At 53.0% G+C, this 143,290-nt stretch overlaps 4 protein-coding genes across 10 annotated transcripts; 2 read left to right on the forward strand and 2 right to left on the reverse strand.

Annotated features, from left to right (window-relative positions):
- The first annotated feature begins 23,867 nt into the window (after positions 1 to 23,867).
- On the forward strand, positions 23,868 to 57,676 carry LOC144931040 (mucosa-associated lymphoid tissue lymphoma translocation protein 1-like). Its single transcript, XM_078854928.1, has 18 exons — positions 23,868 to 23,959; positions 25,248 to 25,375; positions 40,711 to 40,893; positions 42,090 to 42,214; positions 44,854 to 45,001; positions 45,167 to 45,351; positions 46,091 to 46,190; positions 46,927 to 46,995; positions 47,785 to 47,871; positions 48,555 to 48,590; positions 49,129 to 49,332; positions 49,938 to 50,115; positions 51,826 to 51,900; positions 52,495 to 52,628; positions 52,786 to 52,935; positions 53,667 to 53,824; positions 55,287 to 55,415; positions 55,710 to 57,676. The coding sequence occupies exons 3-18, from the start codon at positions 40,869 to 40,871 to the stop codon at positions 56,283 to 56,285; spliced, it is 2,379 nt and encodes a 792-aa protein (XP_078711054.1). The 5' UTR covers positions 23,868 to 23,959; positions 25,248 to 25,375; positions 40,711 to 40,868; the 3' UTR covers positions 56,286 to 57,676.
- A 5,874-nt stretch (positions 57,677 to 63,550) lies between these two features.
- ZNF532 (zinc finger protein 532) lies at positions 63,551 to 87,403 on the forward strand. 6 transcript variants are annotated; one of them, XM_078854933.1, is made up of 14 exons: positions 63,615 to 63,633; positions 67,288 to 67,371; positions 71,593 to 73,968; positions 74,410 to 75,259; positions 76,670 to 76,842; positions 78,451 to 78,629; positions 79,288 to 79,464; positions 80,030 to 80,192; positions 81,453 to 81,572; positions 81,851 to 82,069; positions 82,756 to 82,868; positions 84,193 to 84,340; positions 84,512 to 84,828; positions 85,162 to 87,403. In XM_078854933.1, exons 2-14 carry the CDS (start codon positions 67,366 to 67,368, stop codon positions 85,484 to 85,486), a joined length of 5,166 nt encoding a protein of 1,721 aa, XP_078711059.1. In that variant the 5' UTR covers positions 63,615 to 63,633; positions 67,288 to 67,365; the 3' UTR covers positions 85,487 to 87,403. The 6 variants fall into 6 exon arrangements, with proteins under 6 accessions (XP_078711061.1, XP_078711059.1, XP_078711058.1 ...); XM_078854932.1 differs by lacking the exon at positions 63,615 to 63,633 and adding an exon at positions 66,251 to 66,275; XM_078854935.1 differs by lacking the exon at positions 67,288 to 67,371 and having other exon boundaries at positions 63,551 to 63,633.
- A 1,340-nt stretch (positions 87,404 to 88,743) lies between these two features.
- On the reverse strand, positions 88,744 to 102,595 carry LOC144931043 (protein ERGIC-53-like). 2 transcript variants are annotated; one of them, XM_078854936.1, is made up of 13 exons: positions 101,741 to 102,595; positions 99,254 to 99,408; positions 96,773 to 96,880; positions 95,650 to 95,711; positions 95,092 to 95,191; positions 94,649 to 94,772; positions 94,329 to 94,387; positions 93,374 to 93,536; positions 92,762 to 92,946; positions 91,840 to 91,913; positions 91,006 to 91,165; positions 90,322 to 90,437; positions 88,744 to 89,304 (listed from the first exon to the last, which is right to left on the reverse strand). In XM_078854936.1, the coding sequence occupies exons 1-13, from the start codon at positions 102,024 to 102,026 to the stop codon at positions 89,268 to 89,270; spliced, it is 1,629 nt and encodes a 542-aa protein (XP_078711062.1). In that variant the 5' UTR covers positions 102,027 to 102,595; the 3' UTR covers positions 88,744 to 89,267. The 2 variants fall into 2 exon arrangements, with proteins under 2 accessions (XP_078711062.1, XP_078711063.1); XM_078854937.1 differs by having other exon boundaries at positions 92,771 to 92,946; positions 101,741 to 102,593.
- A 7,139-nt stretch (positions 102,596 to 109,734) lies between these two features.
- Positions 109,735 to 132,520, reverse strand: LOC144949877 (tyrosine-protein kinase CSK-like). The gene is made up of 13 exons (XM_078879871.1): positions 132,436 to 132,520; positions 129,865 to 129,993; positions 120,279 to 120,434; positions 119,555 to 119,676; positions 118,284 to 118,503; positions 117,408 to 117,504; positions 116,938 to 117,003; positions 116,537 to 116,639; positions 115,127 to 115,211; positions 113,167 to 113,240; positions 112,493 to 112,688; positions 110,436 to 110,522; positions 109,735 to 109,943 (listed from the first exon to the last, which is right to left on the reverse strand). Exons 2-13 carry the CDS (start codon positions 129,904 to 129,906, stop codon positions 109,755 to 109,757), a joined length of 1,437 nt encoding a protein of 478 aa, XP_078735997.1. The 5' UTR covers positions 129,907 to 129,993; positions 132,436 to 132,520; the 3' UTR covers positions 109,735 to 109,754.
- Positions 132,521 to 143,290: the final 10,770 nt, after the last annotated feature.

The raw sequence follows: 143,290 nt of genomic DNA on the forward strand, positions 1-143,290 counted from the left end.
TGTATTTCATCAGTTCACGTGATGGCAAAGACAAATGTCCCCGAGTGTAGCCTTCATCCCGCAAACACAGATTAGCACAATCTTTGCCAGGCACAGCACATACACGAAACACAATGGAATGACGTCACTGGGATAAACAATGAAATCATATAAAAAATAAATACACACGAGACATTTTGCATGCGAGTCTTTTCTATGACCGTTGAACACAAGCCCTCGTGTCGATGCCACCGTCTGTCCTTGTCAATTCGGCGTCACGACACCGACACGGGCTGTGAGCAGTTGGACGTGCACGAGATGGTCGCTCTCCATGCCGCGCCTGCGGCCATTCATTCGATGTTAATCGGAGACACTGCAAGGACCCCCATTCATTCGATCGGTCGTTACAGGGGGGCGGGGGGGGGGGGTAGCGAGGGATCTCTGATTCTAGATTTGAAGCTTTCGTGACTGCAAGGATTCATATTCTTAGGTTTTTTCGGTAAAGTCACGTAGGTAAAAAATAAAATTAATAAAAGTAATAATAGAAATAAAATAAAATAATAAATCACGACGTTTCGGAGGCAACACAAGTCTCCGTGGGACCATCACAGCTACATTTACTGTATCAAGTGAGGCAAAGATTCCAAGATACAAGTTCTTAAATACAAGTTAAGGGGGGGAAGAGGGGGGAGGAGCTTATTTGAGTGTGGTAGCCAATGAATGGAACGTATTGGGGGGGGGGGTGGCGGGGCTAAAAGAGAACAACAGGAGCACATGCTAAAGGTGCACATGCTAGAAGAGAACGACACTGCGCATGTTGTTTAACAGTGTTGGGATCTGGGAACCAGCGGAGCGGGAGAAGCCGCGGGTCACGGCTCGCTCATCCGTCGGAGGGTGGTGACCTTGAGGGGCAGGGGCCAGAACCTGGCCCCGCGTCCCTTGGCGCGGGTCCCGGCCGCGGCGAGCCTGGCCGCCGCCGGCGGCGTGCGGGGGGGGGGGCGCCCTGGAGGCGCGGCGCAGGGGCCCCAGGCCCAGCAGGGCGCAGTGGGGGCTGCACTCGTGCAGCGCGACGAACTGGGCGAGCACCGACGAAGGGAAGTTCCCACGGACGCCCTGGAACCTGAAAAACGGCGTGGCGGGCACAGGTGGCACGGGTTATACAGCTGGCACGGGTGGCACAGGTGGCACGGGTTATTCAGCTGGCACGGGTGGCACAGGTGGCACGGGTTATAAGGTGGCACGGGTGGCACGGGTTATACAGCTGGCACGGGTGGCACAGGTGGCACAGGTGGCACGGGATATACAGCTGGCACGGGTGGTACGGGTGGCACGGGTTATAAGGTGGCACGGGTGGAACGGGTGGCATGAGTGGCACGGGTGGCACGGGTGGAACAGGTGGCACGGATTATTTGGGTGGTAAAGGTGGAACAGGCAGTAGAGGTGGCACGGGTGAAATGCGTGTGCACGTGTGTGTTGGAGCGTGAGGGTGGAGCGGTGGCGTAGCGCTTCGCGCACTGGGCTACGAAGCCGGCGACCTGAGTTCAATATCCGAACCGGTCCTGGGTTTCCCCGAGGTCGATTCGTCCTTATAAAATAGCACCTGGCACTGTGAGAAAACGTCAACACTGGGGATACAAAGACGGCTGGGCGTGGTTACTGGCCACACCACCCTTGAGTGCCCCATACCCTGCGTGGGCTATACTTTGTGTGTTTTTTCTCAATAGTCTTTGTGTGAATGCGTGTGCACGTGTGAGCGTGTGCAGAAGAAAGCGGTCTCACTCCTTATCTCTGGTGGCGATCCCGACGTCTGTGAGGTGCAGACCCACTCCTAAGAAGCCCAGCGGACACAGGCGGGCAGAGCGACGAGGTGAGAACCGGCGAGGCGACGTCACGGAGGGGGTTTTGACAGCGCGAGAGGGGAACACCAAACAATTAGCACGGTTGGCTACGTACGGTGCGAACGAAGTTCAACATACTGCCCATAGGCTAACACTACCCATCCACTCAACACTGCCCATAGACTCAGCAATGCCCATAGACTAACACTACCCATCCACTCAGCACTGCCCATAGACTCAGCAATGCCCATAGACTAACACTACCCATCCACTCAACACTGCCCATAGACTCAGCAATGCCCATAGGCTAACACTACCCATCCACTCAGCACTGCCCATAGACTCAGCAATGCCCATAGACTAACACTACCCATCCACTCAACACAGCCCATAGACTCAGCAATGCCCATAGACTAACACTACCCATCCACTCAGCACTGCCCATAGACTCAGCAATGCCCATAGACTAGCACTACCCATCCACTCAACACTGCCCATAGACTCAGCAATGCCCATAGGCTAACACTACCCATCCACTCAGCACTGCCCATAGACTCAGCAATGCCCATAGACTAACACTACCCATCCACTCAACACTGCCCATAGACTCAGCAATGCCCATAGACTAACACTACCCATCCACTCAGCACTGCCCATAGACTCAGCAATGCCCATAGACTAACACTACCCATCCACTCAACACTGCCCATAGACTCAGCAATGCCCATAGGCTAACACTACCCATCCACTCAGCACTGCCCATAGACTCAGCACTGCCCATAAACTCAACACTGCACCTTCGATTAGCACGGTGGGTTACGTACGGTGCGAACGAAGTTGAACATACGTACTGCCCATAGACTAACACTACCCACAGACGCAACAGAGCATCAACAACGAGGCGCTCGGTGGGCGAACCAGCGCCCCCTGCTGCCCGTGGCCGCGGCTTGACTCCAGCGGCTACAACGGGCAGGACAAGCGAACAGCGTGCCACGGGTACCCAGCGTGCCACGGGTACCCAGCGTGCCACGGGTACCCAGCGTGCCACGGGTACCCAGCGTGCCACGGGTACCCAGCGTGCCACGGGTACCCAGCGTGCCACGGGTACCCAGCGTGCCACGGGTACCCAGCGTGCCACGGGTACCCAGCGTGCCACGGGTACCCAGCGTGCCACGGGTACCCAGCGTGCCACGGGTACCCACCGGGCAAGGCTCAGCTACGTACTAAGTGGGAATGGCTCAGCCAGGTACTAAGTAGGCACGCAGCCCCCCCCCCCCCTCTCTCTCTTCGCCTTGTCCAAACGTGCCCAGCCGGGCCCCCCTCGCTGCCACCTGCGACTCGCGGCAGGTGGCCACGTGGTCGCCACACCCGACGAGGTTGCCCGCTACCCCAGGCCAACTCGCTCCATCTCCCTACTACACGCTGCTGCTGCTGCTGTTCCTCTTCTCCTTTATTATTATTATTGTTGTTATTCATGATTATATTGCTCGCCCCTGCGCTGTTTTTGAGTTGTACGCCTTTTGGCGTCATCTGGTCCAACACCATGTGAGACTAGGCTCTAAGAAAAGCTGTCTCGGGTGTGGACCAATCAACTTCAAGGACAGTGCATATCATTATCATTATCAGAGTTGTTTCTTTTTGTTTGCATTTTGACTGCTTGTGTTGTGGTTATTGCAAACATGATGCCTTGTATAAAGGTGTCAGTTTTTGTACCAGTTGAAAGGGTAAAAACCTATTATTACTACTTGTCGACAACTGTTTTGGCAGCGGCGGTGCACTAAGCACAAGCAACACAACAGCGTGACGCTTTCGTCAATAACCAACAACCACCGTGGGGCATTCAAAGGGAAACAATCTGGAACAGTGGCGACGTATCGGGTCATCCCTTCCTCTCCAGTCGCGACGAAGAAAGGGGCCATCGCCCGAGACTTCGCCCCATTATACACGGTGTTTCACAAAGATGGACCCCATTTCAAAGCGGTATATTTCACGATGGCAACATGTTACTATTACACAAAAAGTTAGGAACGGTTTAATGAGTTATCAAGTTTTACTAACCATTTTATAAATGCTCTATGTGCCCTCCACCTGCTGTACGGACAACATCGAGACGATAGTTGAATTCGTCCCAAACGCCTCTCAAAGTGGCTTCTACCACTGAAGTCACCGCTGCCGTGATTCTGTTTTTGAGTTCATCCAGATTAGTCGCTAATGGTAGCACAAAAACACGGTCTTTTGTGCCACCATGCTCTTTGACATTGGCGGATCAATGCCAAAACGCCGTTGAAACGCACGCTGCACCGCAATTACAGATTCAGTCTCGCTGAACTGCAGCACGCAAAACGCCCCTTGTGTGTTGCGGGGTCGCCATCTTGCGAATGACTGAGGCTAGGGGCTGTTTGTGCGCTGGGAGAGGCATCTCGCGGTCATCATTTGAAACTCTATGCCCCGCCCTCTCTATGCCCCGCCCTCTCTACGCCCCGCCCTCTCTACGCCCCGCCCTCTCAAGTGGTAAGAGTTTCATTCATGGACGGTTCAAGCTTGCAGAGATATTGCGATTTCAAATCGGGTCCATCTTTTTCCAACACCCTGCAGCACAATTTCCCTTCTCAAGGCCACGCGGTGCTATCGACGAACGCGCCGAGCCGCTGCCGCTGCTATCGACACCGCCGGCGTCACGTGCATCGGTCGCTCTTCCTCGCTCCGCAATCACCCTGCAGGTCGGTGACGAGGAGGCGGCCACCGGAGCGTACGAACACCCAGTGCTGGAAGGCGACGCACTTCATGGCGGCCTCGCTCGGAGCCCCGGGAGCGCCGGCGCTGAGCTCCCTCCCGTCGCGCGGGGAGTACTTCGCGAAGCGCCCCGGCAGCTGCACCTCCACGGTGGCGTGCGCGGCGGGGCGGCCGGGACGCGTCAGCAGGTACAGCGGGATGACCCTGCGGCAAGGGGGGGGGGGAGAGAGAGACAAGGAGGTGCTGGAGTAAGGGGAGAGGGAGACGGGGGGTGGTGGTGCTGGGGTACGGGGAGATTGAGGATGAACCTCGTGAAAGGAGAGAGACAGGAGGCGATAAGTGGAGAAGAAGATTTATTGTAGAGCAGTGGTGGTCGGTTGGTTTCCTCGTGGATGAGGGATGGATGAGGAGGTAGCTGAGGAGGCAGATGAGAGGTGGCGACGCTCACTCGGGAGTGGAGCCGAACCCGGGCAGCGCCGAAGCCTCTGAGGCGAAGCGTCGGCACAGCTGACGGGCGGCTCCCTGCACCCAGCACTCCTGCTCGCACACACACACACAAGACAAAGGCCCCCCGTGTAGCCTTTAGCAGGCTGTTGGGGCAAGTGTTGTTAGCCAGTACCTGTTCAGGCTGGGACGATACAGGGGGGGTGATGTGGCCAACACCAGGCCCGGCCGCCTTTGTCTCCCCATTTCTGATGTTTACACACCGCATCAAGGGCACCTATTTAAGGCTGAGTCTACCTAGGGGAGGCCCACACAGAGCTCACATACGCATGCAATACACACACACGTAGAGACACCGCATATCCTACAAGCGCAGATCTGATGCGTATGGGTGAAGCGGCGATTCCTGGCCACGGCTAATATCAGGGGTGAGTGATCAACGGGAACGGAGCTGGTCCTGGGCCACCCAACTTTAACAACCTGCACTAAAGGGAGGCCTTCATCCAGCAGTGGATTGATCATGGCTGCTGCTGCTGTTTGCTGATGATAATTACAATGAAGATGCGGGCTGAATTGCTCACTCAATATTTTCGGGGTTCCCAGTCGACTGAATTCAGTTGCAAGGAACGAGTCGTGGCCACAGACGTAGCGAGAGCTATACCAGATGTGGTGTGCCGGGTGTGGAGACATTTTTGGCGCCTCTTCATCGGACAGAACAGGCCGATATTAATCCGACGACGATGCTGCTGCTGCGACTGCCCGTGTCCTTCTCCCACACCTCCGATTCAGCACGGCTGGTTACGCACGCTGCGCAAGAAGTTGCTGATGATGATGATACGGCGCAAGCCTGAACCCTGCCGCTCTCACCTGCACCGCCAACCTGCGGTTGCTCTCCACCAGCTGCGGGCCAGGCTGGCCGCCCTCCCCCAGGGCGCTGTGCACCTTGACGACGCACGCGGCGCCCACCCCGAACGGGGGGCACAGCCCCTCGACGACGACGGCGCGGTGGGCCCTGCGTCTCATCCCCTCGCCCATCGCCGCCGCGTCGCACTCGACCCGGCCGGGCACCGCCGGCCCCCAGCGCGCGACGGGCACGGCCGGAGGGCGCTGCGCGGGGAGGGCCCCGGTGGTGGTGGTGCCGCCACGGGAGATCGGGAGTGGGCTCGGATTGCGGTTCGCATCTGGGCTCGGCTCCTGGTTCAGGTACTGCGGCCCGAACACGAGCTCCCTGAGCTCCGCGATTTCCCACGAGCCTGGGGTTGAGTTTGAGAAGCCGATTCGTCATCGTCGTCATCATCATCGTGGTCATCGTACAATCATCGTCGTTATTATCATTCTCACCGTTCCCGTTACCGCAATCAATCCATCATCACCCATCATTCGCAAAATAGATTGTTCCGCTATGAAGAAGACCCATTGAGTTATCTCTATGTTTTACTTCTACCAGCTTCAATAATCACATCCTAAATGATCACCACAGCCACAACATCCATCATCATGATCCATCCGCACCCTGCGTGCATCGCTCCACTCTCACCGGTGACCGCTGGGATTAGCGCTGCGGGGTGAAGGTTGTTAGAGTTTGGCTCCAGCCCAGGGCCTCCTCGCTCCAGCTCAAGGTCCAGTCCTCGTCGACCCAGCTCCATCTCGGGTCTTTGGTCCAGCTCCATTCCAGGTTCCTTCTCCAACCTCCTCCCATATTTTTTCTCCAACTCTGCCTGAGGTCTTTGCTCCACCTCCATCTCATGTTTTTGCTCCAGATCCAATACCGGTTTTTTCAGCAACTCCATCCCAGGTGTTTGCCCAAATTTCATCCGAGATTTTGTCTCTAACTCCACCTGAGATTTTTTCTCAAGGTCCATCCTCAGTCTTTGCTCCACTTCCAGCTCAAGTTTTTGCTCCACCTCAAATCCAGGCTTTCCCTCCAACTCCGTCCCAGGTCCTCCTCGCTCCCGCTCCAGGACAAGCCCCGATCCTGGCTGTAGCTCCACGTTGCTCTCCTGCCCCGGCGCCTCCTCGATATGTGGGACCTTTGATTTGACGGCCTCCAGGGAGTCTCGGCGATTGCCGACGGAATCATCGGAGACCATCGCAGAACCATTGCAGACCTCTCCAGAATCGTCGTCCACCTTTGCGTGATCATTCACAACCATCAGGGAATCGCTACAATCAACGGCGGACTCATGGCAGACCATCGCCGAACCATCGCAGCTTGGTGGTTGCAACACTCTGCACGAGGCTGATGATGATGATGACGACTTGGAAGAGGAAGTGGGATACCTCTTCGCTGAGAGAGGCTGCCTCTTTAGGTTTCGCTTCACTCCCTCCCGGGAAGATCCGTCTTGGTCTCCTCTTCCTCCTCCTCCTTCTCCCCGTCGTGATGAGGCCACCTCGTCCTGCCTCGTGTCGGCTCGCCGCGCTTGACCGTCGTCATACCGTGTGACGAGTGACGCCACGTGCACCTCAACCGCCTCGTCATCGTTCTGCTGCGTGTCGCCACTGCCTGTGTGTTCGGGGGGTGCGACTGCGTGGTGTGCTGGTGTGCGTATGGGGCGTGGGGGTGTGTGTTTGATCTGCGGCGGTGTGTGTTGTGTGTGTGGGGGACGGTGTTCAGGGTGTGGGGGTGTGTGTGGGGGTGTGTGTGGGGGTGTGTGTTCAGGGTGTGGGGGTGTGTGTGGGGGTTTAGGGTGTGGGTGTGTGTGTGGGGGTGTGTGTTCAGGTTGTGGGAGTGTGTGTGGGGGTGGTTGTTCAGGTTGTGGGTGTGTGTGTGGGATTGTGTGTTCAGGGTGTGGGGGTGTGTGTTCAGGGTGTGGGGGTGTGTGTGGTGGTGTGTGTTCAGGGTGTTGGGGTGTGTGTGGGGATGTGTGTTCAGGGTGTGGGGGTGTGTGTGGGGGTGTGTGTTCAGGGTGTGGGGGTGTGTGTGGGGGTGTGTGTTCAGGGTGTGGGGGTGTGTGTTCAGGGTGTGGGGGTGTGTGTGGGGGTGTGTGTTCAGGGTGTTGGGGGTGTTCAGGGCTCTGTGGTCCTGGTCGCACCCTCGACCCAGCCGCCTGCTCTGCTCCCATTCCCGCTCCTGGTTTCGATCTCCCGGCATCTATCGCTCGGCCCCCCTCTTCTCGAGGGCCCCCCATCTCGCGCATCGAGCCCCCCAATACCCGCGTGCGCATCCTTTGCACGGAGTTGGCGAAGTCCGTGACAATCGCAACCTCCAGCCTCTGTGACGTCAAAGGGGGGGGGGGGGCCGTGGCCCATAACGTCATTAACATCATCATTCCTCGTTAATGTAATCGACAGCATTTGAGCGATACATTGACACGTGCAAACAATACTTTTTGTAAGATTACAAACATTTCGACGGTGGTCATTGTGTGTGCTATGAAGATGGGCTGGTGCCCAACACGTGTTATTGACACGTGACGTGTTGGGGATTGTTTTTCTTCCAAAAATAAATATGGATCAATTACTTCACCGCCACCACCACCACCGCCACCACCGTAGCAGCAGTGGGTGGCCGCTGCCTGGCAGCCGTGAGCTGGACAAGAGCCAGGGGCGACGCTTCCGTGATGCCTCGTGGAAGCTGCTGGACCCAACAACAAGCAGCAGGAGGAGGAGGAGGCCAGAAATCTCATTCCTTGGCTACCACTTCATTTGTATTCCTGACCATCGGACACCGTTTATTCTAAGGTCGTGACACACCGCGGTGGCGAGGAGATGTTATCTCTCTCCCGGACCCTGGCGATGTCTGTTGTTGTATATTTGGAGTTCGCGTGTTCTCTCTCTCGCCGTGGTGGTCCTGTGGATTTTCCTCCGGATTCCTCGGGTTTTGCCCTCCACAGTTAGACACGCCTGCTTAGATTATTTGGCTGCAACTATACATTCCCATCTAACTATCTATATAAATCTACTTATATAAGCTATCACGTGTGACCAGTTTGCCTCTAGAAAACAGCCAAGGGCTCGGTGGCTTGAGCTGGAAAAATAAAATAGTTTAGTGACGTGTCGGCCCAAGCCCCACGAACTCTTCTTACGGCGCCTTGAGGCTTTTTGTGAAAGGTGGATTATACGTGTCAATGATTACAGTGTAACAAAAAAAATCCTGGGAAGTGTTATGGGGCCGTCCATAAATGACGTCACGCGATTTCGGACGATTTTTTACCCCCCCCCCCCCCTTCGTCACACGGCGTCACAAAAAGTCAGACCCCCCCTCAAATATTACGTTACAAAGCTCTGCCTCCCCCCCCCCCCAAATAAAACATGCTTCAAATCGCTTTAAACTATTGTCATTGAAGTGCGTATTTAATGTGGCGCTGCACTCTGATGTTGTAGGAGAAAACATTTATTAAAAAGTATATTTAATTAAATAGAACATGTTTTCTATATTTATTTAAAGTTGCGCATTTTGATGTGTGCCTCAAAAGGACAGAAAATGGCTATGACTTGAAGGCTGCCGACTCCTTATCTACAGCTCTGACAAATTGTTTCATAAGGCCCAATGTGATGTGCAGCGGTGGCATCAGCACCCTCCGGGGGTCCACCAGTGGCTCCCACTTGACGTGGTTCCTCCCCACAGAGAACTCGGTCCGCTGTGGCCAGTCCCGCCTGAGGAAGTGCGCCTTGGTGTCTAAATATTGTGTAGTAAATGTTGTATTACTTTAGTATGAATACATGTTAATTTTGATTAATATGTTGTTTTTTCTGATTTTATGTGAACGAAAAGACACAAGCTCGCCCGTTTTCTCATTGAAAATAGGTACATTTCTAAATATCACTGTCCTGGTCACAAAAGCAAAGTTTGTGGGGAATAATAGACAATTTTCTATACTTTTTATGCATAAGCAATTACGAAACAACACTTATTACCCAGGAACAAAAATCGTGTTACATTGTGTTGTTATTATTGTAAACAGTTCGCATGATGCCATGATCCTGCGTGTGTCCTCTAATCCACCTGGGTCTCCCGATGTAATCCCGAGCGTGCATCTCCCCGTGATTCTCTGCCCACTCTGTCGGTTTTGTTCCGTAACTTCTCCGTCATGGCCCCACGTTACCAATGATCAACGCGTGGTCGCAAGCAAGCAAGCAAGCGCCACGCACTGACGACACCACTGACTTCTTCTAGGCCACATCGTTCCCGCTGCCACTCGCCATCAAGTTCAGTGGGGTTCAAATAAGCGCTGTTCCCACCCCGCTCTTGTCCATCCTCTTTATCTCGTCGCTTTGACCCCGGTTCGCATTCAATAGCCGTCCCTGGCAGCACACACACAGTCCGCACCGTGCGTTCCCAGCGGTGTCACGCCAACCCGATGTCTCCATGTGATTCGCATATCCCCGTCTGTTTACACATTAGTACAGTCGTCACACGATATCTGTTGAACGTTTCCTTAACTTCAGTTTGTAGTTGCGCCACGGTCAGTCTAAAAATAATCTGCCCGAGCTGACTTACGTTGCAGGGAATGTATGATTTATGTTCGCGGAATGTTCTCCATTTCTCATGCGGTGCCACAGCTGATATCGCTATGATTTTAACACGTTTAATTACTGTAACTTCATTTAAATAAATACAAATACTTTTGTAATGTTGATAAACCAGGTCACATACACTCATCCTGGGCCTCTTGAGTTCTGACCTGGCCAGACGAAATCAACTCGAGACTTTTGTCCGGTTGGTTAGGCGACTCCTTCAACATTACCTTTGTTTTTTTAAATATATTATTTATCCTGAACCTAACCCTGGCAGCCTTCTCTCGAACTGAGTTGTCTCAACTTATCCTGCAGTTCATTTCCATCGATCGTGATGGCGACCGTGTCACACATCTAATCTGAGCCAAGGGTATCATCATCATCGTCGTAATTGCACAAACCGTAAACTAACCAAACCCACGAGGCTCCACGCGTGCAGGTTGCATGATGACCGTGAACATGGACATGCACATCCCTCCACTGCTGCAGCACTGCGTGGTGATGATGATGATGATGAGTCTTTATTTGTGGAGGACGATCGTTCCGGCAATGTTGTTATTATTATAGCGACCCTTTGCCCCGAGGAGAGATAACACGGCCCGGCCACCTTCGTTAACATATTTCCTTCACGTAAAAAAGAGCGTCTTCTTAAATAACTCATCTTGCAGCGTCGCGGCCTTCTAGAAGAAATAGGTCAGGTGATGTTGTTCTTGTTGGTGGTGATGAAGTTATTGATGATGCAACAGCTGTTGTGCTGCTGCTACTGATGGTGCTATTTCTGTGGAAATTGATCACGACGCATCTATTCATGGTGTGGGTGATGATGACGCAGCTGATTATGGTGAGGCATATGATGTTTTTTTGCTGCTTTTGTTATGATTTTGATGCAGCTGCTGCTGATGATGATGATGCCGATCCTGATGGAACCACCGTTGTTGAGGAAACTGTTGTTGATGGCACTGCTCATGTTGCTCCTGATGATGTTGCTGATTATCCATAATATAAGTTGTTTGGGTTAGATCGTGTAAATAATAAAATGTGTCGTTAAACCCGCCACCATCCGACACAACCAACTAGTAAGAGTTGCCACGTAAACAGAACGTGGCCAATTCGTTACTAGTACAGCACACCGGTGTGTTGGAGAGCCAAGCCACAACATTTACAATCTGAGTACGACGTTTCACCAGTAATTATAACTAGCTTAATCAAATAGCCGTATTTTAATAAACACAATAGACAAAAAGGTCAAGTTTAAAGGGCCTGCATAATGCACATGCATAATGTGCGTTGCCTCAGTAATCCCCCCCCCCGCCCACTATATAAGGAACGAAACAGGAAGACTTCTCCACAAATCTGGCTGTCGCCTGATGAAGCTAGTTGTAATTACTGGCGAAACGTCGTACTCAGATTGTAAATGTTGTGGCTTGGCTCTCCAACACACCGGTGTGCTGTACTAGTGACGAATTGCCACGTTCTGTTTACGTGACAACCCTTACTAGTTGGCTGTGTCGGGTGGTGGCGGGTTTTAACGACACATTTATATATTTACGCGATCAAACCCCAAAAAACTCTATTATGGATAATATTTATTTGGTGTTCTTTAGCCTCGTGCTGATAATTTGTCCTGTTTGCCCAACATAACATTTACCACAAGTGCAATTAATCCTGTACACACCTTGATAGCTTCGGTAATACATCTTTTGTACCAGATATTAATTTCTGTATTTTATGTACCGTGCCAAATCTGACTCGGATGTTTTGTTTTCCAAGAATCTGGATAGTTTATCAGTTACTTCCGCAATGCACGGTATTTTAATAGTTTTTATTACTTGGGCAGTTTCAATGCTCATGTTATTTGATTTGCTTTTGGCATGCCATGCCCTGTTGATTTGTGCATCATTGTTACCGTTCATTTGCAGCGCTTCTTCAACATGTTTAATTTTACTTCTCAGACTATCACCATCTGACACTTTCTTAGCCCGATGAATGAGCGTCTTGATCATGTCGACATTGATACAACCACAGTTCGATGCGTCCACGTCTTCTGGTGATTATGTTGCCGATACGAATGGCGATGCTAACGATCATGAAGCTGCTGCTGCTGATACAGATGATGATGTTGATGAAGCTACTGCTGCTGATGATCGTGACACTTTATGAAACGGCTGTTATTGATTGAGCTATTGACGCAGATGCTCACGATGATGATGCCAATGCTGGTGACGACGACTGGCACCGCAACCCTCACCTTGAGAAGGGGCGCGTGGCCCTGACGTCGTCCCCTGGGCTCACCCCTCACGGTCAACTCGGAGCGAGTGAGCAGTGACGAGACGACCGAGTACATGGGTGCTGTGAACGCAGTGACTAGGCACCAGTACACGCGCTCCTTCCATTTCTCTTGGCCTTCATCATCATCGGCAGCGTCCTCCTCCTCCTCACCACCACCAGCCTCCGCCTCTTCTCCATTCTTTTTTCTCGCCGGCTCGCCGGATCGTGTCGTCCCCCTGCCCCTAGGGCAATTGACAAAGGCCCCGGGGCAATTGCTAGCAGCCCTCTGGTCCGGAAGGGGTAGCGCAGGTAAATGAGCCGTGCACGTGTGAATGGCCAACATCGCTCCGACTGCCAGATTTTCTGTCGAGATATTCATGGTGCCTGCTTGTCTTATTCGAATCCCTAATTAATAGAAGGTATGTGATTGAGCCTTACGATTTAGTGGTCGATGTTAAGGTGCAAACGCATAGTCGCACCTATCAATCAATTTCATTTATTCAGACGTTCTAATTTCCGAACCACGATCTTCCTTAAAAAGGGCCCGTTGCCCAAAACGTCAAAAAAAATGTAAACCTTCAGTGACGGGAGAAAACCAATCACACCCTGAATCTGTATTATTTTAACCGTCAATGTTATTGCTGTTGTTGTTATTTTAAAAATGTAATCGTATTGAGCATGCTACCGACTCACACGCTTCCACGATCGTTACTCAACGCCCCCAGTGGGCCCGCGAGAGAGGCAGAGACGGAGACGCCGCGCCCTGCTGCGTGGTTGGCGTTCCACGGCAGGAGCCCCCCACGCTGCTGCTGCTGCTGGTGGTCGCTGTTTGCTGAGTCTCTCCCCGCGGCTGGCGGGTAGCGCTTTTAAAGGACACCGCCACTTCTACCCCCCCCTCCACCCCGCCACCCCCCACCCCACTGGCACCATCATCACCCATCACCAAGCACCACTATCATCAGCGTGAATATTCACTGCCCTCATCCATCACCGTAGCTCGCAGTGCGGCCAGCTGCCCACATCCTCACCAGCCATCGCCACCACCACCGCCGCCGGTCTCAAGTGAGTTGCCACCAGCGTCACCTGCCACCATCACAATCGCCATCACGTCAACGCACCACCTTCTTCAACTAACACCACCACAACCAAAAACAACATCACCCACCATCACTACCACGCACCGCAACTATTATTCATCATCATCATCACACCACCCATCACCACCACCCATAATCACCACCCACCACCACAATCACCCACTACCATCATCACCACCCATCACCACAATCACCCACTACCATCATCAACACCATCACTACCTATACACTCACAATCACCACTTCAATTGCCCGCCCATGATGACCATCACACCCCACCGCCGCCACCACCACCATCGCCTCTCCCCGCCCCTCCATCACAGATCCTATTTATAACGCGAGCATCGGTATCACCCCCCCCCTCCGACCCCCCCTTCCCCTACACCCAAGTGGCCCCGTTATCAGGACGAGGATATCCCTGCCCAGACCCCGTGCCAGCGTCTCGCGGGGCAAGAATCCAACACCAGAGGCGAAGGCAGAGGTCGCCACTAAGGGGTAGAGGGCATCTCCCTCTCGACTAACGAGCGGGGGGCAGTTGGGGGGGGGGGGCTGTCGGAGGCCCTCGGAAAGGGAGAGGAAATTCCACATTTCTATGGAATTCCTGTGGGATGTAGAGCTAGCTTGGTTCGGGTTAGAGGTGGCAGGGCTCGGGGTGGGGTGTGTCTCGCTGGCTCGTGCTGTTAGACTTTGAGGCAGGGCCAGGGCTGGATTGGCTCGTGTGGTTGGGGCTGGGGCCGGAAGTGGTAGTGCACGCGTTGTGGTGGTGGTAGTGCACGTGTGGTGGTGGTAGTGCACGTGTTGTAGTGATGGTAGTGCACGTGTGGTGGTGGTAGTGCACGTGGTGGTGGTAGTGCACGCGTTGTGGTGGTAGTGCACGTGTGGTGGTAGTGCACGTGTTGTAGTGATGGTAGTGCACGTGTTGTGGTGTTAGTGCACGTGTTGTGATGGTAGTGCACGTGTGGTGGTGGTAGTGCACGTGTGGTGGTGGTAGTAAATGTGTGGTGGTGGTAGTGCACGTGTGGTGATGGTAGTGCATGTGTTGTGGTGGTAGTGCACATGTGGTGGTGGTAGTGCACGTGGTGATGGTAGTGCACGTGGTGGTGGTACACGTGTGGTGGTGGTAGTGCACGTGTGGTGATGGTAGTGCACGTGGTGGTGGTGGTACACGTGTGGTGGTGGTGGTAGTGCACGTGGTGGTGGTGGTACACATGGCCATGTGTTCAAGAATGGGATCGAGACTCGTGAATCTATTTTAACTGCCAGGGGCTCAAGTAGCATCAATACAGCGCATCCCCAAACTTAGCCCCCGATGCAGACACAAGTCACGCACACTGCGGCACACGTGTGTGTTTGTGTGCGTTATACATGTGTGTGTGCGTTATACTTGTGTGTGTGTGCGTTATACTTGTGTGTGTGTGTTTGGTGAGGAGCGGTGGCGCAGTGGTTAGCGCGCTGCGCTACGGACCCTGCGGCCGCAGTTCGATTTTCGCTCGAAACCAAAATCGGCGGAGAATTTTCTGAGCCGTTCCTGGGCCTCCTGCCCCTCGGTCGACTCAGCCTTAAATGGGCACTGTACCTGGTGCGATGTGTACACCTCAGCACTGGGGAGACAAAGGCGGCCGGGCGTCGTGCTGGCCCACACCCCCTCGTGTGCCCATGCGCCATTAATAGGTGCTCGCTAACCGCACTTTCCCCAAAAGTCTGTTGAAGACTATGTGGAAGATCGTGGCGTGTGGCCGTGCACTACCACCACCACACGTGTACCACCACCACCACACATGCACGTTGAGCGACGCTCACAACAACGAGCAGAACACCGGGTGGATAAAACACCGCGAGGTGGTCATGGGAAGACGGTCATCTCAACCAGTTAACCCACACGACCCGGGTCTGTCACGTGACCTACTGCAGGCAGCGAGACTTCGACAGCTCACGTGACAAGTGCCTCTAAGTGCACCTAGCCTGGCACGGGCGCCGTGGCGACGTCACCTCGACTGACCTGCGTCAGTTTGTAGCGGCTGCCACGAGGTGTCGCTGCTGTGAAAGCTGTCGATGTATAACCCCACGGAGGTCGCGATGATGGGGGTGGGTGGGTGATGATGGGGGTGGGTGATGGGACTGGGTGGATGATGATGGGGGTGGATGGGTGGGTGATGTCGGTGGTGATGTGGAGACGGTTGTCAAGTGCTCTGCCGCTGATGTCGGTGGTGATGTCGTGAAGGTGATGGGGTGTTTGAAGCTGCCTATGCGTATGGACTGACTGATGATGTTGGAGTTTGAGATGATTTGTGTGTATAGTTGGGGGGGGGGGTCACTGAATGAAGAGCAGTGCCCCCCCATTCAGAGACAGCTCCTCGGCATGGGCGAGCCGAGGATTCGATGTCGACTCAAAGAGCTCATCGCGAGGAGCCGGAGTCTCGTCGGCGAGTGTGCCGGGAGTGTGGGGCGATGTCGCTCACTGTGCTGGGGTCCGCCGCGTGTTGGGGGGCCGTGTGAGTTGTGGGGGTTGGGTGTTGGGGCTGTGTGGGGTTGGGTTGTGGGGCTGTGTGGGGTTGGGTTGTGGGGTTGTGTGGGTTTGGGTGTTGGGGCTGTGTGGGGCTGGGTGTTGGGGCTGTGTGGGGCTGTGTGGGGTTGTGTGGGGTTGGGTGTTGGGGCTGTGTGGGGCTGTGTGGGGCTGGGTGTTGGGGCTGTGTGGGGCTGTGTGGGGTTGGGTGTTGGGGCTGTGTGGGGCTGGGTGTTGGGGCTGTGTGGGGCTGGGTGTTGAGGCTGTGTGGGGCTGGGTGTTGGGGCTGTGTGAAGTTGGGTGTTGGAGCTGTGTGGGGCTGGGTGTTGGGGCTGTGTGGGGTTGGGTGTTGGGGCTGTATGGGGTTGGGTGTTGGGGCTGTGTGGGGCTGGGTGTTGGGGCTGTGTGGGGCTGGGTGTTGGGGCTGTGTGGGGCTGTGTGGGGCTGGGTGTTGGGGTTGTGTGGGGTTGGGTGTTGGGGCTGTGTGGGGCTGTGTAGGGCTGGGTGTTGGGGCTGTGTGGGGCTGTGTGGGGTTGGGTGTTGGGGCTGTGTGGGGCTGGGTGTTGGGGCTGTGTGGGGCTGGGTGTTGGGGCTGTGTGGGGCTGTGTGGGGCTGGGTGTTGGGGCTGTGTGGGGCTGGGTGTTGGGGCTGTGTGGGGCTGTGTGGGGCTGGGTTGTGGGGCTGTGTGGGGCTGGGTGTTGGGGCTGTGTGGGGCTGTGTGGGGCTGGGTGTTGGGGCTGTGTGGGGCTGTGTGGGGCTGGGTGTTGGGGCTGTGTGGGGTTGGGTGTTGGGGCTGTATGGGGTTGGGTGTTGGGGCTGTGTGGGGCTGTGTGGGGCTGGGTGTTGGGGCTGTGTGGGGTTGGGTGTTGGGGCTGTATGGGGTTGGGTGTTGGGGCTGTGTGGGGCTGTGTGGGGCTGGGTGTTGGGGCTGTGTGGGGTTGGGTGTTGGGGCTGTATGGGGTTGGGTGTTGGGGCTGTGTGGGGCTGTGTGGGGTTGGGTGTTGAGGTTGTCTGCTGACGTCGCCTTACCTACACCGGGTATTTCCCACTCTCGTTCTCAACAAGCTGCCGCCAACTCACCACCACTTCTGGCAATAGCCGCACTGCGGCCTCGCTCTCCTCCACCTCCTCCTGCACCTCCTCCTCCTGCACCTCCACCTCCTCCACCTCCTCCTGCACATCCACCTGCACCTCCTCCTCCTGCACCTCCTCCTCCACCACCTCCTCCTCCTCCACCTCCTCCTGCACCTCCTCCTGCACCTCCTCCTGCACCTCCTCCTGCACCTCCTCCTGCACCTCCTCCTGCACCACCTCCTCCTGCACCTGCTCCTCCTGCACCTCCTCCTCCACCTCCTCCTCCACCTCCACCTGCACCTCCTCCTGCACCTGCTCCACCTCCTCCTGCACCTCCTCCTGCACCACCTCCTCCACCTCCTCCTCCACCTCCACCTGCACCTCCTCCTGCACCTCCTCCTCCTGCACCTCCACCTCCTCCACCTCCTCCTGCACATCCACCTGCACCTCCTCCTCCTCCTGCACCTCCTCCACCTCCTCCTCCTGCACCTCCTCCTCCTGCACCTCCTCCACCTCCTCCTGCACCACCTCCCCCTGCACCTCCTCTTCCACCACCTCCTCCATCTCCTCCTCCACCTCCTCCTGCACCTCCTGCTGCACCTCCTCCACCTCCTCCTGCACCACCTCCTCCTGCACCTCCTCCTCCACCACCTCCTCCACCTCCTCCTCCACCTCCTCCTGCACCTCCTGCACCTCCTCCTGCACCTGCTCCTCCTGCACCTCCTCCTCCACCTCCTCCTCCACCTGCACCTGCTCCTCCTGCACCTCCTCCACCTCCTCCTGCACCTCCTCCTGCACCTGCTCCTCCTGCACCTCCTCCTCCACCTCCTCCTCCACCTGCACCTGCTCCTCCTGCACCTCCTCCACCTCCTCCTGCACCTCCACCTGCACCTGCTCCTCCTGCACCTCCTCCTCCACCTGCACCTAGCTGCCACTGCTACGCAGTGGCCTGAAATAAAATGTATCGCTCCAGATGACCGCTGCAAAGTATGATCTTGAGTTTTGATTAAAGTGTGCTGATCTGTAAAGGTGCATTGAAAAATGTTTGATACTCCTACTGATACTCCTGCTGTTATGGAGTGACTCATGCAGCCAGCTATGGCTGCAAAGTTTGGTCGTACATGTTATGGATATCGTTTATTGTTAAATTTGAATCACAGTTCCTATGATCACTGTTGCATTGTTTTTATAGCTTTATTTTGGTGATTTCGAAACGTTTTGGATTAGCCGTATTTGTTTGTTGTAGTACAGAGTTAGACTGATAACTTTAATCTAAATTGTCTTATGGTTGTTATTGGGATTTTTGCACACAGCATTCATATACGGTGCTTTTTCTGGGAGACTTTGCTGTTTTTTCCTGGATTTTTCTGTTGCGCGTTGTCACTTTAAGATGTTTTCTTGTTCATGTTTTTGCTTGTTGCGGTTGCACCCTATTCAAGAGCCGCATGACTCACGGGGCTATACCAAATAAATAAACTGAAACACCTTCTCCTCCACCACCACCACCACCGACTCCGGGCACAGAGACGGCAGAAGATCCGCGCCCAGTGCAGCCCTACTGCTGCCGCCAGCCATCACGAGCGCATCTCTCCCCGTCGCCTTAGACACTCTGTGTGTGTTGCAATCCCATCATCGTGGCAGCCCGAATATGAACTCACATTGACGTGCATTGTTGTTGCTATGGTGACAAGTGGAGGAGCGGTGGCGCAGTGATTTGCGTCATTACGCCCATGCGGCTATCACCATCAGTGGCTGAGTGGTCTCTGAAATGGTCCTGGGCATCAGCTTGATATTGATTACAGTTAGTGTGCTCCGGTTGTTGGAGTCGTAGTAAAAGTGAAGACTGGAGTGGGTCATGCTCCGTCTCCCTTGTAAGCACCCCGAGCCGGCGGCGACAATTCCACATTCACGTGCCGAGAGCCAGAGGTCTGGTCTGTATTCACAGGGCCACCTCGGTTCACTTTTCACAACATTGTACCCGGCCAGGCGGGGACGTCGTAAGTTGAACCCCCCCCCCCCCCACCGTGTCGTGGCTTGCGACATCGTCATACACATGCCCAGTGCATGCGCGTACGCGGACTTGTTATGCATACAGGACACACACACGTACACACACATACAGGACACACACGCACGCAAAGATGCTGACGCCTACAAAACACTTCATACAATACGCCAGGCGATGGCCGTTGAAAAAATATAAAACACATTCCTGCGGAGGGAGCTGGTAGGAACGTTGGGTTGCTCGGTCAATGGCCAGGGTCAACGGCGGCGTGGTGTATTCCGCAAATATGCCCGACTGTGAGGGCGGGCACAAGCCGGCGTGAGTAGGTTAAACGTTGAGTTTTATAAGGGCACCACGGGGTGACCAGCCCCTCCCCACCCAGCCCCACTCCTCCCACCCCTCCCACCCTCCCCACCCTCCCCATCCTACCCCTCCCCACCCAGCCCCACTCCTCCCACCCCCCACCCAGCCCCTCACCACCCTCCCCACCCAGCCCCTCCCCACCCTCCCCTCCAAACCCAGCCCCTCCCTCCCCACCTAGCCCCTCCCTGCACGACGGACACGATAATCCCCTGTGGGCTGGTGTAACCAGGAGGTTCCTACCAGTAAAAGTAAGTATTTCAAGAGCCGCCATGCACTGTGGTGGTAAATACGTCGGGGTCCTTAATAAACAACATCACGAAGCAGCAGCAGCAAGCAGCAAACCCCCCCACCCCCCGTTAAAGAGGCACAGGTTTGACGACGCCTGGCCGAGCAGCATCGGCGACGATGTTTAGACGCAAGAGGGTGAGGTCGAGTATTGCTTTAAGGTGTTAACCACAGCGCCACCGCTCGCTTTAATAACGAACACACGTGTTCAGATTTGCTGGCCCATTCATCATCATGGCATGCACACACACACAGACAAATATCTCCCGTATAGCCTTGACAGTCTGTAGGGGCAAGTGCTGTTAGCGGCACACGAGGAGGTGGGTCGCCAGCACCACGCCCGGCCGCCTTTGTCTCCCTAGTTACGATGCTTTACACACCGCACCAGGTACTCATTTGAGGCTGAGTCGATCTAGGGGAGGCCCAAGACCGGTTCAGATAATCGCCACCGGTGTTGGTCGTGAGCGGGAATCGAACTCGGGTCGTCGGATTCGTAGCGCAGCGTAGCAAAGTATGATCTTGAGTTTTGATTCTAGTGTGCTGATCTTTACAGGTGCATTGAAATGTTTTGATACTCCTACTGATACTCCTGCTGTTATGGAGTGACTCATGCTGCCAGCGATGGCTGCAAAGTTTGGTCGTACATGTTATGTATATCGTTTTTTGTTAAATTTGAATCAGAGTTCCTATGATCACCGTTACGTTGTTTTTATAGCTTTATTTTGGTGATTTCGAAAACGTTTTGGATTAGCCATATTTGTTTGTTGTAGTACAGCGTTAGACTTATAACCTTAATGTAAATTGTCTTATGGTTGTTATTGTTTGACTTGCATCCCACTGGGATTTTTGCACACAGCGTTGATATACAGTGCTTTTTCTGGAAGAATTTGCTGCTTTTCCTGGATTTTTCTGTTGCGCGTCGTCACTTTAAGATGTTTCTTGTTCATGTTTTTGTTTGTTGCGGTTGCACCCGATTCAAGAGCCGCATGGCTCACAGGGCTATACCTAATACATGAACTCAACTGAATACACACTCCCACACACACCCCACACACACACACCCCACATACACATACTTCCACACACACAAACCACCCATACACACACTCCCACACCCCCCCCACACACACTCCCACACACACCACCAACATGGTGGCAGGAGCCAGAGCCGGTCCACCGAACCTCTTGAATACCACAGAGATCCAGGCGGTACCGGTCCAGCTCCCGACAGAGGAGTGGTAGCCTCTCCTCCGCAGTGAGCGTTCGAACATTCCACGTGGCCACACATACACACCACACACACCACACCACACACACACCCCACACCCCACACACACACCCCACACACACACCCCACACACCCCCCCCCCACACACCACACACACACCCCACACACACCACACACACCGCACACACACACCCCGCACACACCCCCCCCCCACACACACCCCACACACACACCCCACACACACACCCCACACACACACCCCACACACACACCCCACACACACACCCCACACACAACCACCCCACACACCACACACACATCCCACACACACACCCCACACACAACCACCCCACACACACACCCCACATACACACCCCACACACACAAACCCCACACACACATCCCACACACACACACCCCACACACACACACCCCACACCCCCCACACACACATCCCACACACACCACATACACACCACACACACCACACCACACACACACCCCACACACATACCCCACACACACACCCCACACATACACCCCCACACACACAAACCCCACACACACACACACCCTACACACACACCACACACACCCTACACACACCCCCCACACACACACCCCACACCCCCACACACCCCACACACACCACATACACACCACACACACCACACCACACACACACCCCACACACATACCCCACACACACACCCCACAGATACACCCCCACACACACACCACACACACCCTACACACACACCACACACACCCTACACACGCCCCACACACACACACCCTACACACCACACACACACCACACACACACCACACACACCACACACCCCACACCCCACACACAACACCACTACACACACACACCACACACACACTCCCACACACACCACCAACATGGTGGCAGGAGCCAGAGCCGGTCCACCGAACCTCTTGAATACCACAGAGATCCAGGGCTGGGTACCGGTCCAGCTCCCGACAGAGGAGTGGTAGCCTCTCCTCCGCAGTGAGCGTTCGAACATTCCACGTGGTCACACATAGTGTTTTTTTGTTGTTTCTGGAGGAGCCCCGAGGGTAAGGATTCAGTCTGCTGGCTCCGCCAAATGGGGTTTGGCCAGGAGACGTCATAGAAGCCTGTGCCCCCGGGGCCTCCGGCACAAGCTTAATGCATTTTTTAACTCGTAGTTTAGTGGTAATTAATGGAAGGTGGAGGGGTTAGGGGTTACAAGCCCCTCGCACCCGTCCAGAGCCCCCATTTGGCCGCTGTGGTGGCTACAGACGCCATGAGGGGAAAGGCCAATCTAAGTTGCCCCCCCCACGGCACTGCCCACCACAGCGTTGCCGTCCGGCACCACGAGGAGGTAGGGGGTTGTTTTTGCCGGACTACACACACTCACACCCCACACACACACCCCACACACACACCCCACACACACACCCCACACACACACCCCACACACACACCCCACACACACACCCCACACACACACCCCACACACACACATCCCACACACACACACACCCCACACACAACCACCCCACACACTCCACACACACACCCCACACACACCCCACATACACACCCCACACACACAAACCCCACACACACATCCCACACACACACCCCACACACCCCACACACCCCACACACACACACCCCACACCCCCCACACACACCCCACACCCCCCCCACACACACCCCACACACACACACCACATACACACCACACACACCACACCCCACACACACACCCCACACACACACCCCACACACCCCCCCCCCACACACCACACACACACACCCCACACACCCCACACACACCGCACACACACACCCCGCACACACCACACACCTCCCCCCCCCCACACACACCCCACACACACGCTCCACACACACCCCACACAGACCCCCCACACACACCACACACCCCACACCCCCACACACCACACACACACCCCACACACCCCCCCCCCCACACACACCACAGACACACACACCCCACACACACACACCCCACACACACACCGCACACACACACACCGCACACCCACACCAAACACACACACACACCCCACACACACACCCCACACACACACACCACACACACCCCACACACACCACACACACACCACACACTACACACACACACACCCCACACACACACCACACACACACACCACACACACCCCACACACACCCCACACACACCACACACACACCACACACCCCACACACACACCACACACACACACCTCACACACACACACCACACACACCACACACACACCACACACTACACACACCACACACACACCACACACACACCACACACACACCACACACACACCACACACACACCACACACACACCACACACACACCACACACACACCACACACACACACCACACACACACACCACACACACACACCCCACACACACCACACACACACCACACACACACGGAGTCTCCTCCCCCGTGGACTCGACTTAAGGAACCGGCAGCTTCTGCCAGAGTCAGTGGAAGAGAGAGAGGGAGGAGGGAGAGAGAGCGCGACAGACGAGAGGGAGGAGGGAGGGAGGAGAGAGAGCGACACACGAGAGGGAGGGAGAGAAAGCAGAGCGAGAGGCATTCGGAGTTTCGGACTCACGAGAGAAGAGTCGAGCGAGGCGGTAAGGAGAGCGAGACGCGGGCGGCGTGAGGTTGACGGGGAGGACTGTGCGTGCCACGTGTTGTGGTTGTGTAGTTGTGGTAGTGTGGTTGTGGTAGTGTGTTTGTGGTTGTTTGTAGTTGTGATTGTGTGTGGTTGTGCGCGTGGTTGTGGTACTGTTGTATGCGTGTGTGTGCTTGTGGTACTGTCTGTGGTTGTTTTGTGCGTGTGGTAGTGTGTGTGTGGTGGTATGTGTGTGCTTGTGTGTAGTTGTGTGTGTGGTTGTGTGTAGTTGTGGTGTGTGTGGTTGTGTGTAGTTGTGGTGTGTGTGGTTGTGTGTAGTTGTGGTGTGTGTGGTTGTGTGTAGTTGTGGTGTGTGTGGTTGTGTGTAGTTGTGGTGTGTGTGGTTGTGTGTAGTTGTGCTAGTGTGTGTGGTTGTGGTAGTGTGTGTGCTTGCGAAACGTGGACCCTCCTAATGGAGCATCTTCGCCGGTTATAAACATTGAGGCTGGCCTGCCTACGATCCATCCTGGGTTTAACCAGGCTGGATTGTGTGAGGAGCTCACAAATCCTTGAAAGATCTGGGCAAAGTCCCATCGGTGAGCTCCTCCGGCAGGCAAGGCTGCGTTGGCTGGGTCATGTAGCCCGCATGCCCAGCCACCGCATGCCTAAACAGCTTTTGTTCGGCCGGATCGAGGGGGCTAAACGGGCGCGGCACGGGCTAGAGAAGAGATGGAGTGATGTGGTACAGGAGGACGTGGAGCTGAGTGGACTTGCCGATGACTGCTACCAGCGGTGTCAAGATCGGCCTCTGTGGAGGAGGCTCGTGAAGGATGCTGCTACTGGGCAGTTGGAGGCAGTCGCCCTCCAGCAACAACGGAGGGCGGAGTAGCGACGCTCACAACAACGAGCGGAGCGCCGGGTGGCTAAAGCACAGCAAGTTGGTACAGTAGGGGGCACAGGTGGTGCATCAGCCAGTCATCTCGGTCATCTCGGTCAGTCGACCCATGGCACCTGGGTCTGCCCCGTGACCTCCTGCCAGCGGGCGTTCGACACTTCACGTGGCCTCAGGGTGCACATGGCCTGGCACAAGCGTCGTGGTGACGTCACCGCCACTTAGTGGCGAATGGCGGTTGTTGTGTTGTTGTTGTTGATTGTGTGTGATTGTGTGGTTGTGGTAGTGTGTGGTTGTGGTAGTGTGTGTGTATGATTGTGTGGTAGTGTGTGTGTATGATTGTGTGGTAGTGTGTGACTGTGTGTCTGTGTTTAAGGTGGCTACTGTGTTTTGTGGTGCCTGTTTTTGGGAATAGGAGCGGACAGAAAAGCGAATCCGTTTGAGCAGCGTGGAGTGAATCGTGGTGACGGGTGAAGAGTTGAGGAGAGAGGGGGACATTCATCTTGATTCAACCACTTGCTCCCTGCGTCTAAACCTCGCAAGGTAAGCAAACGTAACTTGCTGCTGTTACCCGTCTCGCCGTTCTGCAGCAGCCCATGAAAACACATTCCTGCGGAGGGAGCTGGTAGGAACGTCGGGTTGCTCGGGCAATGGCCAGGGTCAACGGCGGCGTGGTGTATTCCGCAAATATGCCCGACTGTGAGGGCGGGCACAAGCCGGCGTGAGTAGGTTAAACGTTGAGTTTTATAAGGGCACCACGGAGTGACCAGCCCCTCCCCACCCAGCCCCTCCCTGCACGACGGACACAATAATCCCCTGTGGGCTGGTGTAACCAGGAGGTTCCTACCAGTGTCAGTTCACGTGGATTGTTACATTTGTAGGGCTGTTACGGGAGGGCTGTAAGTGCATACGATCCAATGGGTAACAAACACAGTGGGCGGAGTTACGGGAGTACACGGGGGGGGTGCCCGCAGCGACGTCCGCATCAGGCAGCCTGGGGGGTTGTGATCCTGTTGGGGGGTATAAAGGGGGAGGACAAAGAGAGCTCGGGGCTCAGTCTGGGAACGAAGGAGGAAGAGTGAAGATCCTCTAGCTAGAGCCCTGGACTCCCCTCGACGCCGCCCTTGTCAGGGCTGCAGAGGAGCGAGCCAGAGGCGTGGTTCCGTGAACCAGGGTTAGACCCTGGGACTCCGGAGACCGTAGCCCGACTCACCAGTGTCGGGCCAGTTAGCCTCCCCTAGCTCGTTAGAGGAGGACTTGGGGATAGGTGAGATTAGCTAGGGGGTATCCCCAGTTATCCGGGTGAGGGGGCCGCTACCCCCTCTAGTGTTGTCCTGTACCGATAAGCTGAAATAAATATACGTGTGCCTCAACCTGGGTGTCCAGCGTCTTCACCGGTACTTCATCTGGTGTCAGAAGTACTACGGACATGGAAACACGTCAGACAGCTCGAGCCAGAGTACCGGAGGAGGACACTGCTGAAGTCGTTGAGCCCGAGGCGGCTCACCAAGACATGGCGCAGCCGGGGGCCGACGCCTTCCTACCGGGGCATCGGCATGAAGAGGGGCCGCAGCCAGACGCGCTACGGCTGGCTCACGAGAGACTGGCGGAGCTACTGTACGCCGCTGCCGCCACGCTGGAAAACATCACGCGGCTGGGGGCTGGTGGTCCACCACGGGGCGAGGGGAGTCGTCAACCTGAGCGCCTTCCCGCCATTTCTGAAAACTCAAACTTTGAATTTCCCGCCATCGTCACGGCAGCTGCGGAGGGCGTGGCCGGGCTCAACCTTGGGTCCGACACCGCTCTCGCTGGGACAGCTGCGTCATCTCCAGCGGAGGGAGCGTCATCACATCCGCGACAGGCGATTCCATCTGCCATTCGCGCCGACGCACAGCCGAGTCCCGGGGATAGCAGCCTACAGACGTCCAAGGCGAACGCTGCGCTACAACAACGGCTGCCTCCGCTGAAAGAATTTGTTGGTGCAGAGGGCGACTGGGGCGGCTTCCAGCGACGCTTCATCGCCCACCAAGAAATGGCAAGGTGGTCCGACGATGAAGCCCTCTGCGCGCTGCCGGCGCTCCTCGACGCAGACGCGCTCGCCGCCCTCACATCGGCGCCGAAAGAGAAGCGGTCTACTCTGCCGAAGGCACTACAGCTGCTGGCCGGGGTCTATGGACCTTCAGCGGAATGCAGAGAGCGGTTCTACGAGCGCAAGCGGGGTGAGAAGGAGTCGCCCCTGGCATACAGGACGAGCCTCCTAGCGCTGGCTAAGACGGCTTTTCCCCGTATGGACGACGATGGCGTGGACGCGATGGTCACGGAGAAAATACTCCTCCTGGCAGACGACCTGGACATCGCTGTCGTCGCACAGGAGGACGCCGAGATGACCTCTCTTCAGGCGGCGCGCCTCCTTCACGCCAACCTTCTGTCCCTACGGCGGAAAGCCAGCAGGGCATCGGCAGGGCGTGCGGTGGCTGCAGCCACCCTTCCGACGGAGGAGCTCTTCGCCGTCGACCATCGACGGCAACAGGCGCAAGAAGTACGGTCGGCCCGGGACGGGTCAAGCCGTTTCAACCGCCCGTCGTCTCCACCGGGGCTCCCGCGGTGTTTCAACTGCGGCGTCCGGGGCCACGTCGCCTCGGGGTGCCGCTCTCCTCGACAGCGCGGGACGACGGCTCGACGGGACGCCGGGCCTCCTCCTCCCAAGCTCCAGCAACATGACCCGGCGAGTCGCGGCACCACACATGTTTGGCCAAAGCACCTACCCGTTGCACGCTCTCGCACCACAACAAACGGGGGGCCGATGTCGCGTTGCGTGGGGCCAACGCGGATCACTGCGGGGACTCAAATCGAGCCCAAACAGTGGTCCGTGTTGGCCCATCGCGTGGTAGCCGCGTCGTCAGGGTCGTCGGCCGTAGTCGGACACATTGACGGGGTAGAAGTACGCATCTTGGTCGATACGGGGGCATCGGCGACAATCATTTCGGAATTAATTTACAATATTCTGCCCGTACAAAGCCGGCCTCTACTGCCGGTTAACGTCCCATTCTATGCCGCTAACGGGGGCTCTCTCGGCATCATGGGACAGATTCGAGCGCAAATTTCTATTGGGGACATCAAATTGTCGGGGCCGATTTTCGTTTCCTCCTCGCTGGCGGTTCCGTGCCTGCTGGGGACGGATTTCTTAGGTAAAATGCCCATTCGTATTTTGATCGACCAAGGATGCATTGAGCTTCCATCGGGGCGGCGCATGGCGTTCCTGCCATCCCCTGCGGCGGCTCGGTCGGCGTTCGCGACGGTACCGGCGTTCGTCGTTGAAACTGTTCGTGTGCCGCCGGGAGCTCAAATGCTAGTGCCTCTGAAACTTCGTAAGCCCTTCGCTAAGGGCATAGGGGATCAGGGTGTTTTGCTGGGACCGTCTAGGGCCGGGGTTAATGGGCCTCATTTGATTCCGGCCCAGACCGTCGTAAGAGGGGACGGGGACCCTTTCATCGCGGTCCTAAATGTGGGATCGCAGACGGTGGTGGTTCCTCAAGGGACGGTGCTCGCTCACGCGACGCCAGTGCCCTGCGAGGAACCTGTCGCGAACCACGTTGGCACTGCTTCCCGGATGCTCCCACATTCGGACAGCGATGAAGGGTGGATCGACGCGCTTTGTGCGGGATCGACGGACCTGACAAATTCAGAGCGCCAACAGCTTAGAACGCTACTGAGGGAATTTTCCGACGTTTTCAGTCGTGATAAATATGATTTGGGTTGCACTCACCTGCTGCGTCACCATATTGACACGGGTGACAGCGCGCCAATTCGCCAAAATCCGTTTCGGTTAAGTCCCGCCGAAAAGGACCATGTCAAATCGGCTGTTGATGACATGTTAGCCGCCGACATCATTTCTCCCTCCACCAGCCCGTGGGGAGCGCCGATCGTCCTGGTTAAAAAGCAGGACGGCTCGTTGCGGTTTTGCGTGGATTTTCGGCGCCTTAATAAAATTTCGGTTGCCGACGCATACCCGCTCCCACGGATGGACGAATCGCTGGACGCTTTGGCGGGAGCGCGATTCTTCTCCACACTAGATTTACTTTCGGGATTCTGGCAGCTTCCTCTGGACGATGATTCTAAACCTAAAACTGCTTTCCGTACACCGCACGGCCTGTTCCAATTCAACCGGTTGCCGATGGGCTTACACTCAGCGCCGGCAACTTTCCAGCGATTGATGGAATTGGTTTTGGCTGGATTGCAATGGGAATCGTGCCTGATTTATTTGGATGACGTTATTGTCTTTGGTAAAACTTTTGATGAACATCTCCAGAGGTTGCGGGCGGTTTTCCTAAAGATGCGGGCTGCTAATTTGAAATTTAAGCCCCAAAAATGCCATTTGTTACGCGAGTCGGTGCGTTATTTAGGGCACATCGTAGGGCGCTCGGGTATTGCTACCGATCCCGCCAAAACGCAGTGTGTCAGCTCCTGGCCGACTCCCACCTCGGTGGGAGAGGTCAGGAGTTTTATTGGCTTCGCATCATATTACCGACGCTTCGTCGCTAATTTTGCAACAATTGCCAAACCCCTACACGCGTTAACATCTAAAGGGGTTCGGTTCCACTGGGGTCAGGATGAGGAAGCTGCTTTCTGCTCCCTTCGGGACGCGCTGGTGAAGGCTCCTCCCTTGATTTACCCAGATTTTTCGAGGCCGTTTTTGCTCGACACCGACGCGAGCAACACGGGTATTGGAGGCGTGCTTTCCCAGGTGGTTGACGGCGTGGAACGGGTGGTCGCGTACGGCAGTCGGGTGTTGTCTCCAACGGAGCAAAGATATTGTGTCACCCGTAGGGAACTGTTGGCAATTGTCTATTTCATCCAACAGTATCGCCCATATCTGTACGGTCGGCATTTCACCGTCCGCACAGATCATGCGGCACTGCAGTACGCCCTGAAGGTTCAACAGCCATCGGGACAATTGTCCCGATGGCTGGAGGTCCTCCAGGATTTCAGTTTTGAAACCACTTATCGTAAGGGCGTTCGCCACACCAACGCTGACGCTCTGTCACGGATGCCAACCGCCTCCGAATGCGCATGTCTCCTGGGGTCGGGGCGTTGCAAGCCAGTGGGGGACGTGATGGTTCCGGTCCTGGCGGCGGCCGCCGACGATGAAACGGTAGTCCCCATTGATATCGCCGAACAGGGGAGAGATTCCCTGCTTGGATTGCCCGTTGATGAATGGGGGCGCCTCCAGTTGGAGGATGCCTCCCTCCTCGCGTTGCGTCGTCGCGCCGGGGAGAGGGGGCGTGTGACGGGTCATGCCGACGCATGGGAAACCCATGCGGGCTTGCTTATGCATTGGGACGGGAAATCCCAGCGTCACCGGCTGGTGGTCCCTTCTGACCTACGAGGTAAGGTGGTGTGGGCTGCTCATGAGCGCCTCCTCCACCTAGGTACCCAGAAAACACTCGCCTTGCTTCAGCTGAATTTTTTTTGGCCGGGTATGACAAGGGATGTCGCTGATCTGTTGGCGGCATGCCCTCAGTGTGCGCAGCGCAAACCACCGGCACGGGAGTCGAACCCGCCCTTACAATCCATCCAGGTCTCCAGAATAAATGAACTGGTCGCACTGGATATTCTGGGGCCATTCCCCGCCACCTCCAGGGGAAATAAATATTTGCTTACTGGGGTCGAATATTTTACGCGCTGGCCTATGGCCTGGCCCCTGGCGAATCAGTCGGCAGCAGCCATCGTCGACGCCTTTGTCCAAGGTTATGTCATGGACAAAGGTGCCCCGGAGCGGTTGTTGACCGACCAGGGTAGAAATTTTTCGGGGAAACTCCTAAAACAAGTCTGTGATCTCCTGGGAACGAAAAAAATTCGAACCTCCCCCTATCACCCGCAAACGGACGGGATGGTCGAGCGTCTGCATCGCACCATCACGTCTATGTTGTCGCAGCAAGTTTCGGACTCACAGGCTGATTGGGACTTACAAATTCAAGGGGTTCTAGCGGCATACAGATTGGCTCCCCATGCTGCGACGGGGTTTTCACCTTTCTTTCTTATGTATGGCCGCGAACCCGACCCACCTGTTCGGGCACAGTTGCAGATCCCCGTGCCGCTGGGCAAATCTAAATTGGACGATCACGTTAAATTTAACCTTGACAAACTGACTGAGGCGCGGGATGCGGCGAGGCTAAATTCTGACAGGCGTCAGAAGGCGAACGAGCGCCTCAGACTGGCTCGCGCGCACGTGCTGCAGTGGAAGCCGGGGGACAGGGCATGGCTGCACTGTCCCCAGGTACCACTCGCGACCTCCTCTAAACTCGTACGCCCGTGGCGGGGCCCCGTCGAGGTTATTGAGGTTTTGAGGCCTCAGTGCGTTCGAATCCAATGGGGGAGGCGCCGGTGGTTTGTACACCCCTCTAGGCTGAAGCCGTTTGTTGCGGTGCGGGGGCCCACGCCACGCACGCGAGGCCAAGCATGTGGGGGGTCGGCCGACTCGGAGGGTCCGTCGCTGCTCTCGCCTGATGTGTTGCCGGCTGTCCCACCCACAGGTGCACCGGGAATGACGGGCTCACGCCCTGGAACCCCCACAGGTGATGCCGACAGTCGCGCGACTTCAATCGCGACCTCACCTCGCATGGGACAGCCGCCACCGGATGGTCCGCCGTCCGGGGTTGCCCCGTGTGACGGGCCTGCGGCAAGGACGCGCGCTAAAATGCGCAGACTCTTATAATATACAGCAGGAAGAAAAAGAAAAAAAATTTATTTTCCTTCACGTGTCATGGTTACTGTATGCTGCGTCGGTGGTGTGCTCCTTGCACACTGAGTGTGTTGTGTTGTGTGGGCGCGGTGTGTGTGTTGTGGGTGCGTTGTGTGTCGTGGGTGTGCTGTGTGTGATGGGGGAGTTCCTGGCTAGTTGTACATACGTGCTTACGGATTTCGTATTTATGCGGGGGGGGGGTGCGTCGGACATTCCCTTCGGGGGTATGGTTGTTGTTCTTGTTGTTGTTCTTCTATTTGCATTTTGTTGAAAAAATTGAGGCACACACGGGGTCGAGGGGTAATTGTTCCTTTATTTGGAATTGTTGCAGCCGGGACGGCTGCGAGCTGTAATGGGGGGGGGTGATGTAGGGCTGTTACGGGAGGGCTGTAAGTGCATACGATCCAATGGGTAACAAACACAGTGGGCGGAGTTACGGGAGTACACGGGGGGGGTGCCCGCAGCGACGTCCGCATCAGGCAGCCTGGGGGGTTGTGATCCTGTTGGGGGGTATAAAGGGGGAGGACAAAGAGAGCTCGGGGCTCAGTCTGGGAACGAAGGAGGAAGAGTGAAGATCCTCTAGCTAGAGCCCTGGACTCCCCTCGACGCCGCCCTTGTCAGGGCTGCAGAGGAGCGAGCCAGAGGCGTGGTTCCGTGAACCAGGGTTAGACCCTGGGACTCCGGAGACCGTAGCCCGACTCACCAGTGTCGGGCCAGTTAGCTCCCCTAGCTCGTTAGAGGAGGACTTGGGGATAGGTGAGATTAGCTATGGGGTATCCCAGTTATCCGGGTGAGGGGGCCGCTACCCCCTCTAGTGTTGTCCTGTACCGATAAGCTGAAATAAATATACGTGTGCCTCAACCTGGGTGTCCAGCGTCTTCACCGGTACTTCACATTCATGCAGCAGTGGACTGACCATGGCTGAAGATGATGATGATGGTTACAGCCGTAGTCAGGCAGAGTGACTATCTCGCTCAAAGAGCTCGGCTCACAGAGGGCTGCAAGTTCTAATCCCTGGCTGTTTTCGGCTCGGCCCATCATCATCATCCTCATCCTTTCGGAGTCGATAAATCAGGTACCGCTTCGTGGAGAATGTAAAGTCGACACTCGGTACTAGAACTGACGCCTGCCTTGGAATGTGGAATGAACATCATCAGTCGGATCATGCTAATCATCTCTCCATGCTTGATTAAGTTGAGTGGTCATTGTCCTCTGGCTATACACAGCTCTTCCATAGGAATGTGGAATTTCATAATCGTTATCATCACCTGAGCTCTATATAAAACGAGACTCAATCGTGGACAATTTACGGTTTACGTCTACGGAATACACTGGGCCCTTGGCCGCAAGACTACAATAACAACAATAAAGTGGAATGTCTGCATTCTTACGGCATTCTTACGGCAAGAGCCCCAGGGGATTCCCTACAGCAAAGAACAGGTACAGTACACACGTGTGAAGAACAGGTACAGTGCACACGTGTGAAGAGCAGGTACAGTGCACACGTGTGAAGAGCAGGTACAGTGCACACGTGTGAAGAGCAGGTACAGTGCACACGTGTGAAGAGCAGGTACAGTGCACACGTGTGAAGAGCAGGTACAGTGCACACGTGTGAAGAGCAGGTACAGTGCACACGTGTGAAGAGCAGGTACAGTACACACGTGTGAAGAGCAGGTACAGTACACACGTGTGAAGAGCAGGTACAGTGCACACGTGTGAAGAACAGGTACAGTACATCAAGGCCGTAGTCATGGAGTCAACATTGGGGGGGGACCAACTCTTCCAGGGGTTTCTGGGGTCCCCCTCCCTAGAAAAAAAAATCTAAATTTGTAAACGAATTTCCTGCCTAAAATATTAAAAAATTCACTAACACATCGGATGGACTTTTTTTATTTCTTACAATAATGTCTAATAGTGTATTGTATTACATTGCTCCGTTGTTTCTTTTTTACCTTTTCTTGTTTCATTGTATGTAATAGCAGAGATTAGGGATTCATAAAGTATAACCATAACCACAATAATAGAAACATAAATCTGTTTTATAGCAATATATATTGTGGGGGGGGGGGGCATTTTGAGCAGGCGAGCGGGTGGCTTAATGTGTAAATCGCGAAGCCACGAATGTGGGACAACTTGAATTGTAGATAAAGACCCCCCGTCTAGCCTCAACAGACTGTTGGGGCAAGTGCTGTTAGCGAGCGCCTATTGAGGCCGGCACGGCACACGAGGTGGTTGGTGGCCAGCACCACGCCCGGCCGCCTTTGTGACCCTTGTGGCGATGTTTACTTATTTTAGGCTGAGTCGAACTAGGGGAGGCCCCGGATCGTTTCAGATAATCGTCCGTGAACAGACCGCACAGACAGACGACACATTAATCGTGGAACCGGCGGCCAAGCATCTCGGTGCAGGACCATCTTAAGAAAAACAAAAGTCTTGAGCGTCATGGGAGGCTTGTCATGGGTTAATGAAGGACATCGTATTTTTGAACGAGAAGGAACTTAAGGAAGGCATCCACTGACGTGACGACATCGTCTCCGTCTCTGTATGAATGTCAGAGACGGGCAACTCCTTTGCACAACACTCAGCAGCGGTGGCAGCGGCGGAAGTGTGGGGGCGGGGAAGTGACGGCGTTGGGGGGGGGGGTTGTGGGGGGGGGGGGATTGTGGTGGGGGGGGGTAGTGGTGGGGGGGGATTGTGGTGGGGGGGATTGTGGCGGGGGGGGTAGTGGTGGGGGGGGATTGTGTGGGGGGGGATTGTGGCGGGGGGGATTGTGGCGGGGGGGGGGTAGTGGTGGGGGGGGGTAGTGGTGGGGGGGGGTTGTGGGGGGGGGGGATTGTGGCGGGGGGGGTAGTGGTGGGGGGGGATTGTGTAGGGGGGGATTGTGGCGGGGGGGATTGTGGCGGGGGGGGGGTAGTGGTGGGGGGGGTAGTGGTGGGGGGGGATTGTGGGGGGGGGGATTGTGGCGGGGGGGGTAGTGGTGGGGGGGGATTGTGTGGGGGGGGATTGTGGCGGGGGGGATTGTGGCGGGGGGGGGGTAGTGGTGGGGGGGGGTAGTGGTGGGGGGGGGGGTTGTGGGGGGGGGGATTGTGGCGGGGGGGGTAGTGGTGGGGGGGGATTGTGGCGGGGGGGATTGTGGCGGGGGGGGGGGTAGTGGTGGGGGGGGGTAGTGGTGGGGGGGGGTTGTGGGGGGGGGGATTGTGGCGGGGGGGGTAGTGGTGGGGGGGGATTGTGTGGGGGGGGATTGTGGCGGGGGGGATTGTGGCGGGGGGGGGGTAGTGGTGGGGGGGGGGTAGTGGTGGGGGGGGGTTGTGGGGGGGGGGGATTGTGGCGGGGGGGGTAGTGGTGGGGGGGGATTGTGTGGGGGGGGATTGTGGCGGGGGGGATTGTGGCGGGGGGGTAGTGGTGGGGGGGGATTGTGGCGGGGGGGGTAGTGGTGGGGGGGGATTGTGGCGGGGGGGATTGCGGCGGGGGGGATTGTGGCGGGGGGGGTAGTGGTGGGGGGGGTAGTGGTGGGGGGGGATTGTGGCGGGGGGGATTGTGGCGGGGGGGGTAGTGGTGGGGGGGGGTAGTGGTGGGGGGGGGTTGTGGGGGGGGGGATTGTGGGGGGGGGGATTGTGGCGGGGGGGGTAGTGGTGGGGGGGATTGTGTGGGGGGGGATTGTGGCGGGGGGGATTGTGGCGGGGGGGGGGTTGTGGGGGGGGGGGGATTGTGGCGGGGGGGGGTAGTGGTGGGGGGGGGTTGTGGGGGGGGGATTGTGGTTCAGTGGTGGGGGGGGGGGATTGTGGCTCCCATCTCAAAAGCCCCATCCCTCCCCATTTGGTGTGTGCATTGAAGAGGAGAAAACTAAATAAAAACTGTCGCTTTTCACGATGCCATCGGAAAGAAGAAGACTCATTGTAGAAGAGCCGTGCACTGCCGCCCTCCTCCTCCCGCACTTCCGATTAGCGCGGTCGGCTTGGTACGGTTGCGAAATAAGTTCGACGCACATTATGACATTATCCATCGCGTCACCTCGCGTATAGTTTCCTTTAAAGGACACGCACGCACACCGCGTGTTATTGTTGACGAATGTGATTGGGGATACGAGAGGGAAGTTAGGCGGGGAGGGTAAGTTGTGAAGTGTTCAGCGTTGCACAAGACGGGAGGTGTGGTTCAGTGGGCCCCCACATGCTCTCTGGGTGTGGGGTTAATGAGCTCTGGGGGTTAGAGGGGGTTTGTTGATGATGGCCACCACTTTTTGGTTGGCCATGGCATTGTTTTGTGTGGACTGGTCTGCAATTTAATTTTCGTGGTTACCAACAGCAGCTGTGCAGATGCGATTCAGCCCTCCACGGTACAATCTGGATTCACCGTAGATGGCTTCCGAATGTGACCGCACCGCAAGACACCGTTGTGGTGAAACGGTGGGCATGATTACGTCGCACAGAGAGGCAGACCGGTCGTCATAGGCCGAGGGAAAAGATCAGTTCGGTCTTGAGCGTGACATTTTACAGGGGCAGGGAGAGGAGAGCACGACCCGCGAGTGAAAAGGAGTTCCACTGAGCGAAGTTTAACGACTGCGGGCTTTGACAGGTTGTTCTGACATTTAGCGCACACTTGAAGAAGAGACTCAAAGTCCCCTCTCGGGAAATCGAGTCGGTCTATAAGTCAACTTCGATAAGGAAACGGCAACATTCGTGCTCGGCAAGCGTCCAAATGGCAACGGAAGCTCAAGGCGACACTGCATAGATGGGAAGGACAACCGGATACAAAACTGGGAAGGCGAGCAAAGAAATGGGAATCGAGAGAGAGAGAGAGCAGAGATTATTTTTTTTATTAAACAAAGTTGCCGAGCAGAGTAGGCCCAAGGGCCCAGGACGTCATAGCGGCCAGCAACAAACGGCACGATCAAAGTCATAGATTCGAGCGCGATCCAAAGTGTTTCTATTTATTTAGCAAAGTTATTGTGAAAAGCTTGGGGGGGGCGGGGGGTGGGGAGAGACCATGAGAGGGAATTCCAAAGCGGAGTAGTGAAAAGTGTTGTGATCTGGTGTGGTGAGTGGGTGAGTGAGGAGGTGTGTTGTGTCCTACAGTGTGGTGATTGGACACTGTGATGGTGGTGGTTGGACACTGTAATGGTGGTGGTTGGACACTGTGTGGTGGTGTTTGGACACCGTGTGGATGATAGGAATCAGGCGGTGTCGGGTAGAATTGGAGACCAGTTTACATTGTGGGTGGAGTTGTCACATTTTAAGAAGAAACAAAACAAGTTTCCTTCCTCTCGAGTCTAGACCCACACTGTGAGGTGACGCCCTGCCGCAGTTCAGCTCCAGGCTCAAGACCTGGTGGGGTAAAGTGTGGGGACTCCCACTCTCTCAAGACTAGGACAAATCACCTCTCTAGGGGGACAAATCACCTCTCTAGGGGGGCCTCCCTGGTGCCCCCTCAAATGGAAGCACATTCCGGCCGGCAGTGGCATGAGCGGGTTAAACTGCAGGGCCGTGCCCTTAAATCTGTTTTATTTTAAGTGCTGCGTATTACCACCGCTCTCTCCTCTGCCGGCACGCGGAAGTTTACGTTGGGTTGGAAAACCTGAGCCAGGTCTAAACTTTCCTCCCCCGCATCGCCTCCACGGCAGGGGCAGGCCTGGGTTCATCACAGAACCACTGTGGGGTTATTTGAGGGCCGTATCGTGAGTGACGGCAACACATGCTTCCTGCGTTGCAAAACTTGACTCTTTTCCCCATAGTTTGATGGGAACTGTGCGCGTGAGTGTTTGTGGGCGCCACGGTGGCTGGGAGATGTTAACTACCTCGCCTGGTACACAGCAAGTCGTGGGTTCGACCCCGACCCCTGACGATGCCTGTTGTATATTTGGATGTCTACCCGTGTTCGCGTGGATTTTTCTTTAGGTCCTCCAGTTTTTCCCTCCACGTTTAAAATCACCGTCACGCGCTTAAGAGTATTTGGCTGCTATAAATTCCCATGCGATAAGCCACTTCGTTGAGCTTTCATTTGTGGTCAGGTCGCATTTGAAAGAGAGCGAATAGCTAGCTTACCTGGTAAAATAAAAAAAAAATGGTAAACTTTTGTATAGGACTATACTCCATGACCCACCACCCCGTGTCGGCATTCACGTCACACGTGCTTCATCGGTGCTGCTACTCCCTAACAGCACTTGGCCCACCCAAGTCTGTAAAGCTATTCGGGGAATCTTTGCTTTGGGGAGTAGTGGCGCGGTGGTTTGTCATGCATGCCAGTGCTGCGCTATGCCGGCGCTACGAACCTGGCGACCCGACTTAAATTTGCGGCCAATGACAGCGGCTAATATTTGAATCAGCTATGGGCCTCCTCTGAGTCGGCTCAGCCTGGAATGCGTAGCTGGTGCGGTTTGTGTAAGCATCAGCCAACCACCCCCTCGTGTGCCGTGTCGGCCTTCGTAGGTGTTCGCTAACATCACTTGCACACAGACGTCTGCGAGTTGTTTGTGAGTTTTGCTGGTGCCGAGTGGTAGCACAGTTAGTACAGCGCTGTGTAACTGCACGCATCACCATCAATCCCGGCGAGCTGGATTAAATTCCGGGCCACGGACGACTAAAATCAGCCCCCCCCCCCCCGAGGTCTACTCGACCTTAAATTTGAGTGAGGGTGTAAACAACAGGAGGAGGAGGGCAAAGGCTGTGGCTCTTATCAGGAGTTGGGGGGGGGAGTGGTGGAGATGTCAGGTTGGGTTTATCTTGAGTTGTGTGCTCGCTCGCATCACCTACTCCCCCCCACCACTCCTCCGGTAGCCTGGGGCTGGATACACCGCGAGTGCTGTGCAGCTTGGGAACCACGGAGTCGCCACCATCCCACAACGCCACTCGCCTCAAACAACGACTCTGGCTGTCGCCTGATGACGCTGGTTGTTGTAATTACCGGCTAAACATCACGGTACTCGAATCGTAAATGTTGTGGGTTTACTCTCCAGCACGCAAGGTGTGCTGAACTGGTAACTAACTGGTACGTTTTATTTACGTGACAAACCTTACCAATTGTGTGTGTCGGGTGGTAGGGGGTTTAACGACAATTTTATTTACGCGATCTAACCCAAAAAAACCTCTGATGGATAACAATGCTCGGGATAGCCTACGTGTTAAACGAACTAAACAATGCGTTGCAGTATGTTGTCGTGTCAAGGCAACCCTTGCGAATAACACCGGCGTTATAATCTGCGTTATAACACAGTGCGGCTGTTTAATTCCCAGTAAAACAAAAAACCAAACTCCCCGCGCTCGTCATTAACGCTGCCTTTCACAACGGAAACGTGCGGCGTTCTGCTGACGTTTCGGGCCACGGCACCTTCTTCAGAGCACGTGGGGAGAGAGCGAGAGGATCGAGAGAGATTTGTCTTGAAGCTGGGGGGTGTGCTTGTACGCCGTGGGATCTTTAAACTCACGGTGGCGTTTACACGAACTGAGAGATGTGGAACGTGGGATGTGGCGGTTAGTATTGTACGCATTTTTTACTTCTTTCACCGTACGTAGCCAACCGTGGTAATCGGAGGTGCTATTACCGTTGTTATGATGACCTTGTGGCTGAGCCAAGTTCCCACGCGCACGCGTTCCCTCGTCCCGTTTACTGGCCTTTGTTGCCTTATATGTAGAAAAAATATATAATTGATGTATTAATTGATTACTGGGCGCAGTGGGGATGTAGCTCTTTCGCTGTCTCTCGCTCAGTCGCTCATGGGGGTCTCAGATAAATCCCCTTGGCTGGTGATGACCTCAAGGCCACAATGACTCTTCCTTTACGCACTGACATCTCTGAAAAAGAGCTTCATAGCTCATCGGATTCCTCCAATATAAATACATGTTGTGATTCTCACATCGCAGACCCAGGTGCACACACACATCTGTGTTCGTGTTGCCTTAATTGAGCGGTGGCGCAGTGGTTAGCGCGGTGCGCCACAAACCCGGCGACCCGAGTTCAATTCCCACTCACGGCCACCAACACCGGTGACGATTACTTGAACCCCGTTGTGGGCCTCTCCTAGATCGACTCGGCATCAAAATGAGCACCTGGAGAGATGTGTATTGAGCATCGCCACTAGGGAGACAAAGGTGAGCGGGGCGTGGTGCTGGCCACCCACAACCCCCTTAATGTGCATCGTGCCGACCTTAATAGGTGATACTCGCGAACAGCACCGTAATCCGCTGTTGCTAATCGAGGGATATTTGTTATAGCATGCATTGTGTGCTGTGTGGGGGTGGGGGTGTGTTTGACGTGTGTGTGTGCGTAAGGAAGGTTCTCTTTGAACCTTCACACACGTGTTGGCACTTGCTGCTGTTGGGTCCTGGGAAAGTCCCAGACCCTTGCCTTTATATTTGCTTAGCGCCGGTGCCACTACCGCCACCACCCACTCGACTACAGCGCCGCCGCCGTGTCAGCCGCTTCTATTTTTGGAAAGCGGAAAGGTGAGAGAGAAAAATCAATGTTGCACATACGTGGCTTCACCTTGAAGCATGTTTAATTAACGAGGTGCGGGATCTGTACGGGATGTGTCGTTTGTGGCCGTGGAATGGCTGTGCACAGCAATGGAACCAATTCGTCAACTTCAGAAACTGCGTGGTTGCTGCTGCTGCTTGTGCTTCCTCTGAGTCACTTTCTCTCTTTCTCGCTCGCTGCAAGAGCGAGCGGAAGCTGTGCGGTGGTGCCGGAATAATGTTCATAATTTCGAGTTGAAATAATGAACATTCTTCATTTCAGCAGGAGTCACCCGCGTGCCGCGATTGCCGCCCTGGGTGGCGGCAGTTGGGGGGGGATCTTTCGTGGTGGCACAGTCACATGACGCAGTTCAGTTATAGGTAACTTTGCTAGAGGTAGCGGGGTCGCAGAGATCGGAATACTAATATAATTAAATGTGGTGTGTATAAGAGGTTTCTTGAAAGGATCTCTGAAGGAATTCTGTTGTTTCTACTTCTGCGGTCCGTTCCCTAACACGCAGCAATTTACTGCTCAATGTTTGCATTCCGAACGGACACCTCGTCGGCTGACACGACGCCGGTAGCGCATTTGGAATAACCCCGGGGGGAAGTAAAAGAACTGACAATAAAAGCGAATTGGGTTTTAACGACAGTGATGGGATCTTAACACGCACGACCCCTGACCTCTGCAGCGGGAGCGACGATCGGGCTCGCACGGGGTCACACTCTCGGCCAGAGCGAGGATCTGCAGCGGCCGACAATCGCATCCTTCAGCGACGACGAGGAGAGGGGGAGAGACAGGGAGGAAGAGAGAAGAGGAGGAGTTAGGGGGACATCCCGTGAGCGGCCGATGGCTGCGCGCGCTGGTGCAGGAGGTGAGTGCCACGAGGAGGAGGAGGAGGGGGGGGCTGTGGCTTGCTGACCCCAGAACTCCCCTCTCCCAGCCAGCCATGATGTTTACTTCCTACCCCTGTTCAATTGTAGGCTGTGTGTGTGTGTGTCACCTGGCAGGCTATGTGTGTGTGTGTCACCAGGTTGTGTGTGTCACCAGGGTGTGTGTGTGTCACGAGGCTGTGTGTGTGTGTGTCACCAGGCTGTGTGTGTGTTTGTCACCAGGCTGTGTGTGTGTTTGTCACCAGGCTGTGTGTGTGTGTGTCACCAGGCTGTGTGTGTCACCAGGCTGTGTGTGTGTGTCACCAGGCTGTGTGTGTGTGTGTGTCACCAGGCTGTGTGTGTGTGTGTGTCACCAGGCTGTGTGTGTGTGTGTGTGTCACCAGGCTGTGTGTGTGTGTGTGTCACCAGGCTGTGTGTGTGTGTGTGTCACCAGGCTGTGTGTGTGTGTGTGTGTCACCAGGCTGTGTGTGTGTGTGTGTGTCACCAGGCTGTGTGTGTGTGTGTGTGTCACCAGGCTGTGTGTGTGTGTGTGTGTCACCAGGCTGTGTGTGTGTGTGTGTGTCACCAGGCTGTGTGTGTGTGTGTGTGTGTCACCAGGCTGTGTGTGTGTGTGTGTGTCACCAGGCTGTGTGTGTGTGTGTGTCACCAGGCTGTGTGTGTGTGTGTGTCACCAGGCTGTGTGTGTGTGTGTCACCAGGCTGTGTGTGTGTGTGTCACCAGGCTGTGTGTGTGTGTGTCACCAGGCTGTGTGTGTGTGTGTCACCAGGCTGTGTGTGTGTGTGTCACCAGGCTGTGTGTGTGTGTGTCACCAGGCTGTGTGTGTGTGTGTCACCAGGCTGTGTGTGTGTGTGTCACCAGGCTGTGTGTGTGTGTGTCACCAGGTTGTGTGTGTGTGTGTGTCACCAGGTTGTGTGTGTGTGTGTGTGTCACCAGGTTGTGTGTGTGTGTGTGTGTCACCAGGCTGTGTGTGTGTGTGTGTCACCAGGCTGTGTGTGTGTGTGTGTCACCAGGCTGTGTGTGTGTGTGTGTCGCCAGGCTGTGTGTGTGTGTGTGTCGCCAGGCTGTGTGTGTGTGTGTGTGTCGCCAGGCTGTGTGTGTGTGTGTGTCGCCAGGCTGTGTGTGTGTGTGTCGCCAGGCTGTGTGTGTGTGTCGCTAGGCTGTGTGTGTGTGTCACCAGGCAGGCTTGTGATCCTGGTGCAGCCGCAGTCGCTCTCCGTGTTCGCGGGCCATGACGTGGAGCTGCTGTGCGTTGCCGAGGGCTGCGGCGAACTCCACTACACCTGGTTCCACGGCCAGGTGCAGGTGAGACCCCCATTCTGTCTCCCCCCCCTCCCCCCCGCAGCAGCCGCCGCCTCAGTTGGGCAGCGTTTAACATTGGTTCGTGACAGAGCGGGGACCGTCACGGTGAGCGGAGATGAGGAGGGGCTCAGCCATGGTGGTGGGCAGGGGCCACGTGCTCTCTCCCCGCTCTCTCCCCGCTCTCTCTGCGCTCTCTCCGCACTCTCTCCGCGCTCTCTCCGCGCTCTCTCCGCGCTCTCTCCGCGCTCTCTCCGTGAAAGTGACCGGGAGCTGCCCGCCGGTGCCGATCGCAACACGCGCGACAGCCGAGCGAAAATGTTGCCGCTCTTCAGTAGCATAAACTTTTCTCCCTCCATCTCTCTCCCTCTCTCCCACCATCTCCCTTCCTCTCCGTCGCCCCGTGGCAGCCAGGGAAACGTGCCGAGCGTCTGCCGAGCACCAGGAAGCCGCGTGCCGGCGTGTCGGTCGGCGGCTGAGGGGAAGCACGGTAGCGGTGAAAGCGTTTCCCAGAATTGCGGTGACGTCTCCATGGGAGCCTCGCCGTAGCAGGAGCCACCGGCGTGCCGCGATCGCCGCCCCGTGTGGGAGGGGGTGGGGGAGAGCGGATCTCTCGTGGCGGCACAGTCACATGACGCAGTTGAGTTATCGGTAACCGTGCTAGAGGTAGCGGAGTCGCTGGGAGTCGAGTTTAACTGGCGAGGGGTCCGGGTAATGTGCACGCCGCATGTGCGACATGGCCGTGGGTCTCCGTTTGGCCGCCAAGTTTAGCCACCTGGTTCGGCCGCGTCGTTGAGGCCTTGTGGTTTAGCCGAGGGATTGGTTTCCCAGAAACCCGAGTTCCTCCGCGTGTCGCACGGCAAACCCGCTACCCCCTCTCAACCGCAAGCACACATGCGGCTCACCTCCGATTCGCACGGTTGGCTACATAAGGTGCGAAAGAAGTTCAACGTACGTACAACCGCCCGCCTGATTTTCCCACCTGTGCCGCAGCACCCTCTGGGCATTGAAGTAAACATCTGTGATGCTGCGTTAGGAGTGGCGCATCACGACGAACAACACAAACTCGGCACTTTTGTCAGTGTTCCTCTTGCCTAGCGCCGAGTGAATATCACACACCCCTAACGAGTGAATATCACACACCCCTAACGAGTGAATTTCAACGCAACCCTAACGAGTGAATCTCAACGCAATCCTCACGAGTGAATCTCAACGCAACCCTCACGAGTGAATCTCAACGCAACCCTCACGAGTGAATCTCAACGCAACCCTCACGAGTGAATCTCAACGCAACCCTCACGAGTGAATCTCAACGCAACCCTCACGAGTGAATCTCAACGCAACCCTCACGAGTGAATCTCAACGCAACCCTCACGAGTGAATCTCAACGCAACCCTCACGAGTGAATCTCAACGCAACCCTCACGAGTGAATCTCAACGCAACCCTCACGAGTGAATCTCAACGCAACCCTCACGAGTGAATCTCAACGCAACCCTCACGAGTGAATCTCAACGCAACCCTCACGAGTGAATCTCAACGCAACCCGAACATTCGATGCTCAGGTGTGAAAGCCACGCGGCAGATTCTGCTGAGGCTGAGTGAATCGCTGCTGCTGCTGCACCTCCTTTGATTTTTCAAACTTCACATTGCTTCAATATCACTTCCCGTTGAAGAGGAAAACAGTATATGTGTAGTGGGTCCAACTGAGTCATGGACATTGTTCCTTTTAGAGGCAACACTTTTATTTGTAACACCGTCACACAAAGGGGTAGTACCTGCCCCTTTACCAGACGACAGCGAGTTACTGCTACAAAGGGTCGATCCCTCACTCGGGTCTCCAACCACGTGGTTGCCTCGTAGGATGGAGAGCTTCAGCTTGTAGATGTTGAGCTTGCCGCTTGTAGAATGCGGCGACCTCGGTCCCTGTCAGGGACCCGCCTTATATCCCCCTGCGGTCGGGGCCGCTCCGCCCTCTGCCCCGCCCGCCTTCCTGAACAATCTCGTTCCCTCTCGATCCTTCTCAAGAGCTCTCTCCGGACACGTGATCACCCCTTAGTCCCCCCACCTGGGGCCCCCTGTGTGGGGCAACCCTGCCCCTGGGCTGACACTCACCCCTCTCCCTCGGGGGTGGGGGGGAGCCCCCACCACACGCTGTGCGTGGTGCCCGCACTACCCCAGTGCTCGCCAAGTCCCGCTTGGGCTGGTACTACACACAGCCACCCACACGGTGCTGTCCACAATGTAGGAACATCGAACGGCACGGTCCTTCTGGGCCGGCACCATACAGTGACATCCCCGATGTCACTACATCTATATAACGGACGAATGCTTTGAGTTTCCGGGTTGTGGGTGTTCGGAGTAGATTTTGTTGAACCGGGCGATAACTCACGGGACCAGGATGAGTCATGGTCACCAGAGCGAGCTGGCATTGAGGGCGCTGACGCTACGGCTGCTGTCGCTTTTAAACCATCGAGATTGAAAACGAATTTCTTTGAAAAACTGCTTTTTTGTGTTTACATACATACGTGGGTGACGCTGTTGGCATCATTATCAGCATCGTCATCGACGTCGTCTTCGACGGATCGACGCGCTGTTGTATTTTCTCACTCGTGTGTGCCCCCGTGTGCCCCCGTGTGCCGCGCAGGTGGCAAACGCCAACCAGGCCCTGCTGGAGATCCCGCACGTCGACCCGCGGCATGAGGGTTACTACACGTGCCGCGTCAACAACAGCGGCGGGGAGTGCGTCTTCTCTGAATGGACGCGCATCACCGTCATCCACCCCCCCCGGGACGGTAGGTGGTGTGCGGTGCTGTGTGGTGGTGTGCGCTGCGGCGTGATGCGGTGTGGTGCGATGCACACGCATGGACAAACTTGAGCCCTGCCTCCACGAAACCAACTCCACCACAAACAACCACCGCCACCGCCAGCCATAACCGCGGCCCGCCGCACGCACACAGGTGTGGAGGTGCCGTTCCCGCGGCTCGGCCACCTGGAGTTGGTGGAGCAGCCGGCGGAGTGCACGGAGCTGGCCGTGGGCGACACGCTCATCCTGGAGGTGTCCGCCATCGGCACGCCGTGCCCAGCCTACCAGTGGCTGCACAACGAGGAGGCGCTGCCCGGCTCCACCAAGCGCTCGCTCATGGTGAGCGGCCGGCGACGCCACTCGGGGGTGCCCGTCGATTCGTCGTCGTTGTCGTCATCATGACAATCGTCATCGCTATGATCATCACAATCATCATCTCAGTTATCGTCAGCAGCGCTCGCTCATGGTGAGCGGCCGGCGACGCCACTCGCGGGTGCCCGTCGATTCGTCGGTCGTCGTTGTCGTCATCATGACAATCGTCATCGCTATGATCATCACAATCATCATCTCAACTATCGTCAGCAGCGCTCGCTCATGGTGAGCGACCGGCGACGCCACTCGCGGGTGCCCGTCGATTCGTCGTCGTCGTCGTCATCATCGTCACCACAACCACAACCGTCGTCAGCAGCCGTGGTCTGTCCACTGCTGAATGGGGGGCGCCTCCCAGCCGCCACCTTTCGTGGCCTCGCGGTTCGACAATCCACCTCACGTGTGCACAGGAGCCGATTACATCGCTCCCTCTCCTCCGTGGATGTCCTTTTGGCCGAGTTGCCTTCCTTGGGATGCTGCCCCGTTATTATTATTCATCCCCCCCCTCCAATCCGTGACACGTCACTCGCTCGCTTTTCTGAACGGCTGGAATGAAGCCGTGAACCTGCGGTGCGTGCCTTTTAGGCGTCGGTCGCCTAAAATGATATGGCCACGCATTCAGAAATACAGCAGTGACTCACACCGCACAGGGAAATCTTCAAATATAAGGGAGACATTGAAGAAGGTGACGCGTTGCCGTGTGGCGCAGGTCGACGGCGTCAAGAAGGAGCACGAGGGGCGCTACCGATGCCGCATCTCCAACCCATTGGGGCACGAAGTGCTCAGCAACTGCGCACGCGTCAACGTGTGTGAGTCTCACGCATGATTACGCACGCACAATCACGCATGCACGGTCACGCACGGTCACGTACGGTCACGTACGCATGCATACATGCGTGCGTGATCATGCACGCACGCACGATCACGCATGCACGGTCACATACGCATGATCACGCACACACGATTATGCACGCACGCATGATTGCGCACGATCACGCACGATCACGCACATGCACGATCACTACAACACCTGACGTCTAGTAAGCCAGTCTGTCTCTAGGATTCGAGGTCACGATGTTACACTGTGCCATGCCACACCGGTGCTTACTTTTAAGGCTGAGTCGACCTAGGTTAGGCCCAGAACTGGTTCAGATAATTAAAACTGGTGTTTGTCGTGAGAGGGAATCGAACTCGGGTCGCCAGGTTTCTAACCACTACACTGCCGCTCACCAAACATTAAGCATGCACAAACGCACGCATGCACGCACGTCGCACGCATGTCGCACGCAAGCGCGACTTACCCATTAACGAATCCACTGCTGGATGAGGGAAAGCTTCCCCAAGCTGCTGCCGTCATTCACGGTCCATCGACGTCGCGGTCCGTGAATGATTGGGCAACATCTTCCGTCCATGCCGTGCGGTTGTTCAATTTGGACAGCTGCGAAAAAGAGATTCACAGATCATCGGATTCCTCCGGCCTGTAAAAAATTTTTATTTTATTCTGAGTCTCGCGTGGTTTTTTCCGGCATTCTGTCCCCGCCACAGACCCGACGCCGGCGATGACGATGACGACGGCGACGGCGGCGGCAGGGAAAGAGGGCGCTTTTCCTGAAGGTAAGAGAGCAAAGGATCACGAGCCTTAAGCGCAGCTTGCGGCGTTTCTGGATATTGAGCAGAGCTATCATCGTAAGAGCTGGCCGGGGGAGCAGGGGGGGGCGAAAGAGACGATGTTTTGGGAGTTACGCAGTGCGACTCACGGGCGCCGTTCATGAAACACGCATCCAGTCATGGGAGTAAGAAACGATCATTTTAGTTTCATTTGTGTCGTATGTAAGTGGATCACGTGACCCCTGCAGCAGCGACTAGCAGAAGTGCCAGATTCATCTTGATAAAATTAATCCCCCTCCGCCCCCTCCGCCCCCTCCAACTTTTTGTGTGAATTAATGAAATCGCCATGGGAGGCCGAGCGACGTAAATTTGAGCTCTTGGTGGGCGGCTCATGTTGGTGAGAGTATTCGCGTGCATTCCCTACTTCTACTATTTTCAAACTCTCTGCAAACTGGGGTTGAAAGCGTTGATGCACTAGCTCCGTCTGTCCCATCAGTCCGTCTGTAACGGGAGGGGGAGGCGATGGGGGGAGGGTACGATAGCTCCGTAAGGATGACGACGCGATAGGAGCGAGATACGCAAGTTGTTTGCGACTCGCCGTGGGGAAACCGGCCACATCTATCGAAGCGTTGCCCAGGCCCCTCCCCCCCACCCCCCGCCCCTCCCCCCCACCCCCCACCCCTCACCCCCCGTGGTCTCTCCGCGGCCTATGGCAGCGCTGCTTCGCGCCACCGTCATTATTATTATTATCCCAAAATGAAATAAAACGTTCTTCTCCCGCTCCGTGTCCGTCAGCGATGAAAGCGACGCTCGTGCAGACGGATCACGACGTACCGATCGAGACGCTGCACATGCCGGACAGGTGCTGCCCAAACTGTGGAGGTAACGCTTCGCCCGCCTCACTCTCGCAGCGAGGACGCTGGCATTGATTTACAACACGGGGGGGCCTTGTTGAGCCTCAAGACTTTCCCTTTTTATGGGGGAGGGGGGGGCGGGGGGGGTCTGCTAAATTGGAATGCACTGGTTTGTTTGGCCATGGATTTCTTTGCGATGGGAGTTTGGCTTCGTGTGGGAGGAGGAAACCGGAGAGCCACGGTGGCGAGATGTTCACTACCTCGCCTGGTGTGCAGGAGGTCGTGGGTTTGATCCCGAGCCTGACGCCTGCTGCTGCTGTATATTTGGAGTTTGCGTGTCTTTCTGCCCGTGGTCGCGTGGATTTTTCTCCGGGTCCTCTGGTTTTTCCCTGCACATTTAGAAACATGCATTTAAGAGTATTTGGCTGCCATACATCTCCACATGATAAGCCACTTCGTTGAGCTACCATTTGTGGCCAGATCACTTCTGAAAAAAAGCTATAAAGCTCAGTGGGCCTTACCTGGCAAAATAAAAATAGTTTAGTTTAATAGTTTTAAACCTAACGCTGCACCGCTGTACACGAGGGGGGGGGGAGACACCTGGTATTGGCGTCTCCTGGCCACAGCTCTCAGCTCCATGCCTACAGCACCTGGCATGCCCTGAGACTGCGAGGATTGGTTCCGATGCGCCGTGTGTGCGTGTGTTTTCAGGGCGTCCGGAGTCACCAATGCGAGAAATCTTCAACGGTAAGCTCGGGTGTCTTGGGGTTTCCTTGGGGCTTCATTTCTCTCTCAATATTGCTGGGGCACGGATTAGACTGGAGTTGATACGTGACTCTCAGTTTCTGCTGATGAGGATGATGATGATGATGATTGATAATAGTTATTCGGAAGCTGCTCAAAAGTAAAATGATTTCCTGCTCAAATGAGAATTGATGCATTGGCACTCAGCTCCTATTTACAGCCCTGAGCCATCGGACAACAACCAATGTTGACTTCCCTACAAAGTGGTACTCATTGTATCGACCCGTATGGGATGATGAGTCATCCTTCTGTTTGCGAGCAGCTAGCTGTTCCACTGAGCCACATGGCTAAGATGCTGCTGATGTTGACGCTGCTGCTGATGCTGCTGCCGACTTCTCTTGACGATCTGAGATGGGGACGATGACGAGAGCACCGATGACGACGACTCGGCTGGCGGTAATTTCCAACGTTGACCTCTGACCCCCCCCCACCCTCCCCCTCCCACGTCGTACCCCATCCGTACCCCGTCCGTACCCCCCAGCGGTGGACAAGGTGGCGCTGCTCATAGGCAACATGAAGTACGAGGCGCAGGTGCAGCTCAACGCGCCCAAGATGGACGTGCACGAGCTGGCCGGGCGGCTGCACCAGCTCAGCTTCAAGGTGGTGTCACTGGTGGACGGCACCCAGATGGAGATGATGCGCGCCGTCGAGGAGTTCCTGCACCTCCTGGGAGAGGGCGTGTACGGTACGTGTTCCTCATCGCCGTCGTCACAATCGCCTCCATTGTGATCATCAACATCATCGCCTTTGTGACGATCGTCGCTGTCATCACGATCGCCGTTGTCACGGTCATGAACATCGCTGTCGTCACCATCGCCGTGATCACAATCATCAACATCATCGCCGTCGTCACCATCGCCGTCGTCTTGATCGACCGATTGACCCACGTGACTTACGGAATATGCAGGGCTTATTGTCATTGCTGTAAATGTTTGTTGTTGTCATTCTGCCCATGTTCATCATTGTGATTATCATCATCATCATCAATGGGCTCTTCGTCAAGTTCAACAGACATTAATCCATCAACACTATTGTCATCATCTCATCGTCATGTGAGATTCTTAACACAGGTCTCAAATGCAGAGCACTCCAGAAACAATGGCGATAATTCTAAGACACACGTCAGATACACCCAATTCAAATGCACACCGTGCGCGATCCGCACACAGTCCCACACCTCTGATTAGCACGGTTGGCTACGTACGGTGCGAAAGTAGTTCGGGCCAGCTCCGCCGCTAATTCATTACAATTAGTGCGACCTCCTGAGCGGGCGACTCGTGCGACGCGCAGGGCTGCTGTACTTTGCGGGCCACGGCTACGAGAACCTGGGCGAGTGCTTCATGGTGCCCGTGGATGCCCCGCGGGAGTACGGCGCGCAGCACTGCCTGCAGGTCGGCACCATCCTCTCCGCCATGCAGGAGCGCCTTACGGGCCTCAACGTCCTGCTGCTCGACATGTGCCGCAAGCGGTGAGGCCTCTCCCCTCCCCGTCGCCCGGCGATGACGGGCTACCGTCAGGCGGTGTGGCCGCGACGATGTAACGACGGTCTGGCCGCCACCTTGGGCGAGCGGGGTGGACGTGTTCGTTTGGCCGTCAGCGCCGGGGCTTGAGTCAGAAACTGTTGATTTTTGTTTTTAACCAGGCGAGAGAAGTCAAGAGACCGGGCAGAATGAGTCTCGTTTATAGAAGAGTGAGTGACCTGGGTCACAAAAATTCCGAAATTAAATAAAGTGCAACAGCAAAGCAAATAAAAAGCGGAGCTAAAACAGTGTCGCGTGATGGATAAATCGATGTCAACTTATAAATCCTATGTCGCGTGAGTCGGCTCGGGTAGATTGTTTGCAGACTGATTCAAGCACAATTACAAAATTGAGCTACAGAAATAGGGTGACCGTCGTGCTGATGTGTAGACAGATTATAGATTCAATCTAGATTTGAAGATTGTAGATTGGTCACCGCACGATTACAAATTTACAAAAACTTTAAACGATGTCCGTTGCGCCCCCTGGTGGCTGCGTGCGGGGTGCGGTGGTTCACCGGCCTCCGAGCACCAAGAGACGTTCAGAGCCACAACAACTCGGACCAACGCCAGCAGTCAGCACATCCAGTCACTGGGCAGCTGTGTCGCCGAGTCACGCGTGCGATCTAAATAGACGAGCGACAGGCAGTCCCGTGGACTAACTCCCCAAGGCCTTGCGGTACGCGGACCACGAGTTAGAGGATTCGGCCTCGACGCTTGGCCTTATCCTAAAAGGCGCCCGTCCTTGGCCTGCGCCTGGCCTCGTAGCTTTCGGCCGTCAATTGAAGGCTGCCGCGAATTTAATCCAAAACGGCGAGAGGCTTTGAAACATCGTTGCTGTCCGGGCGTGGGATAGCTGAAAGGTGCTCACATTATAGCACTTGTGGGAAAATAACACTTCTAGTTGCTTAGCAACAACAATGACGATGAACCAGCACTCGTGAACTCCCTCCAGTGATTCGCTCACCGGCAGTCGGTCGCCTCCCTATCACTCCTCTATCCCGACCACCATGGCTACTGTTTCCGTGCACTTCACTCGTTGGTTGCTCCTCTACCAATGTTAAGGACTCTTGTGTAGCAGGCGCTGACTGTGTCATCTCATGTTCAAGCACCCACACTGCAGGTCACAACAACGCACTCATTCAGACCACTCACCCACCCACTCCCTCACCCACCTACTCCATCACCCACCCACTTGCTCACCCACCCATTCCCTCACACACCCACTCACCACCCACTCCCATCACCCACCGACTTGCTCACCCACCCATTCCCTCACCCACCCACTCCCATCACCCACCCACTTGCTCACCCACCCATTCCCTCACCCACCCACTCACCCACTCACTCACTCACCACAGTGCGGGTCACCTCAGTTCTCTCCGCTTATTTCCTCACATTGCTCCACTCTGGAATTCCCTGCTCCCATAATCACCGTCTCTTTGCAGACGCTCTTGTTATAATAACTTGGCTCGATTCAAGAAACGCGTTGCACCCTTTATCCGTCGCAACTTTGATAAGAGTGATGTTTGTTTGCTCTGCCGGGTGACGTTTTTAGACCCTTTTCTTGTGGCAGCCGGCGACCTCTGACTAAAAAAAACCCAAACACAAACCCGTTTGGCGAGGCTAACCGGGCGGTGTGTCTGTCACTGTGCGCAGGAATAAAAACGACACGTCCATTCCCCAGCCAACCAATTTCAAGGTGACGGCAAACATCGTCTACGGCTACGCCACGTGAGTACCGTGCGCTCGTGCGGCACCAGCAAGCGGCCCCCGGTAAATCCACTGCTGGATGAGCCCCCCCCCCCACCCACCATTCTCACGCTGTGAAAGTACTCGGGGTTATTTGACCAACACTTCACCTCGCCGGTCAGGGCGTGTTGACAAAAGGAGGGAGAACGGGCTGGGGAGTGGGGGGTGCTGATGTTAGCCGTGGGTGGGAATTGAACTCGGCTCACTGGGTTCATCGTGCAGCGAGCTGGCTTTCATGCAATGGAGGGAGCTGCCCTGGGGGTGTGGTCAGCGCGCTGGACTTGCAACGCTGAGGTCGCCGGTGCTGTTCAATTTCCCGGCACGGCAGTCAAAGCAACGATTCATTAAAATCCCTCCACCGCTGTCTACCAAGCGGTATAAATGGGTTCAGTCGATTGGGAGGTCGTGTGTGGTGGGGTAAAGTGTGGGTACTCTTACCTCTTTCAAGTTGTCTGGCCTCGAGAGCTCCCACCAGTGACAACATTCACACGACCGATGTAATCGGCGAATGGTTTAATTGTTAGATTCGTGCTCAAGTGCCGCTCCCCCCACCCCATCGCCTGTCGTCCACCACAGGTGCGAGGGGGCGGACGCCTACGAGCTCAACTACACGAGGGACAACCAGAGCCACGGCATCTTCGTCAAGTACTTCAAGGAGCGCATGATGGAGCCGCGCAAGGTCACGCACGTCCTGGGGCTCGTCGCCGAGGGTGAGCGCCCGCGGTCGCGCCGCCCCCGCCCCTCCGTCTTCACCGCCGTGCCGATGGCTCCGTCACGTGCGTGTGCCTGCGTCCGCGTGCGCACGTGTTGTGCGTGTTCGTGCCGGCGCCTGCATTCACGTGCGTGTGCGTGCGCGTCGCTGTGCAGACATGGGCAAGTGCGACATGATCCGGGACAAGCAGGCGATGGAGGTGCGGCACAGCATGCGGGAGGCGCGGTGCCTCACCGACCCCATCCTGCCGACCGGACACACGAGCGAGTTCAGCCTGCGTTCGCATCGCTGGGCCCTGGCACACAGTACGACGCATCGTCGTCGTCGTCGTCGTCATCATCAATGTCTTCATCATCATCATTGTCGTAATCACCATCGCCGTTATTATAAGCATCGCTTTTAGCATCACCGTTCTGTCATCATCAACACTCTCAGAGTTGTCATTGTAATGTACAATTTAGTTTTCGTCATCTCTGCTTTCTTTCTATTTTCATCATCTTCATCAATGTTGACATCACCAGAACTATAAAAAAAAATGCTCAACACGTTTAATACTTAGTTTAATGACAAGGCTAATGCAAACTTGTAAGTAAGTAATTTGTAAATTTAATTTGTAGAAACATTTAATTTGATACCATGAAAACGTGCGGGATAAGTTAAAAGGCAACGTATACACAATTAACATTGCTTCCATAAATTCGTTAGAAAACCCCTATTTATGTCTAGGTACACGTTGTAGGAATGGAACGTGCCCTCTCCAAAATGTTTAGCTACGTGTGCCACTGTGAGCGTGCGCGCTTGCAAGTTCAAATCCTGGTTGTGGGTTTACCCATCCCACCATCGAAGCAGAGTCCATTAAGAAAAGCACCACCTTGTGGGAATGTTGACAGTGGTTGTCCTATTGATAGACCCGCCCCCCTCCCCCTCCATAGGAACGTAGAATTTCCACCAATGGTTCAGGTCTGGAAATGTGGGATGACCATTGCGTCGGTGTAAAACACTGACTTTCTCCCCGTCCACCTCGCCCCGCGTCCAGAGCTGCCCAAGTCACGGGTGCTGAACATGGGCCGCGGCTTCAAGGTGCAGCTCGGGTTCGCCGCCGAGTTCTCCAACGTTCTGATCGTCTACGTGACCGTGCAGGAGATGGAGCACGGCACCGAGTGGGTGGAGGCCTCCGTCAAAGACTTCTCACAGGTGACCCCCGGCCGCTGCCGCTCGCCCGTCACTGGAGAATCTCGGGTCGGGGTCGGGGTGTCGACCGAGGTCGTGGGTGTCCGGGGCAGTGCGGCGACCTGTTTAACGGAAACTTTGCCCCCGTTGTTTCCATTGGTACGCCAAGAGGTCAAACTGGGTCCAACGCACGACCTCTGATCACAAGTCCAGTGTGCCGACCATTACGCAATGGTGACAGGGGCACTCTGTCGCATTATGACGCTACCCAATAAAATAACTTACAATGGCATGGTCTCGTAACTGACACAAGGGAGTGTACGGTGTTTTCCTGCGTTGTTGTATCTTTGTTTAATTATCGATTGGTTAACGATTGGGTGCCGTGGTGGTGAGGTGTTAACTACCTCGCCTGGTATACAAGACGTCGTGGGTTGGAGTTTGCGTGTTCTGTCCGTCTCCTCTAGGTTTTTACTTCCACATGTAGAAACATGCAAAAGCCACTTCGTTGAGCTATCATTTGTGGCCAGGTTGTTTCTGAAAAAGAGCTGTATAGCTCAGTGGGCCTTAACTGGTAAAAAAATATCTTAAATGTTAAACTGAATAGGTGGTGGACTCCATAGGCATTCACAGTGGTGTGGTATAGCTCCCCGATGCATTGTAGGGTATGCAGTCGCGGAGCCAGGATTTTCAGGTAGGGGGGCAACCCCTCCAACAATGAAAAATGATAGAGGAGTTGTTAGTAAGTAAGGACTTGTCCCTTGCTTTTTATTCTACACGTGTGCGGCGATGGCGCAGCCATCGATCGACCGATCGAGGGTCGAATTTGAACAGTGTGTGATCGGCATCGCGCTCGCTGAAGGTGGATGCCTTCAGGGAAGTCGTGTGCTGTATTTGCAACTGCCAACAATTTTGTGAGTCACTTATAACCGCTTTGCCATGACTTATTGCCAATTACGGACTGGCACGTAATAATATGCTACACAGTGGCAGTGGGGGTTGCAAAATGCCGATTTATTACTAATAAACCCCAATGATCCGATCGAAATCCCTAATTTCGATCGGATCATTGGGGGGACACGTGCCACCCCACCCCCCCCCACTGGCTCCGCCAGTGAGGGTATGTGTTTCGTTGGCATTGATGTCCAATATTTTGCTCCATGTCAAGGTTCTCAAAATCCCTCCACTCCTGTCCAGCCAACAGTATGAAGAGGGGGGACATCACAGTCAGTCGATTGCAGGTCGCGTGTGGTGGGGAACAGTTTTGGTACTCCCACATGCTCCGAGACATCTGGCCAGCATGGATAAGTAGGGCAAAATACAGAGGGAATATTTTGAGCTCCCTCTCGTGGAGGCCCTTCTGTCAGCAGTAGTGTGAGTGAGCAATTGCAGGGCCGCGCCTTTACCTCCACGATGCTCCTCGGATCAAGGGAGGCGCTCGCTGACGTTTTGTTGCGGGCTGGGCGCCCTGCTTCCGCTGTCTTGGCAGGAGCTGTGCGGGGTGAAGCTGGCCAATCAGGTCAGCCTTCTGGAGAGCGGCTGCTCCCTCCTCTCCTGCTACACCTTCCCTGTGGGCGAATGTCGCTACACGCGCCTTGGCGGCCTCCAGAAGCTCAAGGTAAATGACACGGGCTCACGTGGCCCCTCCCCTGGCGGAGCCGACTCAGACCTTATCCCAATCCTAGCCCTCAACCCCTGATGTTCTAAACTCGGCGATGATCCTGCTCCTCGTTCCCACCAATGCTTCGCTTTTGCTCAAAACTTATTTTCCTGCGAGGGTCGATTCAGCCGGTTATTCCTCTTTATCCCATTAAATTACCTCCTTGTAGGAATATGTTGTGACATGATGGCCATTATGCAAAAATAAAATAAAAATTTTTGTTGACTAATCCGGCTTTTCCCCGCACCGCAGGTTCCGCTGGCCTTCACGGTGTCGGTCCAGTACAAGATGCGAGGGCACGGCATGCGGGAGCTCAGTGAGCGCATCGAGCTTGGCTTCCCGCTCATCTCCTACCTGTACCAACGCGACGCGCTCGACAGGCAGTGCGCCGCCGTGGCCGCCGCAGCGCCGCCCGTCCCCACGGACCCCGCCCGTGTCCAGACCGTCTTCAGTCTGGGCAGCATCCCCGATGGCCGGAGTGGCGATCGGGCTTCGGCGCGCCCCCCTCCCCGGCGACATCCCGCGCCTGCCGTCAACGGCTATGGGCCACCAGCTCGTGCCTCCGCCGACGCCAGCACCGACTCCAGCACTGGCGCCGGCGCAGCCGCTGTGGCTGCTCACCCACACGGCCAGCGCCACTTGCCCTTCCTCGCCGACCAATCGTACGATTTCCTGCATGGGGCCTGGTCAGAGAATGGCTTTGGGATGGATGTACCGGATAGGTTCGTGCAATATGTGACTGGTGGTGGTGGCGGCGTGCCGGAGGAGGATGAAGAGGCGGATGATGACACGCTGAAAGCTATACAGTTGAGTTTGTTACATATGTAAAGTTCAGGGTGGAGCTATGGAGCACCTTGCCTGCCTCATTGTCGCCTTGCTCCACCCGTCAGCTGCAGTATGTATGTTGAACTTTTTTCACACCATACTTAGCCAATCGTGCTAATCTGAGTTGCAGTTGTCCGGGCGAAGGAAGCTCTGTCTCGGACTCTGCATGGAAATTAATGCAACGGTGCGCTGGGTGACCTGAGCGGAGGAGTCGGTGATTAGCTCGTGTTTTAGCGATGAGCCAAAGAGGATGAGGAACTTGGTTCGAATGCCAGGCTCCCACCCAACGTATAACTGGAATCGTGTTTGTAATTGGTGTAATAATGTTACGGTTTGTGTCTGTTTGCCCCCGGTTAAAGCAACGGCGCTGGGAATGCATCGATCGTTGTCGTCTATAGTTTTATGAAGTCTAGCAACGAGCTGAAAAGACACACTATTTAAAGCATAATACGAGATACTAAATTTTTTTCCATGTTGGTATATAAATAACCATTATTTAACGTACTTGGATGTGCATAGAAAAGTATTTTTGTAATTATTGTTCACGACCATGAACAGACTTTTTTGTCAATGCAATGCTGGGTGAGGGCTTCCCCCATACCACGTGGGTCTTGGAAGTTATTTGACCATACTTCACCACACCGGTCAACACGGGTTGATGAAAGTGGGGAGCAGAGGGAGCTGCACTGCCCTCTGCTGCCCGCAACATGCGTTATGCATCGTTGCTTAGCTTCGGAGATCTGAGCAGATGGGGCGCATTGAAAGCCTGCTTTTGTGATCGGCTTTCTCACTGTTATTATTTAAATAGGTTTAAACATTGGCAGACTTAAGACAGTTGGGCAGGTACTGCAGGGCTGCTAAAAAGAACAAATGTTAATTCTGCATCACACCCTTCTCATGGTGGTGACAGCACTGCATGGTTATCTTTTACAAATGTTTTTTAACCTTCAGATTTTTCGTCACTTGCATTCCTGTTAACTGTAAATTTTATTTCACGCTTGTCTAAACGTCGGATTAATTTATTTTATTTGTTTTGCTGCTTAACCTTCACTTTTGTAATAAAACGGTGCTTCCAAGTGGCGCCTTTGCCGTTGAGGAGATACAATACGATTGTGATAATGATTATGAGGATGACAATGAAATGCTGCATTAACTTATGTTTCAGGTTTTAAGTTTCAAGTTGTTTTTGTTTAACCACGTGAGAACTCAGAAACCCAAGACCAGTCTCATTTGCAAGAGTGGCCTGGGTCACCATCATAACAAAAGCAAAACAAACATTAAAGTACAGCAATGAATCTTCTTGGTTCTTTCGGTAAAGTCACGTAGAAGGGAAATAATAAAATAATAAAAATAAAACATAATAAAATACAATTCTCACGACGTTTCGGCCACAACGCAAGCAACCGTCCGCAGGTGAATAACAGGTCTGTCGGAAAGACAGACCTGTTATTCACCTTTCATTCAGACGCTGTCTTTCCGACAGACCTGTTCTTCACCTGAGGGGACGGCTGCTTGCGTTGTGGCCGAAACGTCGTGAGAATTGTATTTAATTTTTTTATTTTTATTATTTTATTATTTCCCTTCTACGTGACTTTACCGAAAGAACCAAGAAGATGAATCCCTGCAGTCACGAAAGCTTTAAATCGAAATTTACAGCAATGAAGTAAACAAATCAAAACAAAAACACCACTGCATCACAATGCATCATGTGAGTCCATTTGCGGGTCTAATTCGCCAGCGACAGATTGCAGAATGGAGTAGGTAGCATGTGACTAGATGGCATCGTGAGAGGTTTTATGAATATCGCGTGTCTGGCATTAAAATGTATTCTCAGTCGCCGACTCGGACAGGCTTGGTTTAAATTAGTCCCTGGTCCAACTTCACCTCTCTCCGTCTCCTCCATATGCTGCGGAGCGGGTAGCAGCGGGGGGTTGACACAGTCAGCGATGTCTAACCGGGGTACTCGTCGCTTAGCCACATGCGTGCAAGCCGGATCCATCTCGCAAACTGGAAAGAACACAGCCAGTTGTGGCGGAGACAGACGCCTATTATAATCTAGCAAAGTTAATAACTGGTGGATCACTTGGGAATGACCCATTCTCAGTCTCCAGACTTGGCAGAGAGCCGTGACGACTTGTGGGAGAGACCCACCCACCGGCCAATGAGGTGATTGTAAGGGGGGCCAGCACAGCAAGCAGGTATTTGACCATGTTAGATTTTTAACACATTCCTGCGGAGGGAGCTGGTAGGAACGTTGGGTTGCTCAGTCAATGGCCAGGGTCAATAGCGGCGTGGTGTATTCCGCAAATATGCCCGACTGTGAGGGCAGGCACAAGCCGGCGTGAGTAGGTTAAACGTTGAGTTTTATAAGGGCACCACGGGGTGACCAGCCTCTCCCCACCCAGCCCCTCCCCACTCTCCCCACCCAGCCCCACCCCTCCCATTTTTGGATGCACGACGGACTGGTGGAACCAGGTGGTTCCTACCAGTAACATCTCAGCTGTGGCTACTTTGTGTGCGTAGACGGATGCAAAGTGTCTTAAATACTAACTCATCATCATCAGGGCCCTCCTGTAAATGAATTGTGAAGACTCGATGAGCCAAAGTGGTTTATTATCGAATTAAGTGCATTTTCACTACACAGCGTTGTCTGGCTTCCTTGTTTCTATGTTTTTTTTTAAATACTGATCACAGGGACTGTAGTTAATTTAACATTCCACAGTTAAGGCCTGGTTGTGTTGTCTTTTATACTGCGTTTTAAAATAATTAATTTTACTGGGATTTTTTTTAAATAAAGTACATTTTGGGAAATCGTTGTGAGCGTTGTGGTATAGTTTTTTTTATAAAGGGTGCAACGTTTATAGATATCCTGCTTTTTAATGACCCTCTTACTCTCGTCTCAATGGCTGACTGAACGTTGTGAAAGTAATAGCTTCACATCTCACAGAGGATAGCGTTAAAATATGTAATAAGTTAGTGGGGTATCTACAATCGGATCCCCTTGTACAGAATGTATCCGTATATGTGTAGCATCAATGTTTTTTTTTTATCCGAAGGCACAGGATTTAAAATTAGATGAACACGTGAAAATCTCTGGATGGAACGATTCACCCCCTATGCGCTCAGCGTTTGTAATTGCCATGATTTAGGGTCATTGTGTGATTCAAGTCATTTTTTTTATTTGCGGTGAATAGTAGTACCTCTAGTAGCTGCAGGGGTAAAGTGAACCCATAACATACCAATGAATTGAAGAGTATTCATTATTACACCACGTGGTTCTATGCATGTATCGCTAGGTTAAGAATGTATGTGAGGTGACATCTAAATTCAAAAGAAAGCTTGGCTTTAAAGCTCTGATATGCAGCTATAAACGAATGCACCGCGTACATTGCTCGTGCATTCTACATGGGCTCACGCTACCACTGCAATTGCAGCAAAAACTATTCTATTGGTACTGAGCCACATGACTATATCGATGTAGAATCCGTCCATGTGTAGTTTCTTTCCGCTGCATGGGCCCATGGCAGGCCCTGTCCGTCCGTCACCTGAGACTCTTGGCTGACCCTTGTAATGCACATTTATTTTTAAGTCTGTAAAAACTCTGCTGTCTGCATTTGCTGGCAATATCAGGTTGCAAACCCTAACTAGGCTGTGTTTTTATTCATCATTGTTTTCTTACTCAATTTAATGTTGAAGTTAGACTTAGTTCAATGTAGAGGGGGCAGTACACTGTGCGAGGCAGCTGATGATACCTTCACCAAGTTTGGATCTCTTGTGGTGGGACAAATTGTGGGTAGCCTTAACTCTTCCACATTCTCCTCTGCAGGTAAAGACACGTCGCCTGGAGTGGGCTGAGCGTCATGTTAAAGGCTTAAGTTTAAATGAAAAAATATAATGCAGTATTGCCGAATTACACCAATGTTATCACATCCATGAATTCTCAAAGCATACATCTTGCCACATTTGGAATTCACACTGGCTTTTTACGGGAAAAAACCCATCCCGTATTACAGGCTGAAGATTGCAACAATGGGCCTTCTTTAAAGAGCACAGAAATACCGACATAAGTTGGGATTGTAGAACTTTTACAAAAAATTTAATGGAAGTTCTGAGTGCGCACAGGAAACAGATTTTCCGTGAAGAAATAACGGAGAGGGCAACTCGGTACATGTCATAAGGCTGTTTCAGAAGCACATTTAGAAGCGTCCAAGGGCCAAAATACAGCACAGTAGCTCTACTAAATCACGTCAATGACAACCCAGCATCTTCATTTTGATTTATCTAACGCGTAGGCATTTGCCAAGCGGGATATGGACAGTGGAGCGGTTGTGGGATGGTGGTAGTGGGCATATGGCGATTCAGCAAGCAGCCTTGCCTTAACCCTCTCAACATTCAACCCCGAGGGCTCACTCGGTCGCATTTTTTTGTAACTCCCAAAACATTGCGGAACTTTGTTCTGTACCACATTCTCCTGTGTATTGAAGACGGCACAGGGGTTGGCAACAGTTCATTGTGCATGCCAAAGCGGGCGAGTCAGACTGGCCATTCGGTCTGCCCGAAGACTGCGAACTCACAATCGGCAATTAACAGGGAGACTTTACAACGTAGGCGACACATTGCTCGATCAATCACCGCCACTCACTCTTGGGCTAACCTACACAGCAGGGACGTGCGGTCAGTGGAGGCAGAGCCTCACCTGCCATACTCTAATGAAAATAGCTGTTACAAAAAGTTAAAAGAATAATCAAATTAAATTAATATTAAAACATTTTCACTGATCTCTGTTAAAAATGTCATTTTTGTACGATTCCAATCATTTTAATAGTCAAAATCGCCAAATTTGCGCAACCCCTCAGTAACTGGATGGAGCGCGGGCAATAAGCGCGTGCCTGCTACTATCTCAGTATGTCACCAATGTAATGTTTGTAGACCCCTTCATTTCATGTCCTCGCCTTCCATACTCCAGGTAACTTATTTCACGTATGTGTATAAAGATTTTTAGGCTCCCTGGTCTCGTCATGAAACTGCAATGAAAAAGCACCAGGGGAGGCAGCTATCACATCTGCCTCACTGAGGGGGCGTGTTGGATTTGGACATCGGTAATATTCAATGTTTAGTGCCCAGATCTGCGCTTACAATGTCCGCTCACTCTTTCTCGAGGAGTGCAGCGGTGGTGGTAGGCCTCTCGTGAGGGGATTGCCAGAATGGTTATTTGTTTATCGCCTCGCCATGACCGCTCGACAGATATAATTAATAAAATTAGCGAGTGACGTCACACTGAGCACCGCCCCCCTAATGAATAATCATGAGTGGATGACATGACGCCACAGTGAGCACGAGTGGGTGACGTCACTCCAAATGGGGAGGAGTCTCCTCCCTCCTCACCGAGAACTTAACCCTCATTAACAAAAAGCCAGAACCCTCGTAACCAGGGGCGGTTTCTTCATTAGGGCGATTGGGCGACGCACCACCTAATGTCATTCAACCACAGAGTCACGCTAGCCGTCACTGTCAGCCTCTGGATATAGTCCAATCAGCGTCATGTCACGTTCTGTGGAGTACCGCCTCTTTTTGGGCGATTTCACTACGGCTGAGAATCGCCCCGAGTGGCCCCATAGACTTACATTCAAAGATGTTTTTTTCGAACGGGGGCGCTGCAATGCATTCTCTATGGCTTCCGGGAGGGCATGCACTAACGTGCTTACGTCATCATACGCGCTAACGTCATCATACGTAAGCACGTTTCATCCAACAATATAATTTATCGCCACCTAGTGGAATCTTTAATAAAATAAACGTGAGTGGTTTGTTTTAATAGTGAGTATAGAAACAAACAAGATGTATTGTTAGAGTCACTTTATTTTTCATTAATATTAAAGAAGTGAAGTTGCCTTTACATGCTTAAGCTGTTAATTTATTCATTGCATGGGTGGACCTTATCCTTATCAATCATCCAGACATTTGCCCCCCCCTGAGAGATTTTGCAGGAGCCGCCACTGCTCGTAACGCTGTTGAGACGTGGAAGGAAAACAACGTCAGGATGAACAAGGGATATAATCATATTCTTGGTTCTTTCGGTAAAGTCACGGAGAAGGGAAATAATAAAATAAAATTATTGTTTAATATTTTATTATAATTTTATTGTTTCATATGTTTTGTTTCCCTTCTCCGTGACTTTACCGAAAGAACCAAGAATATGAATCCTTGCAGTCACGAAAAGCTTTAAATCAAAAGGGATATACTCGTTAAATAAAACCAGTCTGTTACCCGCCTTACAAACTGCACACGCACAGATACAATTAATATTGCGTCACTGCCTCCTTTTGGCTTGAATATTTCACATTTACTGCAACACACCCGGTCCTTGGACGGGCTACAAGGCGAGTGTTGTGCATAGTTTAGTTTGTATTTAGTTAAATCTACCACCACCACGTGACCTGACGAGCCGCGCGCTCAATGCGCATGCGCAGTACGCCAGCGCGGGAACCCAGCCCTCGTGCCGCCATCTTGTTTCTCTCACTGTACCCCAACGATACAGTAATAGTGTGCACTGTACCGCCACATCACGTGATCTCTATAACGAGGGGGGGTACTTTAATCGTTTTAACTAATTAGGTCCTTAATTATATTCAACAAATGTTGAACGCGTGTGCGATTTAGTAAATGTGAAAGCGAGCATTTGAAGGGACTGTAGCATGAAAAGGTGCATAAATCGTTACAGCGAACAGGCCTGAACCTCAACAGTGAAATAAACGATTCACAGCTTTTAAAACATTAATTTGTTGCAATTAATGTTGGTTAACTTTTACAATAACTGACGTTATGTACGATGTACATTTACAAAACTGCTTGTGTGTGTAATGCAGTACTGCATATATACATATACAACTTGAAAATATAATAGTAAAATAAATACAGCACATCGAATCGTTATAAAGCAAGCGAGGATTTAGTGTGGACGGGGTGGGGGGGGCAGCTAAGAGGCTACAACGTGAGGATGGAGGCCCCACGGGGCGCGCGGGGCATGCCGGTAGGCGGGCGGGGCATGCCGGGAGGTGGGTCACGTGGTGCTGCCACGGTCGGCATTGTTGTACCCCACACACACAAAAAAAGAGGCCCACCCCGAGCCAAGACTCAGGCGTCGACAGCGACACACACACGCCGCGCTTCCCTTCCGCGATGCTTTCTCATCGTTCGTAAAGCGCACGAGGGACACAGAGAGAGGGGGAGAGACACACAGGGAGGGGGAGAGACACAGAGGGGGGAGCTGCTCCCCGAGGCTGCGGGCCGCGCGTCTCCCTGCGAGGGGGGGGGAGCGGGGCCGCCTCCTTCATGGCTGCCCAGCCGACAGGTCGGGTGGCTCACACAGAGAGAAGCGCCTCGCACAACACAACAACAACAACGCGGTCTGACGTCTGCTACATCGTACGGGGACTCTATGGTCGTGTGTGTATGGTTCGTACGTCTTGGACGTACGCACACGCGTGCGTGATGTACTCGGACACGTGTACATGTTCGACTTTGTATCGGGTGCGACTTTAATGTAGTGCCGTTTGTTGCTGGCCGCTTGACGTTTTGGGGCTTTGTGGGTGTGCGGCGCAGTCGCTTTTCTAATTAAATCGCGCAAATCTACTGTACACCGTGTACTGTATGTACGGTACAGTGATGTGTACACATACTGTACTGTATACACACTGTACTGTATATACACACTGTACTGTATATACACACTGTACTGTATACACTCTACTGAATGTACATACACAGGTGCACTTAATCATGTATAAACTACATTAATACACCGAGTAACGCTGTGTACTGTATACACATGTACTGTATACACGTATACAGTACACCTTGTTGCATACTCTACATGCGCATATTGTATATCACACGTACAGTATACACAACATACAAAGTAATATTTAAACCTATACCTACACACCTACTGTGTATACACTACATTGAAGACCGACTCGACTGCATCACATCAAAGGGGTACACATTAAATACACTACACACCCCAGGGGTCGCCAACCAAAATAACGAGCCGTGTTTTTTCTTTATTCACTAAAAAAAACCCTCACTATTTCAAGAGTCGCAATGCATGTGAAGACGAGACGGTCCTTAATAATTAACCTCACGAGGAATGTACTCTTGTATTGATGTCCTCACCTGGTTTTTACCTTTCATGTACAGGTCGTGTGGTGTATTGTATTCAACACCCATCTCAATGGATATTAAACCATTGAGATGGATATTAAATGATTAAATGCAGAACTCAAACAATAAAGTGGTGTACTCCCCTTGTGCCACCTCGATCAACACGTGCATGCTAACTCTTCAGCTCCATGCACCCGACTAAATACAACCTAATGATACCTCACTACAGACGTCTACTAAATATTACACGTCTCGCACATCCAATACACAACCTTTGTTCTACATCTGTTGAGAACATTACCATCACAATACACGCAGGGAATCACTGCCACAGACTCGCATTATTTTGCAATTGTATCACACCACCACCTAGTTCCATTTCAACCACTTCTTCTGACTCATTGGCTTCGTCTCTCCCACTGACTCCACATTTTACTCTCTCACACTCTCCACACACTACTCTTGTATTGCACCGATTCAACACTCGACCCGAATACTGCCCTTTAGCTCAACACATCGACTGTCCTCCTGTCTGCATCTCACAAAGTTTTGGTGCACAGTACGACTTATCTCACTCACACGTGTTACGTCTTGGTTTCTACACCACCTTATGCTTTCTCACACTCTTGTTGAGATGCGGCCATTGTATGGGCAATGTCATTGATATTGACATTGCTTTGTCCGATTAATAGAATGGTAAGTGGGGGGGGGTTATTTATGATAGGCTGTTCACATTTTTGGCCCGGCAGAGTCCAGCCAGTGTGTCAAGTGTCAGTGCCTTAACCGACAGACACTGTTACATAAATCAAACTAGATTGTATTCATATGTACCTATTTATTGTGTTTTGTGCCAAGTTGTGACGTGTCTGCACTCCACAATGAAGGGCATTTATTTTCTCATTGCATAACGCATGGGAAGGAATGGCGCATGAATACTGGGGTGGTGGTGGTAATACTGATGGTTAGTGCTGCTGTTTGATGGCAGAGCCATCCCAATACAAAGTGAAGCCCTGTATAGGCAACGGGCAGAGCCATGCGAAGAAAGACGTGGTTGACAAACAGGACATGAAGAAAGACTCAGAAGGCGACGGATACACACGGGGAGATAGACGCAGACATTGACAATTCACAGCCAATGACAATCATGGGCAGACTCAATGGGATGCAGACGTTTTTGTTTTGACCTCCAAGGATGAAAGGGCATTGTGCATGTGTATTTGTTACCCGGGTGTAACGCCAGCATTGGTTGGTGATCAGTGCTGCTGGTGCTGTTGCAGACTATCAACCGAGCGTTTTCATGAACTGTGGAGTTTGACCTGTGCTCAGGCACAGGAGGACATCATCGGGCCCGTGTGTCCGTCACATATGTCGCTCGGTGCGACATGAACAGCTGCTTTATGCCAATGGTAAAACCAGGGTACATTATACATTTAGCATCGCCGCATGTTCTCATGGTTGGGAGCAGTCAAGACGGAATCTTCAGCAGAAGTCAGTGGGGGGGGTTGACATTTTTTTGCCTGAGGGTGGTTGTGGTCCTGTGCCCCCTATAAGCTGCTGCTGCTGCTGTGGGTGACCGGGCGTGGCAAAAATGTCACGTTGTGTACAGAAGAAGCGTTACATACTTTAGTCATTCATCCAGGCAGGACTCTTCGGAAATAATCTCGAGGCCTCCCCGGATAAATAAATGCCATTGTTATTGCTTTCAGTGCCTCACAGGAAAACAATGTAAGTGTGTACTAAAAGTCTTTATTTGATCTCAACTGATGCAAATTTGTGGGGGGTTTTTTCGCTTTCGGAGCATTCAACGCCGGTCCCTTGCACAGGATGTCGGTACGCACACTCTGCGATACACAGTAGAAATGTCATTTTTGTTGCATAATTGAGTGTTGTAAGTGATTGGCATCACATACCATCCTTGCCAGATGTCATCTTCCTTGCCACATGCGCATATCAGGCAGCCTTTAAATTGCTTAGCGAGATATGCAGTTCTCTCAAAGGAAGGGGGGAAAAAACACTCGTCCGAACCTTTACATTTCTGCTGTGTTGGCGATCGTACGTTCGAGTTTACACAGCACAGGACTTGCCTCTGTTTCCTCATTGCTGATGTTGACTACGCCACGTTTTAGGCTGAGCAGACTTATAGGGGAGCCCGAGGCTGCGTTAAGATCCCAGTTGCTGCTGCTGCCGCCGGCTGTGCTTGTCAAGGGAAATTGAAGCAAGTCGTAGATATTGTGCCGTACACTGCTGCACGTGGACACTGTTTAACATGTACACAAGCATACACACATAGAGGCCCTATCAGTCACACCTATGCAGACACAGCCTGACGTGTACACCGCCCATTCAGTCCTGGCCCGACGTCACGTGGCACATTGTGTATACACATTGGGACAAATAGCTGCAATGTGCGTGCAAACCGATCCACGTGTACACAGTGAAGCGTGCCAAACGCCCAAAAACACCTTGCACTCGCGTACACGTAGACACGCGAACACACAATATGCCCTAAGCTACCCACCAGCGCACTTGACACGTACCATCATGTGTTACACGTATTGTCGCGTGTGCACGCGCACACGCGCATGTTAAAGGCGAGGTTTTTTTTATTCTCTTCTTCTCCCCAAGCTCCACCAAGACGTGTGGCGCAGGCAAAAGGCGATTGTCGGTCTCTCTCCTCCTCCTCCCTTCACCCCCCTCCCCGTGGCATGCGAGAGTAGTAATGGCCGCTTGCCGCGGTGTTAGCTCGGCCGCATTGTGAGCCGTGGCAGCAGCAGTGGTAGTGGCGGCAGCAGTGGCAGCAGAGGCCATGTTGGTGGTGGTGTTGTTGTTGTTGCCGTGGCAGGCAGAGAGGGCATCGCGACACGAGAGGGCCCAGGCGTGATGCTGGCCCCCGCGGCTTGCCTCCCTTAGGAGCAAATACATGCAGGTACTGGCGCTGTGATTATTCATATTAGTTCGCTGGTATTGTTAATTTTTTTGGTATCATTACCGCAGGGTTTCCACTCTCTACGCTCCCCCCCCCCGTTTTAATGTAGGGAATGTTTTGTTGTTGGTGTTTGGCAACCCGTAGGATTGAAAATGGCTGTGGGGCTTTTTTGGTTGATATTTTGGTGGGCCATTTTAAACATTCTTGCTGTGTTGTATTTGATAAGCACTCAATGCGATTGCTGCTGCATTCCAGGGTGTCGGCTCGTGTTGGCTGTGTGTGTTGACCTTGCTTAGGGAGCATTCCTTGCGTTTGTGTGTCTCGGCGAAAATAATTGTTGAGATTGCATATCAGAGCAAAAGTGGTGTGTGTGTATGTGTACCTGCTCGTACTGTGATTTTTCTGTCATAAGCACGAGTTCTGAGATGAATACTAAAATGAACTTGATGTGTGTTTGAATAGCATTTCGTGTGTGGCCTCTGATGACGAAAGCACATTCAGTGTGTGTGCACCCTATTAGAATTACAAATTATCTGCTTGCATGCCAATGTGAACCTCATGTGTATGTCAGCAACATTCATTATCATGACTGCACACTAATGCAACACTGGTTTATGTCAAATTCGTACGTTCTCAGGATTGCTTACTAAAGAAAACCCACAAACCCTGTTTGTGTCTGCAGTGAGCTCGATTAATCTCGGCAGCTCATTTCAATATGCGAATTCTGCAGTGTTTTTAATGTGCGTGACATCATCTTTGCATTCACGTTGTGCAGAAATATAAAATGCACAGCCCTGTAAGAGAGGCAGGAAGGGATGTGCAGGCCTGTGGTCGTGCCACATCAAGAATGCAGAATGGTGGTGTGCTTTTTTTTGTGGCTGGAAGCATGGAGGGCGAGTGGGGGTTGGTGCTTTGGTGTGTGTGTGACCTGTGTGTACGTGTGGAGAGTGATAGTGTAGTGGTTCCCGTGGATTGCACACTACGATCCTGACCACCTGGGCTCTGTTATCTAGCGGCGCACGTCATCATCATTGGTAAATGGTATCGGAACCCATCCTGGCTTGCCCATAGGTTATCCCAATTTTAAATTGAGAACCTGGTGTGGTGTGTTAACAATCAGCAATAGGGAGGTAAAGTCAATAAGGGTATATGGTCTGATCACACCACCACCTCATTTACCTTGACGTCCTTAGTGGATGATTGGTCATAGTGTTTGCGTCATTTGTATCACCTGCCCCACTGGTCTATAAGACTAAACTGGGATCTTTGTATGTGTACAGTCGGGCATGACATCGGTGCACTGTTGCGATCATCAAATACTCGTTGACAGTTCAGCATCACAGTCAGCAGCAGACACAAACGGCAATGTCGTCTATCTTGGCAGATGAATTGGGTGACGTGGCAACTACATAAATCGTGACGATGCATTTTTAACCGACGCTATTATTTGAAAGAGGGGTTAAAAAAAATATTGGGGCCTTTTACCAACTTCGTGCTTGAATTGTACATCAGCGAATTTGAACAGATGTCTTGTTGATTTATAAGGGGATCCCGTTGTTCAGCTCTTGCTGCAGTATATAATTAATTGCGTCTTATTATTATTAGCGAATGGCTGTGTGAAAGAAAAAATCATTAAGAGGTTGGGACCGGATTAACGGCTCGTGCAGTGTTGAAGCTCCCCAACCTTTGAGGCCTGTCATGCACACGTCGGCATGAGCGTGCAGTCTGCTCGTGTGCATCGGTAGTTTAGTGTTCGATAATTACTGATACGTTACGTATTTATTTCGATCAATGTAAACTGCACACAGTCACATTTTACTCATCGTAGCAGTGTACGGGACACGGGGTATATTCATGTTGATTCCAGGATACACATTACAAACCTGTTGTATTTGAAGAATAGCTCCTAAATGGATGGATGAACTGAATGAACGTGATGTGTAATCAGGTAAGAGACTCATCGACACTTGCACCTCTTTCGCAAGGGAGACGGGTCTGCGGAATTATTTTCCCACCGGAAGAAACGTACAGAAGCAGCACGTACGTGGAGTTACATTGAAAAAATATAAAACAGATTGAATGGGTCGCGGTGTAAAAGGTCAGGAAGCAGTGCGTGTGAAGTGGATAAATACACGCGTTATCAAATGCAACATTTTACTATGTATATGTGTACATTTTTTTCGACAACGTGATTTCAAAGGCAGTGGAGGATGTGTGCCGGCCATTTTAACACGGCAAGTTTTGACATGAAGAGAGGAGGGGGAAGTGAGCGGCAGGAAGGGGGTCCACGATGACCACTTGGCACGTTCCAATGGTCTCTACCAACTCATACCGACGACGGCGGGGTGGCACGTTGCGTTTGCGTCCAGGCGTGTGCATTGCAAACAGATTGTCATTATTTTGCTTTGTGCGTATTTGAATGCTGATCTTATTACGAGAGAGCGTTGATTATTTTACCAGAGTCGGTTAAATTTCGATTTAAAGCTTTCGTGACTGCAGGGATATTCTACGTGACTTTACCGAAAGATCCAAATATATTTAACCAGAGGTTTAAAAAATAATAATGTACAATTTTCCGAATCATTACGTTGTTTCTTGTTCACACATTTTGCCTGGGCAGGTTGCTGTAACTGCAAATGGATTTTCTCTTTCCAGCTGTTGATATGCATTGTGTAAGGCATGTGCTGTATATAACAACATACGTGTAAAAGTATTTGCTTACTGGAGTAACGCATTAATTTAATATAATAATCTATTGACATGCTTACGTAAATTGATGCTATTTTTCATATTAGAGGTTTTTGGGTTAGATCGCGAAAATGTAAATGTGTCGTTAAACCCGCCACCAATTATTAAGGTTTTTCATGTAAACAAAACATGCCAATTCGTTACTAGTACAGCACACCGATGTGTTGGAGAGTAAACCCACAACATTTGCAATTTCTAGTGCACAACATTTACAATTGTAAATGTAGTGGGTTTACTCTCCAACACATCGGTGTGCTGTACTACTAACGATTTGTCATTTTTTGTTTACGTACTAATTGGCTGCGTCGGGTGGTGGCGGGTTTAACGACACATTTGTATTTACGCGATGTAACCTGAAAAATCTCATGGATAATATTGGTTGTGAAAGCCTACATGGTTAAACTGATGTTATATTTACCTGGTAAATTTATTTTCACGTGGTAGAAATTTTTCGAGCCAGTTTTTATCACCCCATTGATTTTGTGTAAGTTGGTTTTAAAAAGACAAGTGTGCGTGGTTTTTTGTAGGAAATCTAAATTTTATAATTCTACTGTGGAAAATAGTATTCTGTCCTGAATTTCACAATGACATTTCACGGAAACAGTTATGCGCATGGTTAACGAAGAAGAGCTGTGGTTATTGCGAAACTAATTCATTCATACAGTGGTACCCACTCTATTGCGTACATATGTTCGTGATCACCGATGCCCGTAAAAAATGCGTTTGGCATACTTCGCCGCGAAACATTTACCTGTAATTGCGGAAACAATTTCTCGTCTTTATGGTAGCATTTACCACTCAGGAACTTTGGAAAGACGTTTTTAACACGATATTTGTGTTCCTTGGAAATCTTTAAATTGATGGTGAAACTATTTTAGTACAAACTGTATTCTTAACGTGTACACACAAACACACTTGTTTTCCCGGAGCCCAGCAGAAACCTGATGCTGCCTGTTTTGAGCTGAAAGGTTAATTGTTTTGGACAAGAATGTTGTATGGACAGCTACAGAAAATACAATGTACAGAGCAGTATTTGTGCACTTTTCATTTTGTAATGGTACTTTAAAAACATAATAATGTAAGGAGTTTTTGAGGACAGTGTTCGTGTCCTGTAGTTTCTAAGAAGCGTCATGGTAATGTTTGATAAATGTTGTGCTTCTTGCATTCCACACATAGAATCGTGCTCGTTATAATCTATTCTTTTCAATTCACGCAAATGCTATCCATGCTAATTGTCAGAGGTGACATCCGCGACATTGGCTGTGTTGACCTTTTGTACCTTGACTTCAAAAAGACAGACAGAAAAATCGGACAGACTATATTCGAGATGGACATTACAAATAAAACAGTACAGACATTACAATTCATCACATTTTTGGAAAAGGCCCATTCTCACATGCTTTATTGAGTATAATATCAAGCAAGGTGTGTCCTACTCATTGAAACATTTGAAAATGTATTTTCTCTGTGCAGGCTTTCTCTAAACTGATCACCATGGGTGACATGAAAACGCCAGACTTCGATGATCTGCTCGCAGCCTTTGATATCCCGGACATCGATGCGAAGGAAGCCATACAATCCGGGGGTGGAGAGGAGGGGGAGGGTGCGGGGGGCCTGAGGCCTGGCGGCTGCGATGAGACCGGCGAGGGCGCCGCCCAGTCCGCGCTGTGTGCTGACGGTGGCGCCGTGAGCGTTATTGTGCGGCACACGCGCAGCATCGACGCTCCCTTTGAGCATACGCTACCCACCAAGGAGGGCCCCCAGCTCGAGCACGTCACCGTGCAGAATGGCTTCGCTGTCGGGGGCTCGGGTGGCGCTGGCGGCAACGGCGGCGGCAACGGCGGCGGTGCCGGAAGTGGCGGCGGGGGTGGTGGTGGAGCCGCGTCCGCCTCCGGTCTTGGTCTTGGCTTCGGGAATCAGGAGCCGACTTTCAAGGCCAGCGGTGCGCCCAAGGGTGGCTCGGAACGGTATGGCAGTGCGCAGCAGAAAGCCGAGGCGTTGAGGAGCGAGGAGAATGAAATGAAGGAGTCGAGCTTCTGCCAGTTCAGCCCGATCTCGAGCGTTGAGGAGGGCGAGATTGAGGATGACGATGAGGAAGAGGAGGAGGAGGACAGCGTCAAGGCCGTGGCCGACCCAGCGCCCATGCAGAGGCGTTCGTCGGAGAGCTGCAGCTTCCTCGTGGACCGGCTGCTAGGCCTACACAGCGCGACGGACACCTACAGCGGGAACCTCCCCGCCGGGGTGAGGAGACCGAGCAGAGAGGAAAAATTCCCGCAGTTCTCTGGCGCAAGCGGCGGTACCGACCGTGGTGTTGCCGGCAGGGCGAAACCTGATGCCAAGAAGGAGAAGCGTGATGCCAGAGGATTTGGCGAGCAGAGCAAAGGTGGCGCGGAAGGCAAGCAGTACAGGCCCGGGGATGCGCACAAAACAACAGATGTGCGGCATAAACACTCGGAGAAGGCACACAAGGCGTCGGACAGCACGTACAAGTCTGAGGTGGCACCGAAATCCACGGCGACGCCGTTCAAACCACCGGAAGGGGGACAAAAGCCTCAGCCTGAGAGCGAGCACAAGCAAGAGAAAGAGGTGAAGGCGGTGGGGGGAGTGAGATTCCCACGAGCGGACGAGGCCAAGCCCGCCGTTGGCGGCAGAGCGTACAAACCGGCGGACGGCACGCTCAAGGCGCTGGACTGCAGCAGCAAGGGCACGGATGTGGAACACGCGTCCTGGGACGGCGAGTTCAAGGAAGATGACCCTGAAGAAATGGCGCTGGAGGACAGCAAGAAGCATCTGGAGGGAGAGCTGAAGGCTCTGGATGACCTGGATGAACAAATGCTGTTGGAAGAATCAAATAAGCAGTTTAGTGAGGGGAAGAGCGAGGAGTCTCCGCATTCGGACGAGCCACCATCGGACGAAGAGCACAAGGAAAAGGAGGATGTGGCCAAAAAGGAGCCAGATACGGGGGCTGCATCTGACACAGGGGACGAAGCTAAAGAGCCCAAGAACGAGGAGGGGAAGTTGGGGCCCGCGCTGGAGACGAGTGCTTCTCGTCAGCTTGCGAAAGCGGCAGGAGGTGGCACGAAGCTGTCATCTTGCATTGAGGCAATCGCTGCCCTCAATGCGAAGAAAGCTGTTGCTGTGGAAACAATCCCGAACGAGACGGTCACCAAGGAGACGCAAGAGAGCGAATCCGCGGAGCCCGCAGGAGTCGCAAAGGAGCCGTTGCCCAGCGAGAGCCCCAGCCTGGGTGACAAGCCACCCCAAAGCCCCCTGGAGGTCGTGAGGAAGGCGTCCGTCAAAATGCCTGACAGCCCGAGGAGCGTGTCGAGTGAGACCAGCAGCAAGGGGTCCCCGGCACCGTCCTCCCTGTCAGGTTGCGGGGGTTCGCCTCCCGCCATCCCGAAGGTACGGATTCGCACCATCAAGACGTCGTCGGGCGAGATCACGCGGATGGTGACTCGCGTGATGCCGGCCGTGGATGCGGAGGGCATCGCCAGGCGGACGCCGGACGCTTCTCCGGGCGGGGCGTCGTCTCTCAACGGTGCCAGTGCACCGTCACCCGGTGGGGTGCCTCTGGGTAGCCCTGCCGGCACCTCACCGCAGCAAGCAGCGGCGGCGCCAGCGAAGAAGGCGGCGCAGGCGGCGCTAAGTGCTGCTGCCGCCATCGCTGCTGCCGCTGGCTCGACCGCTGCCTCTGCCGGAGCGCTGGGATCCAGCGTAAAGGCCAATAACCCGTCGCAGGTTATCAACATCAAGTTTGGGGACAATACCACAATGAAGGCCACAGTCCTCTCACCGACGACGGGTTCTACGGCCTCTGTGCAGGCTGCCAGCCACGCCATCTTGAAGGTAATTCACTGTGTGTGTTTTGCAGTGCCATGCAATTAATACCATTTGTGTTTGAACTTAAGTGACGTGTTGATTGCACGTTTTTTGATTTGTAGGACTGCACAATCCACTGGTCTGTGGGGTGGCAAAGAGATGTGTCGGTATACTGAGTAGGTTTGTGAACTTTGCAGACCATTGAGTGTCACACTATCGTATGCTTGGTGGGTTACCTCCAGGTGCTTTGGTGTTGTTGTGCTACATGTACACCACTCCTTTAAATAGTTATTGGTCACGTAACCCAATGAAAATTAGTTTGTGTCTCGGTGAAACTTCCGATGATAAATAAATGACCTTGTTTTTCTTCGTTTGCATAGTAATTTTCCTTTTATTTTCTTCAGGTTATGAATTATGTGGTGACCGCTGGTAATATTATTGTTCATTTGTACCTCGGCCTTTTTGCAGGCTGCCAATGTAGTAAAACAGCAGCAGCAGCAGCAAGCAACGGGCACCATGGTCGTGTCTGCTCAGACAGTCGTCGGCACCAAGATTCTGCCCAAAGCCGTCCAGCTGGCCAGCCTCAACCTGATCCCGCAGACCGCCGCGCTCGCGCCGGTGGGCATCGCTCCAACCTCGGCCACGTCGGCGGTGACCTTCGTGACCCAGGCCATCACCTCGGTCCCCGCCGTGGTGACTTCAGTAGCCCCGTCGGTGTCATCCGTCGTTCTGGCCAAGGACACGCACGTGCAGACGGCATCGCACGTGGGCTTTGGCCGCCCCGCCGGGCTCCAGGGCCAGCCTCTGCTGCGCAAAGTGGTGGCTGCAGCCGGACAGACTGGCGGGGCACAGAGCTCCGTGGTGGAGGCCTTCAACCGCCTTCTCAACGGCGCCAACCCCGTGCCGCTCTACACGCCCAACCTGACCCCTCCAGCAACGGCCGGGCTCGCCATCCCGACGAGCGGCTACCGCTGCCCCGAGTGCGGTGACTCGTTCTCGCTGGAGGCGAGCCTGTTTCGGCACTACGCCCGCCGCAGCCTGCGCATCGAGGTGACGTGCAACCACTGCTCGCGCGGCCTCGTCTTCTACAACAAGTGCAGCCTTCTGTCGCACGCGCGCCAGCACAAGGAGCGTGGCGTGGTCATGCAGTGCTCGCACCTCGTCATGAGGCCGCTGCCCCTCGACCAGTTGAGCGTACCGGGCCCCGAGCTCACCACCGTGGCGCCGGGCTCCGGCCCGTCGTCCGGCCTGCCCGACCCGCCCACGGGAGCCGCCGGGGCCGGTGGTGCAGCGAACTCACAAAGCCAGAGTGCCCTGGGTACGTGGGGCGCGGGTTCTCCATGATCTCGCGTGTGTGTTTGTGCATCGTTTAAATGTGTGTTGCTATTCGTAGCACGGTATTTTAAGAATGCAAATATGGTCCTATTTATCGGTCACATATTTCAATGCAGGAGCCCCCTGAAATTATTTTGAGACTCGGTGAAGCTTTCCACCGATAACTTAACCATTTTCATGAAGGCCTCCCGATGCGATGTGATGTCACCAATCATGTTCTGCACCTGAGCGGATGTCATCGGTGCATTATCTGCTTGGAAGTTTCTTTCCATCACCATTCTCGTCCATCGGCCGTCTTCCAAGTTATCCCAACACCACTAAGCTCTTTTATGTTTTAGTTGTGTTTATTCCCGGTAACACGTTTTTCTTCTCATTCTGTCTTGGTGTTAACTCCAAGCACCCATCTCTCCGTACGTTTGTGTGCGCCTGTTAGTTCTAGTTCCATTTTCATTGTCCCCATGTGTCGGATCCATATACAGTCGACTTCTGAAAACATACACCTATAAAAACATCTTCAGGTGCATTTGTTTGTTGCTTATCATCGTTAAGTTTTGTTTCCCAAAAGCAACCCAATTTCCTCTCTTCCTCTAATTTCCTCATTTCATTGGATTCATCATTTGATCCCCACCCCCACATTAAATTACTGTGATTGCATTTAGATGCTATGTAAATCCAAGTCCTGCAGTAGTTGGCCAATTACTTGTTACAACAGTCGAGAGCCAACATTTGCAATTTTTAGTAAAAAAAAGATGTCGCCGTTGGCGTTTTTCTTCGTGTTGTGGCTGATGTCTACGTACAGTTCTGGGAGCGTGGGATGAACGTTTATAGTTTACCGACATATTGCGTAGAGTATCGAATTTGATGTAATACAACGTAAACCCTAACTCTTCTCAAATCCGAACTACCTCCAATTCCAGTGCATTCGTATGTTTTTAATGCTCTTAATTTGGAGTTTTCGTGACTGCAGGAATTGCTCTTTGGTTATTTCGGTAAAGTCACGTATAATTTATTATTTTATCTTTATACGTGACTTTACCGAAAGAACCAAAGAGTTTTTAACGCTGACGTGAAATTTGCAGTCCGGTGCACTTGAACTTGCACGTATGTAAACTACTGTACCCTCTTCTGGTTCGTGTGGTTTCTTCATGAAACAATATTCCCTTCTCATAAACTGTGACCAAATTGGCAGAAAACATTTTCACGCAATATTTTATGTCCTGCATATTTGCTCGCTTCGTTAGTTCGGTCAATCCGCACTGACCACCGCAGTCAACCCCCCCCCAACCCCAGTGCTCCCCGTGATGGTGACCGACACCACAGCGTGCGTGGGAGGCCTTCAGCAGTCGATTGAAAGTAAATTTTTGTCATTATATTTTTGTCGTCGTTGGATCAGGCGGTGTGATCAGCGGCTCGGATGGCCCGAGCCCCTCGGCCGCCCTTCCCCTGCAGGAGGATCCCATGCGCCTGACACGCTACGGCTCGCGCTGCCTCGAGTGCTCGCGCCAATTCGTGGACGGCCCGTCGCTCGCGAAGCACTTCCAGCAGCAGGACGACGCGGCCACCCAGGTGGGGGCACCCCCCCCCCCTCCGTCGACTCGTCCCTCCTCACCTTGCTGGGGATTCGGCGTCATCTTTGTTCAAACAAACGCTGTTTATTTTTTATTGGATCTGGTTCCTAAAAAAAATATTGGGTGGAAAAAATAAGTATCCCTATTGCGACTTTACTAAAGATGTGTACGTTCGTTGTGTTCATTTAACAAATTTAATTTTTATGCGTTGAAGGATACAAAAAAAAATCTCCCCTGACAAATTTCATCCGTTCACAGTTGGGTCTATAAGCTGGTCCGGAGCCATATTTTGGAGCCAGTGGAGGCAAAGCGAGTATTGGGGAGATGTGTTCTCACTTGGGTGTGTGTGAGAAGTCTGGCACTATACTGCCTCCCGCTGGCCACTCGCGGAAAGGCAATTATGGTTCGGATTTTCGAAGGTTGTAGATTTTGACTCTCCTGTATTAAAAACTAAAATTGAGTTTGATCATAGGTAACTCCTCAAGCCATCCGAATAGTAATAAATGTCAATCCCTGCAGGATACAATAGTGACTCAACAGATATATTGCCCCTCGCACGCAATTGTGTGACCTTCTAGGATGTGTAGTGGCATCGCGGGATGTCACTGTACAGTGCCGGCCCTAGAGAGGCACGGCGTGCGATGTGGTAACATCGCGGATACCACGTGGTGTGGGTGTAGTACCGGCCCTAGAGGGGCTCGGTCAGCGCTGATTGATAGTGCTGGGTGGCACCACGCTTGGCGTGCAGTGCCAGCCCTATAGGATAGGGTTGTGGGAGTGCCGGCCGTAGTAATGGGGTTATTAAAGGCCATGGCACTCTGGTTGACCCGAGAGGGGCCCCAAGTGGGGGCTAGGGGTGGTCACGTGGTCGGGGTCCAGATCCTGCTCGAGGATTCTGGAAGGTGGTCGTGGCCAAGGGCAGAGCCAGCCACGCCAGAGAATATAAGCCGGGTCCCCCAGAGGGATTGGCGTTGTTGTTCATCCTGAAGAAACCTTCGTCTACGCTCTACGTTCTCCGAGTCTCCAACACGTGGACCTGGACCTGAGCTTGTGGTCCCAGTCCGTAGTAGCGAGTTACGTTGTAATTAGTGTAGTTAGCCTGGTGGTCACCACCCGGTTAACTACACCAGTCACGTTGTAATTGATGTAATTAGCCTGGTGGTCACCACCATAGGTTGTTATTCTGTTAAGGGGCAGTTACCTCGTGTGTTGGTGTTAAAAAAATGTGTTGCCTCCAAGAGTACATCTGCTGCTCACTACAGATGTAACCAGACCAATGCTAAGAATATTTACCAACAAGTTTTAGTGAAATTGTTGATGCTCGATCATCAGTCAGAAAGAGGAGACAAACTAAAATTAGATTTTTACGCATGACAAACATGTTGTGAATCCAAGTCAGGATTATCATTCCTTCTCGTCTGTTAGATAGAGAATTTGTGGAAAACACTTGTTTCCCATCCACTTTCTAGCCAGGTTCAACCTTGCTTAGCGTCTGAGATCTGACGGAATTTTGTGCATTTCAGGTGATTTGGTTGGCAGGACCGTCGCTCTTGTTTGTTTTCGTTTGCCGCTTTTAATGTTGACGCTCGTGGCTCTATCCGTGCAGACGTGCCAGGTGTGCCAGATGTTGCTGCCCAACAAGTGCAGCTTCGCGGCACACTCGCGCATCCACCAGCACAAGTCGCCGTACACCTGCCCCGAGTGTGGCGCCGTGTGCCGCTCATCGCACTTCCAGTCGCACATTAAGGACATCTGCCTGCACTACACGCGCAAGGTCGGATACAGGTGAGGTCTCTGCCCGAGTCCACATTTGCACGGCCGCTTTCTGTTCCCTTGTTTGATGGTGCCGTTCTCCGTGTTTTCTTTTTTTGGTAATTGCTTGTGGCTTGCCAAACAAAAAAAATGTGCTCTCCCACATTGAAGCAAAATAACGGAGAAGTGAATTTGTGTATTTTGTTTTCATTATACTCGACATGCATCAATAACTCTGCCCTGGGTAATTATTTTGGCACTTTGTAGAGTTATCTAATAGTTCTCCAACCGGTTCACAAATCACTCCTCAGCCTCGGCCGGGAATCAAACACGAGTTGCCGAGTTATAGCGCAGTGCGCAAACCACTGTACCGCCCCTCAGCCTAATAAACATGATTTATTACTCTCAACCTTCTTACGGAGGCCAAGGCTGTTTTGGGATTATCAGTGTGCCTTGTTCATGCATGCATTGCCTTTACAAACCTCGAATACCTATTGGCGCATTTTTTTTTGGCAAATTAGGGAATGTTTTTAAATAACCAAAAAATCCAAGAATTTTTGATGCTGCACTTTTGGCAGCTATACTTATAAAAACAGGACGCGCCAATGAATAGACGATCTCGCTCGAATATGTCTTCACTTCCCATATGGCACGGGATCTTTGTCTTTGCTGTCGTGCTCACACACGTCAGGTGCGTGCACTGCGGGCTGATCTTTGCCGAGCTGCCCGCCCTGAAGTCGCACATCCAGAGCACGCACTGCGAGGTCTTCTACAAGTGCCCGCTATGCCCCATGGCGTTCAAGTCGGCACCGAGCACCCACTCGCACGCCTACACGCAGCACCCGGGGGTCAAGGTCGGCGACTCGAAGTGAGTGACGCGCTTTTTAAGCACACAATTAATTATCGGAGTAATACAATTATAATGATGATAATACTTAATTGGCATGCAATAATGCATCGAAAGTTTATTAAAATGTGTCAATTATTTTACATTCATGTGTGTTGTAGAATTCCAAGCTTGCATCTCTCCGTGCTTCTTTGCACACTGTTTGGCATTTGCTCCATTTCTTTAGTCAGTTTCCAGGTTTCTGGTCCACATGTCTTTAGCAACCTTTAATTGATTCCTGCAGTCACGAAAGCTTCAAATCAAGATTGAATCACCTCTACGGGGAGGGATTTCACTCTTCTGTTAGAACGTTTAACAGACTGTGAGACAAGAAAGCTCTGCATCAGCAGCAGACCATGCTTTCCCACCTGATGACGGACGCTTGTGTTGCGCCCGAAACGTCGTGATTTATTTTATTTATACCTATGTGACTTTACCGAAAGAACCAAAGAGTAACCTTTAATCGGTTGCTTGTATTTCGCGTGAGAGCGGTATATCCTATCCCCGTGCCTGAGCCCTCTCCCCTCGTGTGTGCGCTCCCACACAGGATTATCTACAAGTGCTCCATGTGCGACACAGTGTTCACGCAGCAGACGCTGCTGTGCAGCCACTTCGACACGCACGTCGCCAAGCAGAAGGTGTCCGTGTTCAAGTGCCCCGACTGCGCTCTGCTCTACGCGCACAAGCAGCTCATGCTCGACCATGTTAAGGTCTGGCTGGCGCTGTTCCGTCCGTTGTATTCTAAGATTCCTCAGAAGAAACGCAAATAAACCCTCCTTTTGGCCCTGGTAAACTGCGGGAGATAATCATGTGCCTGCGTGCTCTTGCCGTCATGACTTGAAAGGGGGTTGGGAGTATGTATGTAAGTATGTTGAACTTCTTTCGCAACGTACGTAGCCAGCCGTGCTCATCAGAGGTGTGGAAACAGCACAATCCGGAGCATTTCCCCTCCCCCCAGTGTTGATATCTTACACCGTGCTGGGTGATCATTTTAGGCCGAGTCGACTACAGGGAGGGGATGTCCATGCCAGCTTCAGATATCACTACCCTCCCCGAAGGAGTGTGTGCATGATCAGCAATTGAACACTGAGATGGCAGTGCAGCATGTGTAACTATGTTGCCACTCGCTGCATGCACACGCACACAAAATATATTTTGCATGCTCTTATGCAGCCTGCACATTCACGATGTATACACATCCTGACTACTGCACACCAACGTATACCTGACATGCTGATATATTTGAATATTACAATTCTTTGTCAGTCCACTGGTGGATGAGAGCCTCCGATTGGTGTATGGGTCATGAAGGTTATTTGGCCATACGTCACCACGCTGATTTGTGCGAGTTGGTAAAGGTGTGAGCATAGACGTGTGGGCATAGATGTACAATACAACATCACCTTTTGCTGAAGTACCCTCTGCTGTCTACCACACAGCCCCACAGTTAGTCTAAAGCCTACCTTATATATTTTTTCGATATCTCTGTAATTGTACTTTGATCAGTCTAGGAATAATAATCTGACTAAGTTGATTTGCGCTGCAGGGTGTTTACGATTTGGCATTGATGTGTCTTTGTGCAATGTTGTATATTTCTCACGTGACGTGGCTGTTTTAGTTTTGATATCTGTTAGCTTTGTTGCAGTACTTTGTTTTGTTTTTACATGTTTTCATATTGGTGACCCTGGTCACGCTTGCAGTAAGACTTATCGTGGTCTCCCGGTCTCAAGCTGGTTCAACAAATGACCTTGAATGTGAAACTTGACACGATATAACACTCGCCATTTATGATGGTCGCCCATTCCAGGCGCCATCAGCGCTCAACCCTGCTAAGCTGTTGTATTTAACTTCATAAATGAAAATAAGAAACAACTGCCACTATCTTTACTGCATCTCGCAAAGTTATCAAATGGAATACCGATTGATCGTGATACCTGCCCCCCACGCCCGCACCCCCCCCTCCACTGCAGAGTTCCCACGGGAAGTTGAAGAGCTCGGAGGGGCCCCCCAACCTGCCTGGTGTGCAGGCACCCACGGGACCGAGCCAGAGCTCGGCAAAATCCAACGGCGCCAGCGACCAGAACGCCAAGGTGAGGCCTCTTCCCCCCTCTCCTCTCGCTTTTGTTGGAGCAGCTTGCGCGAGAGGGTAAAGTCTTAACGCGTCGCCTCAACTGTTGCCAGTGAACTCTCGTGAGCGGATTATTCGAGTGGCATATCAGCCATGCTTGCGAGAATTTTACATTTATTGACAAGTGCGGATTTAATTATCCTGATGGTCACTAACTCGGTGCCATTTTACAAAATATCAAGAACTTAGGAAATTCAGGCCCTGTTGTATGCCTCCCCCCCCCCACGTCTCCTCTGAAAGCCGGGTCGACAGGCCGGCGTGAACGGCTCCAGCAGCCGCAAGCGTGTCCCCACCTCGGAGAAGGCGGGCAGCGGAGGCACCGGCGGGAGCAGCAGCCGCAGGCCGGCAAGCGGGCGCCGCCTGCGGCTGAAGAACTCGGGCTGGACCTGCTCCGAGTGCCAGGAGCACTTCTCGGAGCGCGAGGTCTACGTGAGCCACGTGAAGCGCGTCCATGGAAAGGTGAGCTGCTGACACTGCTGTCGCGACACGCTTTTTCGGCGAACGCTGCGAAGTAAAACAATTTCCGTAAAAATTTAACTCGGGCACTGAGCATTCATCAGAGTTGGTTACGTATGGTGCAAAAGAAGTTCAATATATATACATGTAGTTAATCTGTTGGCGATTATGAGGGGGGCACATTCAGATTTGTCGCTCGTGCCGTGCATGCGATGCAAGTCCCGTGGCTTGATTTTCATACAAGCTGAATTTTTATTGCGGATATACACAAGGGAGATGGATTTTTAGATTTCCCACCGATTTCTAATGTCTTGCATATTTGTAGAGACCTCATTATGCAACGTTGATTGGTGTAAGCAAATCACGTGGGCAATATTGGACAAAGTGGGACCAGGAGAGTTAAAAAATGTAATAAGTACATTGCGGTTGGTGGGAGATAAATAGATGTTTTGAAATATGTAATTATCTCTAGAATTTCTCCCTATTATTTTAGTGGGCTATCTATAATCAGATGACTCTGGATATATTCTAAGTAAATTATAAGTTTACGGCACTTTACGCAAGAGCAGAACAACAGTCGGTGTTCAGTTCAAGAAAGTTTTAAGCCGACAGCGCTAGCGCCGAGCAGCAATTTGCTGTTTTGATATGGGATTTAGTACTTTATAGATGTAGTGTTTTTCTGCGTTCAGCCGATAAAGAAGTACCCTTGCCGGCAGTGCGACCGCTCCTTCAGCTCCTCGCACAGCCTGCGGCGCCACATCCGCATCAACCACGAGGGCATCCGCAAGGTGTACACCTGCTGGTGAGTACATGCACTTGCACTCGCACAAGCGTCACCTATTGGAGAGAGCGCATACACCTCTACACACACATGCACTTGTGTGCACTCGCACATGCTAACACCACCAATTGGAGAGAGATCACATGCACATGGGCACACACACACACGTGTATGTGCATGCACACTTATGTATGCGCGTGCGTACACACACTACCGAGTGGAGAACTCCCTTGCGTGCACGTGAAGATCACGGGCGACTTACCAGGCATGTGACGATGCATCAATACATTTGTTGAAATCGATCCTTACAATCGTGGAACATGCACCAAATCGTGTGTGTACAAATCGATTACCTCTGATTCATGCAAATTATAATCACATTCTGGTATCTGGGCCTTTTGGGCTGTTGGGGCATGACCATTTCATTCACCAATATTTTTCCATAATCTCAAGAGGTTTTTGGGTTAGATCGCGTAACTATATAAATGTGTCGTTAAAACCCGCCACCACCCGACACAGCCAACTAGTAAGGGTTGTCACGTAAACAGAACGTGCCAATTCGTCACTAGTACAGCACCACCGGTGTGTTGGAGAGCCAAGCTACAACATTTACAATCTGAGTACGTTTCGCCAGTAAATACAACTAGCTTCATCAGGCGACAGCCAGATTAGTGGAGATGTCTTCCTGTTTCGTTCCTTATATAGAGGCGTAGATGTGTTGACCACCCTTCTGCGCTTTTGCACAATGATGGGGGTGGCGGGATTACTGAGGCAATGTACACTATGCATGTCCATTATGCGAGCCCTTTGAACTTGTTCTTCCTGTCTATTGTGTTTATTAAAATAGCCCTACCAACAGTAATCCCTATTGAAGTATGCTGCCCTTTGTAGGCATGCATTTGAATAATGTTTTATTTGATGATTCGCTTCCACGCAGCACTAAGACGGTAGCTATCCGAACGGTTAAAGTTATTTTGATTTCTTTCAATTTCGATAGATTCTCTAATTAGTCTTGGCCAGTAGAAGCTACTTTTGCACCAAACTTCAACATCAAAATCAATATATTTTGCAGTGGTCTTTTAACTTATCCCTGTTATGGTTGCATTGCATGCTCTTTATACCTTTTAGGTAAATGGAGCAAACACAACTGTGCTAACGAGACACGACAAAGGAAAACGCAATGCCAACGAGATTGTCGATTCTTCCATTGATCCCAAATTGTGACAAATCAACATCGCTGTCGGGGTGGGGGGGGGGGGAATTATTACTTTGCCATGAGCTGGTGGTGGCGTTGTCCCTGCACCTGCAACCCTTTCGACGTTCTCCCTCCCCGTGGCGAGCGCAGGTACTGCGAGGACGCAAAGCGCACGTTCACTAAGCGCTTCATGCTGGAGAACCACATTCGCTTGATGCACGGCATCAAGGACCCCGACTTCTCCCAGATGCCGGGCATGAGCGCCGGCAGCGACGAGGCGGAGAACACCAGCCCGGAGGTGGGTACCCGTCTGACCATGTACGCTGGTGTCCCTCCGTGGGCTCGTCTCTGCCTCTACCCCTCCCCTCTCGTATCAGCGAATCGCGAGCTCCACATCTGTTCTCCCACGTTAAATTGTGTTGCGTCGTCTTCCTTTGATTTACATTTAACCGCCCCCCCACTCATCCAGACTGGGAACAAGCGGCGGGGTAGCGGCGACGAGGGCCGCGTGCCAGAGGCCCGCGCCCAGGCCATCACGCGGCCCATCAAGCGCCTGCGCGTGGGCGGCGCTGGCGGGGCGAGCGGCCCCGAGGCCGGTGGGCCCGACCGGCCATACATGTGCGCCAAGTGCGAGTTCACGACGGAGAAGCGCGAGGAGTTCCAACGCCACATCCCGCAGCACCGCACCGACGGCATCGCGTGGCAGTGCAGCGAGTGTGGCCTCTGCTTCACGTCGCAACCGTCCCTCAACCGCCACCTCTACATCGTGCACCGCATGCGTGCCAGGTACACGGAGCCCCAGGGTGGCTGGAGAGGGGGCGGGAAATGGGGCGTTCATTCATCGAATTAAAATGTATTCGTACACTTGCGATGTGTGCATCGATATTTGCCTATAAGGATTGGTTAATTACAGTTTATGCAAAATACATGCAGATATGTTACGTTCGTGCTAATGAAACAAAGCAGTACAAATGAGACTGAAAAGAAACGACACTTGAATTGAACTGTTATTCAAAGTTTAGTAACATTTAATAATATATTCTAAATATTAGACCCAATATGTGCTTTTTTTTACATCTCATTGTGTAAATACAATCCCCGTTGTACTTCGTACGACAGCCCCATAGAGACCGACTCGTCTGACCGCGGTGGGGATGGAGGTGACGGTGCCGGTGCTGGCGGCACCGGTGAGTCGCTGAGCGGCGGAGCCGGCGGGGGTAGTGGCGGTGGCGGCGGCGGCGGCGTCCCGGAAAACGGTGCCGACCAGCCTGGGGGCACGCAGCAGCCGTCCCACCACCACCCCGCGGCCGAGCACGGCACGGGCGCCACCGGCTGCACCGTCTGCGGCAAGACCTTCGACAGCGAGACGGCGCTCAACACGCACTTGCGCACGCACGGCATGGCCTTCATCAAGGCCAAGAGGGCCGGCGCCACCGACAAGTGAATGCGGCACGAGCGCGGAAGGGGGGGGGTGGTAGGCGACAGGGGCGGGTGGCCGGGGCTGCCCATTCGGTCGCAGGTCGGAAGCTCAAGGTGCACGCAATCCTCGCTTGACGGCGTTCATCACGTGAGCTGTAGGGTGTCAACTTGGCCACCGGACAGCAACCGCTTATCAAGCACCAGTTTGTCCACTTGTTCATAAACAAATGGTGTTGTAAGGTGTTGTTCCTCCCTGTTAAAGGACAGTGCTGTGATCTATATTCTTGAGTAAAGCATCCATTGGGACGCACAAAAGGGAATCGAGCACAATAGCAGGTGAGGAGCACAACGCACTGCTGGAAGTGGCCTTGCTCTGCATGCCAGACTGAAAGCGCGCTTGAGAGGCGGTAGTGCGGCCTTGGGAGCGGCAACGGGGGAGTGCGGCGCAGGGAAGCCAGCCGCGGTGGCCGTCACCTCTGCTCGCGGTGGATGTTCACATGGGAAGCTGTCATGAAAAGGGACAGCGGTGTTATTTAAGTGACTGCCGTTCACCAGAGATCTGCTCCGTTATACATTTCAAAAAAAAAAAACGACTCGGCCAACGTTTGTTTATGTCCAGAGGGTGCAAATGGAGCATGTGAAGTCTAACCACAACTTCGTACAACAGCTCTGCGGGTGCACATCTAATGTGTTTTAATACGACAACGGTGCACAGCACACGCACGTCGACACAGGTCCTTGCACAGGGTGAACTCTTCCCTTTGGGGTGGCACACGTTAACTTGACCAAAGCTACGACCGGGGTGGGGGGTGGGCGGGGTTGCCCTGCCTTGCGGGAGAACTGAAGTGGCCGGTTGCCTGCCATGCTGTCTGGCAGAGTGTTGTTGTTCAGTGTCTTTGCCACCCACTTTGGTCCTTAGGTCGGCGTCGCGTTCGTTGAAACCGCTGTGGCTTGTTCGTGGAGCATTCCGTACGCGGGCGAACAGCAACACATTACACATTTTACTTTGTAATGCTGCCAAATCTTACGAAACTATCTTTTTGGATGGATTTTTGTAAATAAGTGTTCTACTTTTATGTGTAATATATATGGATTTTTCCAAGTACAGTATAATAAGGTTTTAAACCTGCTTTTTAGAATGGGGCACACGCTGCCTGAAAATCTGTTCCTCCGATTGCCCCGTTAAAATTGGAAATCAAGAGAATTGATGTTTGTAAAATAGTGTGCACATGAAAATGTCAATCTTTGTTGGAACAATTTTCATTTTCCACATTGCTTGGTGATATCGCAGTGTTTTAACATCGCCATGAAATCTGACATTTTTGGGTGGGACGTAAAATTATGGTTTTCCCCACATCACTGAATAGCCGACAGTTATTACAGATATCTGCGTACGGTTTGTCTAAATTCTTTTGTATTTCGAAACGTTAGCCGTGTAAATGCTGTTGCTTGTGACGCAGACGATGGTGTGCGATTGCGGTGTGCACGCCACACGCGCACGCCGCCCGCGTACACGCGCGGCGAGGTTAACGGACACCGGGCGATCGACGGTGGCGTAGGCTGGCGCTTGGTGGTCAAAGACGTTTTTAGAGAAATCGCGCGGGGTTTCTGCAGGACGTTTTTGGACCAGTCTTGCAGAGAGGCGTGTCTATATCTGTACTTTATTACATTTTACATTTCTGTAATTCTTATTGTTTTGTTTTGCATCAAACAAAATCGGTGGCTTTTTAAAAAAAAAGACGTTAGTCACTTGAATAGCTATATATATACGTTGCTTTTGAGCTGCTCATTTGTAACAGTTCTTACGCTCAACATTAGTAAAAAAACATTTTATGTTACACTTATGTTATTTAGCTAAATGTAAGCATTACAATAAAAATCTGTATAGTTCACCGGTGGCCCACGAGTAGTTTTTGTCGACTTGGCTGCGAGCAGGTGGGCGGCCGGGGTACTCGGACTCTCAAAACTCGCTTGGCGCTCATCATTCAATGCATTCACTCAGCAGACGCGTGAACATTTGCATTGCCGATTGTCGGTGCGCATGGTCACACCGAGTGCGGGCACGGAGTGTTCCACCGCGCTGGACCGAGGGATTTGAAACCGCGTGTGTGAATCAGCGGCGTGCAAATCGGGGGGGGGGGGGGGTTTGCGGTTTAGAGTTTCATGCGTTTACATTTGTGATCTTGCCTCCTCGTGAGTGAGGTTGTTTTCTGTTTGGATGTGTAGTCACCTATTTGCACACTATATTCAAACACACTCAGGCCACCACCATTCTCACATCAAGCATTTCCAAAAAAATCGGGCTTCATTCCTTAATGGGCATTGATTGGGGAGAATCTGGTCTAATTTTCAGCTCAGCCAATGGTGCAAATAGCACGAACATTTCAGTGCAGTCTTCAATCTCTGGTGGCGTCCCAAACGGGAACTTGTCGACCCCAAAGCAATCGCGATTGGCCGAGTTGATTCCCGATTTGGATTTCAACTCTGAACCTCGTAACACCACACTGCTGCCTCGTTACAGAGTAAACATATACGTGTTACTACTGGTAGGAACCTCCTGGTTACACCAGCCCACAGGGGATTGTCTCGTGCAGGGAGGGTGGGGCTGGGAGGGTGGGGCTTGGGAGGGGAGGGTGGGGCTGGGAGGGGCTGGGAAGGTGGGGAGGCGCTGGGTGGGGAGGGTGGGGCTGGGAGGGTGGGGCTGGGAGGGGCTGGGTGGGGGGGGGCTGGGTGGGGAGGGGCTGCTCACCCCGTGGTGCCCTTATAAAACTAAACGTTTAACCTACTCACACCGGCTTGTGCCCGCTCTCAGTCGGGCATATTTGCAGAATACACCACGCCGCCGTTGACCCTGGCCATTTGACCGAGCAACCCAACGTGTTCCTACCAGCTCCCTCCGCAGGAATGTGTTTAAAGATGTGGTGAGGTTCAACCAGCACACGTGTTTCAAAGGGCGTTGTTGGGTAGATGGTGCAACTTGCTTGTAGTTTTGATAGGTGGTGATGTTTTCACCATACTTGACCATCAGTTTTCTTGTTGGATAATGGTTGGGTTGTAACTGCCGGTTAGTCCATGAGATAGAAATGTAAATATCTAACTGCTCTCTTCATAAACAGAGAGGCCTTGCATTACTATAACTCATTGGCCATTGTGCTATACGTTGTGATTCAAGGGTAATTTGTCTTGCATTAGGTATTGATGTTAACTAATGGTAGAGGTGATTAATAGTGACATTTAAAAAAAGTTACAAACAAACCATATCATGCACTTTAACTTTATTTCTCATGTGTTTTTTTTACATTATGCTTGTTGCTTAGTTTTTCGATTCATTGAAAGGTCATTTTTAGTTCCACGGTCTTATTACGTCCGTGTCGCATTTCAGAGCATGCGTTCGTATCGGTCGTACGCAAATAATACAGGTTTCCTCCGAAAGAGAAATTCATATCTATCCACTTGTTGTGAATTTCCACGCACCAGGAACCACTTACAAAGGGACTGGACAGACACACATTTGTAAATACAAACAGGACATTGCAGTGCAGTCTTCATCCTGAGTCGGTTTGTCATGCGGATGGCACGAGGTGCAGCAAAACATTGTCTGCAGCCGCTAATATTCTACGGTAAAAAAAAAACTCCAGGGTACACGGTCCATGGTGACACTGGGCATCGCAACGAATTCCTCCCGAGTGCAAGGTTTTGTAAAAAAAGGAAAACTTTTTTTCGATTTTTTTTCAATTAAATTTTAACCAATCGATAGAAAACGTTCCCCGTGGCTGTGGTGGCTTGCGACCCTTGCTTGTGCTGGCTCAAAAAAACTTCTTTGCCGCGGCATCTCTGTGGTTCCTGCACATGAAGAGAGTCGAGTGGTCACAACCTGACAACACGACTTGGTGACGCCGCAGTCATCACAAAGGAAACATTTTCCCAAGCTTGAGCCAAAGTTAAGACTGGTTTCTCGGATTAGCATGGTTGGCTACTTACGGTGCGAAAGGTCAACAACATACAAAGTGCAAGGCTTTTAAGTTATATATAAAAAAAAAATCGGTTAAGTTGTTTTATGCCACTGGCCATAGCTTAAATATGCAAGTACGATGAGGTACGTATTGATTTGATATTAGATGCTAATTCTTCCTGTTTCATTCATGTGTGACCAAAAAAACAGGATTACGCTCTTAAGGTAAGATTATGGATTTTTTCTAATTCCAACTTTAATTTTACATCTTTGCCTGTGAATTTTTAGATTTTAGTTTTCACATTTACATTTTGAGACCCGAGTCCCCATTGTATAAACACTAAACATGAGAGGAGGGGTCATGTCTCCCTGGTTCTTGAAAAGATGAGGCAACATTACAAAGACAAAGATCCCCCGTATAGCCTTAGACTGTCGGGGCAAGTGCTGTTAGCGAGCACCTACAAAAACCGGCACTTCACGCGAAGGGGTGGGTGGCCAACACCACGCCTGGCACATCGCACCAGGTACTCATTTGAGGCTGAGTCAACCTAGGGGAGGCCCAGGACCGGTTCAGATAATCGTCACGGCAACATTACACCACTGCTCCCCACGTGCCCCCAGGTCTCTCTGGCAGTGGCATCCTGTCAAGATTTTGCAGAGCACGCACTTCCTCTCCCATCAACACGTCAAGTACACCCTTGGCAAGCATCGTACCCCGTGTGCCGTGCTGTTTTCCCTGCAGCTGTAACGAATCGTATGGTATGCCAGCTTTTTGGCCACGCTCTCTGCATATCCTACAAGCTAGACTTTCCCACATCCTCCTGTGTCCTGGACCCTCAGACCCCAAAATCCGGAACTCACACACACGTCTACCAAAGAGCGGCGAGGTTGCAGGTGCGCGTCCTCACTTGTACGCGAGGAAGCCAAGGATGACGATCGTCTGCAGCGCCAGGAAGAGCAGGAAGATTGCAGGGGGCAGGCACGTGGGTGGGGGGGGCACCTCCGGGCAGCGCATGGGCTGCTCCTGCGATCGCGCGAACGCACGCACGCACGCACGCGGGGTAAACAGGTATGTTGAACTTCTTTCGCACCGTGCGTAGCCAACCGTGATAAACATGTACACGTACAATTGCCGTGTGAAGCGCCTCGTAGCCTGGGAACCGGTGACGTACGATGAGCATTGCCATCCGCGGCGACTTTCAAATCGAAAGGTTATATCGGGCTGCACAGCAGCTATTGGATTCGACATTCTTGATTGTCAGCGTTCCAATTAAAGGCCCCCTGACCATTGCTATTGTCATTGTTACATCGTTCAGCCGATTGCACAAATGGGCCGATCAAAGTAGCGGCGCATTAAACCACCGGCGCAGGAAGATGAACTCGCCGCTAGGCAACGTGGCTGCCACTACAAACTTGGGACTGCAGAGCTTGGGCAATCGCTGGCGCCGTCTCGCCGCCTGGCTGCTGCCTTCCAGCTCGTGTCACTCGGCGATTGTGAGAGATGCAGTCTGCATCGACGATGACGACGATGCTATCACTATTATTGATATGATCGTGCCGAACTGGACGGAAGCAAGCGGAGAGACGCTGACCACGGGCCGCTGAGCCAGGCTGCCGACGTCTCGCTTGACAAGCTCCAGCGTGTCGCGGATATGGGTGAAGTGGTGCGTGCTGTCGTAAGGGTTGTCCCTGCCCACGGCGGCTGCGTCTCGCGCCGTGCCTGCGTGCGCCGACACCTCCTCCACCGCACCCCTGTACACACGCACACACGCACACACACATGGACGCACACACACACGCACGCACGCACACACACACAAGCAGTTGTGTGCGGTGGGCTAGGAACCCGGCGACCAGAGTTTGATTCCAGCACACGACCAACGTCAGTGACAGATGTGTTAACTGCTTCTATGTCTCCTATAGGTTGACTCAGCCTTAAATTAGTCCATGGTGTACTTTTTGTGAAAATATCACAGGGGAGGCAAAGGTGATCGGATGTGGTGCTAGTTAGACCACGTCCTTATGTTGTCCTTTATAGGTGTTTGCTACACCTACGCATATTAGTGTGTGTGGATATGCATGTGCTATGTTCATGTTGGTGCGTGTGCATTTACATTTGTTTACATGTATGCACTGTTAGTAAATATATATACGTTGGTATTTGTGTTTAAGTGTGTGTGTATCCTTGTTTATGTCGCAACAACCACGAGTGTCGTGGAGAAGAAAAAAAACGAAATGACAGTCTATCTCCTCTCCACGTAAAAAAAAGCCCTTGTGCGACTGCACAAATAAACTGGATGGGATCGAAAATCGACGCCGGTGTAGAATTTTCTCGTCTTGAAACAATGCGGCCAAAATTGTCGTCTCTGGCGAGGAGAAACTGTGTTGAACGACGGCGAGCGCTGGCCCGGCAACCGACGGCGTACCGGAGGTGCGAGAGCTGCAGCAGCAGCTCCTGCTGGTGCCTCTGCAGCTCCTCCAGGGCCTGCCCTCCCAGCGGCTGCCACGGGGGGAGAGACGGGAGGAAGGGGAGAAGGAACATCATCGCTCACCGTTATAATCGTCGATCAATCAACTCGCGAAGACAACAGATCTTTTAGGGGCAAGTGCTGTGAGCGAGTAGCACTTATGAAGGCCGGCACGGGACCAACGCCCTATTGTGCCGACTACCTGTCTCCCCATTGGCGACGTTTACACACTGCACCAGGTACTCATTGAGGCCGAATCGACCTAGGGGAGGCCCAAGACCGCTTCAGATAAAAGTCAACCGGTGTTGGGTCGTCGGGTTCGTAGCGTAGCGCGCTAACCACTGCGCCACCGCTCCAAACAACCCAAGCACACATGGGCGCACACACACACACACATTGGTGACTTTGCAGAGCAAAGGACAGGGAACGCAATTTGAAATTACTGTCAACTCAGAGCTAATCAATGTGACTGCATGTCTTCAATTTGAACACACACACACAGGGATAACAAAATAAGCAAGCGGAAATTGTGTCTCCTTCAAATATCCATATCTCCACGCAAAAAACACAAGAAGGGTACGCGCGGTGGGCTGGGGCAGGACCTGCTGCTCGTTGGGAGGACGGCAGCCAACGGAGCGATGAGATCGGTTCTCGTGCAGGTGCTCGGTGGATTGTTACGCGGCAGGATCGCGAGAGATGGCGACGGCTCGGGGAGGCCTTCATCCAGCAGTGAATGGATCATGGCTGACAATTGAGAGCTAGAGGGCATGGCGGCGGCGGTGGTGTTGGTGGGGAGAGTTAGAGGTGGTTGCGGTAAAGCGGCAGTGTTTCCGTTTGCATAGGCAGTGGCGGTGGTGGCAGTGGCGCGGCAGCTGCTTGCCTGACTGACCTCCCCGGGCCGGCCGGTGGTCGTGTGGGCCAGGAGGTCCACTTGACGCTGCTGCTCCTCCAACACGAGCCCCAGGCTGCGGCCCAGCTGCTTGATCTCCATGTGGACCTTGTTCTGACCCTCGAGCAATTGCTGCAGGCTGCGCTCGATGTCGACATAGACTCCCGCGGTCGCTCCTGGGCAGGACAAGAGGTCGCCACGGATTCACACAGCTGACATTTTGGCGCAAGAATCTTGGGCCATCTCGTAGCCCAATCCTAAAACACCTGCTGTATTGCGCAAGCAATCTATCCCACATCTAGGTACGAACATGGCTCAACTCCCGTTTAGCTTTGCGATCCGACGGGATCGGGAGCAGTCGGCGTAATTTTGTCGCTTTTACTCTGTGCAGTATCCCAAGTCTTAATCCCCAAGGCCAAGGCTTAAATTTCTCACCAAATATGCCCTCCGTCCCTGCTAACAATACCCTGAAGTAGCCAAAGTCGTCGTGAAATGTATACCAGATGTGGTGTGCCGGGTAGCCGAAATATTTTCCAGGTTGCCGACCCGGACAGGCCCAGCTAAAACGAAGCCCTGCACGAAGTGTGAGCGATTGACCATTACCTCCCTCCCTCTGCTCATCGGCGGCCTCAAGCGGGGCCCACTCCACCTCCTTGGCCTCTGTCGCCTCCTGGGCCCCCGCGTTGACAGCCCCCTCGGGCCCGGCTGCCTGTGCGGCCTCCTGGAGCGTCTGTTCCTCAGCGACCGGCACGGGAACCACCGGCGGCTACGAACGCGCGGAGAAATGGCGTAAGCACGTGTACTTGTGCTTGTGCGTGTGCTTGTGCGTGTGTTTGTGCGTGTGCTTGTGTGTGTGCTTGTGCTTGTGTGTGTGCTTGTGTGTGTGCGCTTGTGTGTGTGCGCTTGTGTGTGTGCGCTTGTGTGTGTGCGCTTGTGCGTGTGCTTGTGTGTCGTGCCGGCCTTCATGGGCGCTCGCTAACAGCACCTGCCCCAACAGTCTGCTCAGGCTGTACGGGGGATCTTCGTTTCTTTTGTGTGTGGCACGTGGAGCGTGCACGCAACTAACATCGTGCAGCATCGCGCAAAAGCAACACGGGAACCACAACATCACGTGTGACACACACACTAACCATACGTCGTGCACAGGGGACACATCGACTGCATGTGGCTCGCCCCAAACCACACACACCATGTAGACACACACAATATACACACACACATACAGGTAACACAATGCAATTCGCATGGCACCCACACAAAGGTAACGACCCATAAACACACCACACACAACGTAACACAAACAACACACAGCCGACACACCAACCACACTAAACATATACATGCACTACTCACAAACAGCACAAAAACTACACACAACTCACGCACGAACAACACACAAATCGTATAACTCACACACACACCACGCACGAGCGACATAGGACATTTGTGAGCCCAGTAGATGCGACCACGCTGCATACACTTACACCTCACCACCACCGCCTCTCACCACCACCACCACCACTCACCACCACCGCCTATCACCACCATTGCCACTCACCTCCTCCTGGCCAGGCTCCACCAGGCTGTACAGCTGCCATGACAGAACGTCGTGATCATCTGTGACGGAACAATCACGGGACACCGTTATCATCACAATCATCATCGTCATTACCGTCATCATCAATAAAGCCATCATCATCATCATGAGCCTGTCAGCAGGTGAGTCTTTGCGCTTGTAATCTGATGAGCCTTTGAATCTGTTACCTTTTGAGTAATTTAATGTACTAGTTGATGAGCGTGCGAGTTGATGAGCTGGTAAGCCTGTGAGATGGTGAGCATCTGAGCTGGTAAGCCTGCGTGTTGCAAGTTGTATTGTACCGGCCAAACCCCCAGTTGCCGCGGAAATGCCGAAGTATCCTTGCGGTGGCAGAACCACGTTGTGCACAGCCACGCACGGCTCATAGTCCTCGGTGCTGGGCGTGAGTCCAGAGTTCACCATCACCTGCACACACCCCACCACAGCACACCAGGCGTCACACACACACACACATTGCAGACACCATACAACCACGCCACACACAACACGCAACACCACACACGCAACACGTACACCACACACACAACACGTAACACCACACACACCACACACGCACCACGTACACCCCAGCATTCAATGTCACTTTTGTTTTATTTAACCGGGTGAGAACTAAAAGAGACCAGGAGAGAGGAGTCGCACTTGTGCTCAAGAGTGAACCCTGGGGTCACCAACATGACAAAAGCACAGAAAGACAAAGTGCAGCGTCCTCGGCGTGCGGACTCACCGTGAGCGCGCTCCGGTAGTAGGAGACCTTGACGCGGACAGGGTACGGCTTGTTGCGGAAATCCTGGACGCAGTTTCCCTGCGCCTGCGTGATGCCGTCCCTGGGTGGTGATCGCGGAGGAGCAAGGGGAGCGAGTGGAGACACGTGACAATTGGGGGGGATCTTCCGCACCCCCCCCCCCGAGCAAATTCCCCTGCACCCACCCCCCCCTGCCCCGAACTGACAAATCCTATATAAAAAACAAATTATTGTCTCATATTTATCGTCACATTTGCATTGTTTAGAATTTCTCTAGAATTTTTCTCTGCTGTGCAGTTTGTAGGGTGTTGTTCAACCCCAGTAGCACGCGGTTTAATGAACACATCACGAGAGTAAATGCACACCACCTCCAGCTACACCCTTTGTACACACCACTCACTCGCATACACACAGCCGATACAGCCTCTTCACGCACACACCTAACACCCATCCAAACACACCACCTGGCCACACACGGCCGATATCGCCTCCTGCATAGCCTCCTTTACACCCTGCACGCTCCCTCCCACGGGCACTCACGTCTGGTGGTTGTAGTTCTGGGTGCCGTCGTTCACCAGCGCCAGCATCATCGGGTTGTTCCTCTGTGGTCGCCAAGGAGACAAGCGGCGTGGCACGTTACTCACGATCGTCGAAGTGCGCACACAGAGTTAGCAGCGTTCGAGGGCACGGGCAGACGGTGAGACTTTTTAAAACTATATATTATTTATTTTACCAGGAAAGGCCCACTGAGCTCTAGAGCTCTTTTTCAGAAGCGGCCTGGCCACAACTGATAACTCAACGAAGTGGCTTATCACGTGCAAATGTATAGCAGTCAAATCCTCTAAACGCATGTTTCTAAATGTGGAGGGAAAAACCGGAGAAAGATCCACGCGACCACGGGGAGAACATGCAAACTCCAAATGTACAGGTATCAAGGTTGGGTTTGAACCCACGACCTCCTGTATACCTCGCCACTGTGGCATGAGTGTAACATTTAAATAATCATGGATCAAGTTTCAAGATGATTTTGTTAAACCAGGTGAGAACTCATGAGAGCAGCATAGGAGTCTCATTTGCAAGAGTGATCAAGGTGAATGAGTATGTGATTGAGTGGGTGAATGTGCGTGTGTGGGTGAGTGCCTGTGAGAGTAAGTTAATACACTGTGGTTCAAAGTTAAAATGAGGACGTGTGGAGATGGAGACATGGGGGTAGAGATTTATAATTATCATTAAGAACCTGAGGGGTTGGTGAGATGAGGTTATGGTAATGGCACAGGGAGATCGTGGAAAGTGGGACAAATGAAGATAGAGATGCATGGCAAATGTGGGACAAAGTTCCACTTAGCATCAAACATAGAACACGATGTATGTATGTATTTCGAACTTCTTTCGTACCGTACGTAGCCAACCTTGCTAATCGGAGGTGCGGGGGAAGATAGAAGTACGGAGAGACATTGAGTGACAGTGAGCTGGGAACACAGAATTAGACTTTGAACTTCGTGAGATGCACACGAGAAGACAGTGGGACGCTAGGACATGGGGACACAGGAGATGAGAAGTGACAGGAGGGGGGGAGACTGTGAGCCAGATGATGGGGGGAGAGGGGAACACGAGAAGAGGGTCGACACAAACTCCTGGGCTTCTCCGTGTCCTCGGGCCTCACCATGCCGTCATTGTCGAAGGAGTCGAGGAAGACGCCCAGCCCATTCCAGCGGTCGGCGGCGCCAAACACAGGTCCCTCGGAGCCCTGATTCGCCGTGTACCACAGGGCCTGCGCGGAGGAGAGATGGGGGGGGGGGGCACCCGGATGGACCGGGAGAGACGACGGGTTGTCAGAAATAGCGTCGAGATCTAGAACGCCGGTGAGCGAGGTAGCCAGGTGACTCGTTATGTCTGAGTTGCAGAAACTGAGCCAGCGCCGCTGACACCCTGGGTTCAAACCCCAGGTTTCAGCCACCAAGGGTTCAAACCCCAGGTTTCAGCCACCAAGGGTTCAAACCCCAGGTTTCAGCCACCAAGGGTTCAAACCCCAGGTTTCAGCCACCAAGGGTTCAAACCCCAGGTTTCAGCCACCCAAGGCGACATCGCGCTCTCAAGTGAAGAAGCGCGCCGACGGTCTTCGCCCAGTCGCCGATTATCGCAGTAAAAAGAAACCCCATCTTATTTCATTTGGTGTTTCAAACAAACGACAACAAAAATTTCCAGCTCTGAGAAGCCAAAAATGTTGGTTTAATGTGTCAAGCGATGAACGCTGTGAGCAGAGCATGAGTGAGCGCCATCTAGCGGTGGATGAGGGACCCGCGTGAGCGATGAATGCACAACGGCGTTCTTCATTGCGAGACACGCGGGTCACTGGCAGCCCCTGGTGGCCTTTCGTGCGGCCCCCCACAAAGAGCGACAACACCCCACCCCCACACCCCCATCGTTGTGCTGTCAAACCCAATGGTTTGAAATGTGTGGCGGCCCTCACACTGGTGGTGTCTTATCGGCGGAAGTGGCCCACCCTCTGAAAAATCAGTGAAGAAGACTGCAGTGCAAACACGACTTGGGTAGCACTGCCGGACGACGCGTGGCACAACCCAAACACGCGTCGGAGAGCCACGCAGCACCAGCGAGAAAAACTGCGCAGCGACATCGAACCGACTCCGTTCTCTCCGGCCCGCTCCCGCCCCACGATGTGAGCAGAGGTCGGCGCTGTCGGCGCGGCAGAGAGCAGAACCTGAAGTGGGACGTTGTGTCATCTCGCAGCTGCTAAGGCACGGGAGAGGTGCGGCCTGGGATTGCGAGCGATCGTCTTCTTCCGTACGGCGGGGAGTCCATCGGCACCGATAATATTTATATGTTCACCGAAGGTCCACTCCGTACTAAACTATTATTTAGTTTTTATTATTTTTAATTTAATTGTATTTTTATTCACATTTTTCTATCTACGTGACTTTCCCGAAAGAACCAAAGAATATGAATTCCTGCAGTCACGAAAGTTTAAAGTCAAATATTTAAACAAAATTTTATTTTACCAGGGAAGGCCCACTGAGCTATAGAGCTATTTTTCAGAATGACCTGGCCACAAATGATAGCTCAAAGAAGTGGCTTTTGATGTGGAAATTTATAGCAGTAAAATATTCTAAATGCATGTTTCTAAAATGTGGAGGGAAAAACAGGAGGGCATGGATAAAAATCCAGGCGACCATGGGGGAGAGAGACACGCAAACGCCAAATATACAAACGGGAAGGTTAGGATCAAACGCACGACCTCCTGAATACCAGGCGAGGTAGGCAACATCCCGCCACTTGTTCACCAAGTGAACGACAAAGGACCCTCCGGTCACTCCCGCAGAGTGACCGGAAAACGACGGCGGTGTTGTGGAAAAAAAATCGGCGTCCTCCGGATCACGTGGTGCCAACTCTGAGGAATTATCTCTCAGTCAACACGCACTTTAAGCGGCCTTGACTTAATGCAGAGGTTAAAGCCTCAACACCCTTCACCCCTCCCCAAAGGTGTTTCTCTGTGCTAGGGTAAGAACATGCTGGTGCATGGACTTACTCCATGCGGCTGTGCTTGAGACTCGTTGATTGTGCTTGAGGATGATGGTGGTGATGTTTAGCGTTTCTGAATGTAAGAGGTGAGGGGTCTAAACGTTTCTACATGTTACACAGGTCACTAATCCCCAATGACACCAATGTTGGTGGCTTGGCAAGCACTTTTGCACCTCACACAAAAAAGCAATGGTCCGCGTGTAACAATATGCAGTTATATGTGACCTTAAGACTACTGGAATAGAACAAAAGAGACGAAAATAATTGTTATTCGCGATTTAGACCGTGAACCCAAATCGTGACAAAGTGATCGATTCACGAGCGTCTAACGGCAGCCGTGAGTTTTAAAGCGACGCCAAAGCATCTTCACCCGTGTCAAATTGTAAATTGGTAAAACACAATTCTCAACGTATATTTAATTTCAGATACACGTAACACTGCATGACAAAAGCTTCATGTATGTGCCAAATCGATCTTGTTTTTTTTTACCGAAATGATTTGCCCCCTCCAAAATGTGCCCCTCAGGGTACCCCCCCCCACCTCCCAACCCCCTTCCCTCCCGCTCACGGCCGGTGAGCCGTGTGCGCGAGCCGGTGCCACCGCTCACCATCCCGTCGGCACCGACGGCGCCGGTCCCCGTGACGCGCAGCGTGACCTCCACCTCCCAGTGCGGCAGTGCCACGGGGTTGCGGGTCCACACGGAGCCGTGCTGCTCCCGGAGCGACGGCGCCAGGCGAGCCTGCTCCGAGGTGACCATGGCGTCTGCGCGGACGGACACGCGAAGGAAAACGAAACGTCTCCAATTAAGGACAATTTTTTTTGTCTATATTTCACTACTTCTTCTTCTTCTACCGTTTTTCGTTTGAATTTTGTATTTAAATAAGACATGTGCTGGGACATCCTCAGACAGAACAAGTTGCCTTCAAGATTTCTGGTGGCACGATTTGTGGATCGTGACGAGATCATCCAACACTCCCAACCCGGTGGGTTCAGCATTGGGCAGATGGCAAGTACAACAAATTGGATTGTAATGATCCATTTGCGTAGATTCCTTGAGGGTTTTCCCCTTGCACTGTACGCATAGGTATTCGTCAGATATTCCAATACGCCAATAACAAAATAAGACTGGCCAAACATCTCAATGCAGGGCCCTCTTGAAAAAGGGGTCTTGAGACTCACCGAGGCTGGCAATGCCACAGCAACAGTGCATTGTGATAAACACATCAGCAACTCAAACCAACGAGTCAACTTGCTTGACCGAGCGCTGGCTTGGGTGGTGCTCAATCATTTGTGTTGAGAACTCTGATCCAATGAAGGGCATTCCACATTCTTATGGCAGGGCTCGGTCTCTGTCGACTTTCCACAAATTGGTACCCACTTTAGCAGCCCACCATCATAACGATGATGGTGAAGACGTTAACCGGACTACGTGCAAACACAGTAACTGCACTCTGGCCACGTGATGTACAGCATGTAAAGTAACACTTTATTTATTATCTCAAAAGCACTTTCAAGCGGTGGCTCAGCCAAAGTCTAAACTCGAGCTGTCAAACCCGGCCACGTGGAGGGATGGGAGGGGAGGGAGGGGGGTGGTCTCCCACATCTTCTGTCATTGGTAGCCCCGACCCGCTCATGTAAATTCCACGTTCCCATGACAGGTGGCAAGTAGGTCCTATTTTAGCAATCCACTGCTGGATGGAGGCCCTTCCTCCCACCCCCACGCCATTACAGGGTCGTTGGGGAGGGAGCTTGGGGATTGTGATCACACTTCCACCCCAACGCTGGTGAATGTGCTGAAGCGTGTGGGTGGTGAAGCCTTGGTGGTGGGGGGGGGTGCCACAAACGTCGGAACACAAGTACAGCACAAGGGAATGGTGGCGTCGTGGGAGCACGCCGCGGATTTGGCCAGAGAGGGCTTTGTGGAGAGGCTCCATGTGGAAAGGCTCCATGTGGCCGTGCCCGAGTGACGTGGCAGGCGAGTACACGGCTCGGCTTTGATGACCTTTGACAAATCTCACGCCTTGATTGATTCCACGACGATTCAACAACGACTACAGCAATAACTATAAAACAAACACATTTACAACTTGCGTAGTAGAGAGTTCGACTTCTAGTAAACAAATTACGCGTAAAAGTCGTGGTTGCAGAGCAAAGTTGATTGACACAGCCCATCATCATTAACATAATTCCTCCTTGGGCGATAAATGTATCACTTTGAGAACCACTCTGCGACAGACAACTGTCCAGATTTGCACGCAACAGCGTTAACTTGAACACAAAATGTTACATATTTTATCGGCACTCAGATGCGACGACAATGCAATGTGATAATCAATAGTAACAGGTCGAGACGAGGATGATGATGATGATTATTGATGACCCTCCTGCTGCCCATGTTGCTATTGATGATGCAGCTGCTGCTGTCTGTTGATGATTGATTGAATGACCCCGATGATAATGTTGACGACAACCCATTGTTATTATTGATTATGCTGCTCCTGCTGATGAGACTTGTACTGCTGATGTTGATTCTGCTACTGATGACCACGAATGCCATTGCTACTGCCGATGGTCTTGCCGCTGATGGTGCTGCAGATGATGGGGTGATGCAGCTACTGCTGTTGACGATCACGGTGCTGATGATGATGATACTGCTGCTGATGATGATGCTGCTATTGATGATGGTTGTGTTGTTGCTGCTGTTGGCTGCTGCTGCTGCTGGTGGTGGTGGTGATAATGGTGATGATGACGGCGATGATGATGGTGATGATGATGATGGTGGTGATGATGGCGATGATGGTGATGATGATGATGCTGCTGCTGGTGGTGATGATGCTGGTGATGATCACGGTGCTGCTGATGATGCCGGTGATGATGCTGGTGATGATGATGGTGATGATGCTGCTGCTGATGATGGTGATGATGGTGATGATGCTGCTGCTGATGATGGTGATGATGCTGGTGATGATGATGATGATGCTGCTGGTGATGCTGCTGATGATGATGCTGATGATGCTGGTGATGATGCTGATGATGATGATGGTGATGATGGTGATGCTGGTGATGATGCTGGTGATGATGATGCTCAGCTCACTTCCAAGCAGAAGCCACGACCTCGCCATCACCCCGTCCTCGTGGTCGAGTCCCGGTCCAGAGAAGCTGAGATGAGGCTCGGGCCGCCTCGTCGGGCCGAGCTCCGTGGGTGACGAGGAGGCGACATCCACGAGGAGGATGGTGGCGATGACGATGATGGTGGTGGTGACAGTGGTGATGTTGGGGATGACGGAGAGCAGACGCGGCGACGATGATGATGCTGACGACGGCGATGATGTGGTGGTGGTGGAGCGATGGGGGTCCGGGTCACGAACGTGCAGCACCATGATGGGTAGTGGTGGTGGTGGTAGTGGTGGTGCTAGTGGTGGTGGTTAGTGTGTGGTGGTGGTGGTTAGTGTGTGGTGGTGGTGGTTAGTGTGTGGTGGTGGTGGTGATGGCGTGCTGCTGCTGCCGCCGATGATAGCTGGAGCCGCCGCTGTTAGTGTTGTGGTGATGACGGTAGCGGTGTGGTGGTGGCGGTGGTGGTGGTGTTACAATGGGCCGCTCTGGCTGGTGGTGGTCGCGAGATGCTGCTGCTGGTGATGGTGGTGATGATGATGATGGTGGTGATGATTATAACGGCAATGAGACGCCCACAGCACCGCTACGGCGACGTTGGTGGTGGTTGTTGTTGATGTGGTGGTGATGTGGAGGTGATGTGGTTGCTGTGATTGAGCTGGTTTCGCGATAGCGGCTGCACTTCGCTCCCGGCCTCGCAACCCGTTAAGTGGAGCTTGGACCCGGCCGGTGACGACGGTGGTGGAGGTGGTGACGATGGTGGTGGCGGTGGTGGCGCAGACGAGGGGCGCAGCGACCTCCAGAGGAGGCAGGCGGCACTGCAGGAGCGGGGGGAGAGACGCTGTGAAGATGTTCACGGCAGAGGAAAGAGTGGAAGACACGGGGGCAATTGTCAAGTTACACCGGGAGATGGACACTGGAGATGGATACGGGAGATGGACACTGGAGATGGACACTGGAGATAGACACTGGAGATGGATACGGGAGATGGACACTGGAGATGGATACGGGAGATGGACACTGGAGATGGATACGGGAGATGGACACGGGAGATGGACACTGGAGATAGACACTGGAGATGGATACGGGAGATGGACACTGGAGATGGACACTGGAGATAGACACTGGAGATGGATACGGGAGATGGACACTGGAGATGGATACGGGAGATGGACACGGGAGATGGACACTGGAGATGGACACTGGAGATGGACACGGGAGATGGACACTGGAGATGGACACGGGAGATGGACACTGGAGATAGACACTGGAGATGGATACGGGAGATGGACACGGGAGATGGACACTGGAGAAGGACACTGGAGATGGACACTGGAGATGGACACTGGAGATAGACACTGGAGATGGATACGGGAGATGGACACTGGAGATGGATACGGGAGATGGACACGGGAGATGGACACTGGAGATGGACACTGGAGATGGACACGGGAGATGGACACTGGAGATGGACACGGGAGATGGACACTGGAGATAGACACTGGAGATGGATACGGGAGATGGACACGGGAGATGGACACTGGAGATGGACACTGGAGATGGACATGGGAGAGGAGATACACACCTGGAGGGTCGATCATCTTCCGCGACGCGCCTGTATGTGCTGCATGGTGAACTTCTTTCGCACCGTACGTAGCCAACCGCGCTAATCGGAGGGGCGCATCTGCAAATTCAGCGTTGCTAACACAGTCGAAGCGGCTCAACCAGGCGAGGTGCACATGGTCATCACCACCATCACCACCATCACCATCATCATCAACATCATCATCACCATCACCACCATCCCCACCATCACCACCATCCCCAATCATCACCGTCCCCACCATCATCATCACCATCACCACCATCACCACCATCCCCAATCATCACCGTCCCCACCATCATCACCATCACCACCATCCCCAGTCATCACCGTCCCCACCATCATCACCATCATCCCCACCATCCCCACCATCATCACCATCATCATCACCATCACCACCATCACCACCATCACCACCAATCATCACCGTCCCCACCATCATCATCATCACCATCCCCAATTATCACCGTCACCACCATCATCACCATCATCACCACAATGAAGCCACGCGAATCACGCTCAGCAGAGGGAAAACGACCACGAGCTCGCAGCGTGGAGAGAAGGGGAGGTCTCTAGATAATCATCATTGGGATCTCTCATCGATTGATGATTTTGGCATCGACTCCAAAGGATGCATTTGAACGGTGAGCTCTGTGCAGGCAACGGGGTGGAGTGGCGATGCGGTGGTGAGGGCATTGCCGCAATGGACCTGGAAACCTGAGTTGGATTCCCGGCCACGGCCAACATCAGCGAGTGGCGAGCGATATCTGAACCTGTCCTGGGCCTCCCAGGCCCTTCATGAGCCCACACTGACCAGCGTGGTGAAGTATGGTCAAACAACCCCCAAATACAAGCGAAAGGCGTGTAAAAGCCTTCATCCAGTAGTGGATTGATAAAGGGCTGTACTGGACATATGTGAAAACAGAGCTTCATAGATCATCGGATTCCTCCAGTATAAAATACATATTCTGATTCTAATATATATTTGAAAAATGCTATTTTTGCTTGCTTCGAATTACATTGGCAGAAAGAGTAGTGTAGGGGTCTTACGGTGGAAATATGTGTCGAGCTGATATGTATGGGATCCTACGGGAAACTAGCACAGTGGGCGGGGCTACGTCAGTGCACGGGCAGGTGCCCTCTACGACGTCCGCGCTTCGGACGTTACGATCCCCCGGGCCCCACCCCTCAGGGAGGGGGATGTATAAAAGGGGAATGTATCGGGGGGCTAGGGAGAGTTGGGTTAGCTAAGAAGAGAAGACGGAAGACGTCCGAGATAGAGCCCTGGTCTCCCCCTGGTACGCCGTCCTTGTCAGGACCGCGCAGGCTCGAGCCAGTGGCGTGGTGCCAGAGCCAGAGCCAGTGCTGGTCTGGACTCTGAGTACCGGGCCCGACTGACCAGTGTCGGGCCAAGATAGCCTCCCCTAGTCCACGAGAGGAGGACTCTGAGGCAGGCTAGGGTTAGCTAGGAGGTGTGTCCTCAAAATAGACGGGTGAGGGGGCCAATACCCCCTCAAGTGTGTATGTCACAACGTTTGTTGTAATAAACCTCAGTGTGCCTCAACCCCGGGTGTCGACCTGTATTCGACGGTACTACAGTAGCAACGTGGATGTGAGAACGCACGCGGCTCATGCCATTTAAACTGTTAACTAAAGTCGGTGTGGCGTGGACAGGACTTTTCACGGCTAGGAGGATCGAGAATCATCATAATACTCATAATAATACTCATAATTAGGGAGAGGCGGCCAAGGAATGGAACGCGTCCGAGAGTGCAACCACCGTGGAGGAGGAGACGGAGCGATGAAATTAGTCCATGTGCAAGGTGCTGTGTGGGTTCGCTAGAGCGCAGGATGGTGACAGGCAGATGCGTCTTGGAGACGCCTTCATTCAGCAGTGGATTGAGCATGACTGCTGCCGATGATTATTTTATACGATTTAAATCATCGGCATGTAGGAGCCGTTAAGAATTCGCGCTGCTGCCTGTGGGTGTATTGGTGCCACGTATGCATCGGAGACGGTGGTGGGAGGGGGGTAGGGGGAGGGAGGCGGCGTGTGGGGGGATTGGAGTTGGGGGGGGGTGGAGAGATGAGAAGTCTCAGCGCAGAGCCTCACTCACTCCGTGCGTGTCTCACGGCACCCAACTCACACACGCGCCTCTCACGGGCCTCTCACGGGCGGCGGATTTGCTGCCCTTCACTCTTTGATGCGGCTATGAAAGCGTCACTCGCCACTTTGGCACAAGATATTTAAACGTAGCGCGCGTACGTCAAAAAAGACAACATTTTCCGTCAATAACACTGCGAGAAAACACATCTATATACAATGTGTATATATATTGTTTTCCCCTTTTAAAGTCGCGGTGTTATTGACGACCGTGTTGAGTGTGTTGTTTGTGAACCACTGCCAACGCAGCAGCAGCATCATCTAATAATTTGTGTTATTTTTTTCTTCTTAAAAAAAAGCGTCGGGGAAGGTTTTGCGGGCATTAACTGCTTTGGATAATTCCGTGGCATTTTCACTTCCCCACAGCAAAGCGACTTCGAACTCCCCATGGTCCTTTTCACACCACCACCGCTGCTCTCACACCAACACTCATCAATTTCACACCTCCGGCTAAGCTCGACTCAGGCATTTATATTCTTTCCAACGTGACAAGTCTGCATTACCGTCATCACTCATCACGAACGAGTCTGCTCTACAGTTACTGAAATGTGTACACTTCTTTGTGGGGTTGATGTTTTCCTGCTACCGTATTCTCCAGATAATAAGACGCACTTTTTTGTATTTTGAGAAAAAGTTTGGAGGGCCTACGTCTCATACTACGATATGTTGTGTGTGTTAGAGATCACATTCGTATCGCTTGATTGACACAGGGAACAAGTTTGCGGTGCGTCTTACAATCCGGAAAACACAGTACGGGTTCAACATTTTCCGTGCGTCTCGCCTCGGTAATTTGGGGTTTCGGTTTTTTTAATTTTCGTATTTGTCTTTGTAACCAGAGTCCCCTTGAAATAGCGACTCGATCTTAAACGGATGTTCATAACCCCACATCTTTGTATGTTGTTGTTTTGTTCTCCAGCAATGTTCTATCCACTGCTGAATGAAGTTGTCGCCATCACCTGACAATAATTCTCGCTCCTACACTCGAGCTCATTTCACCACTCCATCTCCACGGTGGTCGTCCCCACAGGCACGTTCCTTCCTTCGGTTGCCGCTGTCAGTAGACTTCACCTCTGGCCACCATTCCTTCTCAACAACACGTCCGACCTAAGGCCACTCATCTGAAGCGACTCTGCACTCCCTCGCTTGGCAGTTCACCCCAGACGCACGTGCTGCTGCTCTCTTTGGTCTCGCATTGTGATCCCAAGCGATTTGAAGAGGTCTACATCACACGAGAAGAACATCTTGCATCTGATGCAACAAGCGATCCATACGGTATGAGACGAGGGATCGATCGTGTGTTTAATGAGACGTGGGTTCTGTATTGTGCATGAAATCGGGCTCAGTTGAATCTTGGCCAGGTATATAAACACGGCATTAAAACAACACTTACTACGAATCACTGTTTTCTTTTGAAGGGTGCAGGCAAGAAGCTAGCCATGTTGGCAATGATTCAATATTCTTAGGCCCCTATGGTGCTCAAAGTCTGGGATTATGTGTGAAATCAGAGGACGGTAGACTAAAACATGTGCAGATAGATAACGCATTCTGCTAATCATTGATTTTAGGACTCGGCAAACAAGACAGTGCGGCAACACTTATGTCCTTCTTGATAACAAAATAACCTCAGAAAAAGTTTATCTTACAAACCCAACTGTAAAATGTACTCCCTCGAACTATCCACAGTCATAAAAACTGAAACGTCTTTAAGTCTGAAGGTAAAAGTCTCTCGGCCGTCACCAGAGAATGAGTGAGACTTTGGATTAATAACAAGGTGCCATGGTGTAAAAGGCTGCCGTAGCAGACTTGCCATCCAAAGGTGGCCGGTTTGATTCTATCTCCGGGCGCGGCGATTGAAACAATAGCACAAGTTTATTACGTATTCTTGGTTCTTTCGGTAAAGTCACGTAGAAGGGGAATAATAAAATAATTTAAATATAAAACAATAAAAATTCTCACGACGTTTCGCCTGCAACACAAGCAATCATCATCAGGTGTGAAATCCACAGCAAGAAAATTTGACGTTAAGAAAAACCGCCACTTTTTCTTGCTGTGGATTTCTTCACACCTGATGATGATTGCTTGTGTTGCAGTCGAAACGTCGTGAGAATTGTAATTTTTTTATTGTTTTATATTTATATTATTTTATTATTTCCCTTCTACGTGACTTTACCGAAAGAACCAAGAATATGAATCCCTGCAGTCACGAAAGCTTTAAATCAAAATTTAAGTTTATTACATTTCTCGCCTGTGACACCACCGCCTCTGACCACTCTGAAATATAAATAGGCACAAACATAGTCGATCGATCGGCAGGTCGATTACGGTGGCGTAAAGTGTGGATACGACAAAACATTTTCAAGATACTTAGCCACAAAACCATCGATGAAATGGGCTCTTCCAGAGCTCCCCTTCCGTCAGCAGCGGCTGCAGCAGGACACTGCAGGGCTGCGCCTGTACCTCGCAAACGAGCACTGCAAAACACGCGTGTACTGTATAATAACACTTTGATTTTATTTAAAATTAGAGCTTTTACATTGATTTAACCCCATCACCTCCCGGTGGATTACATTTTGGAGTAGGTACAAAAACAACTTGCCGGCTATGCAAGGGGTAGACCCGTGAATCGACAAAGTCACGTAAGCAAAAATATTTAGATTTAAAATCTGCATCCACGCGTAACACATTTAGCTCGGCAATAGCATAGCGACTGTTGCCCGAAGTTTAGCGAATGACCAGGTGATAAGGACATGGCTTCATCAACGTGCCAATCACGGACGACTGTGACATCCCCAAGATGGGTAGTCGGTTTAACACGTGGGTTTTCACGACTAATTCTTCACAATTCTGGATAGTGGCCTGATGAGGCTGGTTGTAATCACTAGCGAAACGTCGTACCAGAATTGTAAATGTTGTGGGTTTACTCTCCAACACACCGGTGTGTTGGACTAGTAACTAATTGGCACGTTTTGCTTACATGACAAACCTTGCCAATTGGTTGTCTCGGGTGGTGGCGGGTTTAACGACACATTTATATTTACGCGTTCTCACCCAAAGAAAACTCTTTATTATGGATACCAAGAAGGAGCTGTCCAAAAAGTAATGCTACAGGAAGTCATATCCCACCAGCTGATACCTCTAAAGTCCTGAGTTTGGTTATATGTACCTGACACATCCTCCATCTGTTTGCATACTCATGTAAGAATCACCAAAAATATATTGTATCTATGTCGATCTTCTTTTGCACCGTACGTAGCCAAACGTGCTAGTCGGAGGTGCGGGGAAGGACAACAATAATCTTTATTCCGAATGGCTTTTTTTAGTTCTTTTTTCCGAGCCAACTTTTGTTACTGGACATGAACTTTACCGTCGTCATTATGGTTCGTGCACTGCTTTCACTTTCTTACTTTTGCTCCTGTTGCTCTTTTCCATTTGCTTCATTGCTGTACCGAGTTTTTGTTTATGTTTTAGCTTTTGTGATTTTGCTTACCCAGGCCACTCTTGCAAATTAAGACTCTCTCCCTCTCTCGAGCTCTCCCCCTGCTTCAACAAATACACACTCGAGACTTGAGAGTACTCGCCGACGCGACGGGATGGTGGCGGCGATTGGAGTGAATCGTTGGATAAACCAGCGCGACAACCTCAGGCGAAAAATCGCTCGGGCTGAGAGGAAATCGCGACGTGTGGACGGATCTGTTGCAGCTCCAGAAACTCGGCAAAACCCCGACACGACCCAAGGCCTGGCTCGTGCTGCGGCTCTCGCGTGTGTGCTGACGATGGTCAAGCGAGCGATGCCACACAGGGTCACGGACGAAGCTGACCGACGGTGGGGGCACCCGAAAAACCTCATGGCCCCCCCCCCTCCCCCCGCCATGGCCACACTGCCACTCCACCTCTCCCGCCACCTAGGGTTGCCACCTAGGGTTGCCCCCTCTGGGGAGGAACAAAAAAAAAAACCTAGACAAACCATGGCAATACGAATATTTCACAGTGCCAGAAGAGGGGAAAACTACACACAAATGCATTGCCTCAAATGCCATATGATTATTATAATAACCGCAATCTTTAAGTAACGTCCCAGGAAGACTCGCAGAGTTCCCAAAAACAACTACCTCAAAATAAGACAGATTCTGTGAAAACCGGGACAGGTGGCAACTCTACCCGGATCTAAACCCCCCGCCACCCCCCACCCCTTTACCCCCACGGACTCGGAACCCCCCGCGGGCGCCACTCTCAGCACTTCTGCAGGTCGTCGCGGATCTTCTCTTGCTGCAGGATTCGCCGCAGGTCGCGGAAGCTGGGCCGACACGCTGGCTCCACGTGCCAGCACGCGCTCATGGCGCTGCTCACGGTGCTGGGGCACAGCTCAGGGGGGTCCATGCGGTAGCCATCCTCCACGTATTCCACCACGTCCTTCAAGGGCTGCAGCGACGGGGGTCAAGAGGTCACGAGGTGGAGGGGGGGGGGGCGGAGGGGGATCGGCGAGGAAACACGAGGTTATGGTGCAACGTAGAGCACAGCGTTTGCATCGCATCTGTTTGTATGTAGAACTTCTTTCCCACCGTACCTAGCCAACCGTGCTAGTCGGAGGTGTGGCTAAACGTGACTGCATCTTAAGACGCTGTTCTGAAATTGGAGGAATTGCTGTTTTGTAGACAGGGAGATATTGGTCACTGTGCCAGTCGATGGGTGTCTGTATGAGTTTATGGGTATATGCGTGCATCTGTGGGTCTCTGGGTGCATCTGTGTGTCTCTGTGTGCGTCTATGGGTCTGTGCGAGTCTATCGGTCTCTGTGTCCGTCTATGAGTCTCTGCGTGCGTCTATGGGTCTGTGTGCGAGTCAAGGGTCTGTGTGCGTGGTAGGTGAGTTGGTGAGTGATGGTGGCGCTGGTGAATATCCTGCCGCTCGCTCACCACGCGGGGGTAGGGCACGCGGCCGAAGGAGTAGATTTCCCAGAGGAGGATTCCAAAACTCCACACGTCTGACTTGGTGGAAAATTCCTGCATCCACACACAAATGCGAATCATCGTAATCATCGTTTGCAATTTCCTTTGAAGAAAAAAAAAACCCACCGTCACGTGTACTTGATCATACAATACAAGACAATTTGCTTTGGTATGTTGCTCATGCAGAGCATCCCAAATCCCTCGATAATAAGTAGCGTGAAAGAAACTCAATAATCGTTCACCCCAATCAATCCGGCTCAAACATGAGCCAACTCAAATGCGCGTGTTAATTTGGTTTATGCGAGACTTGGGTACTCTGGCTTCGGTGGTGGGGAGTTAATGATGACGTCACCCTGCTGCTGCTCTATTTAAGACCGGGAGCCAGAGCAGAGCCTCACCATTCTGGCGAATTGCCCGATGATGCTGGATGCAATTACCAGAGAAACGTCCTACTCAAATTGTAAATGTTGTGGTATCACGCTTCAACACACCGGTGGGCTAAAGCAGTGAACTATTTGTCTTTTGTCAACGTGACACTTTTTTACTGATTGGCCGTGTCGGGTGGTGGAGGGTTACGACACATTTATAAATAACGCGATCTAAACCCAAAAATGTTGATTATGAATAATATTGGTCGCGAAAGCCTGCTACCACGTGTTAAACGGACTAACAACTCTCAAGGCCCTCCCTCGCCACGGCTGATCTGAGACGACCGCCAGGAACCGCCCAGAGCTCATTGTGAGCCAATCTCAAGATGCGAACACTCGGAGCACGACGTGTCAGCGATTCCTGGAAACACGAAGGCCCACGTGCCATGAAGGGGCCATGTGAGTACAGTAGCAAGCCACGTTTAATAAATAACGCCTGACTTTCAACGACATTTCAACACTTCCTTCAAATGGCACTGCCTCGAAAAGGGGAACGAATTTAACAGGTGACGTTTTGGGGGGGGGGGGGGCGATGGTTCTCCTCCGTGTGCGATGAAACATAGCAGAGCGAGAGAGAGGCCCAAGAGATTGAGTGAATAATAGTTGGAGACTGCACGATTCACCATATACATCGCTTACACACGGCGTCCCGTACACGTCACGATACACTCTGCACCATGTGCGCCGTGGGGCCATGCGTGGATGTAGCAGGAAGTGAGTGCAGCGAGCGAGAGGACGAACCTCCTCCGCTCCACGCTGCCGGCGCTCGCACTGCCGATGCGAGCGACCAGCAGAGGGCGACGGGCGCTTACGCGACCGGCAGTACGGACGGGAAGAGTTTAAAGCGCCCCTGGCAGTCGGGGCAGGGGTGACATCAACTCTCTTCCTTATCAAGATGACCTATCGGGGTGCGTACTTCCTCAGACTGTCATTTGTACTGGAGCCTGCCATAAGAATGTGGAATTTCCCACCGCTGGTTCGGGGCCATGATTGGAGATGAGCCAAGTGGCACCCGGTGGCCCAACTGAACAGGGAGACACTTTGACCTTTGACTCGAACAATCTGTAGCTCTTAAAAAAACGTCGTCCGGTGTTCATTGTGGCGCAACTGGAGGCCTCTTCACGGACGTAATTACGCCGGCACCGTGAAGATGAAACGTTACTAAGGCAATTAAAAATGGGGAAGGGTTAAGTGCCACGGCTGGGGTTAGCGCTAGGGCTCAGACTAAAGCTGGGGTCCGATTGGCTGATGTGGTTAGAATCATGGCTAGTGTCTTGTCGGCCATTTAGGTTAGACTTAATGCTCGGGTCTGTTTGATGTGCTGAATCCACTGCCCATATCAATCTGGCCCTCCTTTCAATGACCATCCATGTACACCCTTGTCACGGCTTGCTCGCTCCCCCCGATGCTGCCCCCAACACACGCGGCTAAAGACGCTGCCCACGTGACTGGGCCGCGAGTCCCGGCTACATCACGAGCGAAAGATCGAGACGGCGAGGGAGACGGCGAGGGAGACAGTCGTCGAGACAGCGAGCGAGTGAGCGCGCGGGCAAGCAAGAGGTGCCATGGCGGCGGCGGCGGCGGCGGGCGACCCACGTGCTTGCGCAGCGCCTCCGGCGACGTCCACTTGACAGGCAGCTTCTTGGTCATGATGCCCTTGCCCCGCTCCCCCGCCAGGCCGAAGTCGGCCACCTTGGCGGTCATGTCCTCCGAGATGAGGACGTTACGGGCCGCCAGGTCGCGGTGCACGAAGTTCTGCTCCTCCAGGTAGTCCATTCCCTCGCACACGTGACTGCTCACACGCACGCACGCACACACGCACGCACACGTCAACACGTGCAATCGAGCACGCACATGCACACACACGTGTACGTGCACGAGCTCGCACGTGCAGTTATACATAAGCACAAGCACACACGCGCCCACACTGGGATGTGCGCACGCACACAAACGCACAGACACGTGCACGCACACGTATACACACACATGTCGTCACACAGCAACGTGCATACATCCGTAAGTATGCTCAGACTGTTGGGCCAAGTGAGCAATGAGACCTCCATTGAATTGATGATGATCATACTATATTATACAAAAAAGTTTTGCTGGCTGATGCGCAGGCAAGTGCATAGTCGTGACGTCACCACGCACATCTGCGTGGTAACATCACCCGTGCAAATACGAGGGCAGTGCTAGTGATGATTAAGAATCAATATGGTTACGAGCGATGCTGATGACGACGACAATGACGATGATGTATCAGGACTCACAGGGCAAACGTGATCTGCTCCACTTTGGTAATCCCCGCGCGACCCCGTGACCTCAGGTAGTTGATGAGGCTGCCCTGTGAGGGGAGGGGGCAGGTGACGGCTCAGACGCAAACTCCCTCTGCTCACAGACGAAGCCGAAACTTCCAAGAAATCCCGTTTTCATTTTCAAACCAGCCACGTAGCGTCGGAGGAGGAGGGGGGGGCTAATCTTTACTTGATGACACACAAGCTGTCTCGAGTAGTTGGTGGGTTGGGGTGGTGGGGGGGTGGTCAAAATATAAAAATGAGACCGCTAAGCGATGGGTAATGCAGCTTTTTTATATGAGCCGAGAAGGTTTCACCCCGAGTCAAGACTCTCTTTCAGAAGGGACCTGATAGGTTTTTTTTCCACGCGAGTAACTCGTTCTATTGTTCTAGTTTGGACCAGGGCACCGGCACACAATGTCCAACTCTTTCTTCGAATGACATCGCAGGATCCATAAAGTTCTCTCTGAAGTGGACGGCGCGTAGCTCATGGTTTGTACACCCGCGGTGTCAACCGGGAAGGCGTGCCGGGATCGAAACCAGGAGCGGCAAATACGCCATGGCTCAATCCAAGTCATGGGGGGGGGGGGGGGGTAGGGGGCAGCTGGAGCGGAATGCACGATGGACAAAATCAGATGGTAAAATCGTCGCCTTTGCTGAGTTCCTTTCACACGGACCCGCATTGTGTGCCCACACAGGTTTTTGTGCGGCGGCCCTTCAAGCAAGGTGACACCACGCGTCTGTGTGAAATATCCGCATGAATTGCCTACGATCTATTCTTTAATCTCGCCATTAGATTACGTCCCGTGGGCCGGAGGAGTCAGTTTAACACGGAGGCTTTCGCGAGCAATATCCACAAGAGGTTTGTTGGTTAGATTGCGTAAATATAAATGTGCCGTTAGACCCGCCACCACCCGACACAGCGAATTTGTATTGTAAATGTATTTACGAAAAAGTGTCAATGTTATAGTGGGTTTACTCTCCAACACACCGGCGTGCTGTACTAGTAACAAATTGGGACGTTCTGTTTACGGGACAAACCTTACTAGTTGCCTGTGTCGGGTGGTGGTGGGCTTAACGATGCATTTATATTTACGCGATCTAACCCACAGACATCTCTGTTGTGGATTATTAAGCGAAGTTGTTTGTCTGCCGTGCCAGGAGGACGATGAGGGCAGCCGCTCCGTGCGGACCGAGGCGGCGTTTGCCAGAGCGAAGTGGAACAGATCTCTTTTCTTTTTGCTACGTTTCGCACCGACGTGATGCAACCAACAAAAGGACAGAGAGAGAAAAAAATGGAAGAGGCCACGCCGGAGTGTCGAGTCGGCACTGGTGAAGACCCCCCCCCCCCCCCGGGGTTTGTGCATTCCAGATTCCAGCCACCCGTCTGTGATCAAACCGGATCTTCCAGTGTGGGGAGTCGATGGAACGCTCAGCCGCGACTTCACGCACACACAAAAAAAACCCCCACCATTGACTATTGTGGCGTTTCGCATAATAATATCGCTGCAATGGCAGTTCTGAAAAATAAAAACGTGCGTTACACACGTGTGTGTGCGTGTGCAATCCGGGTTCGATTCCCACTCGCGTTCAAAACCAGGGACGATTATCTAAACCGGTCCTAGGCCTCCTCAAGGTCAACTCAGCCTCTTTGTCTTCGTTGTGCCGTGAGCAGGAGTGATGGGTGCAGGGAGCGGTAGTGGAGCTGTTAGCACGCTGCACTGCGAACCCGGCGGCTCGAGGTGGAGTCGCCAAGCACACGGGCAGGGGGGGGGTGGTATTTTGGGTGAGTAGAGCCGGGCGACCTCTCTACCACCGCTTCGCCTCCGAACTCTGTGATGCTGCCATCTCGTTAGCATCATCGTAGCCGTGGCCTCCCCGTGGGCCTCCCCGTGGCCTCCCCGTGGCCTCCCCGTGGCCTCCCCGCGGCCCTCACCTTGGCCATGTACTCGGTGACGATGTAGAGGACCTCGCCCATCGCCGCGCCCAGCAGATTCACCAAGTGGCGGTGGCGGAGCTTCCTGGTGGGTTTGGTTAGAGCGAAGGGACGTGGTCCGGGGATAGGGTTAGGAGGTAGGGTCGTAGACTTAAGGATAACGTTAGGGTCAGTGATAGCATTGGTGACGGATACAGCACGAATAACAAGTAAAAAACTCAACACATTCGTCAACAACACTGTGGCCTTAAAAAGTCTAATAGTGTGCGACGTTTCAGGCAATGGCTATAAGTCACAGCAAAAGGCAGGCCATCGAGGATGAGTGGATAGCAGTTTTAGAGTCGATAAGATGTTTCTAAACCATGGTAAGATATTGGGGCAGGCTTTGTGGTTATGGATTGTGTTGGGGTTGTGGGTTGTGCTTGGGGTTGTGTTAGGGTTCGAGGTTGTGTTTGGGTTAGGGGTTAGGCTTTGGGTTTAAGGGTTGTGTTAGGGTTTGGGGTTAGGGTTTGTATTAGGGTTAGGGTTTGAATTAGGGTTAGGGATTGTATTAGGGTTAGGGATTGTATTAGGGGTTGTCAGGGTTAGGAGTTGTGTCAGGGTTAGGAGTTGTGCTAGGGGCTAGAATTAGGTTTTGGGGTCAGGGTTTTTGTCGGGTTCTCCCTCGTCACGATGGTGATCTCGGACATGAACTCACGTCATGATGGTGATCTCAGACATGAACTCACGTCATGATGGTTATCTCCGACATGAACTCACTTCATGATGGTGATCTCGGACATGAACTCACGTCATGATGGTGATCTCGGACATGAACTCACGTCATGATGGTGATCTCGGACATGAACTCACGTCATGATGGTGATCTCGGACATGAACTCACGTCATGATGGTGATCTCGGACATGAACTCACGTCGTGATGGTGATCTCGCACATGAACTCACTTCATGATGGTGATCTCGGACATGAACTCACGTCATGATGGTGATTTTAGACGTGAACTCACGTCGTGATGGTGATCTCAGACATGAACTCATGTCATGATGGTCATCTTGCACATGAACTCACGTCATGATGGTGATCTCGGACATGAACTCACGTCATGATGGTGATCTCGGACATGAACTCACGTCGTGATGGTGATCTCGCACATGAACTCACGTCATGATGGTGATCTCGGACATGAACTCACGTCATGATGGTGATCTCAGACGCGAACTCACGTCGTGATGGTGATCTCAGACATGAACTCACGTCATGATGGTGATCTTGCACATGAACTCACGTCATGATGGTGATCTCGGACATGAACTCACGTCATGATGGTGATCTCGGACATGAACTGACGTCGTGATGGTGATCTCAGACATGAACTCACGTCATGATGGTGATCTCGGACATGAACTCACGTCATTATGGTGATCTCGGACATGAACTCCTGCAACGTCGACGATTCCATGTGGAGGGACTTGACGGCGACGGCAGTGCCGTTGTACTGGCCCAGGTACACGTCTATGGGACAAAGACAAAGATCCCCCGTGTAGCCTTAACAGCCTCTGTTGGGGCAAGTGCTGTTAGCGAGTAGCACCTATGAAGGCCAGCACCACGCCCGGCCACAATGTTTTTACACATCAGACTAGGTACTCAATTGAGGCCTAGTCGACCTAGGAGAGGCCCAGGACCGGTTCAGGTGCAACTGAAGATTACCCCCCACCCACCACCCCTGCCCCTATGCAGCAGCCGGCACCCCCTCGCCACAAACCCCAATAGAGGCTGTGACGACTCCCGGCTCCGGGTGACCTTCACTCACCTCCAAACTCGCCACTCCCAATCACCTCGCCGAGCTTCAGTTCGTTCATATTTATGACCCGGCCACCTGCGCACAAGCAAATACAAAGACGCCCTGTATAGTCAAGACAGGCGTTTGGGGCAAGTGCCGTTAGCAAACACCAAAGACACACCAATACCAACATTTACCACTAAGTGATGGTGACGTCACCACGGCACCTGTGCCAGGCCAGGTGCGCTTTGAGGCACCTTGGCACACAGAGACACGCACGCAGGCACAAGTATGTGAGCGAAGCAGATAGTGATTCCTGCTCACCTCCGATTGGCTACGTACGGTGCGAAAGAAGTTCAACATGCAGTACATACATGGGTGGGTCAATTAGACAGCGAATGAGCGCGTGTGAGAGTGTCCAAGTTTCATAGTTCATGAGTGAGCATGCGAGTGAGTTCGTGGGCGAGGGAGCTTGCAGGAGGAGTTGGAGTGACACTCACAGTTCAAGAACTCCTGCTCCTTCATCGCCAGCGCCGTGCTGGTGAGGCGCGGGTAGGTGAGGCGCGTACACAGCCCGTTGGCGTCGGTCCAGTAGTACTAGCGCACGGACACAACGAAGACAAAGATCCCCCAGGTAGCCTTCAACAGACCGTTGGGGCAAGTGCTGGGTGGGTGGCCAGCACCATGTCCGGCCACCTTTGTCTACCCATTGCTGATGTTTACAAACCACACGACCAGCTACAAATTTAAATCTAAGTTGCCCTGGCTAAAGTTGACCTGGCTTTGAGCAGCAATCAAACTCCGGCCGCCGAGTTCAATAGCGCAGGGTGCCAATCACTGCGCCACCACTCCCAACACGCATGGACACACACACTTTTCCTCAGGCACAGCTGATCTGCGCCCACCGGCTGTTTGCCGAACCGGCTAGGCAGGCAAGGGGGTATTTATTTTATGAGCGAGGTAGGTAATGGGTCAGGGATTTTCCACGTGCTTGGCCAGGCTGCCAGGTAAATTATTAGGACCCGAGAGGTTGATACGCAAGTAGACAAGTCAGGAGGGAGGTTGCTAGGCAGGCAGACGGTCAGACAGGTTATGTAGGGAAGTAGGGAGCCAGATATGTACGCTCATAGAAATTTGGATATGCAGGCAGGTGGACGAGTCTGCAGGCATGCATATTGGTCGGTGTATAGGTGGAGAGGCAGGTAAAGCAGAAGGTATGCAGGTAGGTATGTGTCCATTGTAGGTAAGTACTTAGGCAGACAGGTAGGTAAGTCTTTAGGCATGCAAGTGTGTATGTATACATGTAGGTTGGTAGGCAGGTAGGCAAGTCATTAGGTTTGCAAGTGGGTATGTGGGTGAGTGGGGAGGGGGCCTACGTCTATGAGCTTGGGCAGGCTTTCGAAGTCAACGCCGGGATCCACGGAGAACTGCCCGTGATGGCAGGCCACGTGGTAGTGCTCGACGCGGCTGCCGCAGCTCACGCACAGCGTGTAGTCGCCCGGGTAGTTGGTGGACTCCCGCACCAGGAAGAGGCCGTCCGAGCGCGGCATCAGCAGCTGCTCCGCCTCCTCCCGCGAGATCTTCCCGTGGAACCAACTGGGGATGGCGGTGGGGGAAGGGAGTGGGGGGGGGGGCACGCCGAGGGGAGGGGGGCACAGAGGGTACGGGACAGACCCAGATGTGTTTTTTTCATTATCATCATCATCGTCGTCGTTCATGTCAGAGCTGTATACAGCTCAGTGGGCCTTGCCCGAAGAAATAAAGAAGTAGTTGAGTTTGGTCAGAGCGTATTCTTAGGTTTTTTCGGTAAAGTCACGTAGGTAAAAAATTGAAATTAATAAAAGTAAAATAAAAAATAAAATGTATTTTTTATTTTACTTTTATTAATACATTTTTTTAACCTACGTGACTTTACGAAAAAACCTAAGAATATGAATCCTTGCAGTCACGAAAGCTTCAAATCTAGAATTGGTCAGAGCGCTTTTAGAAACCTGAACCCAGGTCACGAAAAATACGTCTAAATTATCATAGAATGTCACCTGGAATGTGCCTCGAGATGGAACGTCTCATTTGCAAGGGAGTCCGGGGTGCTGACTGACGCGCGCATTGTTAACATGCAGGAACGCGTGTGCACGCACAGGCATGTGTGCACGTGCATGAACGCGTGCACACGTATCCCACATCGGGGGCGTATTCGGTGCCAATTTAGGGTGGTGGTTTTACTCTGGGCTCACTAACCACGGTGAGTGGCACAGGCCATCACCAAGATTCCCCGGCGTGCCAACAATGTAGGACAAACACGCACGGTACAGGGAGCAGTAAAGCAGGGTGCAGGAAGGAGTGGTGGGGGGTGCAGGGAGGTCTTTGAGGAGGGGGGGGGGCTACGTGGAGGTGCGAGGGGGGTGCAGTGTGCACGCACAGCATGGAGTCCATCTTCTCCCTGGGTGGGGGGCCGACCCCCTTCGGCTGCTGCGGATGCGAGGAGGAGGAGGAGGTGGGGAGGCCTTCACGCCCAGCAGCGACCTCGGCAGCGCAGGGGTGGGGGGTCTCAGAGAGGAGGAGCGGGGGGGTGCAGCCGGAATTGGAGGGTGCACGGAAGAGGGGGTGATGCAGGAAGGAGTGCGGGAGGGGGGTGGGGTGCACGCACGGCATGGAGTTCATCTTATCGCCGGTCGGGGGGGCGCCCCCCCTCGTTTGCTGCTGCATGTAGGTGATGGGGATGAGGCCTTCACGCCCGGTTGCGTCCTTCGCAAGAAACCACTGCTTACTCTGTGGGGGGGGGGGGGGGGAGGAGGCACCGGGGGGGGGGGGGGGGGAGGCACCGGGGGGGGGGGGGGGACCCGGGAGGAGGGAGACAGTCAGAGGTGTCGTCATCATCATCCTCGTCATCTATAAGTCGGGTAATATTCATACTCGAATATTCATTCTAAATTTAAAAAAACTGAGTATTCATAGAAGAATGCGTCGTCATCACCGATTAAACAACATCATCGCCATATATATCACCGTTAATTACGACTGTCATCATCGACACCTTCACACCATCGTCTTCGCTATCTTCATTTACACTCGCGTTTACTACCATCGCGATAATCCTCATCATTGGCACCAATGCCATCAATGTTGTGATTGTCGTCAATATCATTACAATAATACAATTACTGTGACCATCATCATCACCTTTCCACACGTACAGCTCGAAGTCGAACGCAACCAAAACCGACAACACGCGACGGGGCACAGCATTCAGAGGATCCGCTAGAGGCCCCACCAAATTCACGTGGAGCACCCGAAGAAAGCGCGGACGCGCGAGGGGACAGCACCGCAACGCGCGTCTCTGCGGCGGCCACGCCTACGTTGGAGGGCCTCACGTTGGAGGGGCGCACGATGGTGAGGCGGTCGCCCTTCGCGAAGGGCAGGTCCTTCTTCTTCTCCCCGTTGAAGCTGAAGCACGCCACGCACACCGACCCGGGCTCCCAGCCGTGACTGTTGGCCTTCGTGGACGCCTGGGTGGCCGCGGGGACAGCCTGCGGGACACGGACGCGCGCCGCCACCACGTGTTTGTTAGAACAACGTGTTGAGCAGAGTCGTGATGGTGAAGAGTAAAGGCGCGCGGCGCTGAGATTTGCTCGCTCGCGCCACTGCGGGCGGAAGGGCCTTCACTGGAGGACGCTCCAGACAGCCGCTTCAAGGCGTGTTGAGCAGACAGCCGCTTCAAGGCGTGGTGCTTTCTTAGTCTTACTCTTCCACGCGGGTCAGACGTCTCGACGAGGTGGGACGCACCCCCACGCCTTCTCCCACCCATCTATCCTACTGGGTGCATGGAAGCTGCGGTAGGGCAGGGGTGGCGGTGGGGGGGGTTTTCAAGAAACTTGCATCGTCGTTTCAACTGTAGTGCCGGGAGATGGCACCGAACTGGAAACATCAGCATTGCAATTCGCGCGGCGTGTTAACTGTTACACAGCAGCATCATCCTCTATAATTTAGCTGTGGCCAAGAAAGCCTCACTTGAGTGTCGAAACTCAATCTGATCGAGTCTCACGATTATGATCTGGTATTTAAACGCATGTCCCACCACCACCATCGTAATCAGCGTTGTGAACCAAGTCACCCTTGCGATTGAGATGCATCCTGATCTCTGGAGTTCTCACCTTTGCTAAACAAAATAAACTTCAAGAAATTTGATGATCATCGAGTATCGATATCTTGCCTCCCATGCGGAATATCGCGAGGCTCCACACTGTTGTCCTACGAGGAAGAATGGTCCTTGCCGAAGGAATGTGGAATTTCCACCACTGGAAATTCCACATTCGAATTCCAGCCAATGGGAGATGAGCACCACCACCACGCTCTTTTTGAGCTCCCGAAAAACGTGGAAACGCACTTCAACTTTAGTGGACACACACACTCACTGGCACGGGTATACTGACTCGCAAATGTCAACTTTCTAACATATTACAGCCAAAACGCAAAGTGTCACCTGGCAGTGATCTTCACCATCGGCGGCCCAGTGTTTGGAAATTCCACATTCCTATCCTGGGGAGTGGTTCATCCGTAGGACGACTGTTGGCGCTCCGACACGGTGGCGCCGCTAATTTTCTGCACACTGGAGTGACGATGGTGAAGGTGGTGGTGAAGGTGGTGGTGAAGATGGCGATGACGGTGGTGATGATGGTCGGTTTGACGGCTTGGCCAATGTAAAAACACGTCAATCCCCTGTGTGCAGACCAACCTGCCGTGAGCATACATTCGCAGAATTCCGGTCCGCGTCTCCACATACGAACACGTATTTACTTTAGTCGGGACCCGTATCATCCGCTCGCATTGGTTTAAGCGAGTGAACTCTGGACCGGTCAAAAACCTGCCCAAAAACCAGTCCAGAGTGTGCTTGCCACAAAGTAAACAGCCGTCTCCAAGGCCAATAGACGAACAGACTTGTACATATTCGTATTGTACACGTTCGTATGTCTACGTGGATGCAGCACGTATCCAAATTTGCCAAACTACAAAATGACTGAATTGGCTCTGTGCAGTCATCCATCCCCTACGTGCAGCAGACGAATCATGCCCCAGGCCAGTCTCGCACACAAGGCTCGCCCTGGTCTCTAGAGGACTCTCACTTTGGTTAAACAAAACACATCTTGCTTCACGGCCATCTCCTCTCGCGCAAGGCAACATCGTGACGGGTTGGAAGTTTCACAGATCCCTTGTGGAGTTAAGAGGTCATAAATGACCCAGCTCAGCACCCACGTTAATGATAACAAGGTCACGTGTATCATTAACAGGGGCTTTACCAGGTGGGCGGTGGGGGCGTACCGCACTATGTACCCAGGAGACCCGAGTTCTAGTGCCTGGCGAGTGGAATCTGAAGCGGTTTTCACCACCACGACTTCCCTCCAAGCACCCCTTTCACTAAGCACCCCTTTCACTAAACACGCACGCGCCCAGCGTGGTGAAGTACGGTCACCCCATCCGTATGACCGGCGAGGCGTGAGGGAGGCCTTCAAGCAGCAGTAGACTTTACAAAGGGATGTCATTATTATAATTTTAAAACGCGTACAGAGGTCCAGTAAGTCGACCCTGCACCGCACGTGAACAACCACGTGCTACGACAGGGCATCATCCTTCGGCGGGGCAGATGGAACGATCACCACAGGGTGACTCCGCACCGAGACATTGGACTTTGCACCACATTCACCGGATCATGGCTTAGCAACGTTTCAGAGTCGCAGTCATCGTGCACTGTATCGAGAGCCCGTGCGGCGGGGTTGCATTCCTGGTTAAACCGGCGGGGTAATTTTAGCAACATTTCCGGCCAACTTCAGCTCCTAAAAACAACAAAAAAATAACTTCAACAAAATGTGGAACTGAACTTCGCTCTTGAACGCATCTCGCCCCCTGCCCAGTGATGCCACTTTGGCTGGCTACACCACAAAGACAAAGGTGCCCCGTATAGCCTTTAAGGAGGTGGTGGTGGTGGTCAGCACTGCGCCCTGCCGCCTTTGTCTCCCGAGTGGCGATGTTTTAACACGTCGCCCCGAGTACTCATTTATAACGTCTGAGTCGACCTAGTCGGAGGGCTCGGGACTGGCTCAGGTAATCGTCACTGGTGGTGGTTGCCCGTGAGCGGGAATCGAAATCGGGTTGCGCGGTCCTCAAGCGCAGTGCGCTAACCGCTGCACCACCGCTCCCCATGGCAGGTACCTTCACCCCTGGCTTCTGGTCGTGGTCACCCCCCAGTGTTGTTCAGCGCAAGACGGATTATTACCGCAAACAAAAGTCCCATTTCGCCGTCTGATTTATCGGGGGCAAGTGCTGTTAGCGAGCACCTATTAAGTCCGGCAATCACGAAACACACAATGTGCGCCCGGCCGACTTTGTCTTTCTCCAACGACTGCACTGTACTTCCTTTTTTGGCCGAGTTGACCTCGAGGAGGCTCGATCCCGCTCTGGTTACCGCATGCCTGGAGGCACTGTACAAGCAGGAATTCGGGAAGTCGGCGCTTGCAGACCGCACAGGTAAAAGCGCACCCGATAGCCTTGACCGACTCGTGGGGGCAAGTGCTGTTCGCGAGTAGCAGCTGTAAAGGTCAACACGGCACGCGAGGGGGGGGGGGTGTGGCCAGTACCATGCCCGGCCGCCTTTGTCTCCACACACACGCGCGCCAATCATCGGCTTGCTATGCCAGGTGAACAATACGACAGCCAATCATCAACTATGAAACGGCCGATACGTAAATGAGAGAGCAGTACTCACGGGCCCGTGTTAGACACACACCACCTCCCGACTCCCAGGCTGCTAGCCAGGTGAGCGGGCGAGAGTGAGCGCAGGTGAGGTGGGGGAACAGGTGCGGAAGTGAGGTGGTAAGCGAGGTGAGAGAAGAGTGAGCTGGAGAGAGTCAACAGGTGAGAGGTTCGTATTCGAGTGCGTACGTGGACGAGTGGGTGAGCAGGTTGCAGTGAACAGGTGAGAAGGTAGACAGGTGAGAAGGTAGCTAGCTAGGTAGATGAGATGGATGAGGCAGGTGAGAAGGCAGACAGAATAAAAGGTGAGAGGGTGAGCAGGTGAGTAGATGAGGTCGATCTTACCGCGTTCACGCGATTTACTTGCACAGCGCGACACAAGCAGAACAGGTGAGTCGAGTAGAGAACCAGGAAGTAGAGTTACCTCACCCTCCCCCTACTCCCTCCTCACCCCCATCACTCCCTCCTCCTCACCCCTCCGCCTCCCGCACCCACGCGTTCCCTGTCTCTTACGACACCGGGTGATGAAGCCGTCTTTATTTAAGCCGGCAGCCGTGCAGGTGCAGGCGACTGCAGCTGTGTGCGGGCCTATCGCCGTGGATTCTGCTGGAGTGCTACTCATCATGATAATCGTCGTCTTCGTCGTCAGCCATGCTCTAGCCACTGCTGGGTGACGGGAGGTCTCCCCGTGACGTCACAATCTCTGCCTACTGGACACGGGCCGAGTTGTATCCCAGAATCTGTATTTATCTTGGAAGGAATCCGATGAGCTATGAAGCTCTGTGTTCACAGATGTCCAGTAAGTCGCAGATGTCGAGGAGGTCGCAGATGTCCAGGAGGGAATCTCCCTCCATCCCCCCCCGGTGGACGGCCTCTGGGCCACGTTCCCTCCCACCTTTGGCGGCCATCGCCCCTTGTAGCCATGACGCGTTCTACCCGAGTCAACTTGTCCGGACAGCCTCAATCTGTGCTCCATGTGTTCCTCAATCTGTCCTTCCTCATTATCTTAATCGCAATCATCAGCTGTTCGTTACTGATTTACTAAACACGTACATTTTTTTTTGCTCATATCAAAAGTGGTGGATTGATGAAAGGGTGGTAAGTAATTTGTGTTTTTTTCCTTCACAAACGTTTGGCACCAAAAAGAACGTTCGAGTGTTTGACGGAATGCTGAACTTGCAATCCAGAGGTCGCCGATCCGGTTCCTTCTCCCGGGGCGCCACTTAACCCCCCCCCCCCTCATCCTGCCACACCCCCGCCTCTGTCCACCCGGCAGTGTCAATATGTTCACCGCAGTATGGCGAAGGACAGGTCACGTGTGGTGGGGTAAAGTGTGGGCACTCGCACACCTTACGAGACGTCTGGCCACGGCGTGTTAAGCCAAGCGTCGGCAAACATATCTTTCAGCAGGATTTCTTTAAAACTCCCTTGAGTGCAGTAGTAGGGCCTTCTGCCAGCAGTAGCGTGAGCCAGCAGTTGCAGGGCTGCGCATTTGCCTGTTGTACGTGATTCACATTCCCCCGCGATGGGCAGCGAGCGGTTGCGTAAGACAATTGCACGATTTCCTCGTGGTCTTTCATCTCCATCGCCTACACCCACTGCAGGTGGACGATGAAGTTGCTTTATGCAAACCGGCCGTGAGACCTTTGTCCCTTAATTATCTTTTCGCTTGGAGGGTTAAATAAAGATGTGGGTGTCACCGCGTGCTCACCACAATCTGTGTCCACGCCTCACACCTGAACGAGCTGCCCACAGCCTCAACGTAACCATCCTCCACTCCTCCCCCCCGTCTCGGATTCCACTGTTGGATGAATGCCTTCCGGATCCGCCACCGCCGCCACCCCTCGCGAGTTTGGGATGTAATATTAATCCACCTGGCACCGACACGCACCAGCTGATCTCATCGCTCCGTCTCCCCGCTGGAGGTGCTCTCGGATGCGTTCCATACCCCACCGCCCCGCGCCCACCGTCAAAACCGAACCCCAGCCTCTAAACCAAACAAAACTACGTTTCATGTGACCAGGTAAGGCCACTGAGATATACAGCTTCCTCTCCACACCCCCCACAACGCCCCCACCCCCTTTCATCCCCGTCGAGCAGAAACGCGCCCCTCTGCACCTTTAGCCGCGATCACGTGGTCTCACCTGCGTGCACCTGGGCGCTATCGGCCGATGTGGCGCAGGGTTCCCCAAGTCCAGTCCTCGCGACCACCCATCGGCACGCTCCCTCTGTCCGCGTCTAACAATTCACTCCTCCTCCTCCCCCTCCTCCTCCTCCCCCTCCTCCTCCTTCTCCTCCCCCTCCTCCTCCTCCCCCTCCTTCTCCTCCCCCTCCTCCTCCTCCCCCTCCACCTCCTCCCCCTCCTTCTCCTCCCCCTCCTCCTCCTCCTCCCCCTCCTCCTCCTCCCCCTCCTTCTCCTCCTTCTCCTCCCCCTCCTCCTCCTCCTCCTCCCCCTCCTTCTCCTCCCCCTCCTCCTCCTCCCCCTCCTCCTCCTCCTCCCCCCCCCCTCCTCCACCCCCTCCTCCCCCTCCTCCCCCTCCTCCTCCTCCCCCTCCTTCTCCTCCCCCTCCTCCCCCTCCTTCTCCTCCTCCCCCTCCTCCTCCTCCCCCTCCTCCTCCTCCTCCTCCCCCTCCTTCTCCTCCCCTCCTCCCCCTCCTTCTCCTCCCCCTCCTCCTCCTCCTCCTCCTCCTCCCCCTCCTCCTCCCCCTCCTCCTCCTCCCCCTCCCCCTCCTCCTCCTCCTCCCCCTCCCCCTCCTCCTCCCCCCTCCTCCCCCTCCCCTCCTCCCCCTCCTCCTCCTCCCCCTCCTCCTCCTCCTCCCCCTCCTCCTCCTCCCCCTCCTCCTCCTCCCCCTCCTTCTCCTCCCCCTCCTCCTCCTCCTCCCCCTCCTCCTCCTCCCCCTCCTTCTCCTCCCCCTCCTCCTCCTCCTCCCCCTCCTCCTCCTCCCCCTCCTCCTCCTCTCCCTCCTCCTCCTCCCCCTCCTTCTCCTCCTCCTCCTCCCCCTCCTCCCCCTCCTCCTCCTCCCCCTCCTTCTCCTCCTTCTCCTCCCCTCCTCCTCCTCCTCCTCCTCCCCCTCCTTCTCCTCCCCCTCCTCCTCCTCCCCCTCCTCCTCCTCCCCCTCCTTCTCCTCCCCCTCCTCCTCCTCCTCCCCCTCCTCCTCCTCCCCCTCCTCCTCCTCCCCCTCCTCCCCCTCCTCCTCCTCCTCCCCCTCCCCCTCCTCCTCCCACTCCCCCTCCTCCTCCTCCCCCTCCTCCCCCTCCTCCCCCTCCTCCTCCACCCCCTCCTTCTCCTCCCCCTCTTCCTCCCCCTCCTCCTCCCCCTCCTCCCCTCCTTCTCCACCCCCTCCTTCTCCTCCTCCTCCTCCTCCTCCTCCTCCTCCTCCCCCTCCTCCTCCTCCCCCTCCTCCTCCTCCTCCTCCCCCGCCTCCTCCTCCCCCTCCTTCTCCTCCCCCTCCTACTCCTCCTCCTCCCCCTCCTCCTCCTCCCCCTCCTCCTCCTCCTCCTCCCCCTCCTCCTCCTCCCCCTCCTTCTCCCCCCCCCTCATCCTCCTCCTCCCCCTCCTCCTCCCCCTCCTCCTCCTCCTCCCCCTCCTCCTCCTCCTCCCCCTCCTCCTCCTCCCCCTCCTCCTCCTCCCCCTCCTTCTCCTACCCTCCTCCTCCCCCTCCTCCTCCCCCTCCTTCTCCTCCCCCTCCTCCTCCTCCTCCTCCCCCTCCTCCTCCCCCTCCTCCTCCTCCCCCTCCTCCTCCCCCTCCTCCTCCTTCTCCCCCTCATCCTCCCCCTCCCCCTCCTCCCCCTCCTCCCCCTCCTCCTCCTCCCCCTCCTCCTCCTCCTCCCCCTCCTCCTCCCCCTCCTCCTTCTCCTCCCCCTCCTTCTCCTCCCCCTCCTCCTCCCCCTCCTCCTCCTTCTCCCCCTCCTCCTCCCCCTCCCCCTCCTCCCCCTCCTCCTCCTCCCCCTCCTCCTCCTCCCCCTCCTCCTCCTCCTCCCCCTCCTCCTCCTCCCCCTCCTCCTCCTCCTCCCCTTCCCCCTCCTCCTCCTCCCCCTCCCCCTCCTCCTCCCCCTCCTCCTCCTCCCCCTCCTCCTCCTCCTCCCCCTCCCCCTCCTCCTCCCCCTCCTTCTCCCCCCCCTCCTCCTCCTCCCCCTCCTCCTCCTCCCCCTCCTCCTCCTCCTCCCCCTCCCCCTCCTCCTCCCCCTTCTCCTCCTCCCCCTCCTTCTCCTCCCCCTCCTCCTCCTCCCCCTCCTCCTCCTCCTCCCCCTCCCCCTCCTCCTCCCCCTCCCCCTCCTCCCCCTCCTCCTCCTCCCCCTCCTCCTCCTCCACCTCCTCCCCCTCCTTCTCCTCCACCTCCTTCTCCTCCCCCTCCTCCTCCTCCCCCTCCTCCTCCTCCTCCCCCTCCCCCTCCTCCTCCCCCTCCTTCTCCTCCCCCTCCTCCTCCTCCCCCTCCTCCTCCTCCTCCCCCTCCCCCTCCTCCTCCCCCCTCCTTCTCCTCCCCCTCCTTCTCCTCCCCCTCCTCCTCCTCCCCCTCCTCCTCCCCCTCCTCCTCCTCCTCCTCCTCCTCCTCCTCCCCCTCCCCCTCCTCCTCCCCCTCCCCCTCCTCCCCCTCCTCCTCCTCCCCCTCCTCCTCCTCCCCCTCCTCCTCCTCCCCCTCCTCCCCCCCCGTTCAAATGCAAATCGAGCGCCGTTCCTCGCGCACGCGCCCGATGATTGTTAAACACGTCCCGAGGTAACTAGCGAGGTAACTAGAGAGGTAACTAGCGAGGTAACTAACCAGGTAACTAGCGCCGTCAGCACGTGGCACACGCGTAGACACCCACACTGAGATGTCGGTCTCAATTTGCATCTGGCCCTCTCTGTGGAGAGAATCGATTCAAATGCATACCAATGACCCCTCCCCCCACTTCCCATCATTCACGTGCCCCCCGCCCCCCCACATAGCAATGCCCCCTTCCATCATTGACGTGCGCCCTGCTACCCCTCACATAGCATTGACCCCCCCCCCCCCCATCAGTGACGTTCACCTGCCCAGTGCCGGATTAAGCTAGTGCGGGGCTGCAGCATATGATGTTATAAAGGGGACGTAAATAAAAGAAACACGTAAATATTAAAAAAAACATTTTTTTCATTTGCTATACAGCCAGATAATACGCCAAATCGCTAACCTTAAACACCCCATCGTTCATAAAAGTTGAAGGCGGTATAGTACTATAGTAATAGAGCAAGTGCAGAATCACTGAACCGGAATTGATAGCTTGAAAGCATTTAGCGCGGGGTCCTTGAAAGTGCGGGGCCCGTAGCATTTGTAGCAACTCATGCTACGAGGATCATCCGGCACTGCACCTGCCCCCCACAATCATAGGCAGCCCCTCGAGGTGGCTGCAGGACGCCATCGCGGACAGGGTGACGTTGCTGGCTCTCTCGCGCCGTCACCTCGTGAAATAGAACAATTGTAATTGTCCACGACCCGAAGCGTCGCCATCGCCTCCGTTCTTCCTACTGCCAGGTTCGCGCTCCTGTTGCTGCGCGATCGCAAAGCAAATCCGCGGGCCAGAGTACGGACAATTATTCGCATGGGTCGTCGTCGTCGGAAGTTCTCCAGCTTACGATAGAGCGGGCACGGTCTGGTCTCACCGACTGATCCCGCTCACGGGGTGGTTTACATCATGGGACCTCCCTTGCCAGTATCAAATATTAGAATAAATTTTACCCTTTCTGGCAATTAAACACCACAACAGAAACCTCGTGCAAGGAATCGTATCTGCATTAACCACATAGACTCGTGGTGACCATACAAGCAAAAGACACGTGCTCTGGTAGTATATGATGATGCGTTGTCTTTGAAACTGATTGGCCCACACCAGAGACAGCTTTCTCTAGAGCTTAGTCTCAAACAGAGTTAGGACAGAGGACGCCAAAAGGTTTGCCATGAGGGTGCGGGGAGTGGCACTCTCCCCCACCGCCACCCTTTAACTCAGCCACCCTTCCTCACAAATACCAAAGGCTAAGCACGTGCGTCAATAGCTCTGCCCTGAAATATTTAACAAAATAAAGATTTCAATAGGCGACGTTTCGGGCAATGGTCCTCCTTCACAGTAGGTGGTGAACCCTGTTTACTCCGGAAGCCGTGACTATCCCCATCCTCATCACAGACCTCCTCCCTGCCCCGCTTCTCCCGCTGCCAGTCCCCGTGTCCTCCTCGTCCTCCTGCTCCTCCTCCTCCTCACCTCGTCCTTCCTGATTGAGCTGACGGCTCCGGGTTTAGCCATGGCGGCGGCGGCGAACCGGCTCGGGTCAGGTGAGGTCAAGGCAGGTCACGTGAGTTGGGTGCTCGGGTTCACCCTTCCGGCCTGTATCTGCAAAACAAATGAGCACAGAGGCCAGGGGATCGCTAAGTCACTCGAGACGGATGCGTGAAATGCATCATCGTCGTCGTCATCAAGAGACCGTCATCTCTCCACCGCTGGATGAAGGGCTCCCCCAACCGGCGCCATCTCTCACGGCGTCGCCATGCCACAATCCACACATCCGCAGTGGGTGTCCCTCGTGGGTCGTCTTCCCCCCCCTCCTCCTTGGGCTGCCGCTCCGCTTTTAGTCTCGACCACTGGCCATCATCATCATCATCCACTCATTCATTCATTGGAACGGCGTGTGCTGCACAAGGCCGTTCATATTACAGTGCGCAACTTTTAATCCGCCAATGCGATTCAATGTTTAATTCACTTATCCTCAACGGCCGATGTGCGGTCACCAGTGTTCACGTACCGATGTTTACGTATTGCCCTAATCTTGTATGATATTTTATGACCGTATTGATTTAACGTCGCAGCTCACTTTGCTTGCCCTCTGGCAAGGGACGTCTGTCTCAATGTGGTCTCGCCGCGTTACAAAAGTTGTCACCCTGCTGATGATCATCAATTCACAGATACCTGCCGGCCACTCACAACCCACCGAGGACTCTGCTACCAAGCCACTCTGAATGGTGTTGTGTCCTCGGTGAAAGCCAAGGGCAATTCTTGCTCAAATGAGCAATGGGGATGGTGTTTAATTCTCGTTTACAATCCTGAGACAGTGTTGGAAATTCCACGTTCCTACGGCGGGGTGGCGCGTCTGTGCATATGACTACAACTGTGGACTTCCTCACGAAGTGTGCGATATCAAGGACAACACCACGAGTGTCCACGTGTTTCAGAGAGTACGTGTGCGAGCGTGTTTGTGTGCGAGACACTGTGGAAGAGAATGGGTGGGTTCGTGTGTGCGTGAGCGCGCGTGAAGGCGTTGTGAGCGTATGTCGGTGGGTAAAGGTGGCGAAGTGGTTTGCGCATTACGCTACGAACCCGGCGATCCAATTTCTGAGCTACGGGAAAAATCATTGACGAGCGAAATATGAAGCGTTCCTTGGGCCTTGCCTTAAAAAAAAAAGACACAACGCTTTTCAAATACGTCGGCCCATTTAACTTCCAGGCCAATGTTTGCCAGAGTGGAATCTAGATCGGCAGGCAAAAATGTGATCCGGATTCACGTTTCCGAGTGTCGTCAACATATAATCTGGTCCGTGCGGGTTGCCAAAGTCTGTGCGGTTGGTGGGATGTGCAAACATCATAGTTTGATGGTTATACTGATGCATTAGGTGGAGGGACAGATACATGCGAAGGAGGAGGCGAATTTCATTTTCGCTTATTGTATTATTTAAGAGAGTCCAGCGATTAGTTACAAGACATCACTCGCCACTGATGTTTCAGACAAAGCAACGCGCTAATCGCTGCGCCACCGCTCCTCACTTCTTACAGACGTAAGTCATAGCTGAAATAGCTTCCTCACCATGCAGGGCAGGGTTAGGAATTTAAAACCAGTAGTGCTGCATGCACAAAATAAACAAAAGCCAGGAGGAAGATGATTCCAGATGCGTTACAAATCACGTTACAAATCACGTCATTCCAACAAGCTAAACACACGACTGTGAGGAGGCAATGGGCAGGCGTGTCAAGATCACCGTGGCACGCGCACGAGGGCATTGTGTCACCAGGATCCAGGACCGATGTTTGCCAGGAACACACTTAAGGCCGAGTCAACCCAGGGGAGGGGCCCAGCACATGAAGCTCTGATTAAGTTTGCCACTGATGGGGTAGCTTTTGCTGGGATCCAAACCCAGGTAGCTGCTGGTTCCGGTAAACGACACGCAAATATCACTCGTTTAGCTTTACAGGGGCAATTGTTAGACACTGCGCACACACACACGAGCACACACCCATAATCACGGTCGCACACAGTCACACTATCACACACACACTCGTAGTTACAATCATGCAGTGGTAATCAGTTAGGCGTAGAGACCATCACGCAGTCGTATTCAAGAGCACACATGCACACACTGCAGTGTACTGTACTCACGCAGTCACAGACAAGACAAAGATGCACCCGTGGAGCCTTAACAGACTGTAGGGGCAAGTGCTGTTAGCGAGCACCTATAAAGGCCGGCACGGCACACGAGGGGGTGGGTGGCCAACACCACGTCCGACCGCCTTTGTCTCCCTAGCGGCGATGTTTACACACCGCAGCAGGTACTCATTTGAGGCCGAGTCGACCTAGGGGAGGCCCAGGACCGGTTCAGATAATCGTCACACTGGTGTTGGCCGTGAGCGGGAATCGAACCCGGATCGCCGGGTTCATAGCGCAGCGCGCTAACCGCTCCACCACCGCTCCCCCCCCACATACAGACACACATACAGACACGGTCACGTGCTCAATCTCTCACACGGACAACCACTGCAACCACAACAACGCCCATCTCGCCTCACCTCTCGTAGGGACGCTTCGAGCCACTCCCCGTTGCTTAAATCATCACACGTCCCGACATCCCTCTGCGCCTCTCATTCTCTCCCCCGCCTACTCCGTCTCTCCGGCCGCCTTTGTCTCTCCGCACTCTCCCTCATCGGATCTCTCGCGTCGAGGCTGGAGATTGGAGTCGCTTTAAATCCAATTGTCGCCTCCCCCCCCCGCACCTCAAGTTATTTCGGGCCCGCGAGGGAAAGTATACAGGGGTTGGTGGATTGCGTTCAGAACGGAAGGAGCTCGGTTTACGTGAACATTTGAGGTGGGAGGGGTGTGGAACCATAGGCCTGCAAACACGAGGTCCTCACATGAGCAACTCACTTGCCTTTCGCCGTGCACTCTGTCTTACACGTGTACACCTCCACTGTGAAGAGCACCCACCGAGTGCCTGCGCGTGCGTGTGTGCACACTGCATTAACACGGATCAATGTCACAATTTCCGTGTCGCTACTAAATTCGTGGCGGTGGCAGGGTGACTAATAACCAGGGCCCAGAGAGCGAGAGACGTCGACTGGATGTGGTGTGGCGGCTGCAGACATATTTATACAAACATCAGTGGCGAGTGATATTTGAATCTGGCGTGGGCCTCCCCTAGGTCGACTCAGCCCTGAAACCGGTAACCAAGGGCTTGGTGAAACAAAGGCGGCGTGGTTCTGGCAACCCCCATCCCCTCGTGCGCCGTGCCGGCCTTCATCGTTGCTACTCGCTAACAGCACTTGCCCCAACAGTCTGTTGAGGCTATACGGGGGATATTTGCCTTTGAAGGTGCAGGGAACAGCTGCTGCCGTTGCTCGAGAAGGTTCAGTGCAAGGAGCGAATGCCGGATCGCAGTGGAAGGCCGTGGCGTTTTGTGGCATCAACCCAACTGCACAGCGCGCCCCTGTAGTTACGCTTGCGTTCTTGATTAAAGTTCGCGAGCGGGCGATGTGAGATTGATAAGGAACAGGTAAAGCAGCATTGCCTCAGCGATAAGGGGTTGACGGGTGTCCAGGAAAGCCCCGGCAGGCCACAGAAGATGCGGGCTGCGATACGTGGCACGCATTCAGCTCGAGGTTCATAGGGACATTGTTTTTGCATTTCACGTTTTTGAACCACGAATGATTACAACGGACATGAGACGGAGGTGTCGTCGTGATTGTATATCAAGTAGGCCTTCCTCGGCCAATTCGAAGTAGTTTGGTTTGGCGGGACCTCCACGATCTAAGCCAAAAGAAACGACGACTCGGAGATGTGGGGAGGATGAGCAAAGAGAGGTGCAGGGGGGGGGTGTCGTGAGACGAGGGAGAAGATGTAGCCAAGCGAACAGAGGCGTAGCGAGATTCATACGAGAGATGTAGACCGGAGAGAGAGAGAGAGATTCACTCGCGTTACATGTTAATTTTAGCTGATATTTGGTGAATAAATATCACGTTTTTTGTCCATTTAATTCGAGGCAACTTGAGACACTCCGGGGGCCCTTGTCGTTTTGCGCCGTTTGCCGATGCCATGGGCCACAATTGGGCCGGGTGAGAATGTCAACTACAGAGGAGTGCAGCGAGTTTGTTAAGTGCAAGGCATTTTTTTTGCTGACAAATTATTTCCCACCGCCACCCAATTGAAACGGGATCGGGACTCGAACCACAAAAACCATCGAGGAAAATAAATTCTACGGACTCAGCAAATTTTAATTCCCTTCCCACCCCCCTCCCCCCACCTCTCGGTGGTGAAACAACAAGTTGCAATGTCCGTGCCACTTTACAGGCGCAGCCGACAGAGAGATAACGTGACTCTCGTATCGATTTCATCCGAATCTATGACTTTTATTGATTTCAACGGCAACGTTCGAGTGGCGACATGGGGAGAGAGTGTGAATACGGAGTCTCAAATGCACGCGGCCGACCGAGATACAGGGGGGTGTGAGTTGTTACCACTTATTAGTAATTATGTATTAGTAATTATGTATTAGTAATTATGTATTAGTAATTATGTATTAGTAATTGTGTATTAGTAATTGTGTATTAGTAATTATGTATTAGTAATTATGTATTAGTAATTATGTATTAGTAATTATGTGTTAGTAATTATGTATTAGTAATTATGTATTAGTACTTATGTATTAGTAAGTAGTGTCACTGCCACGAGGAGATAGACCGTTGGCGCTCTGCGGCGGTAAACAACAGACAACTGTCACTGTCCACGCGCTCCTCGTAACCCCCCTGTTCAGCGATTGTTTTACGGAGCAAAATGCCACGGCAATGTGTATGTCGAGTTTGTGTAATCTTGATTTGAAGCTTTCGTGACTGCAGGCATCCATACTCTCGGGTTCTTTCGGTAGTCACGTGGGTAGAAAAAATAATAAAAGGAAACACGACGTTTCGGTCGCAACACAAGCGGCCGTCTTCAGGTGAGAAAAATGATCTGCTGTTGTGGCTTTATATAGGCACGGGAGGGGGGGGGGGGGGTTTGGCTGTCGGAGTTCACAGGGGAGAGGAGGGGGTTTGTGAAGTGGAGGGACGGGTGGAGCTGGAGGAATTAGAAAGTAAATGGATTTTAATTAGTAATTGGACAACAATACACACGGGTGGGCGAGTGAAAATCACAGCAGTTCAAACACAATCCTTCTAATGATTTCTCAATCTGAATCCATCTTCTCGATTAAAGTTGTGTCTGTGTTTGTATATCTGGATGGCTTCGTGAACAAATCTCTGATGGTGGCCCGAGGGTTTGCAGAGCACCTTGGTCTCGGAGAAAACAATGTCACGTGTGCTCACAGCGTTGAAACAATGATCCGCCACCGCCGATGAGTTGGTTCTGCAGTGTTTCAAATCCGCTTTGTGTTCGCGAACCCGGTCTGAGACGCGTCGCTTCGTTTCACCAATGTAACTGCTGCCGCAGACACAACTCGGATTATAGACACCAGGACATTGCATGTCCAGAATCGCATCCTTCACCGATGGGGTCAAATCACGGATTTTGTGTACTGTTTTGAACCGAACTTGGAACTTGTGTTTGTTCAAGATTTTGGCAATCCTTTTGGTGACCCCTGCTATGTATGGTAAGGTGATGGTTTTGATTGGGTCCTCAGATGGTTCTCTACCCATGGTTGGGGATGCAGCTTTGTGGATTGTGCGGTCAGAATATGCATTCCTCCTGAGAGCCTGGCATACGTGTTCAAGCTCACTGGCTCGGTGGTGCTGGTCGGAGATGCAACGAGTTTGTTTGTATACGTATATGTTCGAGGATTCAAGGTTTATTCTGGTGAACGAGTTACACGGATAAGAGAACAGTTGTAAAATGTCGGCGTAATTGTGTATTAACCCTCGTTACTCTTCTGTATTCGTCAATGCTCTACCTTTTCAGTGTCGCTGTATGCATCATCATCATCGTCATTATTATTAAATGTCTCAAGTACTTCTTCTTCCGCCCTTTCAATTCAACGCAATCATTATGCTACACGGAAAACTGAGCACGCTGCTGATGCTGCTGCAGTTTGTGAGCGATGGTGATTATTAAATGCACTTACTGACGATTAAACGCGCCTGACAAATGTTAATTATCATTGCATTATGACGGTGAGGATGATGATGATTATTACAACTATAATTATGGCAATGATGATGATGGTGATGCTGGTGACGATGATGGCGATGACGATGCTGATGACGTCTCAGTGAACGGCTCTCCTCGCAGACGATGTCGGCGCGTTCCGTGAGGCAGACTGTGACTTGTCGCTCGCGATAACGACGACAACAACAAAATCACAAGTCTTCCACGCGGCCCGGCCCAGCGCAGCTCCGTCTCTGGGGGAGGGGTGGGGCAGCAAGTTACGGTGACCTTGGGGGCGCGGGGGGGGGGGGGTGACCTGGGGGGCGGGGTGACCTGGGGGGGGGGTGACATGGGGAATTGGGGGGGGGGGTGGAACCGCAAGGTGACTGGGGGTGAGAGGGGGGGGGGCGAGTTTCTGTGTCGAGGGCCACAGGAGAACTTTCGGCAACAGCACCAAGTCGCCACGAAGTGGCTGTGACGTCACCACGCGCGTGCCAGCCTAGGTGTACGTTGAGGCCGTCACGTGAAGTGTCGTCGAAGGCTCGCTCCTGGTTTGAGGCCAAGGGACAGACCCCCAGGATCCAGGTGTTATAGGTTGACCGACCCGACGGAGATGCCTGGCAGATGCACCACCTGTGCCCCATCACTGCACCACCTGGCGGCCGAATTCATTTTATCCGCCCGGCGTTCCGCTCGCTGTTGCGAGCGCCGCTCCTCCGCCCTCCGTTGTTGCTGGCGGACGACTGCCTCCAATTAACGCAGCCTCCAACACACCACAACCACCACCACCACCACCCACGTACCTTATACACTACTACATCCCTCCAAGGTCGGCAGCAGAACGGGTAGACAACAATGTGGAACGCCAACACGAGTCGTCTCATCTACTTGCGCCTGCCACAGGAACGTGGAATACGGGGGGCTCGTACCATCAACAACAGACGACGCGTGAAGTTCTCGTCCTGGTAGTAGTACGTGGGCTGATGGGAGGCGTGCCACGGGATGGAGGGAGGGGGTTGGAAATGAACACCCTCGGTCATTTAGACCCGGAGTCCTTGAAGAGGGGATAGGAGGGATAGGAGGGAGAGGGGGTGGTGACAGCCCCCCCCCCTTTCACCCCCCCCCCAATTCCGCCTCCAACGTGGCCCCCAGACATCACCCAAGGCCGAACCTCGAGCCAAAGCCTAAAAATACACGGAGAGAGAGAGGGCAGCGATGACGCGTCAAGCGTCACGCCCTTGTGTTTATTTTGAGATGACAGCTCTGCTCATGTATTTAATCATGTATGTATTTAATCATGTATGTATGCATGTATGTATGTATGCATGTATGCTCTCATGTATGCGTACGTGTGTATTTTATCATCACAGATGGTGAACGGTGGTACAGCGGTTAGCACGCCACGAGCAACAGGGGTGAATAATTTGAGCTGGTCCTGGGCCTCCCCTAGGTCGACTCGGCGTTAAATGTTGGTGTGTGGTGGCAGTGTGTAGATATCAGCAATGAGGAGACAAAGGCGGCGGGGCGTGTTGCTGCCCACACAACAGCCTTTATAGGTGCTATACTCGTTAGCAGAAACTTGTCCCAACAGTCTGTTCACGGTATATTCATGGCACCTTTTCACCCCGAGCTCTAAATGCGCTGTCTTTGGACTGTTCACCTTTTGGCGTTCTCCGACACTGGTGAGACTAGGCCATAAAGAAGGCCGTCTCGTGTAGGCCAATCAGTTTCAAAGACAATTTCAAATAGTATCAGAGCGTGTTTGTTTGCATGTTCAACACAAGTAATGTGCGTGTGTGGTTAATGCAGACTTGATTCCTCGCAAAAGGTTTCTATTTGGCGTGTGAACATCTTAACACAACTGTTGTATTGACAAAAAAGGGGGGGGGGGAAATCTACTCTTAGGTGTCATAGTCTGCCAAGGGGTTGGCGTTTACGCGGGGAGCAAAGATTCAGACGGCCTGGGTTCGACTCCCAGTCGCTCACATCCGTGGCATCGGAGAGATTCGACCTGCAGGGCATCCGCGTGAACATTGGAGACACCAACCGGTGCTGCTGTTTACCCACAGCACCGAGTGCTTCGTTAAGGCTACGTTAACCTGGGGGAGCGGGCAGGACAAGTTCGAATATCACGCGCCACTGATGTCAGCCGTGGCCGGGTAATACAACGGTGGTTGCTGGGGTTGATAGCACAGTGCACCGACCGCCACCACACCGCTGCTACAGACACACAGAGACGCGCACTCTCACACCCACGTGTGCCGAGATGTACACACAGCGCCAGGTACTACTCATCTCAGGCCGAGTATAACCAAGGAAGGTTCAGATACCGTTTGCCACCCATGTCTCACTTCCAATGTCTCCACTTCACCGCCCTCCTTCCACCGACCTGGGTGTGGGAGCGCATTTGGAAACCGCAGGCGAGTGGTCATCTCCACGGCGCGCGGCACGAGGCAGGCGAGGCACGGGCGAACGCACCTGGAGGTGGGGGTCGGTGGGGGAGGCAGCGAAAGGGGGGGGGGGGGATGCACACAGAACCTGAATTCCAGGTGCACCTAGCCAGGCACAGACAAGGTCCTGGGGGGATACAGGGCAAGCAGTGGACGTTATTGTACCAAGCCGGGCACGCACACACACACGGGTAGAGAGATACACAAGACAAAGATCTCCCCTGTAGCCGTATTGATTAGAGGGGCAAGTGCGGTGCACGATCGCCTATTAAGTTGGGACAGTATGCGAGAGTGCGATATGACCAGCAACACGCCCCACCGCCTTTTATCTTCGCAGTGCCGTTCCAAATACTTTAATGTGTTTTTGCACGCGGGTCAGGCATTGAACCTAAGTGGCCGGGGTCTGAGCGAGCAATGCGAGTGGGAGGACCAGCTGCATCTCGTGGAATTGCACGTGGGAGACAGAGCCGCGACAATTTGCCGCTTCCTCCAGCAGCACTCAGCTCGCCAATCAGTGCGGAGCCGAGGCCGAATTCAATTTGTGGATTTATTCTCCTCTGCAGAGCTGCATTATCAAAGCGATAATAGGCAGACAACCACGGAAAAAAGCACCGCCACCGCAACCACTACCACCATTACCACTACCAACATCATCACCACCATTATCACCACCACCATGATCACCGCCGCCACAACCACCACCGCCATTACCACCAATACCACCGCCACCATTACCACCAATACCACCACGGCCACCACCACCAATAACCACCACTACTGCCACAACAATCATCACACGCCCGTTTCACAGTCATGTGGACGGGAGCCGTCCATGCACAAAGTGGTACTCAATTTATTGGCCTCCGGTGGAGGGAATGATTGAGGATGAATGTTGGGGTGATGACGGACATATGATGAAGACGATGATTGTACGATTGCTGCCGATGGCGATAGATTGTAGTTGATACGCTCGTCATGGTTATCAGAGTATTTACATTGTTATCATAGAGATGGATCCGTTAAGAATGATTAGAGTATTTACATTGTTATCATAGAGATGGATCCGTTAAGAATGATTAGAGTATTTACATTGTTATCATAGAGATGGATCCGTTAAGAATGATTAGAGTATTTACATTGTTATCATAGAGATGGATCCGTTAAGAATGATTAGAGTATTTACATTGTTATCATAGAGATGGATCCGTTAAGAATGATTAGAGTATTTACATTGTTATCATAGAGATGGATCCGTTAAGAATGATTAGAGTATTTACATTGTTATCATAGAGATGGATCCGTTAAGAATGATTAGAGTATTTACATTGTTATCATAGAGATGGATCCGTTAAGAATGATTAGAGTATTTATATTTGACGTTGAAGCCGATGTTCTGCTGTTATTCATATGCCAACGATGACATTTCTATCATCCTGGATATTTTAAGATGACGATGATAGATTACTAATGATGGTGATGATGATGATGACGGCGAGACTGTAAGAGCTGTGTTGAAGGACTTGTCATCCAGATACCGATTGCACCTTACTGTCGCACCAACTGCATTGACCGCGATTACCTCTTCACCTCGATGGGCTGAAAACTTTGGTATTTGTTTCAGGAAGGGCGGTAACCACAGCGCCCCCCCCCTCCCGGCTCACACTGGCCCCCACCCCTCAGTTCTGGTCAGTTCCCGGGGCTGCAGGCGACTGCTGTGGAAACTTGACAAAGCGCACCATGAATAGTCCCTTTGAAATGGAATCGTGCGCAAAAACATCGTCGTCATCACATCTCGGAAGCCGCGCAGGAGTTTGAGTCTAGACAGCGCTTGGATTGGGCAACCGCCATGCGCCATGAGGTCGCTACCGGCTGCCGACACATTTGGCACACAAATAAATTATTGCGATCGATTGATCGGAGTGGTGAAGTATGGTTGATATAAACGCCGACATCCAGCAGATAATTGATGAAACCCTGGGTGCGCATGTACACCGGCTACTGTACCGTAGCCCTTACAACGTTACGAACACTCACCCAGCATTTACCGACGAGTCTTAATGAAGGGGAAGCCGTGAAGCGTTTTGCATTCTTCTCCTTTGAATGGTTCGAGCTGCCAATGTTGCGAGGCGGTGTGTGCAGAACGCCTGCGATGGGATCGTCATGTCACCTGGGATGATGTCATGTCGTCACCTGGGCATGCCAAGTAATGACCACTCCGCTGATGTCACCTGGGATGATGTCATGTCGTCACCTGGGATCGTCATGTCATGGTCACTCCACTGATGTCACCTGGCATCGTGATGTCGCCTGGGCATTCCCAGAATGCTGAGGATTCCCGTTCCACATTGCCAATCAACACAGGCATACACTTTAGCGCGGTTGTATTTTCATTCACTAGCATCTTGTCGAAGTTCCTCACTTTATCATCCCACCGTGGTCGATAACAAATTAGTATAACAACAACAACAACAACCGCCATTCGCCACTAAGTGGCGGTGACGTCACCACGACGCTTGTGCCAGGCCATGTGCACCTTGAGGCCAAGTGAAGTGTCGAACGCCCGCTGGCAGGAGGTCACGGGGCACATCCAGGTGCCACGGGTCGACTGACTGAGATGACCGAGATGACTTGCTGATGCACCACCTGTGCCCAAATTAGTACACACGCACACACACTGGCCGTGTGTCGATGCACGGGCCGAGTTTATCGTTCCACCTCTTCGGTGGGTCGTTTATTTTATTTGTTTTTGTTTCTAGAAAGATAAATATGTAAACGTGTGAACAAGCGAACGATGCATGTACGTAGCACGTACACGTTGCGGGCTTCGGTGGTTCCGTTCTTTACTTTGTCTCCCTCGCGCCGCCAGGCCACGCGGTCAATGCCAACAGAACGCGACCCTGCAGGTGCGGGGGCAGGTGGCATGGAGGGACGCAGGAGAGGAGGGGGTGGAGCAGAGACACGGGGGGAAAGGGCTCAGAGTGGAAACCTCAACTCCGGTGGTGATGGGATTGCGAACGTGTGTGTGTGCCAGAGGTGGGACAAAGTCATTGTTATGCAAGTCCAAGTCGAGTCGCAAGTCATCAAATTCATGACTCGAGTCTGACTCGAGTCCAAGTCACATGACTCGAGTCCACATCTCATAGGTGGGACAAAGTCATTGTTATGCAAGTCCAAGTCGAGTCGCAAGTCATCAAATTCATGACTCGAGTCTGACTCGAGTCCAAGTCACATGACTCGAGTCCACACCTCTGGTGTGTGCGTGCTCTATGTTCAACTTCTTTCGCACCGCACGTCGCCAACGGTGCTAAATCAGAGGCGCGGGGAAGAACAACTCAACTTGATCTCATACACGCCCCCCCCCCGCGCGCTACCCCCTCTCTCGACATTGATTACACCCAGAAGACTGCCACTATCGTCTCTTCCTTCATCCGGCTCTCACCATCGCCTAGTGGTGACCAGGTAGCGCACACGGATCATAGTTGGCGCGTTACAGTACTCAGACACCGGCACCGCTGACAACCCGGGCTCGAGTCCCGGGTTACAGCCACCGCCCGTGGCGAGTCCGGGGTCCGTTCAAGGGGAGCGAGTCGAGCCGACGGCCTCGCTCCGATCACCAAATGACCTCTTGCACCCACTCGAAACCGTCGCCTCGATGGTTCTTCGTCGCCGCCTTCGAGTCGGCGTGGCCGCGCCGAGTGAGGGAGCGCTTGGCGACATGAAGGCGTCGGATAACGGGCAAAGTGACACCAGAAGCAAAGAGATGATTGTAATAATCATGCTTGGCAAGTCGTAAGACTCTTATTCAGGAAGGTTCTGCTGTTGCTACATTTTTAAAAATATTCTACGATGGTTTTCAGTCCCAATTAATTGTGAGTGTTATTTACGTACGGGAGGAGGAAATGGGATCACCCTGAGTAAAGCCGAACGCCTTTGCACGACTGGGGTCGACACCGCTCTGTCCCCCGTACAGATGGCAACAGATGGAGATGCGTGCCCTCCCCCCTCCGAGGGAGCGTCCTCGCCAGACCTGACGCCGATTCCGACAATTGGTCTATAAAGTGGGAAAAATAATTAATAATTTACATAATAATCACATGTATAGCGAGGCCAATATAAAAAAAAAATCTTAATCAGCAATCCAGTCACATGATCTGCTGAGCAACGGCTCCCAGCTCTTCCTCTCTCTCCCCACTCCATCTACACCTGCCCGTCACGAGCCAGGATCAACCCACTTCTGGACGAAAGCCAGCCCCAAGTCGTCGCCGTCTGTCTCTGGCCTGCCGAGCAGCAACAATCCCACCTAGCACCTGCACACGAGCCGATTTCGCGGCTCCATCTCCACAGCCGATCTCCCGCCTGCCCTGCTCGACGCTTCCTCAGCCGAGCAAATCGAAAACATTTAAATTCTTCGTCCGAAGCGACAGCGAACGCGCGCACAAAAGCCACCCTCCTCTGCCGCTCGCGCGCGACCGTGGCGGGCACGCGCTTTGTTAGCGAGCACCTATTAAAAGGCCGGAACGAGACAAGGTTGGGTGCAGGGGGAGCGGCGGTTGGGCGGTCAGCGCCAAGGCAGGCGCGGCCGCCTTTGTCTCCCCGGTTATTGTGTTGGCAAGGACAATGAATGAGCAGCAGGTGGTGGTGTTTGGGACACGAGTTGACCCATGGGAGATTCGGGTCGTGTGCTTGGAGTCGAGTAGCCACTCGTGTGTGCGCGCGTGTGTGTGTGTGCGTGTGCGCGCGTGTGTGTGTTCAAAGTGCACCTAGCATGGCACAAGTGCCGTGGTGACGTCACCGCCACTTGGTGGCGACCGGCGCTTCTTGTGGATGTCTTATTGTGCGCGTGTGG

Source organism: Lampetra fluviatilis, chromosome 3 (assembly GCF_964198595.1).
Source record: "Lampetra fluviatilis chromosome 3, kcLamFluv1.1, whole genome shotgun sequence".
Taxonomy (NCBI): domain Eukaryota; kingdom Metazoa; phylum Chordata; class Hyperoartia; order Petromyzontiformes; family Petromyzontidae; genus Lampetra; species Lampetra fluviatilis.

What these genes read in the sequence shown, in the direction of transcription:
- LOC144931043 (XM_078854936.1), bottom strand. Translation starts at nt 102,026, where the DNA reads ATGGTGCTGCACGTTCGTGACCCGGACCCCCATCGCTCCACCACCACC. An exon ending in GTCGTGGCTTCTGCTTGGAA is followed by an intron (nt 99,409 to 101,740) that starts GTGAGCTGAGCA and finishes CCGTCCGCGCAG; the next exon opens with ACGCCATGGTCACCTCGGAG. An exon ending in ACTACCGGAGCGCGCTCACG is followed by an intron (nt 94,773 to 95,091) that starts GTGAGTCCGCAC and finishes GGGTGTGTGCAG; the next exon opens with GTGATGGTGAACTCTGGACT.
- LOC144949877 (XM_078879871.1), bottom strand. Translation starts at nt 129,906, where the DNA reads ATGGCTAAACCCGGAGCCGTCAGCTCAATCAGGAAGGACGAG. An exon ending in GCTCAATCAGGAAGGACGAG is followed by an intron (nt 120,435 to 129,864) that starts GTGAGGAGGAGG and finishes CGTGTCCCGCAG; the next exon opens with GCTGTCCCCGCGGCCACCCA. An exon ending in TCCGAGATCACCATAATGAC is followed by an intron (nt 115,212 to 116,536) that starts GTGAGTTCATGT and finishes CAAACCCACCAG; the next exon opens with GAAGCTCCGCCACCGCCACT.
- ZNF532 (XM_078854929.1), top strand. Translation starts at nt 69,662, where the DNA reads ATGACCACTTGGCACGTTCCAATGGTCTCTACCAACTCATACCGACGA. An exon ending in CCAGCCACGCCATCTTGAAG is followed by an intron (nt 73,969 to 74,409) that starts GTAATTCACTGT and finishes GCCTTTTTGCAG; the next exon opens with GCTGCCAATGTAGTAAAACA. An exon ending in ACGCGCAAGGTCGGATACAG is followed by an intron (nt 78,630 to 79,287) that starts GTGAGGTCTCTG and finishes CACACACGTCAG; the next exon opens with GTGCGTGCACTGCGGGCTGA.
- LOC144931040 (XM_078854928.1), top strand. Translation starts at nt 40,869, where the DNA reads ATGGCTGCGCGCGCTGGTGCAGGAG. An exon ending in TGCGCGCGCTGGTGCAGGAG is followed by an intron (nt 40,894 to 42,089) that starts GTGAGTGCCACG and finishes GTGTGTCACCAG; the next exon opens with GCAGGCTTGTGATCCTGGTG. An exon ending in CCTGGGGCTCGTCGCCGAGG is followed by an intron (nt 52,629 to 52,785) that starts GTGAGCGCCCGC and finishes GTCGCTGTGCAG; the next exon opens with ACATGGGCAAGTGCGACATG.